The 138,238-nt window shown below is 49.9% G+C and overlaps 2 protein-coding genes across 6 annotated transcripts; both read left to right on the forward strand.

The window, feature by feature from the left end:
- Positions 1 to 5,349: 5,349 nt before the first annotated feature.
- SEZ6 (seizure related 6 homolog) lies at positions 5,350 to 60,632 on the forward strand (the record flags this gene model as incomplete). Its single annotated transcript, XM_083350240.1, has 16 exons — positions 5,350 to 5,481; positions 12,687 to 12,879; positions 18,818 to 19,003; positions 19,102 to 19,270; positions 20,868 to 21,034; positions 21,255 to 21,449; positions 22,499 to 22,637; positions 26,183 to 26,379; positions 28,811 to 29,005; positions 33,538 to 33,729; positions 34,310 to 34,507; positions 36,126 to 36,164; positions 36,771 to 36,891; positions 37,003 to 37,105; positions 59,473 to 59,876; positions 60,371 to 60,632. Exons 2-16 carry the CDS (start codon positions 12,780 to 12,782, stop codon positions 60,630 to 60,632), a joined length of 2,667 nt encoding a protein of 888 aa, XP_083206366.1. The 5' UTR covers positions 5,350 to 5,481; positions 12,687 to 12,779.
- Positions 59,935 to 116,484, forward strand: PHF12 (PHD finger protein 12). Of its 5 annotated transcripts, XM_083379673.1 has the most exons (16): positions 59,935 to 60,795; positions 60,896 to 61,290; positions 88,858 to 88,930; positions 90,495 to 90,888; positions 92,171 to 92,291; positions 95,798 to 95,930; positions 96,035 to 96,199; positions 99,338 to 99,502; positions 101,686 to 102,454; positions 105,707 to 105,826; positions 108,711 to 108,857; positions 110,195 to 110,329; positions 110,598 to 110,680; positions 110,796 to 110,934; positions 111,022 to 111,131; positions 115,138 to 115,567. In XM_083379673.1, the coding sequence occupies exons 1-16, from the start codon at positions 60,730 to 60,732 to the stop codon at positions 115,273 to 115,275; spliced, it is 3,153 nt and encodes a 1,050-aa protein (XP_083235799.1). In that variant the 5' UTR covers positions 59,935 to 60,729; the 3' UTR covers positions 115,276 to 115,567. The 5 variants fall into 5 exon arrangements, with proteins under 5 accessions (XP_083235799.1, XP_083235795.1, XP_083235796.1 ...); XM_083379669.1 differs by lacking the exon at positions 111,022 to 111,131 and having other exon boundaries at positions 59,945 to 60,795; positions 115,138 to 116,484; XM_083379670.1 differs by lacking the exon at positions 111,022 to 111,131 and having other exon boundaries at positions 59,946 to 60,795; positions 108,714 to 108,857; positions 115,138 to 116,484.
- Positions 116,485 to 138,238: the final 21,754 nt, after the last annotated feature.

Below are 138,238 nucleotides of genomic sequence, written 5' to 3' on the forward strand. Positions count from 1 at the left end.
CCTGCCTCTTTCCACACACACCCCAAAATGGGGCAATGGGGTACAGAAAAGCAATGCCAGCCCCCCCCCCTGTGCCCGCCTGCAGCACAGCTCTGCCAGTGAAGGAGGCCAACCCCCCAGGGAGGCATTTTGGATGGCTCATTACCGGCTAATGAAAGCAGTTTAGCATTTAGCTTAACGGCTCTAAATGGTGCACGACTTAGTTGCAGATAATGTGAGTTGGGGAAACCGAGGCCTGTTGTAAACCAGCTTGGCTGCAGCAGCACGTAGAACATGTTTTCCGCCTGGGCTGCCTCCTCTTCCTCTCTGGAACCACAGCGTCCACCTTAAGAGAGGGCTTTGGGGCATGTGCAGAGATCATTTCTGGGGTGGCTTTTTGGAAAGAAGAGATGCTATCTTGCAAACCTTAACGCCGGTTTTTCAATCCTGGCGATTTTAAGCACGGTGGACTTCCACTCCCAGAATCCACCAGCCAGCCCGCTTTAAGAGGGGTGGGCTTCCACTCCCAGAATCCCCCAGCCAGCCTACTATAAGCGGGGAGGACTTCCACTCCCAGAATCCACCAGCCAGCCCGCTTTAAGAGGGGTGGGCTTCCACTCCCAGAATCCCCCAGCCAGCCTACTATAAGCGGGGAGGACTTCCACTCCCAGAATCCCCCAGGCAGTTTGTTGAAGCCCACTTCTCTTAAAGCATCCTGGCTGGGGAATTCTGGGAAGCAGAACCACAAAAGGCCCTTTCCTTCTTTCATTTGCTTATTTTTTCAGTTCATTAATTCACTTTCTACGCTGCCCCTCTTCACAGTTTATTTTTTTTATTTTATTTTATTTTAATTCCATTTATATCCCGCCCTTCTCCGAAGACTCAGGGCGGCTTACAAGCTTAGCAATAGCCTTCATTCTATGTATATGCCTGCTTATTAGGGCTTTCACAACACACCCCAAGCGGCATTATTACAAAGTCAGCTTATTGCCCCCAACAATCTGGGTCCTCATTTTACCTACCTCGGAAGGATGGAAGGCTGAGTCAACCTTGAGCCTGGTGGGATGCGAACCTGCACTAATTGCAGGCAGCTGGGGTTACTTAAGGAGGCATCAGCCCACTACTCCACCGAGGCTCTTCCAGCGATCCTGTACCTCTAGGGCAGGGGGTCTTCCGACGGGGCCCTTTGATGACTTGCGGACTTCGACTCCCAGAATTCCTCAGCCAGCGTGCAACGCTGGCTGAGGAATTCTGGGAGTCGAAGTCCGCAAGTCATCAAAGGGCCCCGTCGGAAGACAACCCCCCCTGCTCTAGGGCGACGGAAGCCCGCTCGCGGCCCCGGGGGCTGGACTAGATAGCCTCTGGGAGACCCACCCTCGCCTTCTCCGCTCACCGTCCTCTCCGTCTCCTCTTCCCCTCCTCTGCAGGCTTCTCCCACCAGGATGCCCAGGCGGCCGGCAGCTCCGAGGCTGAACGGACGGCGCCCCCCACCCGCGACCTGCCGGCGCGCGAGGCTCCCTTCTCCACCACGGCGCCCACCCTGAAGCTGCTCAACCACCACCCGTTGCTGGAGGGATTCTTCCCGGAGGAGCCCCCGCCCGGGGACGGCTCCCCGCCGGCGCCCCTCCTCGCCTGGGCGCCCCCCCGCCGCCTCCCCGCCCCGGGGCCCGCCGCGACCCCCACTCCGCCGGCGGCGTCGGCGTCTCCAGCCTCGGAGCCCGCGGGCGCCCTTCAGCCTCTCCTGCCGCAGCCGGCGCACATCTCCCCCGTTTCCCCGGGGGTCTCCAGCCCCAGGGACCGCTCCCCGGGGGCCACGTCGAGCAGGGGGCCTGAGACCACCGCTGCACCTGTGGCAGGTAAGGGGGAGGAAAGGGGGCAAGGGGGGAGGGGCTGCTCCTGCCTGGCCCGAAGCATCCCAGAGATCCAGTCTGCCGGTGTCGAGATGCAGCAGCCACAACCCAGGTTGTGGTCTGTGTGTGTGTGTGTGTGTGCGCGTTCGCGGGCTGCAGGAGCCCCCAGCCCAGCAGGCGGCAAGGAATCTGGGTCTGCTCAGGTTTGTAAGCCGCCCTGAGTCTTTGGAGAAGGGCGGGATATAAATGGAATTAAAATTAAAAAAAATAAAAATAAAATAAGAAAGGGCTAAAAGAGGAGGGTCCAGGTGGGCAGAGTGGGGGAACCGGCAGGTCTGTAGACAAAGTTCCCCAATTCAGCTGGTGCAAAGGAGTCCCACACTGGGGAGGGGAGCTGCAGGATTGTGGAACAATATTCCTGTATTTGAGGGGCTGCCCCAAAGAAGAAGAGGGGGGGTTCCACCTCTTCTCCAAAGCCCCCCTGAAGGCCAGGACAAGAAGCAACGGATGGGAACTAATCCAGGAGAGAAGCAAGCTGGAATTAAGGAATTGGTGGAGCAGTGGGCTAATGCCTCCCTAAGTAACACCAGCTGCCTGCCATTAGTGCAGGTTCGAGTCCCACCAGGCTCAAGGTTGACTCAGCCTTCCTTCCTTCCGAGGTAGGTAAAATGAGGACCCAGATTGTTGGGGGCAATAAGCTGACTTTGTAATAATGCCACTTGGGGAGTGTGTGGAAGCCCTCATAAGCAGGCATATACATAGAATGAAGGCTACTGCTAAGCTTGTAAGCCGCCCTGAGTCTTCGGAGAAGGGCGGGATATAAATGGGATTAAAATAAAAAATAAAATAAAAACTTCCTAAGAGTGAGGACAATTAACCAGTGGAACAGCTGGCCAGCAGAAGCCGCGAATGCTCCAACACTGGAAGGTTTTAGGAAGAGACTGGACGGTCAGTGGTCTGAAATGGTCTAGGGCCGTGGTGGCGAATGTATGGCACGCGTGCCACGGGTGGCATGCAGAGCCCTTCCTGTGGGCCCGCGCGCCGTCGCCCCAGTCCTAGGCCTTCAGCTGGGTTTTATAAAACCTTTTCGCTTTAGGCCTCCGCCGCCGTGTGGGGGAAAAAAAAAAGGTTCAGTCAATTTCAACTTCTCCTAGGGCAGGGGTCGGCAACCTCGGCTCTTTTATGACTGGTGGACTTCAACTCCCAGAATTCCTGAGCCAGCACCAGTCATAAAAGAGCCGAGGTTGCCGACCCCTGTCCTAGGGGGGGAAAAAAAAAGATCTCGCAAAGTTGGAAATGATGGATTGAACATTTTAGTCCCACCCAGTCTGCCTTTACCACAGCCACGCCCACCCAGTGGGCCACGCCCACCCAGTGGGCCACGCCCACCCAGCACCCGATGATACATAAGTGGGTTTTGGGTTGCAGTTTGGGCACTCGGGTCTCTAAAATGTTCGCCATCACTGGTCTAGGGGTCTCCTGCTTGGGCAGGGGGTTGGACTAGATGACCTCCAAGGAGATCTTCTGATTGAAAACCTGTTTCTTATTCCTGAGCAGTGAAAGATCCGGAACAGGGGCGTGCTGGCTGGGGAATTCTGGGAGTTGAAGTCCACAGGTCTTAAAAGTTGCCAAGGTTGGATACCCCTGCAATTTTCCTTTCGGAGCAAATCCGAGATGCCCGGCTCCTTCTAGCAGAGAGCAGAGCCCCCCTCCCCGATTATTCCTTGAGGGTCTGCTGCTCTGAGCCCCCTCAAAAGGGGAGCCCTCCTCCCGCACCGGCCCTTGAGGGGGCTGTTCCGAGGGGAGGGGGTCAATATTCTTCATTTGAGGCAGTAAAGCTGCTCAGATGGAAAATCCAATTTTGGATCGTTGGCAACATCCCTGTGGCTCTAGGTTCCAGATGGAGACCCCGTCTATCGAAAAACAGTGTGTGGGGGGTGGGGAGAGGAAGAGGGGGGGGGACAAACCTGGGCCTCGGCTGCAGGGGGAAGGAAGGGAGGGGGGGGGCTATAGTCGATGGAATCGTTTGCTTCCAGGAGATGTGTGTGGTTGCTCCATGACTGGAGGGTTTCAAAAATAGACTGGACAGCCGTTTGACCTGGATAGCATACAGACTCCTTCCTTGAGCAGGGGGGGTGGAGTAGATGACCTCCGAGGTCCCTTCCCACCCTGTGATTCTATGATTTAGGAAGGGAGAGGAAGGAAGGAAGGAAGGAAGGAAGGAAGGAAGGAAGGAAGGAAGGAAGGAAGGAAGGAGGGAGGGAGGGAGGGGAGGAGGGAGGGAACAAGAGAAGAGGTGAAGGGAAGGATGGAGAGAGGGAGGAAGGAAGGAAAGAAGGGAGGGAGGGAACAAGAGAAGGTGAAAGGAAGGATGGAAAGAGGAAGGGAGGAACGAAGGAAGGAGGGAAAGAGGGAGGGGGGAAGGAAAGAAGAGGAAAGGAACAAGAGATGAAGGGGAAGGATGGAGAGAGGGAGGAAGGAAGGAAGAAAAGAAAGAAAAAGAAAGGGAGGGAGGGAGGGAGGAAATAAGGGAGTAACAGAGAGACAAGGAGACAGAGAGAAAGAGGGAGAGGAAAAGAGAAATGGAGGGAAGGAAGGAAAGGAGAGAAGGGAGACAGAAAGAAAGAAAAAGGAAGGAAGGAAAGAAGAAAAGAAAGAAAGAAAGAAAGAAAAAGAAAGAAAGAAAGAAAGAAGAGGGAGGGAAGGAGAAAAGAAAGGGAGGGAAGAAAGAAAGAAAGAAAAAGAGGGAGGGAGGAAAGAAAGAAAGAAAGAAAGAAAGAAAGAAAGAGGGAGGGAGGACAGGAAAGAAAGAAAGAAAGAAAAAGAAAGAAAGAAAGAAAGAAAGAGGGAGGGAAGAAAGAAAGAAAGAAAGAAAGAAAGAAAGAAAGAAAGAAAGAAAGAAAGAAGAAAAGAGGGAGGGAGGGAGGACAGGAAAGAAAGAAAGAAAGAGAAAGAAAGAAAAAGAAAGAGAAAGAAAGAAAGAAAGAAAGAAAGAAAGAAAGAAAGAAAAGAGGGAGGGAGGGAGGACAGGAAAGAAAGAAAGAAAGAAAGAAAAAGAAAGAAAGAAAGAAAAAGAAAGAAAGAAAGAGAAAGAAAGAAAGAAAGAAAGAAAGAAAGAAAGAAAGAAAGAAAGAAAGAAAGAAAGATGGGTAGAAGCTCCTCAGAGGGAAATCCAACATGGGATTAAGGAGGAATTTCCCGAGAGTGAGAACCACCAATGGAATAGTTTGCCTCCTGGAGTTGTGGATGCTGCCTGCCCTTGGGTCTTCCTTTGTCAGCGATGGTGTAAGGACTCTTGCGTTAGGCAGGGGGCTGGACTAGAAGACCTCCAAGGCCCCTTCCAGCTCTGTTCTGACTGAGTGATTGAAAAGCTTGGTTTCCCTCGGCAGCAAGGTCGATATTCTTGACCTCTACCTTACAAGACGCCTGAGGCCGCTCCCCACTCTCTTATTCTGTGCAGCTTCTAAGGGCCTCTTCCTCCCTCCCACCCTCTTGTGTCCCCCCACCACCACAAGGGCCCTGTAGCTGGAACCTGACCGGACCTCGGGGCGCCCTGGCGTCTCCGCTGCCCAGCAACACCCCCTACGAGAACGGCTGGCTGGAGTGCGCCTACACCATCTCGGTCTATCCCGGTTACGGCGTGGAGATCCGGGTGAGTCACCCCCAGCGGGAGGAAGGGCCGTGTGCCCAGCTGGCTTTGGGGGGGGCTGGAGCTGGCACCCCTTTGCTCGACCTTTGGAGGGGGCCTGGGGTCGGCGGGGGGCTCCCCAGCTTTGGAGGGCTCCAGGTGAGCGGGGAAAAAACCCCAGACTGGGCAAGAGCCAGTCAGAGAACACCGGGTGGGAGGGTGAGAGGGTCTCTATTAGTAAACCCCTCTGCAGGTAATCCTCGACTTCCAATCATTCATTTAGCAACTGTTCAAATTTAGAGGGAGTCCTTGGCTTATGAGCACCACCGAGAGGAGAATTTCTGTCGCTAAGCGAGGCGCCAGGTTAAATGTGCCCACTTTGACGGCCACTTTTGCTACAGTCGTTCAGCAAATCATCCCGACGTGAGCCTAGCCCCGTGTTTATCAAGCTGAGCCACTTTAAGAAAAGGTGGACTTCAACTCCCAGGATTCCCCAGGCGGCCGTGCTGGCTGAGGAATTCTGGGAGTTGCAGTCCACGAGTCTAAACGTATCCAAGGAGGAGAAAGACTGCTCTGACCATTAGCGCAGCCTCCCCTTCCAAGCCCTAGCAGTCACTACAGCCCCTTCCGGATATGTGGTTGCTGTGATTGGTGGCTGTGTGTGTAATGGGGGAGTTTCTCTTTTCCCCCGCCTTTTTCCTTCTGTGAGATCTCTATACTGTTAAGATTTACCTCACGATGTTTCTGTGTTCCTGACTATCTTGTCTGCCATGAATATAGATCTTAAATATATTTGTTTATATACAACTACAAGTTTGCGTCAGTGTCTCTGACTTCATTTGGACACCTGGCTGCCCCATTCCCTGATAAACTCCCAGAATTCCCAGCCAATCAGTATAGGCCAGGGGTCTTGAAATTCAGCCCTTTCAGGACTTGTGGACTTCAACTCCCAGAATTCCTCAGCCAGGATTCTGGGAGTTGAAGTCCACAAGTTATAAAAGGGCCAAGTTGGAAGACCCCTGTCTTAAAGCACCCTGGCTGAGGAATTCTGGGAGTTTAAGTCCATGAGTCATAAAAGGGCCAAGTTGGAAGACCCCTGTCTTAAAGCACCCTGGCTGAGGAATTCTGGGAGTTGCAGTCCACGGGTCTTAACGTATCCAAGGAGGAGAAAGACTGCTCTGACCATTAGCTCAGCCTCCCCTTCCTCACGTTCCAAGCCCCAGCAGTCACTACAGCCCCTTCCGGATAGTTGAGGCTTGCCAGCCCAGATGCCCACCACAAGGCCAGGCCCACTCGCACCCATCCGTGGGCACCGTGTTGGAGAAGGCCAGATGGACGAGCTCTCGTTCCTTCCAGGATGTTGCCATGTGCCTGGCATGCACAAACAAATTGTGGTTGGCTGATAACCACTGTTGTCTTTGTTCACCGCACGTGCCGGGAATGGCGGGTGGCAGCTCTGAAGCTCGAGGCTGTTTGCGTTCCTAATGACAAGCAATGATCTGTCATTATGCCAGCGTGCAAACACACACAGAGCGAAGGAGAGGCTGAGTTTATCTGCTCCGGAAGCTGTTGGGGAGGGCATCAGCGCCAGCAAAGCTGAAGGGCAGACAAGCTGAGATGGTGGCAATCAAGCCGGGCCTCCCCTCCGATACGGGCATTCCTGTGGTTACGGCTCCCGTTTGGCTTATTGGACGTTCCCCCTTGTAAAATATACCGTTTGTCTGCCCTTTTTTGGGGAGAAGCCCACCCTCTTGAGTGTTATGAGGGCCACTTTGATCCAGTGGTGAAAGCAGCAGGCCAGAAACCAGGAGACGGGGAGTTCCAGTCCCATCTTAAATATGAAAGCTAGCTGGTTGAGTCTGGACAAATCACCAGGAGACAGGGAATTCTAGTTCCGCCTTAGGAATCAAAGCCGGCTGGGTGACTTCGGCTAATCACCAGGAGATGGTGAGTTCTAGTCCTGCCTTAGGCATGAAAGCCAGCTGGGTGACTTTGGGCCAATCACCAGGAGGTGGTGAGTTCTAGTCCCGCCTTAGGCATGAAGGCCAGCTGGGTGACTTTGGGCCAATCACCAGGAGGTGGTGAGTTCTAGTCCTGCCTTAGGCATGAAGGCCAGCTGGGTGACTTTGGGCCAATCGCCAGGAGACGGTGAGTTCTAGTCCCGCCTTAGCCATGAAAGCTGGCTGGGTGACTTTGGGCCAATCACCAGGAGGTGGTGAGTTCTAGTCCCGCCTTAGGCATGAAGGCCAGCTGGGTGACTTTGGGCCAATCACCAGGAGGTGGTGAGTTCTAGTCCCGCCTTAGGCATGAAAGCCAGCTGGTGACTTTGGACCAATCACCAAGAGACGGTGAGTTCTAGTTCCACCTTAGGCATGAAAGCCAGCTGGTGACTTTTGGCCAATCACCAGGAGACGGTGAGTTCTAGTTCCGCCTTAGGAATCAAAGCCGGCTGGGTGACTTCGGCTAATCACCAGGAGGTGGTGAGTTCTAGTCCCGCCTTAGGCATGAAGTCCACCTTTGGGCCAGTTCCTTTCCTTCACTCCAAGCCACCTCATAGGGTCGTTGTTGTGGGGAAAATCGGCGGAGCAAGGAGGATGAACTATGTTGGTCTCCTTGAGTTATTCATAAAAATAATCAAGCCAGGAGGAAAATGAAATAAATAAGAAATAAGCACCCCAGAGTAAACGGGCTTCTGCCGCCGAGATGGTAAAGGGCAGAGGCCAGGAGGAAGATGCAAAGCCACGGGGAATGTCAGCCACGGAATACGAGCCACGGGAAGGGGGACCTGCCTTGCTGGTCTTACTCACCTTAGCAATTTTTAAGGGAGTTTCTTTCTTTTTTCTTCCCAGCAGAGCAAAATTCCATCGCTGGGCAGCTGAACCAGAGACCCTTTGCGGGCGGGGTGGGTGGGGAGGGAGGCAGTGAGAAACAACTGGGGTGCGTTTGTGTGTGTGTGACTGACGGGGATGCTGGGAACTCCCTTGCAAAGGGATGTCTTCCCAGCCTCTGAATGAGAAGCTACAAAGGCTTTGCAAGAAGCAGCCAGGCGTGCCAGCCGGGCAACGCAGCAGCGAAGCAAATGTCAAATCGTTTCGCGGTGGCATTTGGCCGACATTTCAACAATACCTGCTCCCCCTCCCAGTTGGGCTCCTGGGGCATCATTAGCTCGCCCGGAGCCGAGGAGCCCAGGGACGACCCCCCCCTTTCCAAAGCTGCACGCCTCGCCTCTGGCCAGGGCCGCCGTCAGTCACCGAGGACAAAGAGGCAGGGTGTAAAACACGAGGAGACGTCCCAGGAGGGGGTGGGCGGAAGGAGTGCCGGTGGGATTTCTCTGACTGGGTGTCCAGGTGTTGTCAGAGGCCGAAGCAGTTAGCGTCTCTGTGTGTGTGTGTGTGTGGCAAGGAAGGAAGGAGAAAAAGGGAGAAAGAGGAGAGGGAGGGAGAGAGGAAAGGAAGGAAGGAAGGAAGGAAGGAAGGAGAGAAAGGGACAAAGGAGAGGGAAGGAAGGAGGGGGAGAAGGACAAGGAGGAGAGGGAGGGAGGGAAGGAAGGAGAGAAAGGGGCAAAGAGGAGAAGGCAGGGAGGGAGGGAAGGGAGGAAGAGAAAGGGGCAAAGAGAAGAGGGAGGGAGGAAAGGAGGAAGGAAGAAAAGGAAGGAAGGAGAGAGGGACAGAGAGAGGAGGGAAGGAAGGAAGGAAGGAAGGAGAAAAGGGACAAGGGGAGGGAGGAAAGGAGGAAGGAAGAAAAGGAAGGAAGGAGAGAGGGACAGAGAGAGGAGGGAAGGAAGGAAGAGAAGGACGAGGAGAGGGAGGGAAGGAAGGAAGGAAGGAAAGAAGGAGAAAAAGGGACAAAGGAGAGGGAGGGAAGGAAGGAGAAAGGGACAAAGGGGGAGGGAGGAAAGGAGGAAAGAAGAAAAGGAAGGAAGGAGAGAGGGACAGAGAGAGGAGGGAAGGAAGGAAGAGAAGGACGAGGAGAGGGAGGGAAGGAAGGAAGGAAGGAAAGAAGGAGAAAAAGGGACAAAGGAGAGGGAGGGAAGGAAGGAGAAAGGGACAAAGGGGGAGGGAGAGAGGAAAGGAAAGGAAGGGAGGAAGGAGAGGGAAGGAAGAGAGGGATAATCGTAGCTGGAAGGAAGGAATTTCCTGACCCTTGACGTAACCGTGATTGTTCTCAATCGAGGGAAGAGCTTCCCTCCAGGGGTTTCGGGTGCTCCCATCGCTGGAGGCTTTCCAGAAGAGGCCGGACAGCCACTTGTCTGGAGGGGTGTAAAGTCTCCTGCTGGAACAGGGGGTTGGACTAGAAGACCTCCAAGGTCCCCTCCATCTCTGTTAATCTGTTATTCTCTCTCTTCACTCTTCCCTGCCACCCCTCTGCCGTTTTCTTTCCCCCCCCCCCCCCGCCGCCCCCAAGATCTCTGGCACCTTTGATGCGATTAGGGAAAGAGGTTGGCTCCTCTGCCCGTTTATCACCAAGCAGTGCCATTCAATTACCGTCATTAATATACACGCGCCCGGATTAATGAGAGACGGTGGCAGAGGCTCCTCGATCAAGATAAGCCCTGCGGAGGAAGAACGGCTGGGCTGGAGCGCAGGAAGCGGGTGGGCGAGGCGGTTCGGAGCTGCCTGGCAAGGGACCCTCCCTCGAAAAGCTGCGCCCTTTGCTCCCATCAAAGGCTTGTGTTGTGCTGCAAATCTCTGCTGGCACAGGGTGTGACATGCCAAGCCCCCCCCCCCCTCACTTCTAAGTCTCCTTTCATCTGGATTGTTCTAGGCTGATTACACTCCAGCTGATCAAATTCTGTTCTGTTCTATATTTCTCTTCTCTTCTATATTTATATTCTATTTTATTCCAATATTTATATTCTATTCTATACTGCTCTATATGTCTCTTGTCTTCTCTATTTCTCTCCTCTCCTCTCCTCTCCTCTCCTATTCTATATTCTGTTTAATTTCTATTCTATTCTGTTCTGTTCTATTCTATTCTATTCTATTCTATTCTATTCTATTCTATTCTATTCTATTCTATTCTATTATGTTCTGTTTAATTTCTATTCTATTCTATATTTTGCTTAATTCCTATTCTATTCTATTCTATTCTATTCTATTCTATTCTATTCTATTCTATTCTATTCTATTTTCTGTCTAATTCCTATTCTATTCTATATTCTGTTTAAATTCTATTCTATTCTATTCTATTCTATTCTATTCTATTCTATTCTATATTCTGTTTAATTTCTATTCTATTCTATATTTTGTTTAATTCCTATTCTATTCTATTCTATTCTATTCTATTCTATTCTATTCTATTCTATTCTATTCTATTATCATATATCATATCATATCATATCATATATCATAAAATATATGCTGGGAAGAAAATGGAAATGTTTGAAGCCTTCAGTACATCTTCTCCTCAAAGGCCCAGCTCATCTCGTTGGCCTCTGTTTCGGCACGTCCAGCGAGCGACTGAATATGTCTAGAATTGCCCATTGGCTATGGCAGAACTTCTGCCAGTTAGAAATTTTGGGAAAGGTGTGTGTGTGTGATTTAATATATCGGCTACCATTCCTGCTTCAGAAGCAAACTGCTTTTGTTGTTTGAGAAACGTCCAAAACTAGAATAAAATAACAAAGCTGGAAGGGACCTTGGAGGTCATCTAGTCCAACCCCCTGCTGAGGCAGGAAACCCTATACTATTTCAGACAAATGGCTGTCCAGTCTCTTCTTAAAAACCTCCAGTGTTGGAGCACCCACAACTTCTGGGGGCAGGTTGTTCCGCCGGTTAATTTTTCTCACTGTCAGGAAATTCCTTCTTAATTCCAGGTTGCTTCTCTCCTTGATGAGTTTCCATCCGTTGCTTCTTTCCCTGTCTTCAGGTTCTTTGGAGAATAGGTTGACCCCCTCTTCCTTAGGGCAGCCCCTCAAATACTGGAATACTGCTATCACGTTACCCCTAGTCCTTCTCTTCCTTAGACATTCCCAGTTGGAATATCTGGAAGGGAAGGGAAGGGGAAGGGGAAGGGAAGGGAAGGGAAGGGAAGAGAAGAGAAGAGAAGAGAAGAGAAGAGAAGAGAAGAGAAGAGAAGAGAAGAGAAGAGAAGAGAAGTTGGAATGGAATACAATATTAGAATAGAATAGAATGGAATAGAATAGAATAGAATAATAAAAGAACGGAATAGAATAGAATAGAATAGAATAGAATAGAATAGAATAGAATAGAATAGAATAGAATAGAATAGAATAGAATAGAATAGAATAGAATAGAATAATAAAAGAATGGAATGGAATGGAATGGAATGGAATGGAATGGAATGGAATGGATTGGATTAGAATAGAATAGAATAGAATAGAATAGAATAGAATAGAATAGAATAGAATAGAATAGAATAGAATAGAATAGAATAGAATAGAATAGAATAGAATAGAATAGAATAGTTTATTTGGCCAAGTGTGATTAGACACACAAGGAATTTGTCTTTGGTGCAAAAGCTCTCAGTGTACATGTAAAACAGCAAAGTAATAATTAGGATATTAAAAAATAATAATAAACCTTTATTGTCAAAGTACAACATGTGTACATTGAGATTAGCTGAGCCTCTCCCCGTGCTCTCTCCCCGCAACACACAGTGACAACAAACCCTCCATCCCACCACACCATGTGAACCACTACACCACACACCGGCCTCCCAAGTCAATTCTGCATAAGATTATGTCCCATTTAAAAGCCTAACAGCCCACGGATAAAAGCTACGTTTCAGCCTGTTGGTACGGCTGGCTATATTCCTATATCTCCTACCGGATGGTAGGAGAGTAAAGAGATACCGTCCAGGGTGTGAGTCATCCCTGAGAATCTTCCTCACTCTTCCAAGGCAACGAGCCCTGGCGAGGTCATCCAGCGGTGTCAGGGGACAGCCCACGATGTCTTGTGCTGTGCTCACTACCCTCTGTAATGCCTTCCTATCCGCGGCTGTCAGACCAGCATACCAAACCACAATACCATATTAGCAATACAACACTACTACAAGGCTGCATTACTCTTTTTACCTCTTTGTTGCTCTTCTCTACACTCTTTCTAGATCTGGATGGGTCTAACTGTACAGAGTTTTTTCAAGGACAGAAATCGGGAATGGGTGTTCATGACGGGACCGGGCCTGTCCCACTGCCTGCCCCCCTTGCCAGTCCCCAAGTGGGAGTGGGTGCCCCATGAGGCTTCTCTCTTCCCCCCCCACCCCTGCAGGTGCAGAACATCAGCCTTGCGGAAGGCGAGGCAATCACCGTGGAGACCCTCGGCGGCCTGGAGCCCCTTCCCCTGGCCAACGAGTCCTTCCTGATGCGTGGTCAGGTGGTCCGTGGCCCCACCAATCAGGTGCTGGTCCGGTTCCAGAGCCCCTCTCCCGCCAACCCGGGCACCTTCCACTTCCACTTTGAAGGTAAGTCTCCCACAGGGATGCCATTGAAGGACGCTGGGCAGGTGGAGGTCTTTGGGGCAGAAGTAAGGAGGGGACCTTGGAGGTCATCTGGTCTAGCCCTCTGCTCAAGCAGGAGACCTTAGACCACCCCAGACAAGTGACTGTCCAGCCTCTTCTTAAAAACTTCCAGTGTTGGAGTACCCACAACCTCTGGTGGCCAACTGTTCCGCTGGTTAATTGTCCTCACTCTTAGGAAGTTGCTCCTTAATTCCAGGTTGCTTCTCTCCTGGATTAATTTCTATCTGTTGCTTCTTGTCCTACCTTCAGGGGCTTTGGAGAATAGTTTGACACCCCCCCTCTTCTTTGGGGTAGCCCATCAAATCCTGGAATACTGCTGTCATGTCACCCCTGTTTGTTCTTTTCTTTAGACTGGCTGTACCCATTTCCTGCAACTGTTCTTCATAGGTTTTAGCCTCCAGTCCCCTAATCATCTTTGTTGCTCTTCTCTGTACCCTTTCTAGAGCTTCAACATCTTTCTTTACATTGTGGCGAGCAAAACTGGAGTCAGTATTCCAAGCGTGGGCTTACCAAGGCCTTGTAAACTGGTATTAACACGTCACGTGATTCTGATTCTGTGCAGTCCTAGGCGGCATTAACAGAGGGACAGAATCAAGATCACGGGAAGAGTTAATACCACTTTACAACGCTTTGGTAAGGCCACGCTTGGAATACTGAGTCCAGTTTTGCTCGCCACGATGTAAAAAAGATGTCGAGACTCTGGAAAGAGTGCAGAGAAGAGCAACAAAGAGGATCAGGGGACTGGCGGCTAAAACATACAAGGAACAGTTGCGGGAATTGGGGATGTCTAGTTTAACAAAGAGAAGGACGAGGGGGGACATGATGGCAGTCTTCCAGTATCTCAGGGGCTGCCCCAAAGAAGAGGGAGTCAAGCTATTCTCCAAAGCCCCTGAAAGCAGGACAAGAATCAACAGATGGAAAGTAATTAAGGAGAGAAGCAACCTGGAACTAAGAAATTTGCTGACAGTGAGAACAATTAACCAGTGGAACCACCTGCCTCCATAAGTGGTGAATGCTCCAACACTGGAAGTTTTCAAGAAGAGACTGGCCAGCCATTTGTCTGAAATGGGTTAGGGTTTCCTGCCTGAGCAGGGGGTTGGACTAGAAGACCTCCAAGGTCCCTTCCAAGTCTTGTTATTCTGTAATCCTGCCTCTGTTTATATAACCAAGGATTGCATTAGCTTGTTTAGCTGCTGCCGCACAGAGCTGGCTTGTGTCGAAGTGATCGTCCACTACTAGGACTCCAAGGTGCCTCTCAGAGTTACTGTTTTTGAGCCTGATTTAGGACCCAAAGTTCCTGTTGTGAGAAGGGCTGTGCAGCCACAAAAGAAGAGGATCTATTGGCCTTGTGAGGAGAACACCTAGGACAGGGGCAGGGAACCTCGGCTCTTTTATGACTCATGGACTTCAACTCCCAGAATTCCTGAGCCAGCTTTGCTGGGAGTTGAAGTCCATGAGTCATAAAAGAGCCGAGGTTGCCTACCCCTGACCTAGGAGAACAAGCCTTATCTTTACCGTGAGGTTACATTAAATGAATATTGCAGGAGCAAAAGTATTTTCACCCTTGCAATGGGAGCGTGTGAGAACGGCCTTGAGAGACAGAGCAAAGAGGGGCTGCCTTGGGGACAATCGGATAAGAAACGGCGTAGCCCTTAGCTGCATAACAGGCGGCGAAAGAAACTCAGTAAGGCTGTAAAAGGAGCAGGGGAAGAATTGTCCTTTCAAACCTGCGAGACTCTCTTAATGCAGCTATAGAGAACAGTCAGATAAAAGAGGGCATAGCCCAGAACTGTACAGTGGGGTGGAGAAAGAGACTCAACAGTTACCCTCCGTAGTCTCTCAGGCTGTAAAAAAGACAGGGGGAGGTTTGTCCTTTCAGAGCTGCGAGAGTCCGTTCGTGTAGCCTTACAATCAAGTAGAGTTAACCCATTGTGTTTCCTTTGGTCTACCCACCTACCTTTTATTCTCCGAGTAAGACGAGGGAGAGTCTCTCCTGAAATGTTTCCCACGCTCTCCCTCCTTCTGTGGGCTGAGATATTTCTTACATGCCAGTCTGTGGCTCTGCCTCCTTCTCTCCCTGGCAAGGCCATTCCCGCATGCCTGTACAGCATCAAAATGGGGACAAAAGCTGATTTAATGGACGTTAGTGGGTTAAGTAGCGTTCAGGGTTGTGGTTTCCTTAGGGGTAGACCCGCTGAGTGTGCCTCCTTCTGAATCACGATACAGGTGGTCCTTGACTTATAGAGAGCTTGTTGAGTGAACGTCCAAAGTTATGACGACACTGAAGAGAGTGATCTATGACCGTTTTTCACCGTTCCGTAAAATTGGGCAAGACTCACGTAACAAATATCTCGCTTACTAACAGTTTGGCTCAATCGTGGTTATAAGTTGAGGACTGCCTGTAGCGGCCACCAAAGCTCAGCGCCGACTGTGCAGAGCTCCCAGTTGCAAAGCCACACAATTCTGGCCTTGAGAAGGGGGCGAGAAAGGGTTGCACGACCCTGGGAAGGTCAAGGGTGGGTGAAAGATGCTGCGAGCATCCCTCCTCTTTGAGTTTGTGGTCCTTCGAAAGGGGGCAATAAAGCTTTAAAAGAGGTTTTTACAATTCAGTTATCTGATCCTTTTGCTGGCCAATTCCGTGAACTGGCCTACCTGAAAGGGCTGGCGTTTGCTCTCATCCACACAAAGGGGACCTTGACATCCCGTCGTTTTTGATGACATCCCCACCCCGGGTCCATGCAAAGCCTTCTTCACATGCCCCCCCTCCCCGCCCCTCAGTTCCCTGTTGAATACAGGGAGTCCTCAACATACAACTATTCATTTAGTAACCATTTGAAGTTACAACGGCACTGAAAAAGTGACTGACGACCAGGTTTCATCCTTGCCGCTGTCGCAGCATCCCCACGGTGACGCATTCAGAATTCAGAGGCATGGCAACTGGCTCGTACTTACGACGGTTGCAGTGTTCCAGGGTCAGGGGTTCCGCTTCTGGGACCTTCTGACAAGCAGTCAGTTTCACTTAACAACCGTGTTGCTGGCTTAAGAAGGGCAGTTAACAGCTGTGTGGCAAGGGAAGTCGTAAAACAGGGCAAAATTCACCTAACAAAAGTCTGGCTTAGCAACAGAAAATTTGGTCTCCATTGTGGACGTAACTCAAGGACTGCCTGTACGGTCAGAGGAGGGCAGCCAGACACATGCTTCAATGCACAGACAGGGCCCCAAATGCTCCGTTGCCATGTACACACACACACACACTCACCCTCCCCACAACAGCAGCCACTGGGGTGCCAGGATTTTCCCTTGCAGCTGTAGAGCAATTAGCTAATTGGAAGCTTGCTAATCGCTGCAGGAGCTATTCGCCGACACTGCCAGGTTAGAGCGGGCACCTCCGAAGAAGCAACGTCTAATGAGGAGGTAATTGGCCCCAACAATTAACACAATTCGCGCAGAGCGGGGGCGGGAAGTGGGGAGGACAGCTGTCACCGTACCTGCCTACAGATAGCGTTGCCGGAGCTTCCCTGCCATCCCATCATCCCAGGTACAGAGGCTTCCCGCTTCACCCCGCTTGCAAAGAGAGCGGTCGGGTTCACACAATCCTAAGGCGTGCGTTGGACAAGCGTGTTGGGCCAGGCTAAGGTTCCCATCCTGGTGTCTACCAGTTAGGATGCCCCATCCTCCCCAGCCAGCAGTGCAGGTCAGCGGTTGCCCACCTTTCCAGCTTGGCAGCCCGGTGAAGGGGGGGGGGGCGAGAGAGGAGGGTCCCATGCCAGTGGCAGGCACATGCGGACGCACAGCTCCAGTTGCACAAGAAGCAGGCGTGCATGCGCTGTTCACACAAACGGAACGGCACGCAGGTTTAGCTGCCCGCGCAGCGTGGTGCACTTGCAGGGCTTGGTTTTGCCCCGTTTGACAACCTTTCTTGCCACCGTTGTAAAGTGAATCGCTGCAGAGCTTAAGGTAGCGGGACGGTCATTAAGTGAATCTAGATTTCCCCCTCCCCCCCTTGACTTTGCTCGTCAGAAGGTCACAAAAGGGGATCACGTGACCCCGGGGTACCGCGACTGTCATAAATACGAGCCAGCTGCCAAGCCTCTGTACTGCGACCGTCATAAATACGAGCCAGCTGCCAAGTGCTTGCATTTTGATCATGTGACCGCGGTGATGCTTCAATGGTGGTCAGTGTGAAAAATGGTCACAAGTGCCATTTTTCACTGCTGTTGTAATGTCGAAGGTCACTGCAACTGACCCCACCAGCTTCTGGCCGGGGGGGGGGGCATTTTTGTCTGAAAAAGAGTCTCCCGCCATCACCGGCAAGCCGGGCCAATGGAGAGGCAGAATCCGAGGGCCTGCTGTGGTTGTTAAGGCAACGAGGCCCTGCCAATGGCACCAGGAGAATGGGCAAAAATGACGCTATCGGGGATTGCAGGTTCAAACGGGAAAATTGCAGGAAATCCGTGGCGGCAGGCAGCAGATAAATCTCTCGACAGGCAGCAACTGCACAGGGCTACCTGTGGAGTTACGGGTAGTCCTCGACTTAGTAACCGTTCAAAGTCACAGCGGCCCGGGAAAAAGTGACGTGGAGTCACTTGTCACATGATTGTTCCAGCCTCCCCGTGTCACCTGAACCAAATTTGGACGTTTGGGCGACTGGCTGGCATTTACGACGGTCGCGGTGTCCTGGGGTCACGTGATTCCCCCCCCTTTTGCGACCTTCTGACAGGCAACAGGGAAGCCAAATTCGCTTAACAGCAACCGGGTTGCCGACTTAACAACTGCCGTGATTCACTTAACGGCTGCGGTAAGAAAGGACGTAAAATGGGGCGAAACTCACCTTAACAGCTCTCTTGCTGAACAGCGGACTTGGTGGGCTCGATTCTGGTCCTAACTCAAGGACTATCTGTATCGGATTTGCAGGCAGGAGGCCCGGGGTTCAAGCCTTGGCCTCTGCAACTTGGGTTGGTCAGGCAGTCCTGGAATAGACGCCTGGTGTGGCAGAGAGCAAGGGATGGGGAAGAGCGCAATTGCCCAGGATGATGGGCCGGGGGGTTGCTTTAGCGCCTTTAGCGTTCAGGACTGAACGTAAGGGCTGTCCCTCCAGGCAAGCACAACTCAGGAAAGAGGCCCAGCTTCAAAGAGGATGTTTTACTGAGAGAAAGTGATGGCAGAACAAAAAGTCGGAATCTGAAGTTCCCGCGCAAAAGCGCGAAGCTAAAAGTCCCGTTCTTCAGCCCCACCCCCATAACCACCACCACCCCGGTCCATCAGGAGCCAATCCGCTGGCGTGAAGGTCTTACAAGCCGGAAAGGTGATAACCGGGGTGCGCCTGGGGCTCTCGTCAGCTGGCAGGAGTGGAAACAAAGCTCCCCCCCCCCGAAGGTATCCCCTCCTCCCAAATTCCCATGTACCGTATTTTCCGGCGTATAAGATGAATTTTTAACCCATGAAAATCACCTCAAAAGTTGGGGGGTCGTCTTATACGCCCAGTCGTCTTATACGCCGGAAAATATGGTAAATGGATGAAAGTGAAAGTAGAAACAAAGGCTAAGAGTACAGGAACATCCTCAATCCATGCCCCCAGTGTGCTCCCCCTCCCCTCTCCTATGGCAGCGTTCCAAAGGGAATTGACCCTAAAGGGAACTGACATTAACCCTGAGCCAGCGGCCCCCAACCTTTCGGGCACCAGGGACCAGTTCCGTGGAGAGAGGTTTTTCCACGGACCGGAGGGTGCGTGGTTTTGTGTGCTGCCTGCATCCCACGGATGGGGCTTCGCTTGTTTTGTGCGGCCCGGTTTCTGACATGCCGTGGACCGGTGCTGGTCCTCGACCTGGGGATCGGGGACCCCTGCAGCAAGCCACCGTCTGTATCTCTCCTCTGTGTCCAGCGTACTTGCTGAGCTGTGCCTTCCCGGCGCGGCCTGCGTACGGCGAGGTCTCCGTCAGCAGCACGCACCCAGGAGGCCAAGCGTGCTTCTCCTGCGTGGTCGGGTACCAGCTGGTGGGGAAGCCCTGCCTGGCATGCCTCAATGCCACCCATCCCTTCTGGAGCCGCCAGGAGCCCACCTGCATCGGTGAGTCAGCCAGGGGTGGGGCAGCAGAGCAGGGAAGGGGGCGCCACGCCAGGGGTGGACCCCCAACTCGCGTTGCCCGCTCTGTGCTCTTCTTGCAGCGGCGTGCGGAGGGGTGATGCAGAACGCCACCACGGGGCGCGTCGTGTCGCCAGGCTTCCCGGACAGCTACAGCAATAACCTCACCTGCCACTGGGTGTTGGAGGCGCCCCCTGGGCAGCGGTTGCACCTGCATTTCGAGAAGGTCTCCTTGGCAGAGGATGACGACAGGTGAGTCCTCAGCGGATGGGAGGGCAAGGGATGGGGGAGCGAGGTATTTTGTTGAGGCCAGTGAGGTTCCCCCCCCCAAAAAAAGAGAATGTTTTGCTAGTATCTTGGTTGCTTCCTCACCACAGCCCTTTGGGGTGAAAGAGAGTGCACCTTGCTAGCTGGGGGATTCTGGGAGTGGAAGCCCACCCCTCTTAAAGCAGGTGGCTGGGGAATTCTGGGAATGGAAGCCCACCCCTCTTAAAGCATGCTGGCTGGGGGATTCTGGGAGTGGAAGCCCACCCCTCTTAAAGGATGCTGGCTGGGGAATTCTGGGAGTGGAAGCCCACCCCTCTTAAAGCAGGTGGCTGGGGAATTGTGGGAATGGAAGCCCACCCCTCTTAAAGCAGGCTGGCTGGGGGATTCTGGGAGTGGGAGCCCACCCCTCTTAAAGCAGGCTGGCTGGGGGATTCTGGGAGTGGAAGCCCACCCCTCTTAAAGCATGCTGGCTGGGGAATTCTGGGAGTGGAAGCCCACCCCTCTTAAAGCATGCTGGCTGGGGGATTCTGGGAGTGGAAGCCCACCCCTCTTAAAGCATGGCTGGTTGGGGAATTCTGGGAGTGGAAGCCCACCCCTCTTAAAGCAGGCTGGCTGGGGGATTCTGGGAGTGGAAGCCCACCACTCTTAAAGCATGCTGGCTGGGGGATTCTGGGAGTGGAAGCCCACCCCTCTTAAAGCATGGCTGGTTGGGGAATTCTGGGAATGGAAGCCCACCCCTCTTAAAGCATGCTGGCTGGGGGATTCTGGGAGCTGAACTCCATCCTTCTGAAATCTGCCAAGGTCAAGAAACCTTGTTCTAGAGGAGTGGGATTGCCAGTCTACAACATGGGGGTTCCCTGGTCAAGACCCCCCCACACACAGGGCTCCTCTTTTTGCCCCCTGCTGTACCCACCCCCCAAGAAACAACTTTCATCCTACTCAGACTGATCCTCCCAGCACTTGATTGAGATGTCCAGAGAGGGTAAAATAACCCAGATTTTACCCACTGCCATATACAGATAGTCCTTGACTTACGTTGACTTAAGCTTGTGATCGTTGGAAGTTACAAAAGCACTAAAAATAATAATAATAACTTACCACCTTTTCACACACTTACGACCGTTGCAGCATCCCCGTGGTCACGTGATTAAAATTTGGATGCTTGGCAACTGGCGATGGTCTTGTGACGCTTGCAACATCCCGGGTTCAAGTGATCCCCCTTTGGTGAACTTCTGACACGCCAAGTCAATGGGGAATTCAGATTCACTTAAGAACCACGTGACAAACTTAACAACTGCAGCGATTCACTTAGTAACGGCGGCAAGAAAGATCGTAAAATTTGAGGCGGGGGGGAGTCGCATAAATGTCTGGCTTAGCAACAGAAACTGGGGGTTCAAATGCAGTCGTAAGTCGAGGTCTACCTTTAATCAAAGTCTGCCGTGTTTTTACTGCACTGCAAGACACGCTAAGCCAGGGGCAATCCCCCGAGTGGGTGGGTCCCCGTTTTGGACCCTCTCTGCTTCCCCCAAATCCCGGAGTCCTTGAGACCCTCAGAAATGAGATCTGCCCCTCTTTGTTGCAGGCTTATCATCCGCAACGGCAACAACATTGAGGCGCCTCCGGTGTACGACTCGTACGAAGTCGAGTATCTGCCCATCGAGGGGCTGGTCAGCACCAGCCGTGGTTTCTTCATCGAGTTTTCCACGGATAGCGGTGGCGTGGCCGCCGGCGTGGCCCTACGCTATGAGGGTGAGCGGCCAAGAAGAGCTGGGTTTCCCCCCCCGAGGCCTTGCCAACCTATTGCAGGGGGTTGGACTAGAAGTTGGTCCCTTCCAACTCCGTTAAAGCTGTTACCCTTCCCAGCTTCAACTCTGCGGGCTGAGGCTGATGGGAAGTGTAGTCCAGGGGCCAGTCCTGCTGAAGGAATCAGACCAAGGCCTTCTTCGCCCTACTCTGCCTTCCTTTGCAGCCTTCCGGCCCGGCCACTGCTACGAGCCCTTTGTCAAGTACGGGAACTTCACCTCTAGCAATGGCAGCTACAAAGTGGGCACCACGGTGGAGTTTGCCTGTGAGGCTGGCTACACCCTGGAGCAAGGCTCGGTCATCATTGAGTGCGTGGATCCCGCCAACCCCCAGTGGAACGAGACGGAGCCGGCCTGCCGAGGTGAGGGATGGGGAGGGGCACGGCTGGAGGAAGGTCGACCGTCCTGGCTTGCCAGGTGCCAAAGGCCAGCGGATCCATTGCTACTACTCATGCCTAGGCAGGGGAGACTTCCCAACTGGTGGTCAGCCCCTGCTTGGCGTTAGAGAGGTGTCAGTGGAATTCAAGGGTGGCTGGACTGACTTAGTTCACTTGTGGCTACGTAGGGATTCTAGGCTGATGCCTCTTTTGACTCCGCCCCCAGGTTCTGCCACTCCTTCTCCTCCTACAGGTCTTTCCTTCTCATCCTTTTCACTTTCACATTTTTCCTTCCTTCCTCCCTCCATCCCTCCCTCCCATTCCTGTCTTAACAAAGGGGAACGAAGGAAGGAAGGAGGGAGAGAGGGAGGGAGGGAGGAGGGTGGGAAGGAAGGAAGGTAGGTAGGAAAGAGGGAGGAAAGGAAGGAAGGAGAGAGGGAAGGAAGGAGGGAGGGATGGAGAGGGGAGGGAGGGAAGGAAGGAGGGAAGGAAGGAAGGAAAGGAAGAGGGAGGGAAGGAAGGAAAGAAGAAAGGAAGGAGGGAGGGAGGAGGGTAGGAACGAAGGAAGGTAGGAAAGACGGAGGGAAGGAGGGAGGGATGGAGGGAGGGAAGGAAGGAAGGAGGGAGGGAAGGCAGGAAGGAGGGACGGAGGAAAGAAGGAAGAAAGAAAAGAAGAAGAGAAGGAAAGAAGGAAGGAGGGAGGGAGGAGGGTAGGTAGGAAGGAAGGTAGGAAAGAGGGAGGGATGGAGGGGGGAGGGAGAGAAGGAGGGAAGGAAGGAGGGAGGGGGAGGGAGGGAAGGAAGGAAGGAGGGATGGAGGAAAGAAGGAAGAAAGAAAGAAAAGAGAAAAGAAGGGAAGATAGAAAGAAAGAAAGAGAAAGAAAGAAAGAAAGAGAAGGAAGGAAGGAAGGAAGGAAGGAAGGAAGGAAGGAAGGAAGGAAGGAAGGAAGGAAGGAAGGAAGCAAAAACCCAGCGCTGGCAATGCCGGTGACCCAGCCCACGTGTGTGACCTGTTTCTCATCTGTGTCCCAACAGCCGTGTGCAGTGGGGAGATCACGGATGCGTCCGGAGTGGTTTTATCCCCCAACTGGCCCGAGCCGTATGGAAAAGGGCAGGACTGCATCTGGGGGGTCCACGTGGAAGAGGACAAACGCATCTTGCTGGACATACGTGTGTGAGTGGACGGCTTCTCCCACCCCCTCTTTCGCACCCGGACCAGGCTCTCGTGAAGGCGGGCAGACCAAGAGCAGGGCAACCCAGGGCCCTCCTGCAAGTCAATCCTCGATTTACGATGACACTTGAATCCAGAATTCCTCTTGCTAAGCAAGGCCGCGCCTCACTTTACGACCTTTTTGGCCACGGTTGCTAAGGAAATCACGACCGTTGTTAAGTGAATCATGCAGTCATTGAGTGAATCTGGCCTCCACCACTGACTCCGCTTGTCGGAAGCCGACTGGGAAGGTTGTTAAAAACGGTGATCATGTGACCCAGGACGTAACTACAGGTAATCCTTGGCTTACAATTGTTCGTTTAATGACCGTTCAAAGTTACAATGCCATTGAAAAAAGCAACTTAGGAGCTATTTTCACAGTTACGACCTTTGCAGCGTTCCCACGATCATGTCATCAAACTTCGGACACTTGGCAACTGACTCATATTTATGACGGTCACGGCCTCCTGACACCCCCCCTTTCGTGACTTTCCCACCAGCGAAGTCAATGGGGGGAAATAGATTCACTTAACAACCGAGTTGCTAACTTCATAACTGCAGTGATTCACTTAACAACGGTGGCACACAAGGTCGTAAAACGGGGCAAAACTCACTGAACGACCGTCTTGCTTACCAACAGAAATTCTGGCCTCCGCTGTGATTTTCAGCCGAGGACTATTTATCTATATACCGGTTGCCCAATGCTGAAATTTTCATCCTGGGGATGCTGCCTTAAGTCCCTTTTTCCCAGCACTGTAAATGGTCAGTAAACGAACAACTTTAAGTCAAGTAAGTCCTTGGAGTTGCGCACAGAAGTAGCACAGGAGGTAGCATTTCTACGTACAGCTTTTCGAAAAAGTGCAGAGAAGAGTAACTAAGATGATCAAAGGCCGGGAGATCCAAACATACGAAGAACGGCTGCCGGACTTGGGTTTGGCTAGTCTAGAGAAAAGAAGGATTGTGGGAGGGGGGACAGGATAGAATTATTCCAGTATTTTGGGGCAGGGGCTGCGGCAGAGAAGAGGGGGGGTGTCAACCTGTTCCCCAAAGTGCCAGAAGCGGAGGACAAGAAGCAACGGATCGAAAGTAATCAAGGAGGGAAGCAACCTGCAACTAAGGAGGAATGTGTTAGCTGGAAAAGAGGCTTTCACAGTACTGATTTCTTTTCCCTGCCCACAACTCTGTGTGTGTGTGTGTGTGTGTGTGTGTGTGTGTGTGTGTGTGTGTGTGTGTGTCTTGGGTGCTTTCCGAGCTTGGTGGTTTTCGTGCAGACGTTTCATGACCTGACTAGGTAACATGATCAGTGTTAGAAGGAGTTTGCAGAGTGAAGGAGGAGGAGAAGGAGGTATGTCCAGTTTAATGAATAGAAGGACATGATGGCAGCGTTCCAGTATCTCAGGGGCTGCCCCAAAGAAGAGGGAGTCAAGCTCTTCTCCAAAGCGCCTGAAGGCCGGAGAAGAAGCAACGGATGGAGAAACTAATCCAGGAGAGAAGCAACCTGGAACTAAGGAGGAACTTCCTGACAGGGAGGACAGTTAACCAGTGGAACTCCTTGCCACCAGAAGTTGTGGGCGCTCCATCACAAACCTTAAGCCTAAGCCTAAGCCTAACCTACACTGGAGGTTTTTAAGAAGAGATTGGACAACCATTGGGTCTGGCATGGTATAGGGTCTCCTGCTTGAGCAGGGGGCTGGACTAGAAGACCTCTAAGGTCCCCTCCAACTATTCTGTTATTCTGTTAACTAAGATAATTAAAAGGCCTGGAGACTAAAGCTTATGAAGGATGGTTGCAGGATTTGGGAAGGGCCAGTCTGGAGAAAAGAAGGACTAGGGGGGACACGATAGGAGTATTCCACTATTTGAGGGGCTGCCCCAAAGAAGAGAGGGGGGGTGTCAACTTATTTTCCAAAGCACCAGAGGGAAGGACGAGGAACAACGGATGGAAACCGACCAAGGAGAGAAGCAACCTTGAATTAAAGAGAAACTTCCTGACAGTGAGGACAATTAACCAGTGGAACAGCTTGCCACCAGACATCGTGGGTGTTTCAACATTGGAGGTTTTATTAAGAGACAGGACAGCCATTTGTCTGAAATGGTGTAGGGTCTCCTACTTGAGCAGGGGGTTGGACTAGATGACCTCCAAGGTCCCTTCCAACTCTGTTATTCTCTTAAAAACCCTTGATTGATGGTCAGGCCATGCTTGCCAACTCTTCCAGCCAACCGGAAGCAGGAAAAAAACCTGAAAAGAAGGCCTGGCACTCCCCCCCCTCACAAACACACGTGTGGATTGGGGGGGAGGGGGCGGGCTGGCTCCTGGGATTTCAGAGAGGGAAGAAAGGGATTGAGTTGCATTTGAAGGGGCGTTTTATCTGCCTCTGCATCTGGAAATTTGTCATCCCTCCAGATTCCCCCGTTGTCATTTGCATGACAATAGAAGGCATCTTAAGAGTGAAGGTTGTTTACACAATGTGAGTGAGAAACCTGTGTGTGTGTGTGTGTGTGTGTGTGTGTGTGTGTGTGTTTGGCGCCTTGTGCAACCAAGGGGGGGAGGGGCACGTGGCAACGCCCAAGCAAGAGGACAAATTAAGAATTTGCTTTCTTGGGGACAAGGAGAAAATGAGAGAAAAGTAAACTTTTAAACAGGTTAGAATAGAATAGAATAGAATAGAATAGAATAGAATAGAATAGAATAGAATAGAATAGAATAGAATAGAATAGAATAGAATAGAATAGAATAGAATAGAATAGAATAGAATAGAATAGAATAGAATAAGGAAAATAGAATAGAATAGAATAGAAATAAGAATAGAATTGAGAATGGAATAGAATAGAATAGAATAGAATAGAATAGAATAGAATAGAATAGAATAGAATAGAAATAAGAATAGAAATAAGAATAGAATAGAATAGAATAGAATAGAATAGAATAGAATAGAATAGAATAGAATAGAATAGAATAGAATAGAATAGAATAGAATAGAATAGAAATAAGAATAGAAATAAGAATAGAATAGAATAGAATAGAATAGAATAGAATAGAATAGAATAGAATAGAATAGAATAGAATAGAATAGAATAGGGAAAATAGAATAGAATAGAATAGAGAAAAAAGAGAAGAGAAGAGAAGAGAAGAGAAGAGAAGAGAAGAGAAGAGAAGAGAAGAGAAGAGCTGGAAGGAACCTTGGAGGTCATCTAGTCCAACCCCCTGCTCAGACAGGAAACCCTATACCGCTTCAGACAAACGGTTGTCCAGCCTCTTCTTAAAAACTATTCCAGTGTTGGAGTCTTCACAACCTCTGGAGGCAAGGAGTTCCACTGGTTAATTGTTCTAACTGGAGGCCAGACTGGGAAAAACAGAGAATCAAACCCAATTTTCAACCAAATTATCAGCTTCCCTGTCCCCGTAGTTTGCTTCTGCACTGCTATGAATTTGGCAGAGGGCTCCTTTGTTGACGCAGCCCCCTTTCTTTCCCCCCCCTTGAACACCCCCCCCCCGCTTGTCCTTAAAGGTTGCGTCTGGGCAAAGGGGACACGCTGACGTTCTACGATGGGGATGACCTGACGGCCCGCATCCTGGGTCAGTATTCCGGCTCCCACCGGCATTTCCAGCTCTTCACCTCCATGGCCGATGTCACCATCCAGTTCCAGTCGGATCCGGGAAGCAGCTCCGTCGGTTACCGGCAGGGTTTCATCATCCATTTTGCCGGTAAGCGGAGCAGCTGCCTTCTCTTGAGACACATCCACCCCCCACCACCACCCCCGAAAGGCTTTCTCGGCTGAGCTTCCGACATTGGGGGGAGGAGGGCGGTGTTGCGATTACAAATGGAGCCCCAAAATTTCTGTCGCTAAGCGAGACAGTCGTAACGTGAGTTTCCCCCCCATTTTACGACTTCTCTTGCCTCCGTTGGTAAGAGAGCCCCCTGCAGTTGTGAAGTGAGTCGCACGGTCGCTAAGCGAAGCTGGCCTCTGCCCATTGACTTGGCTTGCCGGAAGGTCACGTGACACACACCCCCGGGACACTTCAGCCGTCATAAGTACAAGCCAGTTTCCAAGCGTCCGAATTCCGATCCTGTGACCCCGGGGAGGTTGCGACGGTGGCTAAGTGTGAAAAACAATCCTAAATCACTTTTTTAAGTGCTGCCGTAACTTCGGACGGTCACTAAACAAATGGTCATAATTTGAGGGTTACCTTTACTGCCCCTTTAGGACTGGTGGACGTCAGCTCCCAGAATTCCCCAGACAGCTGTGCTATTCTTTTTTCTGTTCTATTCTATTCTATTCTATTCTATTCTATTCTATTCTATTCTATTCTATTCCATTCCATTCCATTCCATTCCATTCCATTCTATTCTATTCTATTCTATTCTATTCTATTCTATTCTATTCTATTCTATTCTATTCTATTCTATTCTTCTACTTCATTCCATTATTCTATTCTATTCTATTCTATTCTATTCTATTCTATTCTATTCTATTCTATTCTATTCTTCTATTCTATTCTATTCTATTCTATTCTATTCTATTCTATTCTATTCTATTCTATTCTATTCTATTCTATTCTATTCTATTCTATTCTATTCTATTCTTCTACTTCATTCCATTATTCTATTCTATTCTATTCTATTCTATTCTATTCTATTCTATTCTATTCTTTTTTCTATTCTATTCTATTCTATTCTTTTTTCTGTTCTATTCTTAATTCTATTCTATTCTATTCTAATTTATTTCTATTCTATTCTATTCTATTCTTAATTCTATTCTATTCTATTCTATTCTATTCTATTCTATTCTTAATTCTATTCTATTCTATTCTTAATTCTATTCTATTCTATTCTAATTTATTTCTATTCTATTCTATTCTTAATTCTATTCTATTCTATTCTATTCTATTCTTAATTCTATTCTATTCTATTCTTAATTCTATTCTATTCTTTTTTCTATTCTATTCTATTCTATTCTATTCTATTCTATTCTATTCTTAATTCTATTCTATTCTATTCTATTCTATTCTTAATTCTATTCTATTCTATTCTATTCTTTTTTCTATTCTATTCTATTCTATTCTTTTTTCTGTTCTATTCTATTCTATTCTATTCTTTTTTCTATTCTATTCTATTCTATTCTTTTTTCTGTTCTATTCTTAATTCTATTCTATTCTATTCTAATTTATTTCTATTCTATTCTATTCTATTCTATTCTTAATTCTATTCTATTCTATTCTATTCTATTCTTAATTCTATTCTATTCTATTCTTTTTTCTATTCTATTCTATTCTATTCTTTTTTCTGTTCTATTCTTAATTCTATTCTATTCTAATTTATTTCTATTCTATTCTATTCTTAATTCTATTCTATTCTATTCTATTCTTAATTCTATTCTATTCTATTCTTAATTCTATTCTATTCTATTCTAATTTATTTCTATTCTATTCTATTCTATTCTATTCTTAATTCTATTCTATTCTATTCTATTCTTAATTCTATTCTATTCTATTCTTAATTCTATTCTATTCTATTCTTTTTTCTATTCTATTCTATTCTATTCTATTCTATTCTTAATTCTATTCTATTCTATTCTTTTTTCTATTCTATTCTATTCTATTCTATTCTATTCTATTCTATTCTATTCTATTCTATTCTTAATTCTATTCTATTCTATTCTTAATTCTATTAAATTCTAGTTCTGTTTTAATTCTATTCTATTCTATTTATTCCATATTCTATTCTATTCTATTCTATTCTATTCTATTCTATTCTATTCTATTCTATTCTATTCTATTCTATTCTATTCTATTCTCTATTCTATTCTATTCTATTCTATTCTATTCTATTCTATTCTATTCTATTCTATTCTATTCTATTCTATTCCATTCCATTCCATTCCATTCCATTCCATTCCATTCCATTCTATTCTATTCTATTCTTTTTTCTATTCTATTCTATTCTATTCTACTCTTTTTTATGTATCTGCGGAGATATGGTGGGTGCAACCAAGGGCGACTGACAGCCTCCCCCCACTTGCAGACTTCCCATTGGGCTGGGTGTGGGTTAAAAGAGCCTCTCCTCACCCCCTCGAATCAGCTTCCAAGGCATCCCTTGCCAGCCCCCCATGCATGTTTCTGTCTTCTTCCTTGGCAGAGGTTCCCCGCAACGACACGTGCCCGGAGCTGCCGGAAATTCCCAACGGCTGGAAGACCACCTCGCACCCTGAGCTGATCCACGGGGCCGTGGTGACCTACCACTGCTACCCTGGCTACGAGCTGGTGGGCACGGAGCTCCTGATGTGCCACTGGGACCTGGTGTGGAGCGGGGACCTGCCCTCCTGCCAGAGAGGTGAGGGGGGGGGAGGAGGAAGATCTGGGGCTGGGAGGAGGAGGAGGAGGAGGAAGATCCTGCATGCGTGTAACGTGTCATGAGTACCCCAGAAAAAGCTCCCACGTTTTAAAACATCTACTGCTAAGTTTGTAAGCCGCCCTGAGTCTTCGGAGAAGGGCGGGATATAAATGGAATTAAAATAAATAAATAAATAAATAAATAAATAAATAAATAAATAAATAAATAAATAAATAAATAAATAAGGGATGCTGAGTCCACCTTTAGATGTTGATTGACAGCTGCGTTCCAGGAACTGAGAGCAAGGCTGTCCAACCTTGGCTGCTTTAAGACTTGTGGACTTCAACTCCCAGAATTCCCCAGGAAGAGGGGGGACCCCCAATAGCAGAAGGTTTTGGGGAGGGGGTGGACCCCAATACTCAGTGCATCCAGCTGGGGGTCACATTTCCTAAAAGCTGCTCTGTTGTGGTGGTAAGAAGCACTTCGGACTTTATTCTGGGTGTGCCAAGAGCTCCCCCAGCTGGTCGACGAGAGGATCGCGGCCCCAAATATTACGAAACCCATTTTAATGACCGTCGGGAGTTACGTCCAGGATGGGCAGGCTCTGTTGCTGTTGTAACCTGAGGACTATCTGTACCCCTTCATTGTTTTTCCTGTCTCTCTCAGTGCAACGATTCATTTACTGACCGTTCAAAGGTATAACGGCACCGAAAAAAGTGACTTAGGACCTTTTTTCGGACTTCACGACCGTTGCAGTCATGCGACCGTGGTCCAGGATCAAAATTCAGAAACTTGGCCACTGACTCAGATTTATGACGGTTACAGTGTCCCGGGGTCAGGCCGTCCCCTTTTACAACCTCCTGACAAGCCAAGTCAGCGGGGGAAAGCCAGATTCATTTAATGACCATGTGACTAACTCAGCAATTCACTTAACCATGGTGTTAACAAAGGTCGTAAAATTTAATTTTAATTTAATTTAAATTATTAATATTTCTATACCGCCCTTCTCCCGGAGGACTCAGGGCGGTGTACAGGGCAAGAATAAAACACAGAAATTTACAAAAACTAAAAGATAATTAAATACATGCCCGATTAAAATACAATTGATACATAGTAAAAACCCCAATAAAAATGATAAAAACCCCACCAATCCCCCCTCAGGCCAGGCCGGCTTGATCGAACAAGTATGTTTTTAGCTCGCGGCGAAAGGAGCGCAGATCGGGCGCCGTCCGGAGCTCAACCGGTAGCTGGTTCCATAGCTCCGGGGCGCCCACAGAAAAGGATCTCCCCCTGGGGGCCACCAGTCGACATTCTCTGACCGGTGGCACCTTGAGGAGGCCCTCTCTGTGGGAACGCACAGGGCGCAGGGAGCTTGATGCCGGCAGCAGATGTTCCCTGAGGTACTCCGGCCCCATGCCATGGAGGGCTTTGAACGCCATTACTAGCACCTTGAATCTCACCCGGAAGACAACTGGCAACCAATGCAGCTCACGGAGCAGAGGTGTCACATGGGAGTATCGGGAGACTCCCAACACAACTCTCGCGGCTGCATTCTGTACCAGTTGGAGCCTCCGGGTGGTCCTCAAGGGAAGCCCCATGTAGAGAGCGTTGCAGTAGTCTAGACGAGAGGTCACGAGCGCGTGAGTGACCGTGCATAAATCATCCCGGCTTAGATAGGGCCGCAACTGGCGCACCAGGCGAACCTGGGCGAAAGCCCCCCTAGTCACAGCCACCATGTGATCTTCCAAGGTAAGCCGCGAATCTAGGAGGACTCCCAAGTTGCGAGCCCTATCTACGGGGGGTAATAATTCACCCCCCATAGAGAGAGATGGAATATCCGAATAGACCCGGGATGAAGGTATGCAAAGCCACTCGGTCTTGTCGGGGTTGAGTTGAAGTCTGTTCCTCCCCATCCAGACCCGAACCGCCTCCAGGCAGCGGGACATCACGGTGAGGGCATCACTGGGGTGGTTTGGGGTCGAAAGAAAAAGCTGGGTATCATCAGCGTACTGATGATACCCAACTCCAAAGCCACGAATGATCTCACCCAGCGGTTTCATATAGATGTTGAACAGGAGAGGCGAGAGGACCGACCCCTGAGGAACTCCACAAACGAGAGACCTCGCGGTCGACCTCTGCCCTCCTGTCAACACCGACTGCGAGCGTCCCTGGAGATAGGAGGAGAACCACTGTAAAACCGTGCCCCCCACTCCCAATCCCCTGAGACGCCGCAGCAGGATACCATGGTCGATGGTATCGAAAGCCGCTGAGAAGTCTAATAGGACTAGAACAGAGGAATGACCCCTGTCCCGAGCCCTCCAGAGATCATTCACCAGCGTGACCAATGCCGTCTCCGTGCTGTGCCCGGGCCTGAAACCCGATTGGTAAGGGTCCAGATAATCCGCTTCATCCAGGACCAAAGGGAGCTGATGCGCCACCACACTCTCAACAACCTTCGCAAGAAAGCGAAGGTTGGAGACAGGACGAAAGTTGTTCAATACAGCTGGGTCCAAGGCAGGCTTCTTGAGGAGAGGCCTCACCACCGCCTCTTTCAAGACGGCAGGGAAGCTACCCTCACTCAAAGAAGCTGATATAACTGCTTGGAACCAACTGCGTGTCCTCTCCCGGGCTGCATAAACCAGCCAGGAAGGGCACGGGTCCAATAAACATGTGGTGGTGCTCAGCCTCCCCATAATCCTGTCCACTTCTTCCGGAGTTACAGAATCAAACTCCTCCCAGGTGATATCGACAAGACCACCCGCGTCCTGATCGCCAGACTCTGCCCAGTCAGAGTCCAGACCGGTCCGAATCCGAGCGATTTTGTCCGACAGATAATTGTTAAACTCCTCGGCACGACCCTGCAAGGGATCCTCCCTCACCTCCTGATTAAGGACGGAGCAAGTCACCCTAAACAGGGCGGCCGGGCGATTATCTGTGGACGCAATAAGGGTGGCGAAGTGATTAGACCTCGCCACCCTTATCACAGCGAGATAAGACCTAATATGGGTTCTTAGTCGCAATCGGTCGGATTCGGATCGGCTGGACCTCCAACCGCTCTCTAGGCCCCGTCTCCGGCGCTTCATCTCCCGGAGCTTCGCGGAGAACCATGGAGCTCGACGGGATCTGCACCGGGTCAGGGGCCGCAAGGGTACAACTCGGTCAAGAGCCTCAGTGGCTGCCCTTTCCCAGGCTTCCACTAAGGCATCCGCCGAGCTGTGAGTGGGGGAGGCAGGTGGGGATCCCAGCGCTGCCTGGAACCTCGCGGAATCCATTAAGCGTCTGGGGCGGTACCATCTAACTGGTTCCACACACCCACGGCGGGGGGTGGCAAAATGGAAGACCAGCCGCAGGAGATGATGATCGGTCCATGACAGGGGCATAATAATTGGAGAGCCCCCACCAAGATCATCTAACCACCGACCAGATAAGAAAACTAGGTCAAGGGTGTGGCCTCCCTCATGAGTCGGTCCTGAAATTACTGGGGCAAAACTCACTTAACAACTGTCGCGCTTAGCAACAGAAATTGTGGGCTCCGTTGTAGTCGTAACTTGAGGACTACCTGAATTTATGACAGTTGCAGAGTCCCAAGGACAGGTACTACTACTACTACTACTACTACTACTACTACTACTACTAATAATAATAATAATAATAATAATAATAATGATGATGATGATGATGATGATGATGGTGATGTTGGAAGGGACCTTGGAGGTCATCTAGTCCAACCCCCTACTCAGGCTGGAAAGATCCGCTTAACAACCATGTTCCTCACTTAACAACTGCAGCGATTCACTTAACGGTGGTAAGAATGGTCGTAAAATGAGACAAAGCTCACTTAACGGCTGTCTCGCTTAGCACGGCTCAGTTGTGGTCGTAAGTCCTACCTGTGTGTGTGTGTGTGTGTGTCTCTCTCTCTCTCTGTGTGTATAATTCCACGTCCCGTTGATTATTGTCGTAAGTGGAGGACGACTTGTAAAAGATAGGGTGTGGGTGTGTTTGTGTAGCCCTTTCTGTGTCCTGCGCAAACAACTGCTGAGTGTAGACCGCCCCCTCCCCAAAATAGACACAGGCTGCCCACTTCGCCCGGGGTTCTTCCCCAGCTTTGCCTGTCGATTCCTCCTTTGTCACTTAACCACCGCGGCACGAAAGGTCATAAAATGGGGCAAGACTCACTCAACAACTGTCTCGCTTAGTGACGGAAATTTGGGGGCTCCTTTGTGTCGTAAGCGGAGGACGCCCTGCATTGTCTGAGCAACTGCAGGGACTCACCAACGGGGGCGAGGAAGGCCATAAAAGGGGGCATCATTCACTTTTACGACCTTCCTTGCCCCCGTCGGTAAGGGAGTCCCTGCAGTTGCTCACTTAGTGACAGGGTCGTTAAGTCAATCCGGCTTTCCCCAGTGACCGTGCTCGTCAGGAGGACGCCAAAGTGGATCCCCTGTCCCGGGGACATGGCGACCGTCATAACTAGGAGTTGGTTGCCAAGGGTCCGGAATTCTGAGCACCCTCATTGTCTTTGTCTCTCACAGTGACTGCCTGTCCGGACCCCGGAGATGTGGAGCACAGCCGGCGCGTGGTGTCCACCAGCAAGTTCCCGGTGGGCTCCACCATCCAGTTCCTCTGCGACGGGGGCTTCGTCCTGGCCGGCGCTGCGGAGATCACCTGCCACGACCGGCCGGCCGGGGGTCCGAAGTGGAGTGACCGCCTGCCCAAATGCATCCGTAAGGCTTCCATCTAGACGCAGGGGTAGGCAACCTTGGCTCTTTTATGACTCCTGGACTTCAACTCCCAGAATTCCTCAGCCAGACACGCTGGCTGAGGAATTCTGGGAGTTGAAGTCCACAAGTCATAAAAGGACCAGGTTTGAAGACTCCTGCTTCTGGACTTCAACTTCCAGAATTCTTCAGCCAGCGTGCCTGGCTGAGGAATTCTGGGAGTTGAAATCCACAAGTCATCAAAGGGCCAAGTTGGAAGACACCCCCCCTTGTGGACTTCAACTCCCAGAATTCCACAGCCAGCGTGCCTGGCTGAGGAATTCTGGGAGTTGAAGTCCACAAGTCATCTAAGGGCCAGGTTTGAAGACCCCTGACTTACCTTAACGACTTTAAGATCTGTGAACCAACTCCCAGCATTCCTCAGCCAGCACAGGAATTCTGGGAGTTGAAGTCCACCCATCTCCGAGTTGCAAGGAGGAGAAACGCTGTTTTAAATGCCCAGGGGCAGACTAGAAATGTAAAAACCAACGGGTAGAATCGGACGGGCAAGGAAAGGAGTTCGAATCCTGTCCTTCTCTTCTTCCAGCCGAGGTCTACGAACCCTGCCGCAACCCGGGTGGACCCGAACACAGCGCTCAGCACCCGGAAAAACGGCTCTACCAATCTGGGAGCACCCTTCGCTTCACCTGTGCCGCCGGCTACCTGCTGCTGGGCAACGCTGTCGTCCGATGCCTGCCTGGGCACCCCTCACACTGGAGCGGCCCTCCTCCGCTTTGCAAAACTGGTCAGTCTCCGGGGTGGCGTGGTGGGTCAAGGATGGGGGTCAGCTGTCCGTGTGAAGAGGAGACAGGCCGCCAGCTGCGGCGTACTTTGCACAGAGTAGGCAGATCCCACTTACTAGAGGTAGTCCCCAACTTATGGCAGCTCGTTTAGTGACCGTTCAGAGTTACAGCGGCACTGGAAAAAAAAGGGACTTATGACCGTTTTTCGCATTTAACGACCGTTGCGGCATCTCCATGATCACGGGGTCAAAATTCAGATACTTAGCAACCGACTTGTATTTATGATGGTCGCAGCATCCTGGGGGGTGGGGTGGGGGGGTTGGGGTGGTCATGTGATCCTGCTTTTGCGACCTTCGGACAAGCAAAGTCAACGGGGAAGCCGGATTCACTTAACAGCCGTGAGACTCACTTAACGACTGCTGTGATTCGCTTACCAGAAAAATGGTCAAACCGAGCAAATTCTCACTTAACGAATGCTTCACTTAGCGACATCAATACCGGGCTCAGTTGCGGTGGTAACTATCTGTGTTTGTTTTTTAATTGATTTAATTTAATTTAATTTGTTTAATTTTATTTATTTAGTTGGTAGATTTAGAGTTAGATTTTAGATTTTATTAGATTTATATACCGCCCTTTTCCCGTAGGACTCAGGGCGGTTTACAAGGTGTTTAAAACATCAGTACAAAAATTAAAAAAACAATTAAAAATGATTAAATTCAGTCCCTGAAGTAGAAATATAAAAACCCCAATTAAAACTCTCAGCCTGGGCCGGAAAGCTCAAAGAGCCAGGTCTTCAGGTCCCGCCGAAATGAACGAAGGTCGGGCGCGGTCCTAAGCTCCACGGGCAGCTGGTTCCAGAGGGCAGGCGCACCCACAGAGAAGGCCCTACCCCTGGGTGTTATCCGCCGGCAATCTTTTACCGGCGGGACCCTGAGAAGACCCTCCCTGTGGGAGCGCACAGGACGAAGGGAACTTGATGCCGGCAGCAGGTGTTCCCTCAGATAACCCGGACCCAAGCCATTTAGGGCTTTATAGGTCATCACCAGCACCTTGAATCTCATCCGGAGGGCAACCGGAAGCCAATGCAGCTCGCGGAGTAGAGGCGTTACGTGGGAGTATCGGGAAGCCCCCATCACAACTCGCGTGGCCGCATTCTGCACCAGCTGAAGCCTCTGAGTGGTCCTCAAGGGCAGCCCCATGTAGAGAGCGTTGCAGTAGTCTAAACGGGAGGTCACGAGCGCATGAGTGACTGTGCGTAGGGCATCTCGGTACAAGTAGGGTAGAGATAGATAGATAGATAGATAGATAGATAGATAGATAGATAGATAGATAGACAGACAGACAGACAGACAGACAGACAGACAGACAGACAGGTAGATATTGATGGATAGATGGATGGATGGATGGATGGATGATAGATAGATAGATAGATAGATAGATAGATAGATAGATAGATAGATAGATAGATATACTGACAAAGCTGGCTGGGGAATTGTGGGATTTGAAGTCCGCCCATCTTAAAGGGGCCAAGATTGACAGATTTCTGGGCTGCGAGAATCTCTTTGGGAATTGCCAGCTTGCTGTGCCCCTCCGTAATGCCGCCCTCTGCTTCCCTTCCAGCCTCCAGCGATGAGTTTTATGCCAACCCGAAACTGGACGGTAAGACTGGCAGGGGGGTCCTAAGGACGGCCTTTGCCTGCCCTGCTGCCTCCTTCTGCTCAGGGCGGACGGGCAGGACGGCCAGGTGCAATCAGACTCTGCCAGGGTTTGTTGACATCCAGCTGGCTGCCGCTCGCTGCCTTGCTTTTCCTGACACACCCCAGAAGTCAACCCCTTTAGGGCTGAGGTTTCGGGGTCTAGAGGGACGCGGTAGCTCAGTGGGTTAGGACGCTGAGCTTGTCGATCAGAAGGTCGGCAGTGCCGCGCAGCAGAGTGAGCGCCTGTTACTCGTCCCAGCTTCTGCCAACCTAGCAGTTCGAAAGCGCGTAAAAATGCAAGTAGAAAAATAGGGACCACTCCGGTGGGAAGGGAACAGCGTTCCGTGCGCCTTTGGCGTCTAGTCATGCCGGCCACATGACCACGGAGACGTCCTCGGACAAGCGCTGGCTCTTCGGCTTTGAAACGGAGATGAGCACCGGCCCCTAGAGTGGGAAACGACTAGCACACATGTGCAGGGGAACCTTTACCTTTACCTTCGGGGTCTAGCTCTCCCACCCCTCTCTGCTGCCTCGCCCCTGAAACTCGCCCTCCCGTTTCTTCCTGCAGCTGTGGCCAAGGTGTTGCCCGCCAGGGACCCCTTGCAAGGGTCCAGCGTGGCTTTTGCGGTCTTCCTACCCATGGCTGTTGTGGGGCTTCTTCTGGGCACCGTCTACCTCTACGTTTCCAGGTGAGCCACGGGGGCTGGGTGGGAGAGCTGACCGGAGGGGGGGGGCGTTACACAGCTCCCCCCCTCACGTGTCTTGACCCCAGTCTCCTTCCCTCCTCGCTGGCTGCCCAGGCATCAGGGGAAGTCATCGCTGGCGGCACCTCTGTCAACGTCACAATCCTACGACCACATTGGAGGCGATTCGGCCTTCGACAACCCCACGTATGAGACTCGAGTAAGTGGGTCCCCCTCCCTTCCCCAACTGTGCCAGATAGGGAGACAGGAGGGCCAATGGAGAGGGGCATAGGGTCCTATAGGTATATATGGTATGAGATTGGACAGCCATTTGTCTGAAATGGTGTAGGGTCTCCTGCCTGAGCAGGGGGTTGGACTAGAAGACCTCCAAGGTCCCTTCCAGCTCTGTTATTCTATTCTATTCTATTCTATTCTATTCTATTCTATTCTATTCTATTCTATTCTATTCTATTCTATTCTATTCTATTCTATTCTATTCTGCTCTAATTCTCTTCTCTTTTCTTATCTTCTCTTCTCTTCTATCCTATCCTATTCTATTCTTCAATTAACCTATTTATTCTATTCTACTCTTCAATCAATTTATTCTATCCTATCCTATCCTATCCTATCCTATCCTATCCTATCCTATCCTATCCTATCCTATCCTATCCTATCCTATCCTATTCTATTTTATTCTATTCCATAATTCTATTCTCTTCTCTTCTCTTCTCTTCTCTTCTCTTCTCTTCTCTTTTCTTTTCTTCTCTTCTCTTCTCTTCTCTTCTCTTCTCTTCTCTTCTCTTCTCTTCTCTTCTATTCTATTCTATTCCCAAGCTCTTTATAGCAGCCACAGAGATTTCCTGCCTCTTCTTGGGTGGGGGAGATTTAGTTTCCCCTCTAGGGCAGGAAACCCTAAAAGAGATCATCTATTTTTTAGGGGGAACAGAAACCCCCAGAAAGAGCCTTGGATCAAGGATCAAAGGACAGGGACTGAAGAGCAAGGCAAGAAGCTGCCAGTTGGGCACAAAATCTTTAGAATGGAATAGAATAGAATTGAAATATAGTAGAATGGAATGGAACAGAACAGAACAGAACAGAACAGAACAGAATAGAATAGAATAGAATAGAATAGAATCATATTAGAATAGAAATATAGTAGAATAGAATAGAATAGAACAGAACAGAACAGAACAGAACAGAACAGAATAGAATAGGAGTAGAGCAGGAAGGGACCTTGGAGGTCTTCTAGTCCAGCCCCCTGCTTAAGCAGGAGACCCTATTCCATCTCAGACAGGTGACTGTCCAGCCTCTTCTTAAAAGCCTCCAGTGATGGGGCACCCAGGATTTCTAGTGGCCAGCTGTTCCACTGGTTCATTGTCCTCCCTGTCAGGAAGTGGATCCTTGCATCTGTGGATGAATTGAGTCAGGTCGTGAGCCCATCGGGTGGGATCCTCTGCTAGGCTGGGTGGGGGATTCTGGGAGTCGGAGCCCACCCCTCTTTTCATGAGGGTCAGATTGAGAAACCTGCTCTCAGGTTAAGGGGTCTGGTGCCCAGGAACGTGGAGGCGCATTTGCTCCTAAAAGTTCCTACTGCAAACTGAAAAGGGGGGAGGAGGGGGGCTCCAGTCTCCTGCCCCCTTGAGAGACTGCGGGGAGTTGCTGAAGGCCACTCCAAGCTGGGAGACCCCTACTGTGCTTTTGGGGAAGGGGCTGCCTTGCTTCCTTAGTTCCTTGGAGGGAGGGGGGGCTGAAAGGCCGACGCCAAGGGCCCAACTCTTGGCAGACTTTTCTCTCTGCAGGAGATGCCGGCGGCAGCGTATGAGGTCTCCATCTAGGGCAGAGGCCGCCCTCAAGGGGGGAGCCGGAGGGGCAGGCCTGACACCCACCCACCCCCGGATCACAGAGGCTCCCCCACTGCTCCCTGCGCTGAGATAGGACCTGTAAATACCTCCCAGCCAGACTTTCCCAGGAGAAACACCAGGTGGGGGTGGGGGGGAGGGGAGCTGCTGATGGACGCCGCCTCCCCTTCCAGGACCCCCCCTGACCCTCAGGACCCCACGGCCACTGCAACATCAGCCCCCCCCCCACGGCACAGAATTTGCCTTCGTTCGGGAGAACTGCAGAAATATTTCGCTTTTTTTTTCAAAACAAAGGCCGATGATCCTTTCTCGGGCTTCGGAGTCAACCTTGCACTGTTTCTCCAGGCAGAGACGCAAGCTGCGATTGTGGCAAGCACTGAGGACGTTCCCTAGTTGGGCCACGAAAGGTCTGCAAGAAAACAACGCAGCTCAGAGGGCATCAAGGACCCCACAGTCCTTCCTCCTCCTCCTCCTCCTCCTCCTCTCCACAAGACCCCCTCTCTTCTAGCACTGAGGACGTTCCCTAGTTGGGTCATGAAACGTCTGCAAGAAAAGCACCAAGCTCTGAGAGCACCAAGGACCCCACAGTTGTCTTTCTCCTCCTCCTCCTCCTCCTCCTCCTCCTCCTCCTCTCCACAAGACCCCCTCCCTTCTAGCACTGAGGATGTTCCCTAGTTGGGTCATGAAACGTCTGCAAGAAAACCCCGCAGCTCAGAGAGCACCAAGGACCCCACAGTCCTTCCTTCCTTCCTTCCTTCCTTCCTTCCTTCCTTCCTTCCTTCCTTCCTTCCTTCCTTCCTTCCTTCCTTCCTGCACTGATGATGTTCCCTAGTTGGGTCATGAAACGTCTGCAGGAAAACCGCCCAGCTCAGAGAGCACCAAGGACCCCACAACCCTCCTCCTCCTCCTCCTCCTCCTCCTCCTCCTCCTCCTGCATAAACCCTCCTCTCCTAGCATTGATGATGTTCCCCAGTTGGGTCCTGAAATGTCTCCAACGAAACCGCCCAGCTCAGAGAGCGCCAAGGACCCCTCAGTTCAACCCTGAGCTACAAAGATTCTCCTTTATCGGTTCTGATCCAAGCAATTAAACAGGCCCGGACCTGTTTCAGGCATGGAAAAGCGACCATGGGGAAATCCCCCGACTTGGACTGGGTTAATAAATGGATAGGAAAACTTCCCAGGAAATCCCCGCCTGGGGGCTGCACCGAAGAATTCAGGAAAATTCCCCAGGGACGACAGAGGCATGGCCTGGAAGTCACCAAGAATCCAGCGTCCTCATTGCGGTAGCCCCATCCCTCTGTGGGGCGACACCCAAAAAGGGAGACATTTCTTAACATCCACGCCCAGGATGGTCAAAGGACTCCTGCCTTGGGCAGGGGGTTGGACTAGATGACCTCTTGAGGGCCCTTCTACGAAGCTGAGGACCTTTTCAGTTTGGGCAAGCCGGGGGGAAACCTGATGGGAGAGGAAGAAAAGGGAGGGGGCTGTCTCTCACTCGCACGGGGGTGGGTGGGTGGGCTTCCTGCCTCTTTGAAATTCTGAATTTCGGCGGCTTTCTGCTTAGTGGCTGTTGCCGTTTGGGTTTGAAACTGCCTTTGATCTGTTTTGGAGATTTTTGTACGCAACGGGAGGGGCTTCGTTTCAAGGAGGGGGAAACTGCTGCTGATTTTGGGGTACTGGGATCGGAAAGGGGGGAGAATTCCCCAGGAGCCACAACCAAGGGTCTGGATAGCCCCACATACCTTAGGGGGCTCAGTCTTAGGAGGCAAAGACCCACTAGGACAGGGGTAGGCAACCTTGGCTCTTTTAGGACTCGTGGACTTCAACTCCCAGAATTCCTGTGCCAGCATGGGGGAACAATGGCTTCCTTCATGACTTGTGGACTTCAACTCCCAGAATTCCTGAGCCAGCATGGGGGAACTGTGGCCCCTTCATGACTTGTGGACTTCAACTCCCAGAATTCCTGTGCCAGCATGGGGGAACTATGGCCCCCTTCGTGACTGGTGGACTTCAACTCCCAGAATTCCTCAGCCAGCATGGGGGAACTATGGCCCCCTTCATGACTTGTGGACTTCAACTCCCAGAATTCCTGTGCCAGCATGGGGGAACTATGGCCCCCTTCATGACTCGTAGACTTCAACTCCCAGAATTCCTGAGCTAGCATGAGGGGACTATGGCCCCCTTGATGACCTGCGGACTTCAACTCCCAGAATTCCTGTGCCAGCATGGGGGAACTATGGTTCCCTTCATGACTGGTGGACTTCAACTCCCAGAATTCCTGAGCCAGCATGGGGGAACTATGGCCCCCTTCATGACTCATGGACTTCAACTCCCAGAATTCCTGAGCCAGCATGGGGACTCTGGCCATCTTATGACTTGTAGACTTCAACTCCCAGAATTCCTGTGCCAGCATGGGGCAACTATGGCCCCCTTCATGACTGGTGGACTTCAACTCCCAGAATTCCTGAGCCAGCATGGGGGAACTGTGGCCCCCTTGATGACTTGTGGACTTCAACTCCCAGAATCCCTGAGCTAGCATGGGGACTATGGCCATCTTATGACTCGTAGACTTCAACTCCCAGAATTCCTGTGCCAGCATGAGGGGACTATGGCCCTTCATAGCTTGTGGACTTCAACTCCCAGAATTCCTGTGCCAGCATGAGGGGACTATGGCCCCCTTGATGACTTGTGGACTTCAACTCCCAGAATTCCTGTGCCAGCATGAGGGGACTATGGCCCCCTTGATGACTTGTGGACTTCAACTCCCAGAATTCCTGAGCTAGCATGGGGACTATGGCCATCTTATGACTCGTAGACTTCAACTCCCAGAATTCCTGTGCCAGCATGAGGGGACTATGGCCCCTTCATAGCTTGTGGACTTCAACTCCCAGAATTCCTGTGCCAGCATGAGGGGACTATGGCCCCCTTGATGACTTGTGGACTTCAACTCCCAGAATTCCTGAGCCAGCATGGGGGAACTGTGGCCCCCTTGATGACTTGTGGACTTCAACTCCCAGAATTCTGGGAGTTGAAGTCCACGAGTCATGAAAGAGCCAAGGTTGCCTACCCCTGCACTAGGAAATCTGTATGTAGGACAGCAGGAAGCAGAGTGGTCCTTGGGGGTCCTGAGCCACTGGATCCTTGGGAAACCGAAGCCACCATTTGAAGAAGGCAGGGGTCCCGCTTGGAAAAGGGGAGCCGGGTGCAGCTGGCTTCCATCGAAGCATGAAAGAGGAAAGTTTAGCTCTCTCTTGTAACTCAACCTCAACTCTTCTTAAGGCCTCGAGCAAAGGGTGGGGTGGGGGTGGGCCTCAGAAGTGAGAATCGGCGCTGGCGTTATGCCAGCCGAGCCTGGGGACAGACGCAACCGGTTGTGGAAAAGAGCATCTCCGTTCCCGGGGGCCATTCAGTCCCGGGGATAGCAGGAGCGCTGAGACTTATATACCGCTTCACAGGGCTTGACAGCCCCCCTCTAAGCTGCTTACAGCGTCAGCCTCTTTGCCCCCCCCCCCACCATCTGGGTCCTCGTTTTACCCACCTCGGAAGGGACGGAAGGCCGAGTCAACCTTGAGCCGGTCAGGATCGAACTTCCCGGCTGTGGGCAGAGTCAGCCTGCAACGCTGCATTCGAACCACTGCACCATCACGGTTAGAAAGAAAGAAAGAAAGAGGGGAGGGAGGGAGGGAGGAAAGAAATAAAGGAAGAAAGAAAAAGGAAGGAGAAAAGGGAGGGAGGGGAAAAGGGAGGGAGGAAGGGAGGGAAGGAAAAAAAGGGGAAAGGGAGGGAGAGAAAAAAGGAAGGCGGGAAGAATAGCAGGAGCGCTGAGACTTATATATCGCTTCACAGGGCTTTACGGCCCTCTCTCAGTGGTTTACAGCATCTTGGCCCCTCCCCCAACAATCTGGGTCCTCCTTTTGCTGACCTCAGAAAGCCACGTCAACCTAGAGCTGATCACGGGATCAAACTGCTGGTAGCGGGCAGAGTTTGCCTGCAATACCGCATTCTGACCACTATGCACCACTGCAGGAAAGAAGAAAGAGAGAGAGAAAGGGAAGGAAAAAAGAAAGGAAGGAAGGAAGGGAAAGAAAAAGAAAGAAAGAAGGGGGGAGGAGGAGGAGGAGAAGAAGAAAAGAAGGGGGGGAAAGGGTGGAAGGAAAGAAGGAGAAAAGGGAGGGAGAGGAGGAAGTGAAGGGAAGAATAGCAATAGCACTTAGACTTATATACCGCTTCACAGGGCTTGACAGCCCCCTCTGAGCGATTTACAGAGTCGGCCTATTTGGTCCCCCAACCATCGGGGTCCTCGTTTTACCGACCTCGGAAGGGACGGAAAGCTGAGTTAACCTTGAGCCGGTCAGGATCGAACTTCCCGGCTGTGGGCAGAGTCAGCCTGCAGTGCTGCCTTCGAACCACCAAGACAGCCCTTGGCGGTTTTCTAACCCAGCCGAAGGGTCTGTGGAGACCCCCTAACCCCACCCCGTCTTCGCCAGACGTCTCCTTTCATCTGGGGGGGGTGTAAGCAGGACTCTGCTCAACGCACATTTGAAGTTCACTTTTTCATATCGAGAGGCAGACGGCCTTCAGCTTAACGGCCGCAACGGAGCCCAAAATTTCTGTCACTCGGCGAGATGTCGGCTGGGCAAATTTTTTGCCCCATTTTCCGTCTTTTTCCCGCCACGGTTAAGCGAAAGGGCAGTGGCTACTTTAGGAATGTGGTCGTTAAGGGAATCTGGTTTCCTTTGCCCATCAGAAAGGCGCAAAAGCGGATCACGTGACCCCGGGACACCGCGGATGTCATAAACGCGACTCGGTGGCCCAGTGTCCGAATTTTGATCATGTGTCCGCGGGGATGCTGCAACGGCTGTTAAGCGTGAAAAATGGTCGTAAGTCTCTGTTTTCAGCACCATTGTAAGTTCAACAGTCACTAGACGCACGGTTATAAGTCAAGGACTAGTCGTAGGTATCTATACACGGGGGGGGGAAACACTTGAGAGCGGTCAGCATAATACCGTATAAGTCAGGGGTCTTCAAACTTGGCCCTTTTATGGCTTGTGGACTTCAACTCCCAGAATTCCTCAGGCAGCATGTCTGGCTGAGGAATTCTGGGAGTTGAAGTCCACAAGCCATAAAAGGGCCAAGTTTGAAGACCCCTGGTATAAGTAATCCTCCCAGGTTTAACTTAAAGGCAGCTTTCTCACCGTTAGCATCTGGGCAGTTTGCTAAAGGTCTTGAGGAAGGCGGAGGGGGTTCAGGGCTCCCCACAAATTTGGAGGAAAGCTTTTTCTCTCCGAATCCTGTGGGGTGGAAGCTTCAGCATGCGGGGGCAGCCAGAAAAATGCACTGGAAGAGGAAGAGGAGTAGAATAGAATAGAATAGAATTATGAGATGGAATAGAATAGAATAGAAAAAATGGAATAGAATAAAATAGAGTAGAGTAGAGTAGAGTAGAGTAGAAAATATGGAATGGAATGGAGTAGAGCTGGAAGGGACCTTGGAGGTCTTCTAGTCCAGCCCCCCACTTAAGCAGAAGAACCTATACCATTTCAGACCAAGGGCTGTCCGGTCTCTTCTTAAAAACCTCCACAGATGGAGCACCCACGATTTCTGGTGGCAAGCAGTTCCACCGGTTAATTGTCTTCGCTGTCAGGAAGTTTCTCAATTCCAGGTTGCTTCTCTCCTTGATCAGCTTCCAATCGTCGTTTCTCATCCTTCCCTCTGGTGCTTTGGAGAATAGCTTGACACACCCCCTCTTCCTTGCGGCACCCTCTCAAATACTGGAGCACTGCTAGACGTTGAGGAGGTTGAAGGTGATAAACAGCATTTTGGCGGGATCCGTGTTGCGTTCAGAGGCAGCCCTAGCTTGAGCGCACTGCACATGGGGATGAGAGCCTGGATCACTGCCAACAGGGCCTCCAGGGGAGGTAGGTCCACCCTTGGTGGCATCGGATAAAGCCAGCCTCCGCTGCCAGCCAGCCAAACCTCAAGATGTTCTCCAGGAGAAATGTGACACAGGCAGGCCTTTACTTACGACCAACGTTTGTGTTGATAAGCGAGACAGTTATTAGGTAAAGGTAAAGGTTCCCCCGCACATGCGTGCTAGTCGTTTCCGACTCTAGGGGCCGATGCTCATCTCCGTTTCAAAGCCGAAGAGCCAGCGCTTCTCCGAGGACGTCTCCGTGGTCATGTGGCCGGCATGACTAGACGCCAAAGGCGCACGGAACGCTGTTCCCTTCCCACCGGAGTGGTCCCTATTTTTCTACTTGCATTTTTATGTGCTTTTGAACTGCTAGGTTGGCAGAAGCTGGGACGAGTAACAGGCGCTCACTCTGCTAGGGGCACTCGGGATTCGACCCGCCAAACTGGCGACCTTCCGATCGACAAGTTCAGCGTCCTAACCCACTGAGCCACCGCGTCCCTTTCGAGACAGTTATTACTGTCTCCCTTTTGCCCCATTTTGCGACCTTGCTTGCCACGATGGTTATGTGAATCCAGCTTCCCCACGTCGACTTTGCTCGTCGGACAACAAAAGGGGGATCACGTGACAATCTCCCCCCCCCCCCCACCGGGACACCGCAACCGTCGTAAATACGAGTCTGACGTCTGAATTTTGTTGCTCGCTGCAATGGTCGTCAGCGTGAAGAACAAGAATCATAAGTCATTTTTCCCCAGTTCTTTTGTAACTAATGTAGTCGCTGCTCGTGCCATCCTGAGACAATACTTTAGTAAGGATCAAGCCAGATGTTGGAGGGATTGAATATAAACTAGCTTCGATCCAGCTAAGGTCTTGGCCAGGATGGCCATGACAGACACCCATAATCTGATCCTGGGCTAGTGATGTGCAACAGGTGGTATCCCAAAAACGCCTTTTTTTTCAGGAGGCAACTGGGCTTTTTTGTTTTCCTTCGAAGACCTTTTGCTTCTCCTCCCAGAAGCTTCTTTGGCTCTGACTGGATGGTGGGAGAATGGAAGGATTTATACTCCTTGCAGAGAGCCGGTCGTTTGCCTTTTGTTGAGGCCACTTGGAGGTTTGTCTGTGTCCTCAGGGTCATCGGAATGGTGCAAATGGGCGGGGAGACTTTTTTGGAAATGTTGAAAGGAGTTCCACGCCCATTTGCACCGCTCAGGTGACCCTGAGGTCACAGGCCAACCTCCAAGTGGCCTCAATGACTCTCTAAAAGAAGGCGAATGACCAGCTGTTTGCAAGGAGGGACACAGGGCAGAAAACGTCCTGCAGCCAAGAAGGCTCCACACCCATTTGCACCACTCTGGTGGCCCTGAGGACACAGGGAAACCTCCAGGTGGCCTCAACGGCTCTCTAAAAGGAGGCAAATGACCAGCTGTCTGCAAGGAGTATAAATCCTCCCATTCCCCACCATCCAGTCAGAGCTGAAGAAGCTTCTGGGATGAGAAGAGAAACGTCTTCAAAGGAAAAACAAGAAACTCCAGTTGCCTCCTGAAAAAAAAAGCACCTTTGGGACAACCATGGCCTGGATGACGGAGAACCTCCATAGACAGGTCTTATCAGCATTCTGATGGTAGCCCATGGTAAAACAGGGATGACCTTCTCCTAGGGCATCCTGCCGATGCTGGAGACCCATGGTTCCCCACACGGAGTGACCCACATCTCAAATCATTCCTCCTCCACACGCACTGACTGGGACCGGTCACTTAGGAAGGGGCAGGAAAAGACATGGCTTCCTATTCCCAATCTTAGGAGGGATCCAGAAGGATCCCTTGGCCGCCAAGAGGAACGATCCCATCCTCCAGTTCTCAACAAGGGTCTCCAGAAAGGATTGGCCACCCTAGGAAGGGGCTGAAACCACAACAAGATGTGGCCTCCAACTTTAGGAGGGATCTAGAAGGATCCCTTGGCCGCCAAGAGGAACGATCCCATCCTCCAGTTCTCAACAAGGGTCTCCAGAAAGGATTGGCCACCCTAGGAAGGGGCTGAAACCACAACAAGACGTGGCCTCCAACTTTAGGAGGGATCCAGAAAGATCCCTTGGCCGCTAAGAGGAACGATCCCATCCTCCAGGTCTGAAGAAGGATCTCCCGGAAGAATTGGCCCCTTAGGAACAGGCAGATCCTCTCCAAGACATGGTCTCCAATCTTAGGTGGGATCCCTTAAGAAGGATCTCTGGGTCGCCAAGAGGAATGGTCTCTCCCTCCAAGGCACGGACTGGGCGTCCACGCCATTTCAGACCCACATCTGGAGAAGGTCCAGGAAAACCATAGCATTTGAGACCCCTCTGGCTTGAAGCCCACCCATCTTAGATCTTCCCTCCAAAGGAAGAGACACCACCCTTACATCCCGGGGTGGGGGGTGGGGTGGGGGGGTTGATTCTTTCCTGCCCCTATTCTCGTTTCTCGCCGACTTTCCCCCTCCCTCTGAGGTTGCAGAGGACGGATTAGCAGAAGTGTCTCTTCCGGGTCCTGCCCCCCCCTCACTTCCTCCAACATCTGCCCCCCCCCTTCTCTATGAGAAGGATGGACCCTTTCAGGAAGACCAGGAGGGTCTTGGCGGGGGGGGGGGAGCTTGGTGCCCCCCCCACCCGGGTCTGGAGGGAAGGGAAGTGTTTTAGCATTCGGTGTCAAACTACAGAGATCGTCTCCCCACCCCCTTTGCAAGTGGGGGTGGGGGTAACTTGGGGGGGAGGGGAAAGGAGGGCCAACTTTTTGGACTGTTTCATGAATAAAACCAGTGTTTTAGAAAAAGGCAGGTTTGGCTTTGTGGCTTTGTTTTTCCGGAAAGCATCCAAGATCTGTATAGGAAGCGGAGGCCGTAAAAACCAAGGTGCCCTGGGGGATTCTGGGAGCTGTGTTCGGCCCAGAGGGCGCCCTGTTGGGGAACCCGAGGTGGCCCCCACCATTTGGATTTTCCATAGAGAAAGTCCTCAGCTTCCAGCTGCAACCGAGTCCCAATTGCTAAGCAAGAGACTTTCGCCCCGTTTTATGACCTTTCTTGCCCCTGTTGTTAAGTGAATCACTGCCATTGTTAAGTTAGTCATGCAGTTGTTAAGTGAATCTGGCTTTTCCCCCCCCCTGCATTGATTTGGCTTCTCAGAAGGTCACAAAAGGGGAACCCATCACCCCCCGGGAACACTGCGACCGTCATAAATACAAGTCAGTGGCCCAACATCTGAATTTTGATCATGTGACCAGGAGGATGCTACAGTGGTTGTTAAAGTGTGGGAAAAGATCATAATTTATTTTTCTCAGCGCTATTGTAGCTATGAACGGTCAGTAAATGAAGTGCTGTGAATTGAGGACTATCTGTATTCCAGGAGACCAGAGCGTTTCTCAACAAAAAAAATGAAAACGTGGTCCTTTTTGAGGGTCCCTGATGTGGCCAGGAATATAGTTGCACAGCTAGGACAATGAGCCGTGGACCACACACACACACACACTTTCACAGTCCTGCATCAGCTGGACCTCTGCAAGGCCCCCAAAAGCAGGCAAAGATATCTGGATCCTCTCCTGCCTTGGTCCACCTGAGAAGGCCCGGGCGGGAAGGGGGAAGCCCGGTTCCCCAGAGGGGGAGGTCCCTGCCCCGTGGAGCCTACAAGTGGAACAGTGTGGGACCACTCGGGGGTATTCTCTCTGCAAAATTCAGCCCCATGGCCTGGATGGGAAAAACGTGGAGGGGGGAAGAGTGACTGGGGGAGGGGGGAGCTGCCCCCACCCAGGTGCCAACAGGAGAAAGTGGATGAGGATCAAGCGGTTCCTAGGGTGCCAGGTGAGCAGAGAAGAGGCGCCGATGATGTTTCCTGCAGGAAAAGGCTTCATTTTTATTTTATTTTTTATTTATTTATTTTAATTCCATTTATATCCCGCCCTTCTCCGAAGACTCAGGGCGGCTTACAAGCTTAGCAATAATCATAATCATAATCATTGCCCTCCTCCTCCTCCTCCTCCTCCTCCTCCTCCTCCCCGCAAACCCTGCTCCCTTCTAGCACTGATGATGTTACCTAGTTGGGTCATAAAGCTTCTGAAAGGAAACAACTCAGCTCAGAGAGCACCAAGGACCCCGCAGTCCTCTCCTCTCCCCTTCCTTCCTTCCCTCCCTCCTTTCCACTATTCCTCCTTCTCTTCCTCCTCCTTCCCCCCTCCTCTTCCCTTCTTCTTCTCTTCACAAACACCCCCTCCCTTCTAGCACTGACGATGTTCCCCAGTTGGGTCATGAAACGTCTGAAAGGAAACCACCCAGCTCAGAGAGCACCAAGGACCCCACAGTCTTCTTCCTCCTCCTCCTCCTCCCCCTCCCCCTCCTCCTCCTCCTCCCTTCTAGCACTGACGATGTTACATGTTTTGTGCCAGCCATGGCAGTTCCCCAAATAGGTCATCAGATGGAGCAAAGAGGCTTCTTTGCTCCCCTGCAGCAGCCCCATTGGCGAGAGAGTTTTATGGCTAGGGAGGGGCCGAGACCCCCCATAAATACCTCTGCCCAGGGGCTGCTTCTTTGTTCTAGCTCTGCTTCTCTTTCTATCTATCTTCTATCTTACAAGCATGGATGCTTCCATGCCATATAGCTCTTTTTATATAACCTGTCGATGAATAAAGCTTCATAATGACTGCATCTATGCATTCTGCCTATTTCACTTTGGAAGCACCTTAACGTTCCATCGATCTCTTGTGAAAGCTGCTTCACAAGTTGGTAGCAGAGAGGATGGTTGAAGGGAACGCTTCCAAAGCCTGCAGCTAATGCCTAGATTTGAAACTGAAATGGATGGCCGGAAATCGCAGATTGTGACCAGGAGTCTTCAATCAAGATTAACAGCTCTAGCCCCTGAAGCAAGCCCCGCTCCAGGTGAGAGCACAGATGGCCTCCTTCTGCACGCCACAGAGGGAAGCTTGGAAGTTTTACAGTCCGCCCAAGACTGTCAAGATGCAGCAGAAGCGCTCCGGGCCCAACGCAAGCAACGCGTGGATCAAATGTCTACACCAGAATGCAAGGAACTGCTTCTAAAACTCCTTGAAGTACAGGAGACCCCACAAGCCTCTCCACGGAGGACATCAGTGCAGAAGGACTGTGGATGCCGGGTAAGCCCCCCCTCAGCCACCACGAGGCCCCTCAATATGGCGCCTGCCACCCTGAGTAACCCCGGGACCCCAGGGCTTTCGGTGCGAAATCCCCTGCCTAACCGCGACCTCCAGCTTCCTGGGGCAACAGGAAACAAGATGGCTGCGCCCAGGGAGACCGCATGGCCCGGCACCGGAAGCAAGATGGCAGCCCCCTGTGCGCCCACATTTTCTAACAGAGAAAGGCCTCAACTTAGTCTGGAGGCCCAGCAACCCCTCGCATACGGCCGAAGCAACATGCAAACTCCTGGGCTCTCTCCAGCAGAAACCCTCGTGACCTATGATGGCAATAAGACTGCTCATTATTCCCCAAGGCCCCCGACCCTCTCTCCGGGGGCCCCAGCCTTCCCTTCGCCCCCACCCAGGCGCTCTCCTTACTTGGCCTTCGGGGGGGGGTTGGCCCCCTCCTCCAGCATCGGCTTTAGCCATCCCCAAGGTTTTCAGGAACAACGATGGGCTTCTCAAGGCAATGCAGGGCCGGGGAGGCTCCAGGAAGGATTTCCAGAGCATTTTAAAAACCAAGTGCCGGCCGGCAATCTTGGGCTCCGCCCACCCCCTGATCACATGTTTTCCGGACATGCCCAGTACGGGCTTTTTAACCCAGAAGGGGGGCCATCTGAAAATCAGAGAAATATACCACCAACGCCCACTAGAGGGGTACCTTTACCATTTTTTTCAATGCCAACCTCCCAAATGCTCCAAGAATGGGATAATACGTTTCTAATTGCGTCCCCGTTGCCTCCAAACTTTGAAAAATTGAAAATTGGGGGTGAGAACTATCACAGTTGGAATAGAAATTTGCAGGTATGTCTATTGAAGGATGGGATTCTTGAAATGGCCCTGAACCCACCACCTTTCCCGTGGAGCTCACGAGAAGAGTGGCTTCATAGACAGACTTTTTCCATTCTGATGGAGTCCATCGATGATAATATGTTCCCTAGCATTCCAGATGGACTCACAGCTTGCGCAGCCTTGCGCTTATTATACAATTTATTCAACAGCAAGAGCATGGGTTCTCTCACCAGACTCACAACTGAGTTTTACAACACAAGACTCAGGTTTGGGGCCAACATGGCAGAACATCTTGGAAAATTAAAATCCCTCAGGGCGCAACTAATGTCCAAAAATTACCGAATACCTGAAGAGAACTTGGTCGCAGTTATTGTGGCTTCCCTGGACAAAAGTTGGAACAATTTTATTATTTCCCTGGAAGGGGGCAGGGATGGACCCATGCCTCTGTCCTACCTCGAGGGCAGACTCATTGACGAAGATAGCAGACGTAGACATACAGGAGAATACAACAGAGTCACCAGCCAGCCAGCCAACACACGACACCGCAACTCAGAGCGGGTTAATGCTCTACTCAAGTGTTTCACCTGTGGCTCTGAGGGGCACCTCAAGAAGGACTGCCCCCATTTTCAACAAGGCCCCAAGCGTGGTCCCAATCAAGGTAGGGGCAAGGGACAAGGAAGGGGCCGTGGCGGGGCCAAAAGTACTAACAATCTTGTGTCTACCTGTGCCCCCACCACAAGAGCTGATAGCTCCACTGACTTATGGTTGCTGGACTCTGGAGCTTCATCTCACATTACTAATGTGAGTCAAGGTTTTAAAAGAGTAAAGAAAATGAAATCATCTGTCAAGGTGGCCAATGGTGATAAAGCTTTGGTTATTGGGGAGGGCACGGTTTCTCTACCCGGGCTTGGAAAAGTTGAAGGTGTCTTACACGCGCCCTCTATTGCCAACAACCTGTTGAGCATTATCAAGTTATGTGGCGATGACGGGGTGGAAGTTTTATTTCGCAAAGGGGGAGGTCATGTCACCCGGGACCAGAGGGTCATTGGAAATATAGCCATCATAGATGATTTGCCATATTTCTCCCCCTTAGAAGGGGCCTCACAGACAACCCCAAGACTGCTTAACGACCGCAAGGGTGAAGCGGTTGCATCCAAGCCCCCACAGCAAGGCAGTGTGGATAAGAAATCCCAACCTCAGCTGTCACCTGAAGCACCGCTCAAGGCTACCAAAGCCAAGAGGGTGTCAGTCGGGAAGCCACTCCACGATAAGTGTGCCCATATTTTGCACCGAAGATTAGGTCATGCAAGCTTCCCTGTAGTTAAAAAGATGGGAGAGTTTGCTGAGGGAGTCCAGCTCAAAGATTGTGAGGTATTCCTGGACTGTGCAATCTGTAAGAAGTCAAAGAGGAAAGCTGCGCCTATCCCAAAAACATCACTGCGTAAGACCCAATTCCCATATCAACTAGTTCATGTTGATTTGGTCGGGCCTTTCACACCATCTCTAGGGAAAAGTCAGTATTTTCTCACTGCAGTTGATGATTTTTCACGGTACGGCCATGTGTATATCCTCACAGAAAAATCTGGAGCCTTTGACGCCATAAAATCACTCTACAACCTTGTAGAGACCCAGTATAAAACCAAGATTGCACAACTGCAGAGCGACCGCGGGGCTGAGTTCATGTCCCGAAAATTCCAGGACTGGGTAAAGCGTAAGGGCATCCGCCATTTTCTTACCGCGCCTTTCACCCCCGCTCAGAATGGTGTGGCAGAGAAAAGAAATGGAGTCCTACAAACTATGATGCGTAGTCTGATTGCAGACGCAGGGGTCGCAGAATCATACTGGGCAGAAGCGGTAAAATACGCCAATTATACCTTAAACCGCACTTGGAGCAGTGTTGTGAACCAGACCCCATATTTCCTAGTTCATGGTAGGAAACCAAATCTGGGACATTTACGTGTTTTTGGGTCCTATGCATGGGTTCACATCCCCAAGCAGCTGCGGAAGAAGGGGAGATCTGTCTCCCAGAGACTGAGGTTCTTGGGCTACGCTCCTGGCTCCAAGGCCTACCGTTTCCTGGGAGAAGGGGGCAGGATTGTGACTTCCCAATCTGCCTCCTTCGAAGAGGACTCCAATTGGGCCCAGATACACTCCAATGATCTGAGCCCATATATCAACCGTCCCAGCAAGGGCACACCGACTACAACATCACCTGAGACGTCCACATACCCTGCCACCGACGAAAGTGTGGAACAAGACGAAGATGTCATCCCACCTGGTTCAGATGGGGAGGATGAGCCGTCCAGTCCCCCAGCAACGCCTCAGAAACCCGCGGAAGAAAAAGGCGGTGAGTGGCAGAAGGTAAGGAGGTCAAAGCGGTCCAACAAAGGCATCCCGCCAAAGAGAATTGACATTGGGCACATCGCATCTGTTAACAGCGTTGTGGTCACCCCAAAATCCTTCTCTGACATCCAGGAGCTGCCCATCGAAGAACAGGAGAAATGGCAGCTCGCGATGGAGAAGGAAATGCAGAGCTTAAAACAACTCAAGGTCTTCACCCCCCAGCAACCTCCAAAGGAAAGGAAAGTCATTGGCACAAGGTGGGTTTACAAGGCAAAACCACTTGCCAATGGCCTCTACCTGTATAAGGCCCGTTTGGTAGCTCAGGGATTCGCCCAACGCTATATGGAAGACTATGGCGAGACATACTCTCCAACTGTCCGGGCAGAGAGCGTCAAGACCGCCCTCGTGACTGCAGCTGCTCTGGGGAAGGAAGTCTTCCAATTCGACATCCAGACGGCTTACCTCCACGCCAAATTGGACCGGCAGATCTACGTGAAGGCCCCTCCTGGCTACCAGCAAGAAGGGGAAAATACATGGTTACTTCACAAAGGGTTATATGGTCTCAAACAGTCAGGGAAACTATGGTATGACTGCCTTAGAAAAAGTTTAGAACGAGTTGGTTTCACTGCATCCCGTGCAGATAAATGTGTTTTCACACGCAACTCAAAGGGTACCACAGAAAGGGTGTTAGTTTATGTGGATGACCTACTATATGTAGGACCTGACAAGGAAGGGTGTGATGAATTTGCCAAGGCCCTGGAAGAAAAGTTCACTTTGAAATCTTTGGGGCGGGTTGATAAGTACTTGGGTGTGCATATTTTGGCCACTAAGGGGGGGTTCGCTCTATCTCAAAAAGAAAAGATAGAGGAGTTATTGGCCAAATGCAAAATGGCAGAATCTAATCCTACGCACAGCCCAATGCAAAGCGACTTTTACAACCATACTCACAAGGACGGTCCTGAGTTCACAGATAACACGCTTTACAGATCTGTGATTGGCTCCTTGCTATATATCAGCAATTGGAGCAGGCCTGACATAGCTTTAGCTGTAAATCTATTGTCCAGGCATGTGGAACACCCAAAGGAATTCCACTGGACTGCTGTTAAGAGGGTACTTAGGTACCTCAGGGGCACGACCGATGCCCTCCTTGTGCTGGAACCAGAGAAGGGGGAGACGGCCCAGCTCTCTGCTTACTCAGACGCAGACTGGGCTGGCGACACCAAAAGTAGGCGGAGCACTTCTGGTATTCTCATATTGCTAAATGGCTGCCCAATACATTGGCATGTTAGGCAGCAAAAATTTGTTTCTTGCTCCACGGCCGAGGCTGAATATGCCAGCCTGTCAGACACGGCCAATGATTTGACTTGGTTCAATGAGCTGATAACGAGCATCTGGGCAGCTCCTCCTCTGCCCATCCAAATTCTAGAGGACAACACAGCCGCCATTGCAATCTCGGAGGCTTATGCAGTAGGCTCTAGATCTCGCCACATAGACATACGCTATAAAAATGTCAGACAGCTTGTCAAAGAGGGTTTTATACGTGTAGAGCACTGTAATACAGCTGACCAGATAGCTGATCTGTTCACCAAACCTCTTCCCATTGACCGGCACAACCTTCTGTGTAAGCGTTTGTGTTTGGCCTTCTGAATGTTTTTATACATGTCTATGACACCTGCTTGCCCCTCACACACATTCACTGGTCCCTGTCATTGGCTGGCAAGAAGGGGAATTGTTACATGTTTTGTGCCAGCCATGGCAGTTCCCCAAATAGGTCATCAGATGGAGCAAAGAGGCTTCTTTGCTCCCCTGCAGCAGCCCCATTGGCGAGAGAGTTTTATGGCTAGGGAGGGGCCGAGACCCCCCATAAATACCTCTGCCCAGGGGCTGCTTCTTTGTTCTAGCTCTGCTTCTCTTTCTATCTATCTTCTATCTTACAAGCATGGATGCTTCCATGCCATATAGCTCTTTTTATATAACCTGTCGATGAATAAAGCTTCATAATGACTGCATCTATGCATTCTGCCTATTTCACTTTGGAAGCACCTTAACGTTCCATCGATCTCTTGTGAAAGCTGCTTCACAGACGATGTTCCCCAGTTGGGTCATGAAACGTCTGAAAGGAAACCACCCAGCTCAGAGAGCATCAAGGACCCCACAGTCCTCCTCCTCCTCCTCCTCTCCCCTTTCTCCGCTTCCACTCCACTAATCTCCCTCTCCTTCCTTCCTTTCCTCCCTCTCCTCTTTCTCCCCTCCCTCCCTTCCTTCCTCCCTCTCCTTCCCTTCCTCTCTCTCTTCTCTCCTTCCTTCCTCCCTCCCTCTCTCCTCCCTCCTTCCCTTCCTCCCTCTCCTTCCTTCCTTTCCTCCCTCTCTCCCTTCCCTCTCCTTCCTTCTTCCCTCTCTCCTTCCTCCTTCCCTTCCTCCCTCTCCCTTTCCTCTCTCCTTCCTTCCTTCCCTCCCTTCCTCCCCCTTCCCTTCCTCTCCTTCCTTCCTCCTTCCCTTCCTCCCTCTCTCCCTTCCCTCTCCTTCCTTCCTCTCCTCCTTCTTCCCTTCCTCTCCTCTCTCCTTCCTCCCTCTCCTTCCTTCCTTCCTCCTTCCCTTCCTCCCTCTCTCCCTTCCCTCTCCTTCCTTCCTCTCCTCCTTCTTCCCTTCCTCTCCTCTCTCCTTCCTCCCTCCTTCCCTTCCTCCCTCTCTCCTTCCTTCCACAATCATAGAATCATTGTAGGGCTGGAAAGGCGCTTTGAGGTCTTCTAGTCCACCCCCCTGCTCATCCTGGACAAACGGCTCTCCAATCTCTTCTTGAAAACCTCCGGCGATGGGACACCCACAAGTTCTGGAGGCTGGCATCCTATTGACACAGATGGGCCACACTGCTGTAAACCAGAGTTTGCAAGACCCAACAGCCGCATTCAACCCAACATCTGGGAGTGCGGCTCACTGCACCACAGGAACGAGCCTTGTGGGTGATGGAGGCTTGATCCCAAACCTGGCACTGTTCCTGGCCGCGGGCAGATGGGCGATCCTTCCCCTGGCATCGTCAGCCAACTTGAGATCACCCTAGATTTTAATTCTTGTAATCACCAGCCGGCTAAAAAGCTCCTGCTGGGGAAGGCAACATTGATTCAATCCCGGAGGATCTACCAGGATTCTTCTTCTTTGCATATCACCCCAAATTTCTGCACCAGGGATCCAGTTCTCTCCTCGACCTGCCACACGGATTGCAAACGTGAGTGCCATGTGCCCACGTTTGGTTACAGGCTTTGGGGATTTATCGACACAACATGCTGTGCCTGGTGCTTGGCTTATTTCAGTCGTGTGAACCCAGTTCCTTTGCTTGCTTGCTTCAGTCTCCCAAGCTTGCAGGTTTAAAATGGGTGGACTTCAATTCCCAGAATCCCCCAGCCAGCATTGCTGGCTGGGGGATTCTGGGAGTTGAAGTCCACCCATTTTAAACCTGCTGATATCGTGAGCTACTATCCTGGTTTGTTGTGCCACAGGGTCGTTGTAAAGATCGCTCGGAGGTGGGAGATACATCCCATGCAATCTGTTCTACACAATCCCCTGCGTGGAGTGTCCCTGTGACAATGGAGGAAAGACAGGGAGTAAGCCAACCACCAGATTGCACAAGCGAGAACAGTCAGGCGAGGAGACTCAAACTCATTGGTAGCCTCACACTGCAGTGAACAAGGCCATACATTCAATTCCCCAGCTACTAAGATTGTTGGACGAGCAGGCACAAAAACAGCCAGGGAAGTGATGGAAACCTGGGAAACGGGCCCCTGATCAGTCAAAAGGAGGGCTGATTTGCCACCAGATTATCAAGTGGGCACTCCGGCTTTATGGAACCAGCTGCCGGTCGAGCTCCGGATGGCACCGGACCTTCGCTCCTTCCGACGCGGTCTGAAGACCCATTTATTTGAACAAGCTGGCCTGGCCTGATGGGGGATGTTAGGGTTTTAATGGGGTTTTTTATATTGTTATTGTTTTTAACTGGGCTATTATTTAATTCTTTTTAATTTTTGTATTCTCTATTTATATGTGCCCTGTTCACTGCCCTGAGTCCTTCGGGAGAAGGGTGGTATACAAATATAATAAATGTTAAATGTTAAGTACTTAAAAGGTGAGGGCTGGGCAGCACAAGCAAAGGAAAGCCAAATAAAATAGAGTATTACAGAACAGGATAGGATAAGATAGGATGGGATATAGAATATGAATAGAATAGAATAATGGAAAGAATAGAATAGAATAGAATAGAATTACAGAATAGAATAGAATGGAACAGAATAGAATAACTTTATTGTCACTTTAAAATGTACACTAACCAGCATACATTAAAAAGAAATTTCATTGCCTTCAGCTCTCAAAGGGTAACCACCTCCAATATGCACTACATAAACATGGCAACAGATTACGCATATATCCACACCCACACATGTATATGACACAGAGAAACAACACAGTCTAGTTTGGATGTATACATAATTCATGGCTCCTCACGAGTCTGAAAGCTCGGAAGACAAAATCTCTCATCCTGGAGATCGACCCAGATTGGATCCTGGCCTGCCTCCAGATTGCTTGGTGCGACTAGCCCACACGGGCTGCAGTTGTGTGGCTTTTCACACATCCTTGATTTTACAGCCTGCAGAGAGCTACCGTTAAAGACCATCCGGATGCCCCAACACATGCAGTGGTGCAAACAGTCTTCCATGTAACAAACAGCTCTGCTATCCAAGCTGGATTGGATGCCAGTCTGCTTCTGGGTCCAACTGCAGGTGTTTGCCACTTTTGAAGCCCTTCATGGCATGGGATATAGAGTACCTGAGAGGCGTCTTGTCCAAGTTACCTGTCTCACCCAATCAGAGGGAGGAAATGCTGCGAATCCCATCGATTGACGGGCGTAGGGCAGGGGTCTTCCAACCGGGCTCTTTGGTGACTTGTGGACTTCTACTCCCAGAATTCCTCAGCCAGCGTGGACGCTGGCTGAGGAATTCTGGGAGTGGAAGTCCACAAGTCATCAATGGGCCAAGTTTGGGTATCTCTGCCTTTAGAACATCTGAACCCCAGAGGCGAGCCAGGCTTCTGGAAAAGGGTTCTGCCACCTTTTAGGCCTTGGCCATTTTTTAACCTTGATTTTTTTTTTAACTTTTAACGCAGAAATTTTAACCTTGCTTTTAACTGTGCTTTTAGTCGTGGTTTTATCTTGCGTTTAAACAGCCCACGCTAAGGGGAAATGGGCTGCCTAGACATTCGATAGATGATGGATCTAGATAGAGATATAAATATAGATGGATGGGTGGATAGATGGATGAATGGACAGACATTGATAATAGGTAATAAAAGATATAGATGATATAAATCATAGAGGATTGGTAGGTAGGTAGGTAGATAGATGATAGATGAGATAAATAGATGATAGACTGATGATAGATATAGATAATAGATAAACCGATTCATAGACAATATAGATCAGGGGTGTCAAACTGCTGGCCCATAGGCCGGATGTGTCATGGGGAAACCGCGCCCACCCATTGCTGGCAATGGAAAAAAGTTGCGCTACGTCACAACACGTCACGCGACATTGCGAGTTTGACACCCCTGATATAAATGATAGACAGATGATAGATGATATAGATCAAGGGTCTTCAAACTTGGCCCTTTTATGACTTGTGGACTTCAACTCCCAGAATTCCTCAGCCAGGCATGCTGGCTGAGGAATTCTGGGAGTTGAAGTCCACAAGTCATAAAAGGGCCAAGTTTGAAGACCCTTGATATAGATATAGAGATGATATAGAAGATGATAAGACGATATATAATTAGATGATAGAGATGATACAGATAGATAGATGTAGATAGATGATACAGCTATAGATTGATAGATAGATTAGATAATATAGAGATAGATAGATAGATGAGATAGATGATAGATAGATAGATAGCCAGCCCGCCAGCCCCAAGTAAGTGCTCGCCCATCCGGACTAGGAGCCAGGAGGGAGCCGAGGGATCGCGCAGGCTTCTCCGCCGCCGAAGGGAAAGCGCGAAGGCGAGCAGGGGTCGCTGGGCAAAGCTGTGCGGGCCGTCTGGAAGACCCCCGTCTAGCGCTTTTCCCGGGGTCTGAGCTTGGGGTCGCTGCACCCGGGACTCAGACCACCGGATGGACACCTCGGCGGGAAGCAGCGGAAAAAGCCCTGGGGTTCCCCCGCCCAAGGTCATAAGCGAGGACCCCTCCCCAATTCCAACCGGCGACCCCAGAGAACTAGGCTGCCCTACAGGACGGGCATTATCGTGTCCCCCAGAGACCGTCTTCTCCGTGTTCACACGAACAAATCTACCCGTGTAGAACAGGGGTCTTCAAACTTGGCCCTTTTATGACTTGTGGACTTCAATTCCCAGAATTCCTCAGCCAGACACACTGGCTGAGGAATTCTGGGAGTTGAAGTCCATAAGTCATAAAAGGGCCAAGTTTGAAGATCCCTGGTGTAGAAGGCCCACCCCAGCGGGAGCGTCTGTCTCCCCCCCCCAGCCTCGCCCCTCTCCACGGCGATCTGCAAGCCCCCTCCTCGTAAGGCTCCTGCGCGCCCCGCCCTCTTCATTGCGGCCAAAGATAAGCTCTCAGTCCGCCCTTCTCGGGCTATATAATGGGAGAAGCCTTGGACGACACTGCGAGGTTGTCGTAGCACCGCTCCGCTGCTGCAAAGGAGAGCCCTTTGCAGAGCCTCGAAAAGAGCCGGCGTATTCGGCGTGCGAACAAAAGAACTGCTCCCCTTGGCGCTTGGCGCTCCTGCTCGCCGGTAGTGCGCAGACTCGCATGCCGGGCCTTTCTGCGCATGTGCGCGAAGCCTGCCTCCGGTTACTCCGAGCCTGCCTGGAACGCAGGTCCTGCGCATGCGCCGCAAAGCACCTGCCGCCAGGAAAACTGGGGGACAAGTAAAATCAGACCGCACCGTTTATTAAAACGTCACTTTAAGTCATGACTATATACGGGGGGGGGTTTGAACATTTTGAAATTAAACGTGTTTTTTTTTCTGCAATAAAAGGTCAGTCCGCGCCGGCGCAGACCGAGACCTTAGATAGAAAGAGAACGGCGCTTGCGCAAAACAAGGGGAAAGAACCGGGAGGGCAAAAAAAAAAAAAAAAAAAGATCCGCACTTGCGCAGAAAGAGCCTGGGAAACCATACCCCAAAAACAACAAAAAAAATAGCCACGCGTGCGCAGAAAAGGCCTCTGGCAGCCGAGCGGCGCCTGCGTGTAAAAGCGCAGGAGCCGAACGGGAGGGCGACGAGAGGAGGGCTTGGCGCAGGCGCAGAGCGGAGGACCTCGAGCGCTGCCTTCCTTCTCCCCCCGGAGCGAACCCGAAGCGTCGTGGTTTCTTTTCTTTTCTTTTCTTTTTTTTTTCCGGCCGCCCCGCGCCTGCGCGGCAGAGGGCCGCCGCCGCGCGCATGCTCCCGGGGCGGCGGGGAGGTGGCGGTGCGCCTGCGCGACGAGCGCTGTGGCAGCGGCGGCGGCGGGGCCCTGCGTGTGAGGCGGCGGCGGCGGCGGCGCGCGACCTTCCCCTCAGCGGCGGCGGCGAGGCAGGCAGCGCGGGCCCCGCCCCCTGTCATGGCAGCCGTCCCCTCAGCCCAGCCGCGGCCTGTCCGGGCGGCGGCGGCGGCGGCGGGGGGCTCCCCCAGGCCCGTCGGGTAGGCCGAGCCGGAGGCGGCGAGTCCCCCGCGGCCCCGCGACGCGCCTCCCCCGCCGGGCCGGCCTGAGCGGCGCGCTGCGGCCCTGCCCGCGCCCTTGGATGTGGGAGAGGATGGAGGCCAAGACGGTGGTCTACGACCTGGACACCACGGGCGGGCTCATGGAGGTGAGGGGGCGTCCCGGGGGGGCGGGGGAGGAGGAGGAGGAGGGGGGGGTCCCGTCCGGCGCCCGCCTGACCGATGCTTCCCTCCCTCCCTCCCCCGCAGCAAATCCAGGCGCTGCTGGCCCCTCCGCGGAGCGACGGCGGCGGCGGCGGGAGCGAGAAGCGGAGCCGGCGGCCCGAGCGAGGCGGCGGCGGCGACGGGCACCCCGCGCACCACTTCCAGCAGCAGCAGCACCACCCGGCGCCGCCGCCCCAGCCCGGCGGGCTCCCGCACGGCGCCCCCCCGGCGCCGCCCCCCCCGGCGGGAGGCCCCCCCGGCGCGCCCCACCAGCACCAGCACCACCCCCCGCACCACCACCCGGCCTCGGCCGCCGCCGCCGCCTCCGCCCAGCGACGCAGCGGCCGCGCCACCAACCACGACAGCTGCGACAGCTGCAAGGAGGGCGGCGACCTGCTCTGCTGCGACCACTGCCCGGCCGCCTTCCACCTCCAGTGCTGGTGAGTGAGAGGGCCCCGGCCGGCCTCCCTCCCTTCCCTTCCCAGTTTCCTTCCTTCCTTCCTTTCTCCCTCCCTCCCTCCCTTCCTTCCTTCCCACTTTCCTTCCTTCCTTCCTTTCTCTCTCCCTCCCTCCCTTCCCACTTTCCTTCCTTCCTTCCTCTCTCCCTCTCTCCCTTCCCTCCCTCCCCACTTTCCTTCCTTCCTTCCCTTCTCTCTCCCTCCCTCCCCACTTTCTTTTCTTCCCTTCCTTCCTTCCTTCCTTTCTCCCGTCCTCCCTCCCTCCCTCCCTCCCTTCCTTCCTTCCTTCCTTCCCTCCCTCCCCACTTCCCTTCCTTCCTTCCTTTCTCTTTCCCTCCCTCCCTTCCCTTCCTCCCCACTTCCCTTCCTTCCTTCCTTTCTCTCTCCCTCCCTCCCTTCCCTTCCTCCCCACTTTCCTTCCTTCCTTCCTTTCTCTCTCCCTCTCTCCCTTCCCTCCCTCCCCACTTTCCTTCCTTTCTCTCTCCCTCCCTCCCTTCCCTTCCTCCCCACTTTCCTTCCTTCCTTCCTTTCTCCCTCTCTCCCTTCCCTCCCTCCCCACTTTCCTTCCTTCCTTCCCTTCTCTCTCCCTCCCTCCCCACTTTCTTTTCTTCCCTTCCTTCCTTCCCTCCTTTTTCCCTTCCTCTGTCTTTCTCTTCCAACTTTCCCCCTCTTTCCATCTTCTCTCCCTCCTTCTCCATTCCACCACCTTCCTTCCGCCTTCCCTCCTTTTCCTTCTCTCCTCCCATCCGTCTTTCCCTCTTTCCTTGCTTTTTCCTTCCTGCCCTCTCTCACTTCTATTCACCTTCCTTCCTTCCTTCCTCCCACCCTCCATTCCTGCCTGCCCGCCTGTTATCCCAGCCGCTTCCCGTCCCCGCCGGGCAGGGCGCCGACAACATGGCAACCCGCCTAGGATTGCTGCCTTTTCCTCCAGCGCCATTTTGCCCATCGGGCCCCTCCTGGTGTGTTCCCCCCACCCACCCGCCCCAGCCAGGCAACAGGGCTGAGCCCCCTTCCCCCATCAGCCTCCGAGGCCTAGCCAAGCACTCATCCGCCGCTCATCTGGGCAGGGAGGGTAGGAGACTGGGCTGGGGCTCTCCTGGCCTGGAGGAGGAGGAGGATGAGAAAGAGGAGGAGGGCGCTGGCTACTCTCGAGTAGACCCAGGCAGGCTGGGGCTGCTTCCTCCCTCACCCGCTCTTTTGTTTATAGCCCAGCCCAGAGGTGTTTCGGCTCCTCCTCCTCCTCTTTCAGCCGCGAAATGGGCTGCAGGTTTCCCAGTCCATTGTTTGCGCTCGGCACCCCCCATGCTGTGCCGAGTGGGGATCGGGGAGCCTGGTTGGAAAGAAGGCCCCTTTGCCCACTGGGCAGGCAGGCAGGCAGGCTGGGTGGGTGGTGTAGGCCTCTGGAGCTGGCCTCAGCGCAGGGGAGAGGCGGCGGTGGTGGCGGCGGGCGGCAGCAGCCATAAAAGGAAGGCCAAAAAAAAAAAAAAAAGGGAAGGCGGTAGGACGGGCCGAGGTGTCGCCTCCGGATCTCGGGAGGGTCAGCGGGGAAGGCAGCCTGCGGTGTCTTTTCTGGACTCCTGTTCCACCTGCCTGGGAATGCGGGCCGCACTCTGCACCAGCTTGGCAGTCGGGACGTGGCCGAAAGTTTTTGAGCTGGTCAGCAGGAAAGAGGCGGTGACACCCCCCCCCCGTTCCCCAGCAATGTGTCTGGTGTGATGCGAGGCTTTGGAAGGACACAACCCCGCCCTGGTAGGGAAGGAGGCTGGAGTAAGCAGAGGAGGAGGAGGAGGAGGAAAACAGTAGCCTGAATTCGGTGGCCTTAGGACAGTTAACACTGAAGGCCCCTGACCTCTGCTGGACGCCGGCCCTGCCACCTCCCAGCCATTGTCTGGGTTGAGAGTTACGCCCCAGTGCATCTACCAGTCCTCGCCCCCCCCTCGCAGGCTCTGGGCCTCGGGGGTGGGCTGGGGGGCTCCTGGCAGCTCCTGGAGGAATGCCTAAGATCCTCCGTGGCAAACCGGAGGAGGCGGCGGCCGTTCTCATTGGCAGAACCCAGACTTGCCTCCCCTTGGCTTCTGCAGGGCCCGCTGCCGCTGCTGCTTGCGTCTCAGCCAACCATTTTGCCTCCCGGCGGCGGGTGAGGAGCTTGGAGGCGGGGGGGGGGGAAAGGGAAGGGTTCCTGCCTCCATCTCTGTTTTCTAACATGGTCACTCCTCCGTGCCTCTTTTTAAGATGGCCCTGAGCTGTGTTCGGCGGAAGGCAAAGGGGCTGCTTAATTGAAGGTGGCATTACATTTCTCTTTCCAGGCATTTGTTTTCGTTTAAATTATATAAACCGGCAGCGCAGAGCGAGGCTTGCTTGCTTGCTTTCTGCATTTTGTTTAACTTGGGCCCGGCTTTCAGCGTTGCTGGGTTGGCTGTATTGTTTACACAGTTGCGAATAAAATATTGCTTTGCATTTCTGACTTGGACTTCAAACGGCGGCCAGGCTGCTCCTTCTCACACCCGCGGTTGCTGTGGGCGGTTGGGAGCTGAGGGGTAAGCTGGACGTTAAAAGAGTCTAGCTTATATTGGGGAAGGGGAGGCAGTCTGGGAAAAGAAAATGGCAGAAAGTAGCCATTGTGAGGGGCTCACACGATGCTGCCTTGTTTCTCTGTTTGGGGAGCGCTTGGATTTTAAAGGTCGGGCTGTTCTGCCTCCCAGCTCTTAAAAATTAAGCTTTATTACTCGGGAGAAAAGAGGGAAGCTGTTCAGTGTGAGAAAGCTGGAAAATGGGGAGGGGGCAGAACTTTGGGGAAACTGTCCTGAAAAATAAGGCCATTTTTCATCGTAGAAGCCGTCTTTCCTCTCTCTCTGATAGGCCGTGTCATTGCTGAACTGTACCTACTCAAAACTTGCCTGTCAAACAAAGAAAGGCCTGTCTCTCTTAGACGTGTCCTCGCTGGCGCTGACCTGGCCGCTTCCCTTGTGATTTCATGCAACTGGGATGCAGCCTGTGGATAGTCTGCGGAGGATTAATTTGTATTAAAAGGATTACACTTAGGCGCAAGGCCCATTTAGAGCCCTGCCTTTTGCTCAGAGGAGAATCCTGCGTGTACAGGACATCTGTAGCTTCCTTCTAAAGATATCAGAAGATAGCGATCGAGGGTTGCCGTAACATTGTTTAGAAAATGCATAGGAAGCTCTTAAAAAAAGAGTTTGCAAAATCTCGGTCGACAGCCTGGTCAAATAGATTAGTTCAATGGAGTATCCCGTTTGCTTTTGTGTTTCTTGAGAATTTGCCCACGCTTATGTGTCCGGTGTCTGTCTTTCCTCTGGGGATATGGTGTATTTAATGGAGATTAGTGAGAAAGTTTTTTGTGTGTTTTAAAAACTTCTGTGCAGTGCAGGCTCGTTCTTTCGGCTGTAGCCGACATGCTGACATTAGCACAATTGATTCTTTGAACAGCTTTTGTGAATAAAAAAATAAAAATAGCTAGGAGATCCTTGACTGTTTTATTCTCTTTCACCGGTCCCCCAATCCTGGTCCCTTCGTATATGCTACGCTTACCAGAATGCCCAGCCTTCACAAGCACTGGCCACATTGGCTGGGAATTTGGGAAGTGGCCCTCTTTAAAGCATTTGAAAACATCAGATGGTGGGGGGGAACTTAACAATACTGCATGCACCTATGATCTCCATTCCTTCCCCTTTTTAATATGCATATAAATATACCTTAAGTCTGGCTGGCTGTTCCCAAAGTAAATTTATCACGTTATGGGTGAGCTTGGCTTTACAAATGACAGATACTTTTCCAAGCTGTTAGATTTAGAAGTTGCCAACTCCAGGACGACTCTGGGCGAGCTTAGATGGAAAATAGATAAACAATTAAAGAAAGAAATGAATCTAAACACCCCATCAGATTACATCCCAGGGCTGCACAAACACCCTAACCCCAAGGCCTGGGAGAGCAGCCAGGTTTATAAAGACTTCCGGAACATCATCAGGATGGTTGCTAAAGGGATCTCTGTGATTAAAGGAATTCCACCAAGGGAAAAAGGGGAGCTTTGTTTTGGCAGGTAACTAGGAAATAAGCGGATAGTGGCAGAGAGAGTTGAACGGAATTTGTTTCCCTGTTGTTAAAAGAATTCTCCAAAATTAGTGAACCGTCTTGTCCATCTGGGTTAACTCCCACTGATAACCCCTCAAGTCCCCAAATCTTTGAAATCAGCACGACATTTCTCTGGAAAATACAAGATCCCCCTCTCTAAGGAACCTGTTGGTTTAATGCAGGGGCCTTCCAACTTGGCCCTTTTATGACTTGTGGACTTGAACTCCCAGAATTCCTCAGCCAGGCGCGCCGGCTGAGGAATTCTGGGAGTTGAAGTCCACAAGTCATAAAAGCGCCAGCAAGTTGGAAGACCCCTGGTGGAGATTCTCAGTCATCCAGATCATGCTTTTTTTTTTTCCCCAAAAGGCAATTGGACTTTTGTTTTTGTTTTTTTCCCTTGAAAACGTTTTGCTTCTCGTCCAAGAAGCTTCTTCGGTTCTGAAGAACCGAAGAAGCTTCTTGGAGGAGAAGTGAAAACGTCTTCAAGGAAAAAACGAAACAAAAAGTCCATTTGCCTTTTGGGGGGGAAAAAAAGCACCTTTGGGACTGGAATGTTGATTTCTTAAGGCCCTTTAAAAGTGCTTTCTTGCTACTTCCTCACTTCATATTATTTTTGTGAATTTTCTTCCTGGAGGCCACTTCCTAGCTGCTCACTCTGTACCTTTAAGGAACTGACTTTGTTTCCTGTATGGTTTTTTTTTTTTTTGGCCGGGCTGCTCTCAATATAGGTCAGCCACTTTGGAGGAGACCTGCTGTGAGAGGGCTTGAAAGGAAATTCTAGAGACGGGCCTGCCTTGCTTGGGAATCCCAGTTTTTTTTTTTTTCCTGTTCCCCCTTACAGACCCGGGTGTTTGCTATTTGTCTCCTGAGCGGGTACAGATAACTCTTCCATCCGGATGCATTTGTTAGTCTTGACTCCCATTGACTGCAGTCTCCCAAGTCCTGATATTTATCCCGCACGGTCTTAAAAAGATTCCCGTAAAGAAGAATATTTGTAGGCCAAGGTTGAACTGCCCGCTCCTTTTGGTGCCTTCTGAGATTGACGGCTTTATTGCAGACGGCTCATTACCCAACTAGTTAACAACATCAGTGCTAAAAGGGGGGGGGGTTTGCAGAAAAGAGGATAATGGGAAGGATGACGAGGAGGAGGAGGAGGACGCTAGGAGGGTTTGCAGAGTGGAGGATAATGGGGAGGGGGAAGAGGAGGAGAACTGTGGGGTCCCTGCTGCTCTCTGAGCTTGGCGCTTTAGGGTATGTCCTCGGTAATGCTGTAACAGTACAGTAATCAGTAACACTGCTAGCACTGACGGTGTTCCCTAGTTGGGTAATGGAACGTCCGCAAGAAAACAGCCAAGCTCAGAGAACAAGAAGGACTGGTTAGTCCTCCCCTCTAATTCCACAACCCCCCCCCCTCCCAGCACTGACCGTGCTACCTAGTTTGGTAACGAAACGCCCGCAAGGAAGCCACCAAGCTCAAAGAAGCAGCAAGGATCCAGCCATCACCGCGTAAAAAGTTTCCACAGAAGCCGGGTGTTTTGTAAAGGTTTACAATTTGGCTCTCTGTTAAGACACGTCGACCAAAGGACGAACATCCATTTGGTCAGCCTGGTCCCTTCCGTCTCCTAAACGGGGGTCCTTTCCAGCGTTAGCCGGAGGTGCTACCGAGCGCTGACCTTGCCATTTGCCACCTGCCAGGTAGTCTCCCCCCCCCCGCCACTGTTTATGGAGGCCTTACCTCCTTTTACGATCGATCCTTCAGATAAGGTTACTGCGGCACAAAGGTGAATTAAGTTGATAGCACATTGGTTTGACTCATTCTCTCTGATGGCATCAGAGCGTCCTTCCAGAGCACGTGTGAAGAATGAATATTTTAAATGTGCAATCATAAGTCAGTCCCACCAGGTATGTATGTGCTGTGGAAAGTAGATTAAATCTGGGGGACGTCTGTGCCCCTCTTTGATTTAGCTGCCCCTGAGTGGTTGGCTGCACGCGTGTGAAGAGAGGATTTCTAGAATGGAGATGAGCTTAAGGACAGCTCCTAAAACTTCCAGTTCTTAAGATCCTTGCTCTAGATCAGGGGTCTTCAAACTTGGCCCTTTTATGACTTGTGGACTTCAACTCCCAGAATTCCTCAGCCAGCTTTGCTAGCTGAGGAATTCTGGGAGTTGAAGTCCACAAGTCATAAAAGGGCCAAGTTTGAAGACCCCTGCTTTAGATGGACGTACAAGGATTTCCAAGTGCCGAGACCATCCAGAGTAGGAGCTGGGTAATTACCGGAGTACAAGTCGACTTACGGCCACAGTCGAGCCCCAGAATTCCGTCGCTAAGCAAGACAGTTGTTAAGTGAGTCTTTCCCCATTTGACGGCCTTTCTGGCCGCAGCTGTTAAAAGGATCACTGCAGCCGTTAAGTTAGGAACACGGTTGTTCAGTGAATCTGAGTTCCCCATTTACTTTGCATGTCGGAGGGTCGGGAAAGGTGATCACATGAACCCCGGGACGCTGCGACCGTCATAAATACGAGTCAGTCGCCAAGCGGCTGAAATTTTGATGCTGCAGCGGTTGGTCGTAAGGGCAAAAACCGCTCATGCATCACTTTTCCCAATGCCGCTGTAAGTTCGAATGTCACTAAACAAGCACTGTGTTCTTACAAGAAGTTGCTCTCATGGAGCTAAGTCTGAAACTCTAGATCAGAGTCAGAATAGAGCTGGAAGGGACCTTGGAGGTCTTCTAGTCCAGCCCCCCACTCAAGCAGGAGAACCTATACCATCTCAGACAGGTGACTGTCTAGCCCAGGGGTGTCAAACTCAATTTCATTGAGGGCCGCATCAGCCTTGCGGTTGCCCTCAGGGGGCCGGGTGGGTGTGGCCTACTGGGTGGGTGTGGCCTACTGGGTGGGTGTGGCTAGAGTGCGTGTGGCCTACTGGGTGGGCGTGGCCAGCTCGTTGGCATCAAGGGTGCCTATGGGGGCCTGGGCAGGAGTGGGACAGATCTGAGGGCCTCTGGCAGGAGGAGGGTCTCTGGGCCAGGGCCAAGGCAGCAGGGGCTGTTCCCTCACTGTTTCCAGGATGGCTTCGCGGGCCACATGAAACCACTTCACGGGCCGGATCCGGCCCCCGGGCCTTGTGTTTGACATGTCTGGTCTAGCCTCTTCTTAAAAATCTCCAGGGATGGAGCACCCATGATTTCTGGTGGCAAGCTGTTCCGCTGGTTAATTGTCCTCACTGTTGGGAAGTTTCTCCTTAATTCCAGGTTGCTTCTCTCCTTGATGAGTTCCCATCCGTTGCCCATCCATCCATCCATCCATCCATCCATGGAATAATAGAATAACAGAGCTGGAAGGGACCTGGGAGGTCTTCTAGTCCAGCCCCCAGCTCAAGCAGGAGAACCTATGCCATCTCAGACAAGTGAATGTCCAGCCTCTTCTTAAAAACCTCCAGGGATGGAGCTCCCATGATTTCTGGAGGCAGGCTGTTCCACTGGTTAATTCTCAACTGGACAGTAGGGTAGGGAGGAGGAGGAGGAGGAGGAGGAGGAGGACAGAAACAGAATCCAAAGCTGGAAGGGACCTTGGAGGTCCAGAAATATTGAGGAGCCCCCCTCCTCAATATTTCTGGAGAAGAATTTAGGACGCTGATCTCAACTGGAAATCAAAAGTTCTGTCAGTTCAGCTCACATGGTCCAGGAAAGGAACCGGAAAGCCAGCGGATTACGTTTCTACGCTTCCTTCCACAAGGGCCCAATTGGGGCATTAAAATCATGGCAGGGGACTGAAAACTCATCCACAGGCAGTCCTCGGCTTACGACCACAAGGGAGCCTACATTTACGATCGCAAGTCGTGCCGGTTGTCGAGCAGGCCCACGCGTGACCGCATCTGAATTTATTTTTCCCCGTGCACAGGCGATGGTTATGCAAGCCACGTGTCTGCTTTGAGACCTTTTTCTTTTTTTTTTTGCCAGAAACCAGAAGTAAACACCAGAACAGCAAGAACATCACAAAACTGTGGTCATGCGACCGCAGGATGCTGTAAATCTTGGCCAGTTGCCAAGCGCCAGAAGACGTGGGTCCCGCAACCACAGGGGTGGGGGAGGCCCAGCAATCAGAACTTAGAATCTGGGGTCCTAAGTGGTCTGTCGCAACTTGAGAGAGTTGCTAAGCAACTGGTCATAAGTCGAGGACAGACCGCAGTCAGTGGTGGGATTCAAATGTGTGGCCAACCGGTTCACTGTGTGGAGCTTCTTCAGTAATTATTACCAAAATGATCCTGACGTTCTACTGGGTGTTTCTCTCCTTCCCCCCCCCCCCCCCCCATTTGAGAATTATTTTTAAAATTTTAATTTTACCTGTATCCTCTTTTCTGGGAAGACAGAAAACAGAGTTGACTTTGCATCTTCAGGTTGACCCATTATTTCAGCAAGGGAAATTGGCTGGGGGGGAAGAGGCAGAAGATGGCTTCCTTGCAGCCACAAATCACGGCCCTGCAATGAACTCCCATTTAACCCCCTCCCCATTTTTTCCTTCATAATTCGTTCCCGGGGGCAGCACAATGCAATGATAAATGTTTTCAGAGGTATTCCACCATATACCTTTGGCCGAGCACGCCATGGGTACATGTAACTGAACGCGTTGGGTGAGCCCTTCCTTGATTGAAAAAAAAGAAAAAAAAGCTTCTGGGACAGGAAATGAGAAATATTTTTGGGCGCAGCAGAGAAATACGTTTGCTAATTTTGTTTGAAGTTGTGAGTCAGGTACATGTGAAAGCTGCCCTTAACGAGATTCTGTAATCTTTTCTCAAAATTCCCCAAAGCAACTCTGGTTTTGCAACTATTGGGAGTTAACTGAAGCTTTGGCTTTCAATATAGTCCTCGACTTCACAACCGCAGCTGGGACCAAAATTTCTGTTGCTAAGAGAGGCAGATGATAAGTGAGATTTGCCCCATTCTACGACCTTTCCTGCCGCCGTTGTTAAGCGAAGCACTGCAGTTGTTAAGTCAGTAACACGGTTGTTAAGTGAATCTGGCTTCCCCATTAAATTGGCTTGTCAGAAGGTGGCGAAAGGGGATCCCATGAATGTGAGTCAGTTGCTAAGTGTCTGACATTTTGATCAGGTGACCCTGGGGATGCTGCAACGGTGGTGTGAAAATTGGTCATAAGTCACTTTTTTCAGTGCCATTGTTAACTTTGAACGGTCTAAATGAAAATGTTGTGAGTTGAGGTCTCCCTGTAGTGCAATATCTGTAACATACCAAGATTCTGTAGTTTCAAATAGTCCAGAAATGGAATAGAGAAGAGAATAAGAATAAGAATAGAATGCAGAATAGAATAGAATAGAATAAAAACAATAGAATAGAATAGGATTAAAACAATAGAAGTAGGATAGGATAGAATAGAATAGGATTAAAACAGAATAGAAGAATAGAATAGGATTAAAACACAATTAATAGAAATAGGATAGAACAGAATAGAAAAGAATAGGATTAAAACACAATAGAATAGAAGAATAGAATAGGATTAAAACACAATAGAAATAGGATAGGATGGAATGGAATGGAATAGAATAGAATAGAATAGAATAGAATAGAATAGAATAGAATAGAATAGAATAGAATAGAATAGAATAGAGCTGGAAGGGACCTTGGAGGTCTTCTAGTCCAGCCCCCTGCTCAAGCAGGAGAACCTCTACCATCTCAGTCTAGTCTCTTCTTAAAAACCTCCACTGATGAAGCACCCACGATTTCTGGTGGCAAGCTGTTCCGCTGGTTAATTGTCCTCACTGTTAGGAACTTTCTCCTTAATTCCGGGTTGCTTCTCTCTCTGATCAGTTTCCAGCTGACCAAGAGTTAAGAGGAGGGGTTCCCCCCCACCCTTCATTTTTGCCTTTGATGGAAAGAAAGCCAAACAAGGGCGACTTAACACCATTCAGATGCAGCTAAGAGGGAGGCTTGTAACTTCAGAACCCCTTTGCGGGGTTCTGTCCAAGCGGTAGTTTTCACAAAAGCGTCCGTCCCTGCTGTGCCCGGGTTGTCCTGGCGGCCACCAACGTGCGCTTTGGGACAGTGGAGAACGAGTGGTTGCAATTAAGAATCCAGTTGCTGTAACGTGAACCCGGCTTACTCTGCACCCGTTTCCCTTTCCGTAATGGGGGCCCTGATTCTCCTATGGCTGCTCCGGGTAGCTCTGGATTGTTTTACAGGATTCTGTGGCAGATTTAGGGACGCGGTGGCTCAGTGGGTTAGGACGCTGAGCTTGTCGATCAGAAGGTCGGCAGTTTGGCGGGTCGAATCCCGAGTGCCACGTAACAAGAGTGAGCGCCTGTTACTCGTCCCAGCTTCTGCCAACCTAGCAGTTCGAAAGCACGTAAAAATGCGAGTAGGAAAATAGGGACCACTCCGGTGGGAAGGGAACAGCATGACCACGGAGACGTCCTCGGACAAGCGCTGGCTCTTCGGCTTTGAAACGGAGATGAGCACCGGCCCCCAGAGTCGGAAACGACTAGCACCCGTGTGCGGGGGAACCTTTACCTTTACGTGGCAGATTTGGGGAAGCTCCTCTCTTTGAAAAGTTCTCCCGAAATGAGATTAAGGCGAAGGAAGGCAGTGCCTTAACAAGGACTTGGTAGCGGCTAAGATCCTACCTAAAAAGTGTGCGGAAAAGAGCAGTCTGGAGGCTAAATTATATGACGGATGGTTAAGGGAGCTAGCTAGATCCAGTCCGTCGGAGAGAGCAACAGATTGGGAATGGACCTTGAAGGTCTGCTAGACCAGTGATGGCGAACCTTTTAGAGATCGAGTGCCCAAATGACAACCCAAAACCCACTTATGTATAGTTGGGTGCCGGGTGGGCGTGGCCCATTGGGTGGGCATGGCTGCAGTGGTAACAGACTGGGTGGGACTAAAAAGTTCAATCCATCAATTCCAACTTTGTGAGATCTTTTTTTTTTCCTGCGAGAAGTTGAAATTGATTGATTGAACCTTTTTTTTTTGCATACGGCGGCGGAGGCCCAAAGCGAAAAGGTTTTATAAAACCCAGCTGAAGGCCTAGGACTGCGGCGACGGTGCAAGTGCCCACAGAAAGGGCTCTGCATGCCACAGGTTCGCCACCACGGTTCTAGACCTTTTCACCAGCAGGACACACTAGACCTTTCCAGACAAATGGCTGTCCAGTCTCTTCTTAAAAGTCTCTAACGTTGGAGCACCCACAACGTCTGGAGGCCAGCTGTTCCACTGGTTAATTGTTCTCACTGTCAGGAAATTCCTCCTTTGTTCCAACTTGGATCTCCCTCTGACTTCAGTCCCTAGAATTCCCCAGCCCGAAGGTTTTAAGGTGGGTGGGCTTAGAATCCTAAGGTTGGAAGGGACCTGGGAGATTTTCTAATCCAAGCTCCTGTTCAAGGCCAGAGACCCTACATTAGGGGCCCCCAACCCCTGGTCTGTGGACCGGTACTGGGCCACAGCATGCCAGCAACCGGGCCGCACAAACGAGCAAAGCCCCCTCCGCGGGATGCAGGCATCGCACAAAACCACGCGCTCTCCGGTCCGTGGAAAAACCTCTCACCATGTAACCGGTCCCTGGTGCCCGAAAGGTTGGGGGCCTCTGCCCTCCATCATTCCAGACAAACAGCTGTCCAGTCTCTTCTTGAAAACTGCCAGTGGTGGAGCGCCCACAGCATCTGGGGGGGAAGCCTTTCCACGGATTCATCTCTCTCTCCCGTCAGGAAGTTTCTGCTGAATGCCAGCTCGGTTCTCTCCTTGATTCGTTCCCATCCGTTGCTTCCCATCCTGCCCTCAGAAGCTTTAGAGAAGAGGTGGACCCTGTCTTCTTCGAGAAGGATTGCGGGAGACGTGACGAGACATTTTCCAATACTTGGGGGCGCTGCCTCAGGGAGACCGGCTTAATCTCCAAAGCACCTAAGGGCAGGGTGAGAAGCAACGCGTGGAACCAGCCTAGAAGTAAAGGGAAACGGCCTGACCGTGAGAACAATTAAATCAGTGGAACAGCTTCCTTCCTGGAGTTGTGGGTGCTCCATCACTGGAGGTTGTCCAAAATAGTCTGGGCAACTGTTGGGACCAGGCTAGCATGGCCTTGAGCAGGGGCTGGGACTAGAACAGCGGCCCCAAACCTTTGGGGCATCAGGGACCGGTTCCGCGGAGAAAAGTTTATCCTTGGACCGGAGGGGGCATGCTTTTGCCTTACTGCCTGCATCCCGCAGATGGATTTCCACTTAATAACAGTAATCCTAAAGTCGGAGGGGGCCTTGGAGGTCATCTAGCCCAACCCCCTGCCTCAGGCAGGAAACCACATACCCTATACTTGATTGCACGGACCGGTTGCTGGCAGCCCTATGATTCTGTGTTCTGCTCTTTCAAAAACTCCTGTGCTTCGTCCTGGCACCTGGGAGCAAAAAGCCTGCGGCAGAAAAGTTGAGATAGACAACCCCAGAGTGAAATCAGGAGCGTGCAACTTCTGCCCTTCTAGATCCTGGAGAATCCTGGCCTGTTGGAAGCCACGTTGCCTACAACTGCTCTTAGAAGAAGGATGCAGAGCCCATGGAGAAGCCAGAGGTCTACATTACATACATACATACATACACACACACACACACACACACACACACACACACACACACACACACGCATGCACGGACTTTGTCACCTATAGAGGTGCTCCACTTGATGGGGAAGAGAAGGAAGGCTATGATTGTTTTATGTTTTTTTTTTTGCTTACATCTTTCCCAATTTATTTTAAACCTGGGGAGTCCGAGGTCTTGAGGATAACCACCAGAAAGAGAGCGAGGGTGCGCGTATGTTTAAATACAATAATAATCACATAGCTAATTACAGATCATGTTAATAGATAATAAAATATGTAAGGTTTAATTAATGTCATTTCAATCACCCGCCCAGTTGATTTTTTTTTATTGAAAAGTTTTACAATACATTTTTTTAACAAAACAAAACCCCTCCCTTCCCCCTCCCCCCTCCCCGACTTCCCAGAGCTAAATACAAGGTATAAAAATACAAACAATCATAATCTACCTTATGCAAACAACAATAAGCTATTAAATCTATCGCACTTTAACTCTTATAAAATAACTACAAGCAATGTAAATATCTCATCCATACTTATTCAAATGCTAGATGAAACTTTTTAGTCTCATATTTATTCTGAATATAATCAATCCATTTTTTTCCACTCCACAATATATCTCTGTTGATATTTTTATATGGGCCGTTCTCCCCCCCCCCCTTTTTCAGTTCAGGTTGCGGCATTTCTAATTTTTTAAAGTCTGCCCCCCCCCCCCCTGCTCGGTCCAACTTTTCATACAGCCCCTGGGAGAGCAGAGATTTGCCAGTGTTGGGTTAAATAGATGACTGCCCTTGAATTATTGCTCTTTTTTAAAAAAAAATAGGGCTGGATTTTTACATAGAATAGCAGCGGTTGGGAATGGTTCAAATCTACAAATTCTGTACAGGTGACTCCTCGACTTAACAGCCATTTCTTCACTGACCGTTTGAAGTTACAACGGCTCTGGGGACAGCGGACACTTTTCACGACCGTCCCAGCATCCCCGTCTTGACGCGACTGAAATTCAGACGCTGGGCAGCTGACTCGTGCTTATGGCGGTCAGGGCATGCCAGGGGTTTCACGTCATCCCCTTTTGCGACCTTCTGACCAGCAAAGCCCATGGGGTAAGCCGGACCTCTTGTCTCGCCTAGCAACCAAAATTTTGGGGTCAGTTGTGGTTGAGATTTGAGGAGTGGCTGTAGCTGGGTATTTTCTGGATTTGAAGCCAACGGATATAAGTAAGAAGGTGGATCGAGTTCAGCCAGACTTTTGATTGTGTATTTTCTGGATTTGAAGCCAACGGATATAAGTAAGAAGGTGGATCGAGTTCAGCCAGACCTTTGATTGTGTGACACAAGAAGAACGGTTGCAGTGTTCCAGTATTTGGGGGGCTGTCACAAGAGAAGAGGGGGTGTGGTCAACTTGTTCTCCAAGGCACCTGAAGGCAGGACAAGGACCGATGGATGGAAGCTGACCAAGGAGAGAAACAACCTGGAATTAAGGAGAAACTTCCTAACAGTGAGGACAATTAAGCAGTGGAACAGCTTTCCTCCAGAAGTTCTGGGTGCTTCATCAGTGGAAGTTTTTAAAAAGAGACTGGACAGCCACTTGTCTGAGATGGTGTAGACTCGAGTCTTCTGCTTGAGCAGGGGGTTGGACTAGCTGACCTCCAAGGTCACCTTCCAGCTCTATTCTGAGAATAGAATAGAAAATAGAATGGAATGGAATTAGAATAGAAATAGAAATTAGAATAGAATAGAATAGAATAGAATAGAATAGAATAGAATAGAATAGAATAGAATAGAATAGAATAGAATAGAATAGAAAATGGAATGGAATTAGAATAGAAATAGAAATAGAAATTAGAATAGAATAGAAAATGGAATGGAATGGAATGGAATAGAAAATAGAATAGAATAGAATAGAAAATGGAATGGAATGGAATGGAATGGAATTAGAGTAGAAATGGAAATAGAAATTAGAATAGAATAGAAAATGGAATGGAATGGAATGGAATAGAAAATAGAATAGAATAGAATAGAATAGAATAGAATAGAATAGAATAGGACCTTGGAGGTCTTCTAGTCCAGCTCCCCAGTCAAGCAGAAGAACCTATGCCATCTGTCTGGTCACTGATTGACTCTTCCTTGCTATACCTAGTAGGGGCAGCTACATCTGAGTGTTTATACATTTCCCCTCTGATAAAAGCTTTTGGTAGACACAACCTCCCTTGTGATAGGCTAATGTTGTTCTCTACAACAGAGACAGCATAGCAACCAATCAGGTTGAGACCCTGACTTTCTAGAAATGTATGTCAGATCTGATTTTGGCACTAAAAATACCTCTCGTGCCGCGAGGTGCCAGAGGTGGAATACAACCATATTGGCTCTCTTTCCTCCCATCAATCATGGCACCCTTATGTGTCACAGAGCGTGCACAGTCCTTTTGCGTGAGATAACCCAGGAGTAAACACAATAAATGGTGGTCCACAGTGGTCTTGCGCTGTCTACAATATCATACACCAGGAACAATATACATACATGTGCTAATACAGCAGGATCCAACAAACCACAGTTACAGCAGGAAACGGGAGAGAGAGGACCCATCAGCAGAGCCTTCCCTTTATACAAAGGCTCTTAAACAGACACAGACCCTGCTGGCTCTTAAAGAGGCAGAGAACCTGCTTGCTCTTGAAGGGACACAGACCCTGCTGAGTCATTCCCATCATTACATCTTACATTCCATATGCTGGTTAGCTGTTAAATCAATATCTTGACATTATGAAAATTGGGTCTTCAGTTGGGAGTGGACAGATCTCAGTGGTTGCACTCAACTCTGGGCAGCCATTTCTAAATCGGATGCTAATAGATTTCTGGTTGATTCCATGTGGGGTCCCGTGGGTTCTTTGACGTGTGTGAGGCAGCTTGATGTAGTGGTTAAGCTTCAGGCTGGAAACCTGGAAACTGAAGTCTCAGCCCACCTTAGAGACGAAGCAGGCAGTGATAAACCTTGCCAAGAAACCTGCAGGATCTAGTCCAGTCCGTGACCTGGGGTCAACACCAATAAATTAAACAAAACAAGCCCACCTCTACAGGTAGTCCTTGACTTAAACCTTGACCGCAATTGAGCTCAAAATTGATGTTGCTAAGTGGGAAATTTTATCCCATTTCCTTATCCCATTAAGTGAATCGCCGCAGTCATTAAATCGGCAACACCTTCGTTAAGCAATTCCAGCATCCCCCACGGACTTCGCTTGTCAGAAGGTCGCGGAAGGGGATCACGTGACCCTCTCGGGGACACTACGACCGTCATAAATACGAGTCAGATGCCGTGCGTCTGAATTTTGATCACGTGACCCATGGGGATGCTGCAACGGTCGTAAGGCTGAAAAACGGTCATAAGTCACTTTTTTCCCACTGCCATTGTGACTTCAGACGGTCACTAAACGAGCTGTTGTAAGCCAGGGACTGCCTATACCTCAAAACTGCTCAGGAAGCTAATTCAGAGATTTATAGTATTTGGTGCAGGTGGTATACAGGCAGTCCTCAACTTATAACCTCAGTTGAGCCCATACTTTCTGTTGCTAATCCAGACAGTTGCGAATTAAATGAGTTGTGCCCCCATTTTACAACCTTTTTTCCCCCGCAGTTGCTAAGGGAATTGTGTGGCTGTTAAGCAAATGCAGCTCTCCTTCTCCCCCCCCCCCCCCCCCCCGGTTTGCCTGGCTTGTCGGAAGGCGGCGGGGTAGGTCGCAAATGGCGATCACATGAGCCCAGGATGTAGAACTGGAGGCTTGCAAGGAAGAGGACAGGATGGCCACCTGTCAGAAATGTTGTAGGGTCTCCTGCTTGGGTAGGGGTCTGGACTAGAAGACCACCAAGTTACCTTCCAACTCTGTTTATTCTATTCTATTCTATTCTATTCTATTCTATTCTATTCTATTCTATTCTATTCTATTCTATTCATTTCTAATTCTATTCTATTCTATTCTATTTTATTCTATTCATTTCTAATTCTATTCTATCCTATTCTGTTATTCTATTCTATTCTATTCTGTTCTGTTCTATTCTATTCTATTCTATTCTATTCTATTCTATTCTATTCTATTCTATTCTATTCTATTCTATTCATTTCTAATTCTATTCTATTCTATTCTATTCTATTCTATTCTATTCATTTCTAATTCTATTCTATCCTATTCTGTTATTCTATTCTATTCTATTCTATTCTATTCTATTCTATTCTATTCTATTCTATTCTATTCTATTCTATTCTATTCTATTCTATTCTATTCTATTCTATTCCACTATTCTATTCTATTCTATTTTCTATTCTATTCTATTTTCTACTCTATTCTATTTTCTATTCTATTCTATTCTATTCTATTCATTTCTATTCATTTCTATTCATTTCTAATTCTATTCTATCCTATTCTGTAATTCTATTCTATTCTATTCTATTCTATTCTATTCTATTCTATTCTATTCTATTCTATTCTATTCTATTCTATTCATTTCTAATTCTATTCTATCCTATTCTGTAATTCTATTCTATTCTATTCTATTCTATTCTATTCTATTCTATTCTATTCTATTCTATTCTATTCTATATATTCCTGTTCTTCTCTCCTCTCCTCTCCTCTCCTCTCCTCTCCTCTCCTCTCCTCTCCTCTCCTCTCTTCTATTCCTTATTCTGATTCTGTTCTGTTCTGTTCTATGTTCTGTTCTATATTCTTTCTATTTATAATTTTATATTCTATTCCTATTCTTTCTATTTATAACTCTATTGTATATTCTATTTGTATTCCATATTTATTCTGAATATAATCAATCCATCTCTTCCACTCCACAGTGTATCTCTGTTGCGATTGATCTTTCAAATACGCTGAAATCTTTGCCATCTTCGCCAAGTTGCTTCTCTCCTGGATGAGTTTCCATCCGTTGCTTCTTGTCCTGCCTTCAGGCGCTTTGGAGAACAGCTTGACTCCCTCTTCTTTGGGGCAGCCCCTGAGATACTGGAACACTGCTATCATGTCTCCCCCTCGTCCTTCTCTTCATTAAACTGGACATTCCCAATTCCAGCAACCGTTCCTTGTATGTTTGAGCCTCCAGTCCCCTGATCCTCTTTGTTGCTCTTCTCTGTACTCTAGAAAGAGTCTCGACGTCTTTTTTTACAACATGCTGACCAAAACTGGACACCGTATTCCAAGTGTGGCTGTACCAAGGCCTTGTAAAGCGGTACTAACACTTTGCGTGATCTTGATTCTCTCCCTCTCGTTAATGCAGCCTGGCACTGTGTTGGCTTTTTTTTGGCAGCCGCAGCTGCCTGTGTCATTTCCTGACATTGGAACAATTAACCAGTGGAAGGGCTTCCCTCCAGAAGTTGTGGGTGCTCCATCCCTGGAGGTTTTTTTTAAAAAGAGTCTCATTTCTCTGAAATGATATAGGGTAGGGGGTCTTCAAACCTGCCCCTTTGATGACTTGTGGGCTTGAACTCCCACAGAATTCTGAGGAACTCTGGGAGTTGAAGCCCACAAGTCATCAAAGGGCCAAGTTTGAAGACCCCCGATGTAGGGTCTCCCGCTTGAGCAGGGGGTTGGACTAGATGACCTCCAAGGTCCCTTCCAACTCTTGTCGTTAATTGCCGGGTCCAGAGTCAACGCTTCTCCGAGCCCGGATGCCTTGCCACGTTGAGCTTTTGGCTCCGCCGTGCGCCTCTTTCTGCTCTGGAATCTCGGCTCCTCTTGACTTGGCACGCTCCCCGGGCGCGACGTGTGTGTGTGTGTGTGTGTGTGTGTGTGATTTCCTCTTTGCATCCTCATGTGGCAAATCCACCCGTCACATGTGGGGAGGCAGAAGGAAGTGTCCTGGAGCCAATTAGGAATAGCAGCAGGCGGGGTGTGGGGGGGGCTGTAAAGACATTTTTTTTCCACCGCTAGGCAAAGAGATCTGTCCGTCAAACAATGTAAGTGTGTGTGTGTGTGTGTGTGTTGTTAGTTGCGAAGTCGTGTCCGACCCATCGCGACCCCATGGACAACGTTCCTCCAGGCCTTCCTGTCCTCTGCCATCTTCTGGAGTCCCTTTAAGCTCATGCCTCCTGCTTCAGGGACTCCATCCAGCTACCTCCTTCTCTGTCGTCCCCTTCTTCTCTTGCCCTCAACCTTTCCCAGCATGAGGCTCTTCTCCAGTGAGTCCTTCCTTCTCATTAGGTGGCCAAAGGATTTGAGTTTCAGCTTCAGGATCTGGCCTTCTAAAGAGCAGTCAGGGTGGATCTCCTCTAGGACTGACCGGTTGGATCGCCTTGCAGTCCAAGGGACTCGCAGGAGTCTTCTCCAGCACCAGAGTTCAAAGGCCTCCATTCTTTGGCGCTCAGCCTTTCTTATGGTCCAACTTTCACTGCCATACATTGCAACTGGGAAGACCATAGCCTTGTGTGTGTAGGGGGAAGGAAATGAAGATTAGGGGAAAAAAGTTGGGACCTCTTGGGAAGCCATCAGAATCCCTAGCCATAAACCTTCCTTCAAGTGCATTATCGGCAGCAGACTGAGAGGAAGTCAAACATCCTAAGCCTTTTGCACACTTGGGAATGAGCTAATATGAGTTGGAGGTAATGTGGGACAGATGTCGGGTTTAGCCGAGGCTTAAGGGCGCAACCAACCGCACAGCTCCTTCCCATTCTCTTCTGATTGCAGAATACGCACAGGGCCCGGTTTGGCTCATCTGTTTGATGCAATCTCTATGACCATCACACACACACACACGCACACACACACGCACCCTTGTTACACCGGCTCTGAGACTGACTACAGATAATCCTCAATTTACAACAGTTCGTTTAGGGACCATTCAAAGTTACAAGAGCGCTGAAAAAAGGGGCTTTTTTTTTTTTTTACTTACCACCCGACGCAGCATTTCACATGCTCAAAATTCAGACATCTGGCAATTGGCTCATAATTGTGATGGTCGCAGTGTCCCAGGGTCCTTCGATATAACAACAACAACAATAACAACAACAAAGTTGGAAGGGATCTTGGATCATCTAGTCCAACCCCCTGCTCAGGCAGGAAACCCTGCACCATTTCAGACAAATGGCTGTCCAGTCTCTTCTTAAGAACTTCCAGTGTAGAATAGAATAGAATGGAGCTGGAAGGGACCATGGAGGTCTTCTAGTCCAGCCCCCTGCTCCCTAATACTAATAGTGTTGGAGCCTTCACAGCTTCTGGAGGCAAGGAGTTCCACTGGTTAATCGTTCTAACAGTCTCTAAATTTCTCTTTTGGCGACCTTCTGACGAGCAAAGTCAATGGGGAAGCCGGCTTCACTTCACTTAACCCGTGGGACACCGTGATTCCCTTAACGACCGCAGCAAGAAAGGTCGTCAAAGGAGGCAAAACTCATTTAACAACTGTCTTGCATAGCAACAGAAATTTTGGGCTCAATTGTGGTAAGTTGAGGGCTTACTTGTACGGTGTTGCAAGCGCAGTAGATCCCACGGGAATTATTTTTTTGTGTGGCTAAAAGGAAGAAGTTGTGTTTCCTGGGAGGTACCCCAACCCCCCCCCCCCCAACAATAATAATTCCAAGAGATAATTAAGCACCAGCTAACTGATCTGAGTCACCATCCGGCACTTTTGTTTGAAGGGACGGGAGGCGAAAGCCTGGGCCTGTGTTTGCCGAAGGCCTCAGCCCTTCCTGCTCGCCTTTCTGGGATTGCTCTGGACAAGATGAATCAAATAGAATAGAGCTGGAAGGGATCTTGGAGGTCCTCTAGTCCAGCCCCCTGCTCAAGCAGGAGAACCTATACCATCTCAGACTGGTGACTGTCCAGCCTCTTCTTAAAAGTCTCCAGCGATGGAGCGCCCACAACCTCTGGTGGCAAGCTGTTCCACTGGTGAATTGTCCTCACTGTCAGGAAGTTTCTCCTTAATTCCAGGTTGCTTCTCTCCTTGATCAGCTTCCATCCGTTGGCCCTTCCTTCCTTCCTTCCTTCCTTCCTTCCTTCCTTCCTTCCTTCCTTCCTTCCTTCCTCCCTCCCTCCCTCCCTCCCTCCCTCCCTCCTTCCTTTCTTTCTTCCCTCCCTCCCTCCCTCCCTCCCTCCCTGAATTATAGAATCCTAGGGCTGGATGGGACCTTGGAGGTCTTCTAGTCCAGCCCCCTGCGCAAGCAGGAGAACCTATACCATCTCAGACAAGTGACTGTCCAGCCTCTTCTTAAAAGTCTCCAGCGATGGAGCGCTCACGATTTCTGGAGTCAGGTTGTTTCACTGGTTAATTATCCTCACTGTTAGGAACTTTCTCCTTTAAGTTTCTCCTTAATTCCAGGTTGCTTCTCTCTCTGATCAGTTTCCAACCATTGTTTCTCGTCCTTCCCTCTGGTGCTCTGGTGAACAACCTGGCCCCCTCCTCTTTGTGGCAGCACCCCCCCCCCCCAAATACTGGAATGCTGCTATCATGTCTCCCCTATTTCTTCTTTTCTTTAAACTAGCCAAACCCAAGTCCCTCAGCCATTCTTCGTGTGTTGTAGTCTCCAGGCCCTTGGATCATCTTAGTTGCTCTTCTCTGCACTTTTTCCAAACTCTCTACATCTTTTTTTTTGTGTGACCAAAATAGGCTGCAGTATTCCAGGTGTGGCCTTGTAAAGCAGTGCTAATTCTTCACGTGATCTTGATTCTACGCCTCTTCTTTGTGCAAGCCAGGATTGTGTTGGCTTTTTTGGCGGCTGCTGCACACGGCTGGCTCACGGTCAAGCGATCGTCCACCGGGACTCCGAGGTCTCTCTCACAGCGGCTGTTTTGGAGCCAGGCCTCGCCCAGTCTGTACTTGCGCCTTCGGTTTTTCCTGCCTAAAGGTAAAACCCAGACAGTTGTGAGGACATCGGGGTTCACATCTTTCCTGCTACCTCTTTGCCGGGTTTGCCGGAGTTTCGCAGGACAGGGAAGGTGCCTCATGAAACGGGCTTTGTGGCTCTGAGCCTGCTTTTCTGCCACTCAACTGGGCATCCTATTTCATTCGGGTATCGCTTTTCATCCTGAAAGGTTGTGGACTGGTTTGCAGCCTATTTATAGAACCTTATCGGCAAGGTGAAATGCATTTTCCTCTTCCTCCAGGGAACGCCTCGACCAGTTAGACCAGAGGCCCCCAACCTTTCGGGCACGACCAGGGACCGCCGGTTCCGTGGAGAGAGGTTTTTTCCGCGGACCGGAGGGCGCGTGGTTTTGCGTGCTGCCTGGATCCCGTGGATGGGGCTTTGGTTGTTTGTGTGGACCAGTTGCTGGCATGCCGCGGACCGGTGCCGGACCACGGATCGAGGGTTGGGGACCTCTGAGTTAAACCGCAGCAGTGGTGCTGGTGACCGAAACGGGACGGACACACACACACACACACACACACACACACAGACAGACATACACACCCCGAGGCAAGGTTGCTGTGCTGATCCTCCAGGACAGAAGAGAGATTGAGATTGAGATTTGTTAAATTTATATGCCGCCCTTCTCCCTAAGGACTCAGGGCGGCTCACAACAATAAAAATTAAGAGACATAAAATACAAAAATTAAAAAAGGAATTAAACAATGAATATAAGAAATACGGGACAATTTACACAATAAAAACCAAATTAAAAACCGTGGTCAGTCCAGGCCCTCTTGTTGGAACAACCAGGTCTTCAGGTCACGGTGGAAGGACCGAAGGTCGGGGGCCGTCCGCAGCTCCGGGGGCAACTCATTCCAGAGGATCGGCGCTCTTCCCCTGGGGGTCGCCAGCCGGCATTGCCTGGCCGAGGGAACCCTGAGGAGGCCGACTCTGTGGGAGCAAAGCGGGTGAAGGGAGGTTGACAATGGCAGCAGGTGGTCTCGCAAGTACCCCGGGCCTAAGCCATGTAGAAGCGTCCCTTAGCCAGAATTGAGTCCCACCTTGTGTCTTCGCATTGGCCTTCTTTTCTGAGAAAGAGACTTTTTGACCAAGAGCTGGCTTTTGTGGCTTGTCTTAAAGGGGGAGGTGGGGTTTTAGGGATTGTGGGGGTGCCGGGGGGCCGAAGCCCTTTGATTGCTCTTTCTCCTTTGGGGTCTTTGGAGCTCTCTGGGTTGGGAGGTTTCCTTGCAGACGTCTCGTACACTAGGTAAGTGCTGCATCGCACAAACGTCTGCGAGGAATCCACTCAGCTCAACACCAAGGTACCTCACAGTTCAAAGCTGAGCTACAAACACAGATAGCCCAATAATAATAATAATAATAATAATAATAATAATAATAATAATAATAATAATAATAATAATAAGAAGAAGAAGAAGAAGAAGAAGAAGAAGAAGAAGAAGAGGAGGAGGAGGAGGAGGAGGAGGAGGAGGAGGAGGAGGAGGTGGAGGAGGAGGAAGGGACCTAGGAGGAGGAGGAAGAAGGGACCTTGGAGGTCATCTAGTCCAACCCCCTGCTCAGGCAGGAAACCCTATACCATTTCAGACAGATGGCTGGCCAGTCTCTTCTTAAAAACTTCCAACAAAATAATAATAATAATAATAATAATAATAATAATAATAATAATAATAATAATAATAATAATAGTTGTTTATTGTGTAAAAATACGACTTGCCTGTGTCATGGGAACATAGGGCGGAAAAAGTTGTCGAGAATGAGAGGGTGAAGATCTTGTGGGACTTCCGAATACAGACAGATCGCCATTTGGAACACAACACGCCAGATATCGCAGTCGTAGAGAACTGAAATGTACAGTTGATTGATATCGCTGTACCAGGAGATGCCAGAGTTGAAGAAAAAGAACTGGAAAAAATTCCGAAATACCGTGACCTGGCCATCGAAACTGCGCGATTATGGATGAAATGTGTAACAGTGATACCCGTTGTCATCGGGGCAGTGGGAACTAGGTCTAAAAACTGCAAAACACATCAAGAAGCTGCAGCTTCCTGCAATAACTCCAGCAAAGCTACAAAAAAACTGCGCTCCTCGGAACATCTTACATTTTAAGGAGATACCTGGTTGAGACCTAGGATGCTGGCAGCAACCCGTGCCAACCATTAGTGCCAGTCACTATGAGTGTTCAGTTGACTGAGTTTCATGTTTTATGAATAAAAGTTTTATATAATAATAATAAAGCTGGAAGGGACCTTGGAGGTCATCTAGTCCAACCCCCTGCTCAGGCAGGAAACCCTATACCTTACGACCACAGTTCAGCCCTAAACTTCCCTTGCCAAGCAAGACAGTGGCTAAGTGAATTTTGCCCTGTTTTACGACCTTCCTTGTCTCGGTTGTTAAGCGAATCGCTGCAGTTGTTTTAAGTTAGTAACATGGTTGTTAAGCGAATCGGGCTTTTCCCTCTTGACTTTGCTCGTCAGAAGGTCGCATAAGGGACCCTGGGAACGGTCATATATACGAGTCAATTTATCTATCTATAATCTATTTATATCTATCTATGGCTCAGTGGGTTAAGGACGCTGAGCTTGTCGATCAGAAGGTCGGCAGTTTGGCGGGTTGAATCCCGAGTGCCGCGTAGCAGAGGGAGCGCCTGTCACTCGTCCCAGCTCCTGCCAACCTAGCAGTTCGAAAGCACGTAAAAAATGCAAGTAGAAAAATAGGGACCGCTCCGGTGGGAAGGGAACAGCGCTCCGTCTTTCTCTAGATCCACCCAAAAGCCGGAGAAAAATGCTTGCTTGGGGGCAGCCCTTGCACCCTGCCCCCCCCCCCAGCGTTGGGCTTCTGCCCAGTGGCAGTGGAGTCTGGCTGGACAGCTAGCCAAAGGTGTTTTCACCCCAGAAGAATTTGGGCAGAGGGTCCAGGGTGCGAGTCAGGGGACCCAGTCAGGTTTTACAGGGGTGGGACGTGGGAGGAATGAGTTTGGGGGTGTTGAGTTGCTTATGTGTCTTCCCCCCCCCCCCCCGCCAGGAAAACAGCAAGTGGGTCTGGTTTTTTTTTGCAGGAAAACCCTGCGTAGTTCTGAGCTACCCTGTAAATTATTGTATAAGCCTGTAAGCCCGGGGCATCCAACCTTAGGAACTTTAAAGTCTTAAAGTACCTGTTTAAGCTTTAAGACAGGGGTCTTCAAACTTGGCCCTTTTATGACTTGTGGACTACAACTCCCAGAATTCCTCAGCCAGTGTGCCTGGCAGAGGAATTCTGGGAGTTGAAGTCCAGAAGTCATAAAAGGGCCAAGTTTGAAGACCCCTGCTTTAAGATGTCAACTCCCAGAATTATTTCCTCGGAAATAGGTGATTAATCCATCGTAGCTATTTTACACAATTAATGCAGCAAACCCTTTTGCGGTATCCCTCTCTTGCACTTTAGTATTTAGTATGACTAAGGGGCCCTGACAGGTAAGGGTGGAGATTATCTCATAGTTAGGCTGTGCCAGGGGTCTTCCAACGTGGCCCTTTTTAAGACTTGTGGACTTCAACTCCCAGAATTCCTGAGGAATTCTGGGAGTTGAAGTCCACAAGTCTTAAAAAGGGCCACGTTGGAAGACCCCTGGGCTACGCTGTGGTTTGACAGTGTGCAACGGACAGATCGGATGCCAGATTGTGTGGTTTGAAGATAGATTTTTCTCTGTTATTTATTATTTTATTCTAGAATTTTTAACTGGATATTCCTGGAGGGTTTTTAACCTGCTCTGGGCCTTTGACCGTAATAAACATCGGCTTGACTTGTATGTAGCTCAGGGAAGCTGTGCCCTTCAATAAAACTCATCATTTCCCTGCTGGCTGAGGAATTCTGGGAGTTGAAGTCCACAGGCTTTAAAGTTTCCAAGGTGTGGACAGACAGACACACACACACAAACACACACACACACACACCCGGTGCTGTAAGTGATTCATAATCAGGCCGATTTAGGAAATCCTCTCCTTTTTGGTGTGTGTGTGTGTGTGTGTGTGTGTGTGTGTGTGTCTGTGTGACAAATTTGCAGAATGCATCACACGTCCCGTAAGAACATGGCGTAACTGGCAGACGTCACTTCCTGCCCTCGGGGGCCTTAAATCTTAACAAGCTACGTTCGTAGTAGTAGTAGTAGCAGCAGCGTACTCTTCCTGGAAGGAAACAACAATCTCGCGTAACAATCTTGGGAAGCTCTTTGTGCCTTTTTTCAGGACCTTGGATGTTGCCTCCTGTTAAAATTCTTTTCAACTGGACACCTGAAAAATGTTAACTTTGGGCCACGGAGCTGGGCTCTTGCCAAAAAACATGCGTAAAAGCAGCTCAGCTTCGGAGACCAGTGAATAAAGTCTTAGTAGCGCTCTGTGTACGCCCTGCTTCTTTTTTTTTTTTTTCCTGGATGTCTTCCAGCTGATCGATGAAGTAGTGTGGCTAGCAATATCCCACTTCAGGTTTTACTTCCTGAAAGCTCTTCTAATTAGAAGGCAGGTGTTAATTGGGATTGTTTTAACTGCATGTGGAAAAACCACCCCCCTCTTTTTTTTTCCTTTTTAAAAAAAAGTCAGCTAACCCTTCTCTCTGCCGTGTTCTGGATTTGGGGCGAGCTGTTTTAATTGCCCCTGAAACTTGACACCGGGGGTCGGGGGGGGGAATCAGGAAGCTAAGCGAATGTACCTCTTATTTTTTCCCCCCCAGCTTTCCCCAGCTGTGCCTTCTTCACTGCGGTCGGTCGCTGTGTGGGTTTTTCACAATGCTCTTGAGGCTGTTGGTCCTGTTCGCTTCCCTGATTCCTGAGCTGTGCTCTCAAAATGGCTGCTGGCTTTTCTGCCTCCTGATTTTAAACAGAAGGAGCAGCAAGCTTTGGGGTCTGGCAGACAAGGGGGGTGTGGGTCTGGGTGTCGCTTCCAGACCATTTCCAGAAATAGTTCTAATTCTAGTCCTGCCTTAATGCACAAAAGCCAGCTGGGTGAATTTGGGCCAATCACCAGGAGAGGGTGAGTTCTAGTCCCGCCTTATGCACAAAAGCCAGCTGGGTGAATTTGGGCCAATCACCAGGAGAGGGTGAGTTCTAGTCCCGCCTTATGCACAAAAGCCTGCTGGGTGACTTTGGGCCAATCACCAGGAGAGGGTGAGTTCTAGTCCCGCCATAGGCACAAATGCCAGCTGGGTGAATTTGGGCCAATCACCAGGAGAGGGTGAGTTCTAGTCCCGCCTTATGCACAAAAGCCAGCTGGGTGACTTTGGGCCAATCATCAGGAGACTGTGAGTTCTAGTACCGCCTTAGGCAGAAAAGCCGGCTGGGTGACTCTTGGCCAGTCACCAAGAGACGTTGAGTTTTAGTCCCACCTTAGGCATGAAAGCCAGCTGGGTGACTTTGGGCCAATCACCAGGAGACGGTGAGTTCTAGTACCGCCTTATGCACAAAAGCCTGCTGGGTGACTTTGGGCCAATCACCAGGAGAGGGTGAGTTCTAGTCCTGCCTTATGCACAAAAGCCTGCTGGGTGACTTTGGGCCAATCACCAGGAGAGGGTGAGTTCTAGTACCCGCCTTAGGCACAAATGCCAGCTGGGTGACTTTGGGCCAATCACCAGGAGAGAGTGAGTTCTAGTCCCGCCTTAGGCACAAAAGCCAGCTGGGTGACTTTGGGCCAATCCCTCTCTCTCTCTCTCTCAGCCCAGCCCACCTCACCGGGTTGTTGTTCTGGGGAAAATAGGAGGAGGAGAGGTATGTTGGCTATGTCTGCAGTCTTCCGTTACTTGTAAACAAAAAACAAACGGAACAAGGCTGGATACCAATAAATAAATAAAGTTTTTTTTTAAAAAAAATAGATGGAGAGCCTTCCTCTCTCCCGGGCAAAGAAGGGCTATAACCGAAGTTTGACGCTGAAAGCAGGACGCAGAAGCAGTCAGGCGCCCTCCAGTTCCGCACGGGCCCTTGTCGCCTGGGACGTGTCGCATCGCAGCGCCGGTTGTGAGGGTGGCAGAATGCGCGCAACTCATTTGTGCTTCTTGTCTCCTCCCACAGCAACCCTCCGTTGAGCGAGGAGATGCTGCCTCCCGGGGAATGGATGTGCCATCGCTGCACCGTGCGCCGGAAGGTAAAAGAGATTTTGGGGACACACACACATACACACACCCCCCCTTTCTTCCTCTCTGGAAGCCGAACAATGGATCCCAACAGCTGTAGGAAATAAGCCTAGCAAAGGCACAGCTGGCGCTGTTGCAGCAGACAAAAAAGCCTCTTTGAACACCCTTTTTTTTCCTTTTTTTTTGGCCCCTCACTCTTAAGGGGGAAAGTGCATTATAAATCTGAGAAAATCACTCAGACTTATATACCGCTTTCGCCAGTGCTTTACAGCCCGCTCTAAGCCGTTTACAGAGCCAACATTTGGCCCGCAACAGTCTGGATCAGGGGTGTCAGACTCAATTTCATTGAGGGCCGCATCAGCATGGCGGTTGCCCTCAGGGGGCCGGGTGGGTGTGGCCTGGGTGGGTGTGGCCTGCTGGGTGGGCGTGGCTAGAGTGCGTATGGCCTACTGGGTGGGCGTGGCCAGCTCTGCATCCTTCGCATCAAGGGTGCCTATGGGGGCCTGGGCAGGAGTGGGGCAGATCTGAGGGTCTCTGGCAGGAGGAGGGTCTCTGGGCTGGGGCCAAGGCAGTGGGGGCCGTTCCCTCACTGTTTCCAGGACGGCTTCGGGGGCCGCATGAAACCACTTCGCGGGCCGGATCTGGCCTCCAGGCCTTGTGTTTGACATGTCTGGTCTGGATCCTCGTTTTATGGACTTCGGAAGGCTGAGTCAACCTAGGTCAACCTTGGAGATAAACGACTCCCCCACCCCTAAGGAGTAACTTACTGGCCTGAAGTGCAGCATGGGAACCAGCGCTTCCCCGCTCTCAGGCAGCTGTGGGTGTCCACCTCCTTGGGCCACTTGCGGCCCCGGACGGGGCAGGCCGACCCCGCTCCTCCCAGGCTGGCACCGGCCTCTTCCCCTCTCCACCGGACGGACGCTTCCCTTGCCAAGCCCCCCACTTCCTTCCAGCAAGTTGGAAAACAACGGGGGGGGGGCTCCCGCTGTCTCTAGGTGACAGCGGCAGGGAGAGAACGAGGGCTGCCCCCTTGGCTGCTCCTCCTTGGGGGGAACGGCGGAGGAGGGGAAGCGCCTGGGCTGGGCTGCAGCTGGTCAGCGGAGAGGCAGGCGGAAGGTGCAGCAGCTGCAGGGCCAGTCCGGAGAGCAAGTGGAGATAAGCAGAGATATTCTCCCAGCCCTGGGAACCCCCCAACCCCACCCCACCCCGGCATCTGGGGCACAGAGTTTCCAGCTGCTGCTGCTGCTGCTGCATGTATAAAGGAGTATCTTTCGCCTGCCTGCCATCCATCCATCCATCCATCCATCCATCCATCCATCCATCCATCTATCCATCTATCTATCTATCTATCTATCTATCTATCTATCTATCTATCTATCTATCTATCTATCTATCTATCTATCTATCTATCTTCACCTGGTTCCTCTTTCTTTCTTTCTTTCTTTCTTTCTTTCTTTCTTTCTTTCTTTCTCTCTCTCTCTCTCTCTCTCTCTCTCTCTCTCTCTCTCTCTCTCTCTCTCTCTCTCTCTCTCTCTCTCTCTCTCGGAAGACTGACGGCTGGTTTGTGTCTTGCAGAAGAGAGAGCAGAAAAAGGAACTCGGTCACATGAACGGCTTGGTTGACAAGTCCGTCAAGAGGACCTCGTCTCCCACCAGCGATGCTGACTACTTGGACCGGGCGGGTGGTGGGAGCCTCCGGACCCTTCCCCACGCCCGGCTCTTGGAGCGCAGAGCCAGCCGGCCCGGCACCCCGACCTCCAACACCAGCAGTGACACCCCCAACTCGGAGCAGAACGACGTGGACGAGGACATAATTGACGTGGACGACGACTCTGCCCCCGGGGGGGAAGCCGAGGGGGGGCAGCCTCACCTGAAGCGGCCCTTCGAACTGCTCATCGCGGCCGCCATGGAGAGGAACCCCACCCAGTTCCAGCTGCCCAACGAGCTCACCTGCACCACGGCCCTGCCAGGTGAGTCGGCGGCGGCAGCGGCGCTTGGTGTGGGAGCCCCTTGCAAGGGCGGGGATGGCCAAGGCCCAAAGGGGCATCCTTGGGGGGGGGGGGTTCCGCTTGGCTTCCGGCATCGCCTGGACCAGGAAGCATAGTGGGTGGTTGAGCCAAGCCAGGGGGTCTTTTGCTTGAGCAGTGGGGGGGGAGGCAGCGGTGGCACCCAGCATTCTGGAAGTTGAAGACCCCCGGGCGTAAAGGTCATAAAGGGGCTGCCAGAGTTGCCCAGCCCTGCAGTTGAGGGTGAGCCCGGGCAGATTCCCCCCTTCAGATCCCCAATACCTACCTAGCCCTGTCTGTCTGTCATCGGTGTGTGTTTGTGTGTATCAAATTTAGAGGTCTGTATATAATATCAGTCTACCTACCTACCTACCTACCTTATTGTCTGTCTGTCTGTCTGTCTGTCTGTCTGTCTGTCTCTCTCTCTCTCTCTCTCTCTCTCTCTCTCTCTCTCTATCTCTATCTTATCTCTGGGTCTGCATCCTGTGTGTATCAAATTTAGAGATCTAATCATCGGTCATGTATTCTTCCCCCCACCCCCGTGTGTATATGTATGTTTATATATCTCAGATTTAGGGATCTATCACCTGTCATCTATCCACTAGGGTGGGGGTGTCTGTGTGCATTATTTAGGGATCTATATCTCCCTGTGTGTATCAAATTTAAAGAGCTATATCTATATCATCAATCTACCTACCTATCATTTATTTATTTTAAGAAGAGACTGGACAGCCACTTGTCTGAAATGCTATAGGTTGAAATGTGTTTGAGTGGCATAGGTTCTCCTGCTTGAGCGGGGGGCTGGACTAGAAGACCTCCAAGGTCCCTTCCAGATACTGTTCTGTTCTGTTCTATTCATTTTCCATTCCATTCCATTCTATTTTCTTCCATTCCATTCCATTCCATTCCATTCCATTCCATTCCATTCCATTCCATTCCATTCCATTCCATTCCATTCTATTCTATTCTATTCTATTCTATTCTATTCTATTCTATTCTATTCTATTCTATTCTATTCTATTCTATTCTATTCTAATGTGTCTGTATGCTTGTGTGCATCAAATTTAGAGATCTATCACTCGTCATCTATCCTGTCTGCCTCCCTTTCTCTCTTTCCCTCTCTCTCCCTGTATATGTGTGTGTGTGTGTGTGTGTGTTTGTAGTATATCACATTTAGAGACCACCCATCTCACTCCCGGAGCAGCTCTCTTCCTGTTCTGCTTGACTTCCTGTTCTGCCCTGCCAGGTACTAGTAAGCGGAGAAGGAAGGAAGAGAGCTCCGGGAAGAACGTCAAGAAAGCACAGCACGAGCTGGACCACAACGGCCTGGTTCCCTTGCCGGTGAAAGTCTGCTTCACGTGCAGCAGGTATCAGCTTGGCTCGGGCGGGGGGGGTCCCGTACCTGTGGGGACATACCTGGGGTTTGGGCTGGGGGTCTTATACCTGTGCACGGGAAGGGGAGATGTTCCCCATTTCAGAAGCTCAGCAGCACCCCCGCATGCGCGCGCGCGCACACACACACACACACACAGACACGCATGCACGCACGCACCTCAGCTTAAAGTTGCCTCTGTGCTGGCCTGGCCTTGTCAGGTCCTCCAGGAAATTAAATTTAATTTTAATTTAATTGGATTTATATACCGCCCTTTCCCGAAGGACTCAGGGCGGTTTACAGGGTAATTTAAAACAAGAAATACAAAAGTTAAAAACAATTAAAAATAATTACAACAGTCCCTGAAAAAAGTAAAAAAAAAACCAATTAAAATTAAAATTAAAATTAAAATTCTCAGCCTGGGCCAGAGAGCTCAAAGAGCCAGGTCTTCAGGTCCCGGCGGAATGAACGGAGGTCGGGGGCAGTCCTAAGCTCCACTGGCAGCTGGTTCCAGAGGGCAGGCGCCCCCACAGAGAAGGCCCTTCCCCTGGGTGTTATCTGCCGGCAATCTTTTACCGGCGGCACCCTGAGAAGACCCTCCCTGTGGGAGTGCACAGGACGAAGGGAGCTTGATGTTGTGTTCCCTCAGATAATCCGGACCCAAGCCATTTAGGGCTTTATAGGTCATCACCAGCACCTTGAATCTCACCCAGAGGGCAACCGGAAGCCAATGCAGCTCGCGGAGTAGAGGTGTTACGTGGGAGTATCGGGAAACCCCCATCACAACTCACGCGGCCGCATTCTGCACCAGCTGAAGCCTCCGAGTGGTCCTCAAGGGCAGCCCCATGTAGAGAGCATTGCAGTAGTCTAACCGGGAGGTCACGAGCGCATGAGTGGCTGTGCGTAGGGCATCTCGGTCCAGATAGGGCCGCAACTGGTGCACCAGGCGAACCTGGGCAAAAGCCCCCCTAGTCAGGGCTCCTATCTGGTCTTCAAAATTGAGCCGGGAGTCCAGGAGGACGCCCAAGTTGCGGGCCCTATCGACGGGAAAGAAGCAGTCTGGAACTCAGGAGGAATTTCCTGACAGTGAGAACAATGGATCAGTGGAAAGGGTAGTGGGTCCTTGGTGCTCTCTGAACAGGCTTGTTTTCTTGCAGATGTTGCGTTACCTAAACTAGGTAACATGGTCAGCAGTAGCACTGTTGGTGTTCCCTAGCTGGGTCATGAAACGTCTGCAAGAAAATAACCAACCTCGGAGAGCGGCAGGGACCTCATTCTCCTCCTCCTCCTCCTCTTCCAGCCCCCTCTCCACAAAGCCCCCTCCCTTCTAGCACTGATGATGTTCCCTACTTGGGTCATGAAACGTCTGCAAGAAACCCACCCAGCCCAGAGAGCACCCAGGACCCCACACTTCTCCTTTTTGTAAACCCCACTCCCTTCTAGCATTGATGATGTTGCCTAGTTTGATAATGAAATGTCTGCAGGGAAACCACCCAGCTCAGAGGGCACCCAGGACCCCACAGTCCTCCTCCTCCTCCTCCTTTCTAGCACTGATGATGTTCCCTACTTGGGTCATGAAACGTCTGCAAGAAACCCACCCACCCCAGAGAGCACCAAGGACCCCTCATTTCAAGCTTGAGCTGCAAATATTCTCCTTTATTGGGAAAGGGTGGGTGCTCCATCACGAGGTTTTTAAGAAGAGACCGGAGACCGGACAGCCACTTGGGTCTGACATGGTCTACGGTCTCCTGCTTGAGCGGTGTGTGTGTGTCTGTGTGTGTTAGTGTTAGACTAGAAGACCTGCAAGGTCCCTTTCAACTCTTGTCATTCTGAATTTCCCGATGGAATTCCTCTTTTTCTGCTTCCCCACAGTTGTGCTGGCAGGTCACAAGTGAAGGGCTTTCTCACGTTACAAGGGTTAGGGTTAACCCTAACCCTGACCCCTGGCAGGAGGTGACAGGGTGGGATGACCAGAGGAAAGGAGAAGGAGAAGGAGTATCTAATATTGCGTGTATTGACAGCAGCGAGAATAGCATTTGCCCAGTACTGGGAAAATGGAAACCTACCAGCTGAGGAGTCTTAATCAAGAAAATATTAAGAGTGTGCAGAAATGGACAGATTAAACTTGGAGATTAAAGAGAAAGAGGATTCAATTCATTGGGATAAATTTTTACCAACCGTTAGGCAAACGAACTAGCCAGAAATGAATGTCGTATGTTATTTTGAATGTATATTGGTGAGAAGAATGATACGTATTGACCGACTGATACCGCTTGTGATGACCGTTTGGACTGAGATGCTCTACGTACAGTCACTCATGCGCTCGTGACCTCCCGGTTAGACTACTGCAATGCCCTCTACATGGGGCTGCCCTTGAGGACCACCCGAAGGCTTCAACTGGTGCAGAATTCAGCCGCGCGAGTTTTGATGGGAGCTTCCCGATACTCCCACGTAACACCTCTTCTCCGCGAGCTGCATTGGCTTCCGGTTGCCCTCCGGGTGAGATTCAAGGTGCTAACAATGACATACAAAGCCCTAAATGGCTTGGGTCCGGACTATCTAAGGGAACACCTGCTGCCGGCATCATCTTCCCATCGTCCTGTGCGCCCCCACAGGGAGGGCCTTCTCAGGGTACCGTCGGTTAATGAATGCCGGCGGGTTATTCCCAGGGGGAGGGCGTTCTCTGTGGGTGCACCTGCCCTTTGGAACCAGCTTCCCACAGAGCTTAGGACTGCCCCCGACCTTCACTCATTTCGCCGGGACATGAAAACGTGGCTCTTTGAGCTGTTTAGTCCAGACTGTGGTGTTGTTAATTTAACTGGGTTTTAGATTTACTTTTGGGGCTTGAATTTAATTTAATTGTTTTATTTGTTTTTAATTTTTTGTATGCATGGTTTTAACTGCCCTGTAAACCGCCCTGAGTCCTACGGGAATAAGGCGGTATACAAATCCAATAAAATAAATAAATATACATTACAGCTATTTGCTGTTACGTTAATTAGCGTTAATTGGACATTTGTACCCGGACGATAGTCTGTTTGCTAAAGCTTGGAAATGTTATTGGGGGGGGGCAGCCCCAATGTTGTTTCCAAGCCCGTTCCCATCCTAACTTGGCTCTTCGAGCTGTCTGGCCCAGACTGAGGGGTTTTCATTTTTAATTGGGTTTTAGTTTTAAATTTCGGGGACTTGAATTAATTAATTGTTTTAAGTGATTTTAATTTTTGTATGTTGCGCTTTTTAATTTTCCCTGTAAACCACCCTGAGTCCTACGGGAATAGGGCGGTATATAAATTTAATAAAATAAAATAAAATAAATAACCCCCATCCCAAACTCTGATTATATCCTCTCCCCTAACCTTATAAAATTCAGTAAAAAAAACTTTTTATTTTTATTTTTTTTTAAAAAAGGGAGAGGGGAAAAGTCCAAGAGGACATCCACCCCCACCCACCCTCCACTTCGGTCTTCTCCACGGAGTAAGGGGTTGCGGTCTTCTTTTCCAGGAGTTGCCGGGTGGCCCCCCTCATCCAGTGCGACTATTGCCCTCTCCTCTTCCACATGGACTGCCTGGAGCCCCCCCTCACGGCCATGCCGCTGGGCCGCTGGATGTGCCCCAATCACATTGAGCACGTGGTGGTAAGCCGGGGCCTCCCCTTGGAGTCGGGGTGGTGGTGGGGGGGCTGGGGGGGGGTGTGAGAGCAAATGGCTGTTTTTCCTTAGTTCCGCTCCGTCTCTTTCAGCTGAACCAGAAGAACATGACGCTCAGCAACCGCTGCCAGGTCTTCGACCGCTTCCAGGACACCATCTCTCAGCACGCGGTGAAGGTGGACTTCTTGAACCGGATCCACAAGAAGCACCCGCCCAACCGCCGGGTGGTCCAGTCGGGGAAGAGGAAGGGGCTCAAGGTAGGAGACCCCGGGTCACACAGGCAGCGGCATCCGCCGCAGCCCGGCTCCCCCCCCCCCAAAAAAAGAAGCCAACACAATCCTGGCTGGGCTGCATAAACAGAGGCCTAGAATCAAGATCACGCGAAGGTATTAGTGCCGCTTTATCAAGCCCTAGTAAGGCCACGCCTGGAATACTGCAGCCAGTTTTGGTCACCGTCTCACCAAAAAGATGTTGGAGAGTTTGGAAAAAGTGCAAAGAGCAGCAACAGAGGATCCAAGGCCTGGAGACCAAAACATAAGAAGAACGGCTGCGGGACTTGTGTTTGGCTGGTCTAAAGAAAAGAAGAAATAGGGAGGACATGATAGCAGCGTTCCAGTACTTGAGGGGCTGCCACAAAGAGGAGGGGGGTCACATTATTCTCCAAAGCACCAGAGGGCAGTACGGGAAACAACGGTTGGAAGCTGATCAAGGAGAGAAGCAACCTGGAATTAAAGAGAAGGTTCCTGAGAGTGAGGAGAATTAGCCAGTGGAACAGCTGGCCTCCAGAAATCGTGGGCGCTCCATCACTGGAGGTTTTTAAGAAGAGATAGAGAGTCACCTGTCTGAGATAGTGTAGGTTCTCCTGCCTGAGCAGGGGGCTGGACTAGAAGACCTCCAAGGTCCTATATTCTATTCTATTCTATTCTATTCTATTCTATTCTATTCTATTCTATTCTATTCTATTCTATTCTATTCTATTCTATTCTATTCTATTCTATTCTTTCCATATTCTTTCCATATTCTATTCTACTCTACTCTACTCTACTCTACTCTACTCTACTCTACTCTACTCTACTCTACTCTACTCTACTCTACTCTACATTCTCTATTCTATTTCTACCCCAAACTGGGCATTTAGGAAAGAAAGACCCATGACTCCATTTGCAGCAAAAGGTATACTTTTAGTAAAGCCAAGTGGTTACAGCGTAGGAAAGCCGGATCTGAAGATTACAGCATTAGCCAGGTTAAGAAGAGTTTGGATAGCCATTCATTATTTACTTACTTACTTACTTAAATTTATATGCCGCCCTTCTCCCTAAGGACTCAGGGTGCCTCACAACAATAAAAATTAAAAAAGAACAAACATAGAATGAAAATTTAAAAAGAATTAAACTAGTAAATACAACGATTACATGACAATTTAAAACCCAGTAAAAGCCTAATTAAAATACGTAGTCAGTCCAGGCCCGCTTGTTGGAACAACCAGGTCTTCAGGTCACGGCAGAAGGACCGAAGGTCAGGGGCCATCCGCAGCTCCGGGGGCAACTCATTCCAGAGGGTCGGTGCGGCCACAGAGAAGGCTCTCCCCCCGGGAGTCGCCAGCCGGCAATGCCTGGCCGAGGGAACCCTGAGGAGGCCGACTCTGTGGGAGCGGACCGGGCGAAGGGAGGTTGACAATGGCAGCAGGTGGTCTCGCAAGTACCCCGGGCCTGAGCCATTTGTCTGAAATGGTATAGGCCTGTGCAGGGGATTGGACTAGAGGACCTCCAAGGTCCCTTCCAGCTTTGTCATTCCGTTTACTTCCTCCCTGGTCATCTTTCCAGGGTCCCATAAAGTTGAAATTAGTTGTTTTTGGTAACAATAAAGGAGGATATTTGTAGCTGAGGGTTGACGTGAGGGGCCCTGGGTGCTCCCTGAGCTGGGTGGTTTCCTTACCCAAACTAGGTCAACTCAGGGCTAGAACCGGATTGGAACAACAGCCCAACCAAGAAACTGCCCGAGAGCCAACAGCCAAAGCATCTCTTAAGACCGTCGACACTGACAGGGCAACCAGCAGAATATAAAACTGAGAGCAAACTGCATTCTTTACTAGCCCTGATGATGTTCCCTAGCTGGGCCATGAAACGTCCGCAAGAAAATAGTCAAGCTCAGAGAGCACCAAGGACCTACAGTCCTCCCCCTCCCCATCTCCTCCCCCTCCTCCTCCTCCTCCACCACCTCTACACAAATCTAGCACTGATGATGTTTGTTTGTTTGTTTGTTTATTTATTTAATTTGTATACCGCCCTTCTCCCGAAGGACTCAGGGCGGTGAACAGGGCAATACATAATAAAAACAAGGTACAAAAATTAAAAAGTAATTAAACAGCAATGCCCGTAATAAATTAATACAGATTAAAAGGTTAAGATCAATTTATAAAACCCGACCCCATCCCATCAGGCCAGGCCAGCTTGTTCAAAGAGGTAGGTTTTAAGATCGCGCCGGAAGGAGACGAGATTGGGCGCCATCCGGAGCTCGACCGGAAGATGGTTCCATAAATCCGGCACGCCCACAGAGAACGCCCTCCCCCTGGGGGCCACCAGTCGGCATTCTTTGACCGGTGGCACCCTGAGGAGGCCCTGTTCTCTATTTGGGTGATGAGATGTCTGCAAGGAAACCACCAAACTCAGCACCAAGGACCCCACAGTCTTCCTCTTCTTCCTCCTCCTCCTCCTCCTCCTCCACCACCACCACCACCATCTCTACACAAAACTAGCACTGATGATGTTCTCTGGGTCATGAAATGTCTGCAAGGAAACCACCAAACTCAGCACCAAGGACCCACAGCTGTGGTCATCGTTGTTCTCCTCCTCCTCCTCCCTTCTAGCACTGATGAAGTTACTAGTTGGGTCATGAAACGTCTGCAAGAAAATCACCCAGCTCAGAGGGCACCAGGGACCCCACAGTTGTCCTCCTCCTCCTCCTCCTCCTCCTCCTCCTCCTCCTCCTCCTCCTCCTCCTCCTCCTCCTCCCCCCCCCCACAAACCACCCCTCCCCTTCTAGCCCTGATGTTCCCTAGTTGGGTCATGAAACGTCTGCAAGGAAACCACCCAGCTCAGAGGGCACCAGGGACCCCTCATGTTTTGGTAACACTTCTGATGTTTGGCACCTCTTTGATGGGCCCAACCGGTGTCCCTGGAGGGCTCTTGGTTCCGCTTCTGTTTCCCATCATTTCACCACGCTCCGCTCCCCCCGTGTTTTACGCCAGGCTGCCACCAGGGGAAGCCCGGCTGAAGCGACGGCAGATCCGACAGCCCTCCCGGGCGTCCCCAGCCATCCTCGTGGCCTCCCTTGCAGTGCCAGGGGATGCCAGCCTCCGATGGCCGTAACGACCTTCTCTTCTCCGCTGCCCGCAGGTCCCGGAGGCCATCAAGTCCCAGTATCGGATCCCACCAGCATTAATGGCGCCGGCGGCCATCCGGAACGGGGAGCTGATTTGCAACGGGTTTTCCGAGGAGTCTTTACCGAAGCCCCCCGGCAGCGCTTCCCAGCACTTAGCCGCCCAGGCTGAACAGCAAGAGGTAACGGCTGACACGCCTCGTATTTTTGTTGTGTGGGGGGGCAGTCGGGGGGAGGGTGGGCAGGGTCAGGGGGTTGCCCTCCTGGCAGGCTGCAGCCAACGCCCCCCTCTCTGGGTCTTAGAATTGGGACAGGGCCATCCGGCAGAGGAAATTAATCTAGGAGAGAAGCAACCTGGAACTAAGGAGAAACTTCCTGACAGTGAGAACAATTGACCAGTGGAACTCCTTGCCTCCAGAAGCTGCGAATGCTCCAAAAACTGGAAGTTTTTAAGAAGAGACTGGACAGCCATTGGTCTGGAATAGTATAGGGTTTCCTGCCCGAGCAGGGGGTCGGACTAGATGACCTCCAAGGTCCCTTCCAACTTTGTCATTCTGTTATTCTGTAAAAGTTCAGGAGAGAAGGGTGAGGGGGAGACATGATAGCAGCCTTCTAGTATCTCAGGGGCTGCCCCAAAGAAGAGGGAGTCAAGCTGTTCTCCAAAGCGCCTGAAGGCAGGACGAGAAGCAACGGATGGAAACCGATTGAAGAGAGAAGCAACCTGGAACTAATGAGAAATTTCCTAACAGTTAAATCAGTGGAACCACCTGCCTCCAGAAGCTGTGAATGCTCCAACACTGGAAGTTTTTAAAAAGAGATTGGATAGCCATTTGTCTGAAATGGTATAGGGTTTCCTGCCTGAGCAGGGGGTTGGACTAGATGACCTCTAAGGTCCCTTCCAACATCATCATCATCATTATAAAGCTTTTATTCATAAAACATGAAACTCAGTCAACTGAACACTCAGATTGACTGGCACTAATGGTTGACACGGGTTGCTGCCAGCCTCCTAGGTATCAACCAGGTATCACCGCCCTGAGTCCTTCGGGAAAAGGGCGGTATAGAAATATTAATAAATTAAATTAAATTAAATTAAAACGTAAGATGTTCCGAGTAGCGCAATTTTTTTGCAGCTTTGCTGGAGTTATTGCAGGAAGCTGCAGTTTCTTGATGTGTTTTGTAAAGTTTTTGGACCTCGTTCCCAGTGCCCCGATGACAATGGGTATCCCTGTTACACGTTTCATCCATCATATTATTATTGTTATTATTATTATTATTATTCCCTCCCACCCAAGCCGAGCTCCCCCAGCCCCCACAGAAACCCAGTGAGGCCAATTAGCCCGGCTCCTTCCCTTAGTTGGGGGGTCGGTTTGGCTCGCCTCGTACCAAGGAGGGCCCTCCCCTCTGCCCCACGGAGCCCCTTTCCTCGGCTTGGGGCGGGGGCTGCTGCTAGAAGAGCCCAAGGGAAGCAGGCCACAGATTTGGAACAGAGGTAGTCCCTGACTTACGACCGCGACGGACGTTTCCCGCGGGCGAGCAAGGCGTTTATCGAGCCAGCTTTGCCCTGTTTTACGACCTTCCTTGCCACGGCTCTTAAGCGAACCCCTTGCAGTCGCCCCGTCAGCAATGCGATGCAGTCGCCCCCAGCATGAGGCTCTTCTCCAGCGAGTCCTTCCTCCTCATCAGGTGGCCAAAGGATCTGAGTTTCCGCTTCAGGATCTGGCCTTCTAAAGAGCAGTCAGGGTGGATCTCCTCTAGGACCGACCGGTTCGATCGCCTTGCAATCCAAGGGACTCGCAGGAGTCTTCTCCAGCACCAGAGTTCAAAGGCCTCCATTCTTTGGCGCTCGGCCTTTCTTACGGTCCAGCTTTCACTGCCATACATTGCAACTGGGAAGACCACAGCCTTGATTATACGCACTTTTGTTGGCAGGGTGATGTCTCTGCTTTTTAGGGTGCTGTCTAGATTTGCCATGGCTTTCCTCCCCAGGAGCAAGCGTCTTTTAATTTCTTGGCTACAGTCCCCATCTGCGGTGATCTTGGAGCCCAGGAAAATAAAATCTGTCACTACCTCCATTTCTTCCCCATCTGTTTGCCAGGAATTGAGAGGGCCGGATGCCATGAGAGGTCATAAAATGGGGCAAAATGTCACTTAGCCGCCTCGCTGAGTGACGGAAAGGTTGGGCTCCATTTGTCGTCAGTCGAGGACTGCCTGCATACTTCCCCCTAGCGCTTACAGCTTGCTCTCCGGGCAGTTCGCTACCTCGGACCAGCCCTGCCAGGGCTACCTGCGGCTGGACTGAGAGCAGGGGGGGCAAAGCTGACCGTTTATCCTCCCTGACCTCTGACCTCCCTTTCTCTTTCAGTGGCTGTGCAGCATCGTGGCCCTGCAGTGCAGCATCCTCAAACACTTATCAGCCAAGCAGGCCCCTTTTTCCTGGGACTCGGAGCAGCTGGAGAAAGGGGATGTCAAGCCGGTGCTGGCGGCCGACGGCTCCCTGGCCAGTCCGTACCGGGCCGCGGACAAGCCCACCACCCCTTCCAACTGTCCGGCCTCTTGCCCCGTGGGGCTCACCCCCCAGAACTCCTTGCAGGACGAGACCCCCTACCCCTCCTCCGCGGACAGGCCCAAGAAGGCTCCCCCCTGCGGGACCTCCAACGGCCTCGGCGGGGCCGCCGAGGTGAAAATCAACGGCCCCAGCTTCTACGGCGAGGCCTCGGTGCCCGCCTCGTCCAGGCTGAGCGGGCAGGGCGGCTCCGTGTCTCACCGGCAGCAGCCCTGGCCGAGGCCCACCACTCCCCCGGCGGCTTACGGGCTCCTCAACCACGTGGCTGGCGCGGTGGTGAAGACGGAGAACGCCGCGGGACCTGTCTCGTGCCCGCACAAGGTCGCCGTGCCGGTCACCACCCTGCTGGCCTCCATCCCCAGCTCCTGCTTCAGCCTGGAAGCTGCCACGGCGTGGCCGCAGAAGAACACTCAGGCGCCGATCGGGCCTCTGCTGGCCACGGACCTGGGCGCAGCGGACTCTCCCGTCTCCGCCACGTGGGCACTCACTCCCCACCAGGCGGCTGTAGGGGAGGGAGGCTCCGCCGTGGCCCCTGCCCACGGCTTTTGCTCGTCAGCCCCACCTCCAGGTGAGCACAGAGGATGACTGGGGGGGGCTTCTGCTCCAGCCCCCACTTGCCAGAAATCCTGAATAAAGGCCTTTTTGTTTCCAAAGGCAAGATTGTTTTTTTAAAGCCTCTTTTAAGAAGGGCAGTCTGGAATCTTGTAGGGCACCTTGGAGGTCATGTAGTCCAACCCCCTGCTGAAGCAGGCGACCGTATCTCAGGGCTGTCCAACCTTGGAGCTTTTAAGACTTGTGGGTTAGACTAGAAGACCTCCAAGGTCCCTTCCCACTCTGTTATTCTGCTATGTCTTTCCAGTACAACTGCTGGGGTCAGGTTTGCCGTGGATGCCTGCGTGACGCCAAGGAAACAGGTCCGGGCTGCACTTGGCGATTGTGGCCGTGCCTGGCGTGGCACAAAGTGGACACAGGCTGCAGAAGTCCAGGGCTCTGCTCTCTGTGCCGTGGCCTAAGGCTGCTCTGCTGTCTTGCAGCCCTGGGCCTCGTGCCTGAGGGAAGGCGTCCCAAAGCAGGGTGGCGCAGTGGTTAGAGTGCAGTACTGGAGGCTACTTCTGCTGACTGCTGGCTGCCAGCAGTCCTTCCTTCTCCCTCCCTTTTCTCCCTTCCTTCCTTCCTTCCTTCCTTCCTCCCATTTTCTTCCTTCCCTCCTTCCTTCCTCCCTCCCTCCCATTTTCTTCCTTCCTTCCTCCCTTCCCTCCCTCCCTCCTTTCACCCCTTCCTTCCTTCCTTCTCCCTCCATTTTCTCCCTTCCTTCCTTCTCCCTCCCTCCTTTCACCCCTTCCTTCCTTCCTTCCTTCCTTCCTTCCTTCCTTCCTTCCTTCCTTCCTTCCTTCCTTCTCCCTCCATTTTCTCCCTTCCTTTCTTCCTTTCTCCATTCTTTCTCCCTCCCGTTTTCTTCCTCTCTTCCCTCCTTCTTTCTCCCTCCATCTCCTTCCTTCCTTCCCTCCTTCTTTCTCCCTCCATCTCCTTCCTTCCTTCCTTCCTTCCTTCCTTCCTTCCTTCCTTCCTTCCTTCCTTCCTTCCTTCCTTCCTTCCTTCCTTCCTTCCTCTCTTTCCTGTCCTGGTGCCGCAGTGGTTAGAACGCAGCATTGCAGGCTAATTCTGTCCACTGCCAGGAAGTTCGATCCTGACCGGCTCCAGGTTGACTCAGCCTTCCGTCCTTCTGAGGATGGAAAATGACTCTGTAAAATGACCCAGATTGTGTTTTTTTTGGGGGGAGGGGGGGTAAATAGGCTGACTCTGCAAAGCTTCTTAGAGAGGGCTGTAAAAGTACTATGAAGTGGCATATAAGACTAAGTGCTATTGCTGTTGCTACCTAAGGTCCCCTCTATGGTCTGTCTTCACGGGAGGTTTATTGTTTATTAGCGTATTTATTCCAGTCGTATCTCGAGGCTTGACTGTTTCAAAATGCGTCGAATTCGTAATTGGACGCCCTTTGAAGCAGAATCCTCCTCTTTCTCCCGCTAGTCGACATGCAAGGAAGGACTTGCCGGCTTCGGCTGCCTCGTGACTCGCTATTTCTTCCGGCTGAAATAGCGGGTCCCGTGGTAAGTCCCGTGGTTTTCTCAGGACTTGTCGGTTTTGGATTTCGTCGCATCATCTAGAACAGGGGTCCCCAACCTCCGGTCCGTGAACCAGCACCGGGCCGCGGCACGCCAGCAACCGGGCTGCAGAAACCAGCAAAGCCCCATCCGTGAGATGCGGGCAGCACACAAAACCACGCGCCCTCCGGTGCGTGGAAAAGCCTCCCTCCACGGAACCGGTTCCTGGAACGAGTAACCGACAAGTACTGAGGCGCTGCTCTATTATTTGTATCCGGAGGGACCGAAGGGAGATTGCCATAATTTGACAATGCAAATATCGAACAAAGAGCTTTTTAGCGGCACAAAGAACTTGTTCAGAGTGTGCAGGTTATCCCAGAAGCTAAATTTGGACTGAAAGGTAGAAGAAGGAGGTTTTTCTCTCAACCAGAAAAAATTTTCCTCTGTTTTTTTTTTTTGCCTTTTCCCAGTCGTAATTCCTTCTGTGTCTAGCCCCACTCACAAATAGATTTTGTTTCTTTTGCCACTGCACGCCAACAGGACAGTTGTCATAAAGGATACAGGTAGTCCTCGACTTAAGTGACCGTTCGAACTTAAGACGGCGCTGCAAATAACTTTTGACCGTTTTTCACACTTAACAACCTTTGCAGCGTCCCCATGGTCAGGTGATCAGAATTCAAAGGCTTGGCAACCGGCTCACATTTGTGACGGTCGCACTGTCCCCTGGGTTCACGGTGATCCCCTTTTGCGACCTTCTTACGTGCAGAGTCGGGGGGGAAAGCCAGATTCACAATGACCGGGTTATTGATTTAATAACTGCCGTGATTTTACTTAACTTTGGCTAAAAGAGCCGTCTTAAAATGCGGCAGAACCCACAACAAATGTCTCGCTTAGCAACAGAAATTTTGGGCTCCGCTGTGGTCGTAGGTCGAGGACTACTGTAATCACAGCCGTTTCCGAGCGTTTGTTAGTTTTCATTGCACTGGCTTGGTTATAAACCAGGGGCCTTCCAACTTGGCCCTTTGATGACTTGTGGACTTCAACTCCCAGAATTCCTCAGCCAGGCACGCTGGCTGTGGAATTCTGGGAGTTGAAGTCCACAAGCAGGGGTCTTCCAATTTGGCCCTTTGATGACTTGTGGACTTCCAGAATTCCTCAGCCAGGCATGCTGGCTGAGGAATTGTGGGAGTTGAAGTCCACCAGTAAGGGTCTTCCAACTTGGCCCTTTGATAACTTGTGGACTTCAACTCCCAGAATTCCTCAGCCAGGCATGCTGGCTGTGGAATTCTGGGAGTTGAAGTCCACAAGCAAGGGTCTTCCAATTTGGCCCTTTGATGACTTGTGGACTTCCAGAATTCCTCAGCCAGGCATGCTGGCTGAGGAATTGTGGGAGTTGAAGTCCACCAGTAAGGGTCTTCCAACTTGGCCCTTTGATGACTTGTGGACTTCAACTCCCAGAATTCCTCAGCCAGGCATGCTGGCTGAGGAATTCTGGGAGTTGAAGTCCACAAGCAGGGGTCTTCAAAGCTGGCCCTTTTATGACTTGCGGACTTCCCAGAATTCCTCAGGCAGGCACGCTGACTAAGGAATTCTGGGACTTGAAGTCCACAAGTCATCAAAGGGAAGACCCCTGTTATAAAGGGATTTAGCAGTCTGTCCAGAACTGGGAGATGTAACCCTAACCTGACCTGACCTCTTTGCTTTTCTCTCGTCTCCAGATGGAAAGGTCAGCCCGGGTCCCCTTCCTGGTTTAGCTACCCCTTCCTCGCTCCCTTCCAATTCTTCGGCCGCAGTGGACGTTGCAGGTCCCGTGAAGGCATTAATCGACGGCAGCGGAGGTGAGGGTCTTTCGTGAAGGTCTCGTTTCCCCAGGAGGGCAAATGCTTCTCCGATGGGATTCTTGCCATGGGCAGAACGTCTGTGGAGATTCTCCCTCACCCAGGTCAGGATCGTCCCAAAGGCGCCTTTTTTTTTCAGGAGGCCACTGGACTTTCTTGTTTTCCTTTGAAGACCTTTCGCTTCTCATCCCAGAAACTTCTTCAGTTCTGACTGAATGGTGGAGCATGGAGGGATTGACATTCCTTGCAGTCATCTGGTCACTCGCCCTCTTTCTGGGAGTGCCGGAGGCCACTTGGAGGTTTATCTGTATCTTCACCTGGGTCACCTGAGTGTAAAACAGGTGTGGAACCTTTTTGGAACGGCTGAAAGGCCTGTGTTGTAAACAGGAGATGGGTGGTGTTGTATTTCTCCCCCCCCCCCCCTCTGTTGAGGGAAGGCTGTTCAGTTTTGATCCAGATGGCCTCTTGGACCCCCTTTCAAACCGGCGGTCCTGTCTGTCCAAAATGTGGACTTTGCTGCCTTCGAAAGAGGGGCCTTGGTCTTTCAAATGCGGAGGGGCTGCTGACGGCGACTCTTAAGGCCACTCTGGAAGACAGCAAAGTCCACATTTTGGACCGACGGGACCGCTGGCTCGAACAGTTCTCTGGGCCTTGTCGAACAAAATGAAATTCAGGGTAGAGAAATGTCAAGTCCTACACTTAGGCAAGAGAAGCCCAAAAGGACACACATGGATTGGGCAGAACCAGGCACAATAGCAGCAACGGATGGAAACTAGTCAAGGAGAGAAGCAACCTGGAACTAAGGAGAAACTTCCTGACAGGTTTCCTGCCTGAGCAGGGGGTTGGACTAGATGACCTCCAAGGTCCCTTCCAGCTCTATTCCTATTCCATTCCATTCTATTCTATTCTCCAAAGCACCTGAAGGCAGGACAAGAAGCAACGGATGGAAACTAACCAAGGAGAGAAGCAACCTGGAACTAAGGAGAAACTTCCTGGCAGTGAGAACAATTAACCAGTGGAACAACCTGCCTCCAGAAGCTGTGAATGCTCCAACACTGGAAGTTTTTAAGAAGAGACTGGGCAGCCACTTGTCTGGAATGGTAGAGGGTTTCCTGCCTTAGCAGGGGGTTGGACTAGATGACCTCCAAGGTCCCTTCCACGTCTGTTATTCTGTTAATCAGTGGAACTCCTTGTCTCCAGAATTTGTGAATGCTCCAGCACTGGAAGTTTTTAAGAAGAGACTGGACAGCCATTTGTCTGAAATGGTATAGGGTTTCCTGCGTGAGCGGGGGGGTTGAACTAGATGACCTCCAAGGACCCTTCCAACTTTACTATTGTGATCAATCAAGGAGAGAAGCAACCTGGAACTAAGGAGAAACTTCCTAACAATGAGAACAATTAACCAGTGGAACGACCTGCCTCCAGAACCGGTGAATTCTCCAACACTGGAAGTTTTTAAGAAGAGACTGGACAGCCATTTGTCCGAAATGGTATAGGGTTTCCTGCCTGAGCAAGGGGTTGGGCTAGATGACCTCCAAGGTCCCTTCCAACTTATTATTATTATTATTATATAAAACTTTTATTCATAAAACATGAAACTCAGTCAACTGAACACTCAAATTGACTGGCACCAATGATTGACACAGGTTATCATCATCATCATTATTATTATTAACAACTCTGAGAGGGATCTTGGCGTCTTAGTGGACAGTCCATTAAACATGAGCCAGCCGTGTGCAGTGGCAGCCAGAAAAGCCAACGCAATCCTAAGATGCATTAACAGAGGGAGTCAGTCAAGACCGCGTGAGGCACTAATACCACTCTACAAAGCCTTAGTAAGACCCCAGCTAGAATACTGGAAGCAATTTTGGTCAGCCACACTACAAAAAAAGTGTTGGGACTCTAGAAAGAGTGCAGAGAAGAGCAACAAAGAGGATCAGGGGACTGGAGGCGAAAACATATAAGGAATGGCTGCTGGAAATGGGAATGTCTAGTTTAATGAAGAGAAGGGCGAGGGGGGACAGGATAGCAGCCTTCCAGTATTTGAGGAGTGGTCACAGAGAGGAAGGGGGTCCACCTTTTTTCCAAAGCACCCGAAGGCCAGACGGGGAATAACGGACGGAAAAAGATCAAGAAGAGATTCAACCTGGAAATAAGGAGAAATTTCCTGACAGTGAGAACAAGAAATCAGTAGAAGAGTTTGTCTACAGATGTTGTGGGAGTTTCATGAACTGGAGGCTTTCAAGAAGAGACTGGACTGCTGTCTTGTCAGAAATGGTGTAGTGTCTCCTACTTGGGCAGGGGGTTGGACTAGATGACCAAAAGATCCTTCCCAACTGTTTGTTACTCTGGTTCCGGCCTACCCCACGGTCCTTTCAGCAGTTCCTAGAAGGCTCCACACCCATTTGCACCCCTCTGATGACCCTGAGGACACAGGTGTAAACCTCCAAGAGGCCTCAAGGACTCTCCAAAAGGAAGCCAGAAGGACCGGCTGTCTGCAAGGAGTATAAATCCTCCCGTTCTCCAGCCAGAGCTGAAGAAGCTTCTGGGAGGAGAAGGGAAACGTCTTCAGAGAAAAGCAAAAGTCCAGTTATGTCCTGGAAAAGCACCTTTAGGGCTTGCGGTGGGCACTGCACGGAGACACGAACGCGTCGATGGCTGGCCGAGGGAACGGTCCCATTCTCAAGCTTTGTCATGTGCTCCAAACAGCCAGCCGGCCCACCTCTTGGTTTCTTCCTGTAACCCGTCGGGGGGTTGGGGGGTGGGGGGGACGTGCAGTCCTTTGGGGCTTTCTTCGGAGGCTGCTTGCGGCTCCTCGGGGTTGGCTGGCTCCTTGGCCCGGCCCAGGCTCTCCGCTTGATCCACCCCCTTGCCTTTTTGTTAGCAGAGATTGAGATCGGGATGCTGGATGAGAAACTGATCAAGTTCCTGGCCTTGCAGAGAATACACCAGCTCTTCGCCTCCAAAGCTCAGCCCGCAGCCGACCGCGTGGGAAGCCCCCCGCCCACTTCTGCCAGCAGCCCTGCCGAAGGTAGTCTGGGCCGCCATAATCCCGGCCTTCCAACTGGGGGGGGGGGCTGGGTTTAAAAGAGAATTGGGGGCTTGGCGTCCTCTTGCATGTGCCCCGTTTCTTCTCTCTGTCTCTCTCTTTCTCCTTCTCTCTCTCCTCGTGTTTTCCTCCCTCTCTTTCTCCTTCTCTCTCTCTCTCTTTCTCTGTGTCTCTCTCTCCTTCTGTCTTGTGTTTTTCTCCCTCTTTCTCTCTCCCTCTCCCTCTGTGTGTGTCTTTCTCTCCCTTTCTCTCTCTCTCTCCCTCTCGTTTTTTTCTCCCTTTCTCTTTCTCCCTCTCTCCCTCTCTCTCTCTCGTTCTCTTTCTCTCTTGTGTTTTTCTCCTCCTCTCTCCCTCTCTCTGTCTGTCTTTCCCTCTCCCTCTGTGTGTCCGTCTCTCTCTCTCTCTCCCCCTCGTGTTTTTCTCCCTCTTTCTCCCTCTCTTTGTTTCTCTCTCTCTTTCCCCCTCTCTTTCTCTCTCTTTTCTCTCTCATTCCCCCTCTCTTTCTCTCTCCCTCTCCCCCCCTCTCTCTTTCTTTCTTCCTCTTTCTCTTTCTCCCTCTGTGTCTTTCTCTCTCCTTCTCTCTTTTTCTGTCTCTCCCTCTCTCTCCCCTGCCCCCCACTCAACCCTTTGGTCTCCAAGTGTTGCCCTCTCCAAGGGCCAAATCCCGAGAGCCTGCTAGGTGCCCACCCCTGCTTAGAGTAGATACAGCGCTACCTTGATCCTCATCGTTAATCCGTGATCGGTTGCAGGAGGCACAACGAGCACCAAAAACGATGAGCACGAAACAAATTTTTCCCCATAAGGAGGGAGGTAGCGAGTCAGCAGGCAGCTGACACCGACACGTTCTAGCTGGTGCGTTGAGTATCAAACAAACAACGAGCGGCGGGACAAAAACGTCCTCGTCCAAATGCGTCGAGTACCAAATTCGATACGTTTCGAAGCGGCTGAGTACCGCTGTACTGCCGTAATCTGAATTAAAGCATCAGCGACAGGTGCCGGACTGTCTGTGCAGTGAAGGGGACACCCCAGCCCCAGCCTGGGCCCGGCTGCTCTTCCCTTGGACACCCCCTTCTTTCTGACCGTTCTACCATCGCCCTGGCACCCTTGCCCTGAGCAGTCTAGCTGGGCAAAGCCCGCTCTTTCCAGCAGGGAAGCTCGGCCGAGCTTTTCCCTGGAGTTGGGAGGGTTAAAAAAGGGGGGGCCTCCTTTTTTCCTGGGGAGGGATCTTGTGGGAAAGTGGAGCCCGCCGCAGTTCTTCTTAGCGGCGTTCAGAGAGAGAGGCGTATGGCAACTGAGCGATCCCGTCTCTGGCACGCCAGGCGCTTGGCACCCAGGGCATCTTTCTGCCTTTCCAGGACGGAGGAAGGAGGTGCAGGCCCGGGCGGTCTTCTACCCACTGCTGGGCTCGGGCAACGCGGTGAACATGTGCTACCGGACCCTCTACATCGGGACAGGCAAGGAAGGGCTGGTCCTCTGCGTGGCTGGGAGGTGTGGGTGGTCGGCGGCGGTGGGGAAGGAGCGCCTCCGCTCTTTCGCTGCCCCTCGGGGTGCGTTCCTGGGGCTCCCTCTGGCCCCCTCGCTGGGAAAGCCGCCCTCCAGGCGGCGGCTGATACATGATTTACGAACAAGAAATGCGGAGGTGAGCAACCCAAGGCCTGACCGGTAGTGGGGACCCCCGGATTGCGGTTCTGAGATCCCCCCCTTTCCTCCTCCGTTCGACAGGAGCAGACATGGACGTGTGCCTTACAAACTACGGTCACTGCAACTACGTCTCGGGCAAACACGCCTGCATCTTCTACGATGAGGTGAGAGCCGGAAGGCGGGCACCCAGGGCTTTCCGCTGCTCTGGCTGTTTCCCTCCCTCCCCCTCTCCCCCCCGGCAACCTGGGCCGTTTGGTGGCAACGGTGTTTCTTCCCCAGAACACCAAACATTACGAACTGCTGAACTACAGCGAGCATGGCACCACGGTGGACAACGTCTTGTACTCCTGCGACTTCTCCGAGAAGGCAGCGTTCATCCCGCCCAGCAGCATGGTCGCCAAAGTGCAGAGCGTGATCAGTAAGTTCTCCTGGGCTGCCACACACACACACACACACACACACACACTTGCCCAAAGGGTTATCCTGGAATCCTTTTACTTCTTAGGATCTGATGCTGGCTTGCTCGGAGTGGTGGGCGGCCCGCAAAACAGAAACACTTTTCAACGTGGCCCCTGCATCGGTGGCCGCGTGGCTCATTGGGAACGACACCGACGTGTGAGCTTGACCCCCACTTTTAAGTGTCAGTGTACGTCGTCCTCTACTTACCACCACGGTTGAGGAGGGGGAGGATTAGGGATGTTTGCTGCCTTGGGTTACAGGGAGTCCTTGACTTACAACCATGGTTGAGGAGAGGGACGGAGGATTAGGGATGTTTGCTGCCTTGAGTTACAGGGAGTCCTCGACTTAACGACCACGGTTCACAGGGAAAGAGGATTAGGAATGTTTGCTCAGTTACAGAGAGTCCTTGACTTATGACCCCAGTTGAGCCCAACATGTCTGTGGCTTAAGCAAGCCAGTTGTTAAGTGAGTTTCCTCCATTTTATGACCTTTCTCGCCGCAACTGTTTAGTGAATCCCTGCAGCGGTTAAGTTAGTCACACGGTTGTTAAGTGAATCCGACTTCCCCATTGGCTTTGCTTGTTGGACGGTCACAAAAGGGGATCACGTGACCCCAGGGACTTTGCGATCGTCATAAATGTGAGTCAGTCGCCATGCACCTGAATTTGGATCGCGTGACCACGGGGATGCTGCGACGGTCGTAAGTGTGAAAAACGGTCCTACGCCACTTTTATTCAGTGCCGTTGTAACTTCAAACGGTCGCTAAACAAATGGTTGTAAGTCGAGGACTCCCTCTGCCCGACACCTTGCTACTCCTCTTTGTGGGATGGCAGCCGTAGTTACCCAAGAACAAGTGTGGGCAGGAGGCCTTATTTGTTGGTTAATAAAATTGGCAGTCTGCACGAAGGACGCTGGGCTCCTCCTGTTTTTGTTGTTGTTGTTGCCAAAGTGATTGATCAATCGATTGATCAAATTTGTGCAGCACCCATCTCACTGTTGGCCTTCTCAGCACCCCGAATGCTTTTCTTTTTAACCTGCAAAAAGGGCTGCCTGGTCCCCAGCCTTTCTCTGTTGCCGCACCGGAGGAAAAGGGAAGGGGAAGCATTTAATGCGCACAGGCATGCAAACGGGGTCACGAGCAGACGCACAACGCAGATGGGGTGGCGCTAGTGCCCACGTGACGCTCGCTAGCCCTGCCCTGTTTTCGCCGCACACAGCCCCGTTTAGGCCGTGCGGCGCCCCGCTTAGGCCGTGCGGTGCCCCCTTTAGGTTGTGTGGCACCCTGTTTAGGTCATGCAGAATCCCATTTAGGTTGTGTGGTGCCCCGTTTAGGTTGTGTGCTGCCCCCTTTAGGCTGTGTGGTGCCCCGTTTAGGTTGTGCGGTGCCCCCTTTAGGTTGTGTGCTGCCCCCTGTAGGCCGTGTGGTGCCTCATTTAGGTTGTGTGATGCCCTGTTAGGTTGTGTGGCGCCCCCTATAGGTCGTGTGGTGCCCCCTATAGGTTGTGCGGCGCCCTGTGCCCCCTTTAGGCTGTGTGGCGCCCCGTTTAGGCCGTGTGGCACCCCATTTAGGTTGTGCCGCACCCCTTTTAGGCAGTGCGGTGCCCCCTTTAGGTTGTGCGGTGCCCCACTTAGGCCGTGCAGCCGTGGCGCTGTCACAAGTGGGATTGAGTGCGTGCACCCACTTGCACACACTGGCCAACCTGTCCTGCGGCCCGGTGGCTGGTAGGCCACAGTCCGTAGTGGTCCTCGACCCACAGGTTGGAGACCCCTGATCTGCCCCCAAATTTCCTTGGAATTGTAATGATGCAGACTGTCCGGTTTTTGGAGATTTATGACTAGAGGTCCCCCGTACCCCCCAATTAGCCCATACCCAGAGAAGTTGGTGTCCTTAAGCCCTTCCCCCCCCCCCCTCCGCAGCCCTGGGGAAAAATCCATCCCATAGTCTTGGTCCTGACCCTCCCCTGTCACCCTCTCTACGAGGTTAGTCTTTTATGGGCATCTCTGGAGATACCTCTTTATGGGCATTTTTCAAACCGTCCCTGAATTTCACTTCTGCTTCCTCCTCGTTCTTTCTGACACACAAATCTTCCCTTGTGAGGCTCGGAACATTTGTGTGTGTGACTGTGCGTAATGTGTAGGCGAGGCATCGTTGTCAAGCCAGGAATGCAAATTTCACCAACTTTATTGAATGTATTGATTTAGGAATTGCACAGAATTGCAATTGCACAGAAGGGAAAGGCTGGGTCCTCTCTTAAACCACAGAAAAGGGGTGCGGTGTGTGTGTGTGTCTTTAAATCCATTTCTCCATTGTCGGAGGATTCCCCAAAGATTATTAAAAAAAATACAGATAGTCCTCAACTTACGGCCACAATTGAGCCCCAGATTTCTGTTGCTAAGATGACATATTTGCCAAGTGAATTTTGCGCCCTTTCTAGCCACCGTCGTTAAATGAATCGCTGCAGTTGCTCAGTTAGTCACAGGGTCGTTACGTGAATCTGACTTTGATTGTCAGGAGGTCGCCAAAGGGGAATCGCGTGGCTTCAGGACACAGCCACCGTCATAAATATGAGTCCGTTGCCAAGCGTCCAGATTTTGACCCCGTCGTGTGAAAAACAGCCGCAAGTGGCTTTTTGCAGTGCCGTTGTGGTTTCGAACGGTCACTAAATGAGCAGTTGTAAGGCGAGGACTGGCTGTAGTGCAAGATTGCAGCTAATTTTGAAAGAAGATTGAGTTTGCACACAGGCAGCCCTCGGCTTACATCCGTTCATTAAGTGGAGGGGTCCCCAAACTTGCCCACTTTAAGGCTGGTGGACTTCAACTCCCAGAATTCCTCAGCCAGCTGGCTGAGGAATTCTGGGAGTTGAAGTCCACCAGCCTTAAAGTGGGCAAGTTTGGGGACCCCTGATTTAGTGACTGTTCAAAGTTACACAACATTGAAAAAAGCGACTCATGTCTTATTTTTCATGCTTATGAAAAGTGTCCCCGTGTTCATGTGATCAAAATTAGGACGCTCTGCAACTGACTCGTACTTACGACGGTTGCGGCATCCTGGGGTTCTGTGGCCACCCTTTGTGGCTTTTCCCGCCAACTTCCAACAAGCAAAGATGATGGAAAGCCAGATTCCGATAACGAGTATCCCTTTAATGACAGACTCACTTAGTGACTAGCAACTGCCGTGATTCACTTAACAAGTGTGGCAAAAGCGTCGTAAAATGGGGTCATGGTTCTCTCAACAGCCGCCTTGCTTAGCAGAGGCAGTATTTGTTTTTTATTGTTTGGTGTTATTGTAATTTTACTTTTTAAATTTAATTCTGTTTATTTTTCTGTTTTTTATTTTATTATATAATTTTTTATCTTACATCACTTTATTTTTTATTTATTTCATTTCATTTCATTATTTTATTATATTTCATTTCACTTTACCATTTTATTATTTATTTTATTATTTTATTTCGTTTCACTTCATTTTCACTTTACTATTTTATTTCATTTCATTTCACTTTACTATTTTATTCTTTATTTTTGTTTTATTATTTTATTTTATTTCATTTCCTTTCGCTCTACTATTTTATTATTTATTTATTTTATTTTATTATTTTATTTTATTTCGTTTCATTTCCTTTCACTTTACTATTTTGTTATTCTTTATTCTTTATTATTATATGTTTGCCCTGTTCACCGCCCTGAGTCCTTCGGGAGAAGGGCGGTATACAAATAAAATAATTATTATTATTATTATTATTATTATTATTATTATTATTATTATTATTATTATTATTATTATTATTATTATTATTATTATTTCATTTTATTTTTAATATTTATGTTTTTAATACAAATTTTTAATTTGTATTTTTATTTTTTGTATTCTTTTTTTATTGTGTATTGCCCTGTTCACCGCCCTGAGTCCTCCGGGAGAAGGGCGGTATACAAATTAAATTATTAAATTAAATTAAATTAAATTTTATTATTTTATTTGTCAAATGTATTGGCCACCCATCTCAGCGTGCGCATGAGCAATCCTGGGCTGCACTGTGGCCGTAAGACGAGGACTGCCCGCACTTAAAGGGGGTGCAAACCGGGTGTGTGTGTGTGTGTGTGTGTGCTTCTGGGGCGCCAGCCTCTCCCCCTTGGCCTCCATCCTCTGCCTCTTCTCCCTCCAGAGCGCCACAAGAGCCGGAAGCCGCCGGAGGAAGAGCTGCCCGCCCAACCGCCCGTCGGAGAGCCCGTCGCCATGCGCGCCCAGGCCCAGGGCCAGCCCCATCCGCCCTGCGGCTGCCGGGCCAGCAGCTCCAGCCTGATCGGGGGCAGCGGGGCGGGCTGGGAGGGCACGGCCCTCCTGCACCACGGCAGCTACATCAAGCTGGGCTGCCTGCAGTTCGTCTTCAGCATCACGGAGTTTGCGACCAAACCGCCCAAGGGGGACACCTCGGCCTTAGCCCAGGAGACGGACCTGGAGGAGAAGCTGAGCCCCAAAGGCCACCAAGCTGCGGTGCTCCGGTCCAACTCAGTGCCATAGGAGCTTTGGGGGCAGCCCATCGGGGAGGGGGTGTCAGGGGGGGAGAAGCCCCTCCCCTCTTCTCCCCTGTACCAGAGACGCCCATTTGACACACACAACCCCCCCCCCGACCCCGTCTGTCCGCATTTTTTTTTTGTTTTGTTTTTTTCCCTACCTGGGGCGGGGCGCAGACTTTGGACGCCCTTTGCATGAAATGAAGAACTTTAAAAAAATTTTTATGGTTTGCTCAAGTTTTAGGGGCATTTGCACATATATTTGTACTATACATTTCATTTAAAAGACAAAAAGACAAAAAAGAGAGAGAGAGAGAGAGGGGAGAAGGGGAAAAAACACAAAGCAGAGGATACTGCCACCTGCGGAGGCTGTGCTGGGCGGAGGGGGGGGCGGCCGGCGGGGTCGTGGCCCACGGCAAGCGCTCCCTCGCCGTTGTAAAATAATCAAAAACTTCTTCTATTTTGTGCCAGTGACAATAGCTTTTATATTGAAAAAAAAAAGAGAGAAATACAGTTTTCATACAGCAAAATCTATACAACTATCATTGTTTTATTTAATGTAAAGACACAACTCTTCCCACCCACCCACCCCCATGCCGGTGTTTTTTTGTCCCCCCCCTCCCCCGTGCCCACATCCTGTGCCCCTCCCCCCCAACCCACCCCCCACCCCCGTTTTCCGATGAGAAGTATTTTGGGCGCTGTGTAAATACATCAACTGACGGCATTTTTCAATGTTTTTTAAAGCTGTGTACAGTGGTACATGTGGTATGACGTTGCCTCCGGTTGTCTTAATTGTAGCAAAGCGTTTTTTTGTCGTGATCCTGTTTTTTCCTCCCTTTTGTTCCCAACGCTTTCCCCGTCCACCCTACCCCCTACCCCACCCCATCCATCCTGTTCTCTCAGCAGCTAAGTTCTAATGTACAGAAGTAATTGCAATGTTTTAGCTTTTACGGAAACTTTTTTCCTGTATTCTGTATATAAAACTAGAAAATACGGCACTCGCTGGCGTCCGCCTGTCTGTCGAGACCCCCCCACCCCACCCGACAAGGGGCCACACATCACTGCCCCTCACTCCTGCAGCCCGCCAGATTGCACCCCTCGTGATGACCCTTGCCCTGCTCGGCCCCAGCTCTTGTCACGAAACCCACCCACCCACCCACCCGGCATGACTTAGCGCCCAGGTGGCAGCTGCAAGCATCGCCACTACGTCTGCCCAGCAAGAGGGCCAGTAGGGCCCCCCCCATCCGAGGCTTTCTCGGGGCCCCTGTTTGCACCCCGAGGTGCTACCTTAACTCCCACCGTCCCCACACCTGTGTGTATTGTCTGGACGGTGCAGCACGATGGGCAGAGCAGTCGGAGAAGAACGGCCAAGTGGTTCCCCTTCGATCTTGGAAACGTTTCCTCCGCCATCCAGGGGGCACGAAGTCTGCATTAGGGCCAGGGGGTCCCCGACTTACAACTGCTGAGGGACGGTTCAAAGTTACAAGAGCACTGGGGGAAAAAAAAAGTCAAGTTTCCGCACACGGGATTGTGGCAGCATCGCGTGACTCAAAATTCGGACGCTCGGGGACTGTCTTGCATTTGCGACGGGCGCTGTGTCCCAGTGTCATGTGACACACACCCCCTTTTGCAACCTTCTGGCCAGCAAACTCAATGGGGGGGGAGCCTTATTCGCTTAGCAAACCTGTTGCTAACCGAACAAGTTAGTATTATGTCGTTCACTGGACAAGTGTGGCCACAAAGGCCGCTTAACAAACGTCCCACCAGCGACAAATGTTGAGGTCCATTGTGGGTCATAAGAGTTAGGACCACCTGTATTCTTTTAAGACTGCCAGTGCAGGATGGGACCCCGGGTAATCTTGCTGCTCTTGCAGCAACCGCTTGCAGCTTTCTACATGTCCACAGCATAGACTTTGTCCTTGCTCAGATCTGAATCCCCTGGTGCACGTTGTGGGAGTGATAAGACCGAAACAATAGTTCAGGGTAGCTAAGCAGCTTGCTTGTTTGCCTGGGCCAGGGGTAGGCAACCTCGGCTCTTTTATGACTCGTGGACTTCAACTCCCAGAATTCCTGAGTCAGCTGTGGGAAAAGACAGAGAGGAAGAGGAGGAGGATTGGTGCAGACTTGCAGACTTTTCATGACCCGCCTCGTGCGTGTACTGATGATGTTACCTACTTGGGTCCTGAAACATCTTTTTAATTCAGAGTTTTTCCTGGGGGGAGACTCTGCATTTCAATCCCGGTGGTTTTCCAACCTCAGCAACCTCCAATATATGGGTTCCAATTCCCAGAGGGTGAAGGGCATCATCAATGCATGGACAGGGAGCTGAAGCAAATCATCATCATCAATAGTTGGAAGGGACCTTGAGGGTCATCTAGTCCAACCCACTGCTCAGGCAGAAAACCCTATCCAGGAGTAGGCAACCTTGGCTCTTTTCTGACGTGAACTTCAACTCCCAGAATTCCTGAGCCAGCTGCTCAGGAATTCTGGGAGTTGAAGTCCACGAGTCATAAAAGAGCCAAGATTGCCTACCCCTGCCCTATACCCTTTCAGACAAATGGCTGTTCGGTCTCTTCTTAAAGACTTCTAGTGTTGGAGCATTCACAGCTTCTGGAAGCAAGGAGTTCCACTGGTTAATTGTCCTCACTGCCAGGAAATTCCTCCTTAGTTCTAGGTTGCTCCTCTCCTTGATCAGTTTCCATCCGTTGCTTCTTATCCTGCCTTCGGGCACTTTGGAGAATAGCTTGACTGCCTCTTCTTTGGGGCAGCCCGTGAGATACTGGAAGGCTGCCATCCTGTCCCGCCTCGTCCTTCTCTTCATTAAACTAGACATTCCCAATTCCAGCAACTGTTCCTTGTATGTTTGAGCCTCCAGTCCCCTGATCATCTTTGTTGCTCTTCTCTGCACTGTTTCCAGAATCTCATCATCTTTTTGACATCGTGGCGACCAAAACTGGATGCCGTATTCCAAGTGTGGCCTTACCAAGGCCTTGTAAAATGGTATTAACCCTTCACACAATCTTGATTCTATCCCTCTGTTAATGCAGCCTAGCACTGTGTTGGCTTTTTTTGGCAGCTGCCGCACACGGCTGGGTGCTTCCCCTGTGGCCTTTATTGACCACAGAAGATGGGACACCATAATGGCGGCTCCCTCAAGGACATGTGCATGTTCCTTTTTTGGGACCGGGAACTCAAAAGTCTCTCCCTCCTCTCCGGCAAGCTGAGAGTAAGCCTGTTCCTGACAAATCTGGCCAGGAGATCTTGGTTGCAAAGATGCAACTCCAGTAGGACCCTCGTCTCTTTCTCCAGAACTAGAATCCCTCAGCCTCGTGGCAGAAATTCTGCTCCATCAACCAAGTCAAAGTCCAGCACTGCTGCAGACTGGTGCTTTGGTGGGGTTAGATATAACAATGTTTTTCTGGGAAATTAACGCTGGCTGGTGAGCAAATGAATCTCTTGCCTTCACTGATGGATGTTCCCTAGTTGGGTCATGAAACGTCTGCAAGAAAACCACCCAGCTCAGAGAGCACCAAGGACCCCACAGTTGTCCTCCTCCTCCTCCTCCTCCTCCTCCTCCTCCCTTCTAGCATTGATGATGTTCTCTAGTTGGGTCATGAAACGTATGCAAGAAAACCACCCAGCTCAATGAGCACCAAGGATCTCCCAATTTGAATTAGTAGGATATTTGTAGTTTAGTTTTAGCCTGTGAGATCCTTGGTGGGTCTCTGACCTAGGTCTTCTTGCAGGCATTTCATTATCAAACTAGGGAACATCATCAATGCTAGAAGGGAGTGGGGTTTACAAAAAGGAGAAGTGTGGGGTCCTTGGTGCCCTCTGAGCTGGGTGGTTTTCTTGCAGACGTTTCATGATCCAACTAGGGAACATCTTCAGTGCTAGAAGGGAGGAGGAGGACTGTGGGGTCCCGGGTGCTCTCCGAGCTTGGTGGGTTTCCTTATAGATGTTTCATGACCCAACTAGGGAACATCATCAGTGCTAGAAGGGAGGAGGAGAAGGAGGAGTGTGGGGCCTTGGTGCCCTCTGAGCTGGGTGGTTTCCTTGCAGACGTTTCATTATCAAACTAGGCAACATCATCAATGCTAGAAGGGGGTTTGTGGAAAAGAGGAGGAAGATTGTGGGGTCCTTGGAGCTCTCTGAGTTTAGTTGTTTTTACAGAGCTTTCATGTCCCAACTCTTGCATATTGATAATGTTACCTAGCTGGGTCGTGAAACATCTTTAATTCAGAGTTTTTCCCGGAGGGAGACAGTATTTCTACCCTAGTGGTTTTCAACCTGGAACTAAGGAGAAACTTCCTAACAGTGAGTACAATTAACCAGTGGGACAGCTTGCGGATAGAATAGAAATAGAAATAGAAATAAATAGAAATAGATATGGAAGGGACCTTGGAGGTCTTCTAGTCCAACCCCTTACTCAAGCAGGAGACCTTATACCATTTCAGACAAATGGTTGTTCACACACTCTTCTTAAAAACCTTCACAATCTCTGAAATGGTATAGTTTCTCCTGCTTGAACAAGGGGCTGGACTAAAAGACCTCCATGGTGCCTTCCAGCTCTATTCAATTCCATCCTATTGTGAAGGCAAGCTGATCCACTGGGTAATTTCCTCATTCTTAGGAAGTTTCTCCTTAGTTCCAGGTTGCTTTCTTCCTTGTTTACTTTCCATCCATTGTTTCTTCTCCTGCCTTCTGGTGCTTCGGAAAATAAATTGACCCCCTCTTCTTTGGGGCAGCCCCTCAAATGCTGGAAACCTGCTATCATGTACGCCCTCTAGACTGGCCAAACCCAAGTCTCGCAGCCGTTCTTCGTATGTTTTAGTCTCCAGGCCCTTGGATCATCTTAGTTGCTCTTCTCTGAACTTTTTCCAAACTCTCAACATCTTTTTTGTGATACGGTGACCAAAATTGGCTGCAGGATTCCAGGTGTGCTTTTACTAAGGCTTTATAAAGCAATACTAATTACTTCGCGTGACCTTGATTCTGTGCCTCTGTTTATACAAGCCAGGATTGTGTTAGTTTTTTGGCTGCTGCCGCACACAGCTGGCTCACGGTCAAGGGATCGTCCACTCGGACCCCAAGGTCCCTCTCTCTGTTACTGTGAGGTGGTATCTCTCCTTGGTGCAGAATAACAGCTGAATACAGCTAATCTTCAACATAGATGTGCAGTAATGCAGCCGGTCCATTCTGTTTAGGACTACCTGTAAATTAACCAAGTGTTTTTCGATTGTCACAACTAAGGGCCGTAAATGGAGCTTGCTTGCCCGTTACGTTCATCATTTGTAACATTGGTAAAACTGCTGGCTGCACGTCTGACCTGATTTTATGGTCGTTTTTACAGCAAAGATCCACCTCTGTTAAGCGAACCCTGCATCTCATCGTTTGCCACGGTGTGATTTTGCCAAAACAGAGTAATGCGGATAATTTGGCAAAACCACAATCGCAGGACACTGCAAACAGCTGTCAACTTACGACCACAGCTGAAGCCCAAAATTTCCACTGCTAAGTGGGACAATTGCTTTGCCCCACTCGGAAAACTTTCCTGCCGCCGTTCTTAAGCCAACCACTGGGGTTGTTAAGTTAGCCACAGGGTTGTTAAGTGAATATGGCTTCCCCATTGTCAGAAGGTCGCAACGGGGTCACGTGACCCTTGCAACCGTCATAAATACGTGCCAGTTGCCAAGTGACTGAATTTTGATCATGTGACCGGGGGGGAAATGCTGCAACGGTCGTTAAGTATGAAAAACGGTCACAAGTCGCTGTTTTCAACACTGTTATAATGTCAAACAGTCACTAGACAAATGTTTGTGAGTCGAGAATTATCTGCAGTCCAAAGGGAGCTTTGAGGAAACTGCACAGCCGCTAAGTGACCGGTCATAACACAAGGGCTACTGGTAAGTGTAAAAGCCTTGTAAGGCTGGGGTCCCCAACATTTTTGCTCCTGCAGATCAGTGATGGTGACGGCTTTGGCGTTTCGGCAGCGGGGATGGGGGAATGGTTTTGTGCATGTGAGCGAAATCCCGCCAATGTGCAAATGAAGCTTTGTGTGCTTGCCTGATGCTTTGCTAGCCCGGTTCCCAATGGAAGGAAAGCACTGGAGGTTTTTTAAACACTGAACATTTGCTCCAATGAGGAGAAATACAGTTGCAAGAAAAAGTATGTGAACCCTTTGGGATTACGTGGAGTTTTGCATGAATTGGCCATAAAATGCGCTCTAAACGTCATGTAAGTCACAACAATAGAAAAACACAGTCTGCTTAAAATAATACTACACAAACATTAGCTGTTGTCATGTTTTAATTGAACCTAAGATGGAAACATTCACAGCGCAGGGTGGAAAAAGTATGTGAACCTTTGGACTTAATAACTGGTTGACCCTCCTTTGGCAGCAATAACCTCAACCAAACGTTTCCTGTAGTTGCAGATCAGACCTGCACAACGATCTGGAGTAATTTTGGACCGCTCCTCTTCACAAAACTGTTTTAGTGTAGCAATATTCTTGGGATGTCTGGTGTGAATCGCTCTCTTAAGGTCATGCCGCAGCATTTCAATCGGGTTGAGGTCAGAACTCTGACTGGGCCACTCCAGAAGGCGTATTCTGTTCTGTTGAAGCCATTGTTTTGTTGAATTACTTGTATGCTTTGGGTCATTGTCCTGTTGCATCACCCATCCTCTGCGGAGCTTCAGTTGGCGGACAGATGGTCGTACGTTTTCCTGCAAAATGTCCTGATAAACTCTGGAATTCATTTTCCCATCAATGACAACAATCCGTCCAGGCCCTGAGGCAGCAAAGCAGCCCCAAACCGCGATGCTCCCTCCGCCGTGTTTTACAGTGGGGATGAGTTTTTGATGTTGGTGTGCTGTGCCTTTTTTTTCTCCACACATAGTGTTGTGTGTTTTTCCCAAACAGCTCCATTTTGGTTTCATCTGTCCACGGTATATTTTGCCAGTAGTGCTGTGGAACATCCAGGTGCTCTTTTGCAAACTTCAAACGTGCTGCAGTATTTTTTTTTTGGACAGCAATGGCTTCCTCCGTGGTGTCCTCCCATGTACTCCATTCTTGTTTCATGTTTTCCTTATTGTAGATGTGTCAACAAAAATGTTAGCATGTGCCAGAGATTTCTGTAGGTCTTTAGCTGACACTCTAGGATTCTTCTTTACCTCATTAAGCATTATGCGCTGTGCTCTTGCAGTCATTTTTACAGGACAACCATGCCTAGGGAGAGTAGCAACAGTGCTAAACTTTCTCCATTTGTAGACAGTCTGTCTTACCATGGACACATGAACCTCAAGGCTTTTGGAGATACTTTTGTAACCCTTTCCAGCTTCATGCAAGTCAACAATTCTTGATCGTAGGTCTTCTGAGAGCTCTTTTCTGCGAGGCATGGTTCACATCAGACAGTGCTTCTTGAGACCAGTAAACCCCAAACAGGTGTGTGTTTTTCAAGGGCAGGACGGCTGTCAGCAACACATCCAATATGATCACACTGATTGGAGTCAAGGTTGGCTCACTCCTGGCTCCAATTAGCTCTTGGAGAAGTCATTAGGCTAGGGGGTCCCAAGAAGGGAAGGCAAAAGGGTGATGCAAATGGAGATAGCCCTGTCTGCTTGTGTGTGTGTTAATTGTGAATTCCCATCTTCAAAAAAAGGGGGGGGGAATGGATCCAGGAAACCTCAGACCTATCAGCCTGACTTCAATACCTGGGAAGATTCTGGAAAAGATAATCAAACAATGAATCAGCGAACACCTTGATGCAAACAAAGTCATCACTAAAAGCCAACATGGGTTTGTCCAAAACAGATTATGCCAGACAAACCTTATTGCATTCTTTGACCAAGTGACAAAATTAGTGGACCAGAGGAATGCTGTAGATATAATTTACTTGGACTTCAGTAAGGCATTTGATGAAGTAGATCACAACCTACTACTTGATAAGATAGAAAAATGTGGGTTAGATAGCACCACCACCAGATGGATTCGTAGCTGGCTGACAGGCCGTACTCAGCGTGTGGTCCTCAATGGAACCGCATCTACATGGAAGGAAGTGTGTAGTGGGGTGCCCCAGGGCTCTGTTCTGGGCCCAGTGCTCTTCAACATCTTCATCAATGATTTGGCTGAAGGGATAGTTGGAGAGCTCATCAAAGCTGGCAGGAATAGCCAATACTCCAGAAGACAGGCTTAAGATACAGGAGGATCTGGACAGACTTGAACACTGGGCGCTAACTAACAAAATGAAATTCAATGGTGAAAAAAGTAAGGTTCTACATTTAGGCAGGAAAAATCAAATGCACAGGTATAGTACTATAGGTGGTGCCTTGCTCAATAGTAGTAACTGTGAGAGGGATCTCAGAGTCCTAGTGGACAATCAATTAAATATGAGCCAGCAGTGTGCTGCAGCTGCCAAAAAAGCCAACACAGTGCTAGGCTGCATTAACAGAGGGAGAGAATCACGTGAAGTACTAATACCACTTTATAATGCCTTGGTAAGGCCACACCTGGAATACTGCATCCAGTTTTGGTCACCACGATATAAAAATGATGTTGAGACTCTGGAAAGAGTGCAGAGAAGAGCAACAAAGATGATCAGGGGACTGGAGGCTCAAACATATGAAGAATGGTTGCACTTTGCAGGAATTGGGAATGTGTAGTAGTTTAATGAAGATGGTGTGATTCAGGGTCAGCCTGTGGGTTCGTCAGTTGGGTCGGACGATTCAGAGGAGGAGGAGGGGGGTGTTGGAGAGGTTGCTGTTGGAGAGGTTGCTGAGGGTGTTGGAGAGCTTGCTGATGAGAGCCCTCAGGCAGGCCCCTCCCACCTGGTTACGACGCAGACCCAGCTGTGTGAGCCTGACAGCGTGGATGAAGATGACCCACAGCTGGCCCTGTTCAAGGACGCCCGTCACAGGAGGCAGTCAATCAGGAGTAAACAGAGGAAGGCAATGGGGCACCTCGGAAGGAGGCAGAGAGAAGCCACGCCCTGAACTGTTTAAAAGGGGAATGCGTGGGAGGGCTGGTTTGCTGAAGGCAACCGTTTGAATAGCTCCTGTTTCATGGTTCGTGTCTTGTTTTGCTCTGTTTGGTTTTGTGTCCATAAATTTGGCAGGCTTAGTTCCAGCCTCTTGCCTTCTTGTAAAGGGTTGTCCCTGCCTTATCTGCAGAGCCGGTAGTAGGCTGGTACAGAACAGAAGAGAAGGATGAGGGCTGACAGGATAACAGTGTTCCAATATCACAGTATGTGCACGCTGCTCTTGCAAACGGAGCTGCATGCATGCTGGCTCGCTGGCCGCTTGCATGGAACAATTCCCCCTCCTCCCCCCCATTGGAAACATTGGAGAACTCTGATCTAGACATACATTAGTAATAGATTTTATATTTTGTATTTTTCTCTCTTGGCTGATAAAGGAAGAGGCACGATTTTCCTGAACGCAGACAACTTCAATGCTACAAGTAGATTTAAGAAAAAGGGCATCATAGACTGTCTGGAACTATTTTTTTGTTGTTAGTTGCGAAGTCGTGTCCGACCCATCGCGACCCCACGAACAACGTTCCTCCAGGCCTTCCTGTCCTCTATCATCTTCTGGAGTCCCTTTAAACTCACACCTCCTGCTTCAGGGACTCCATCCAGCCACCTCCTTCTCTGTCGTCCCCTTCTTCTCTTGCCCTCAATCTTTCCCAGCATGAGGCTCTTCTCCAGTGAGTCCTTCCTTCTCATTAGGTGGCCAAAGGATTTGAGTTTCAGCTTCAGGATCTGGCCTGCTAAAGAGCAGTCAGGGTGGATCTCCTCTAGGACTGACCGGTTGGATCGCCTTGCAGTCCAAGGGACTCGCAGGAGTCTTCTCCAGCACCAGAGTTCAAAGGCTTCCATTCTTTGGCGCTCAGCCTTTCTTATGGTCCAACTTTCACTGCCATACATTGCAACTGGGAAGACCGTAGCCTTGACTATACGCACTTTTGTTGACAGGGTGACGTCTCTGCTTTTTAGTGTGCTGTCTAGATTTGCCATGGCTTTCCTCCCCAGGAGCAAGCGTCTTTTAATTTCTTGGCTACAGTCCCCATCTGTGGTGATCTTGGAGCCCAGGAAAATAAAATCTGTCACTACCTCCATTTCTTCCCCATCTATTTGCCAGGAATTGAGAGGGCCAGATGCCATGATCTTGGTTTTCTTAATGTTAAGTTTCAACCCAACTTTTGCACTCTCCTTCTTCACCCGCAACAAGAGGCTCTTTAGTTCTTCTTCACTTTCTGTCTGTCTGCAACTATTACTGGAGAACAATCCCATTGGCAAGCCACAGCACAGGTAGTCCTTGATTTACCACCACAATTAAGCTCAAAATTTCTGCTGCTAGGCAAGGCAGTTGTTACGTGAATTTTGCCCCATTTTGAAACCTTTCTCCCCAACAACTGTGAAGTGAAGCCCTGCTGTTCTTAAGTTAGGAACGGGCTTGTTAAGTCAGTCTGGCTTGCCCGTTGACTTTGCTTCTCTGATGGTGGCAAAAGCTGACCACGTTACCCTGGGGTGCTGTGCAGGTTCTGAGGTTTTGCTTGATTAAAAAAATACCGGAAGCCAGACGTTGCCTTCAAGCTTTATGTTTTTATTCAGCTGAACAAAGACGGGCTTCTCTTAAAAAAAAGAGAACAAGTCCCAAATATCAGAAAAGCCTGATTTTTATACCTTCTTTGATTACATAAGCAATTTACCCAGCAAAGCTGACACACATAAGATAAAGACTTCGCCCCTTTAAGACTGGCACGCTGTAGATCAGAAAGCAGAAGTAGCTAGAAATGTTCCCTTTGGGGTGTTTCCCCAAGACACCTTATGCTCCTGGGTGGGTTGGGATAGTGGCTGTTTCCTTCGTTGTCCTTTTACGACCTTGCATTCCCGGTTCTGCAAGTGGCCAGAGATAGCAGGGCCATCTGCACTATTCACAATCAATATTATCCCTCTAAGTCAACGGGGGCACTGCGACCGTCATAAATACGAGCCAGTTGGGACAATTTGGCTTTCCTGGATTGCGCGGTACACATTAAGGAACACAGAAGCCTCAGCATCAAAAAATAAAATAAAATAAAATAAAATAAAATAAAATAAAATAAAATAAAATAAAATAAAATAAAATAAAATAAAATAAAATAAAATAAAATAAAATAAAATAAAATAAAATAAAATAAAATAAAATAAAATAAAATAATAAAATAAAATAAAATAAAATAAAATAAAATAATATAATATAATAAAATATAATAAAATAAAATAAAATAATAAAATAAAATAAAATAAAGTAAAATAAAATAATAAAATAAAATAAAATAAAATAAAATAAAATAAAATAATAAAATAAAATAAAATAATAAAATAAAATAAAATAAAATAAAATAAAATAAAAATAAAATAAAAATAAAATAAAATAATAAAATAAAATAAAATTAAAATAAAATGAAATAAAATAAAATAATAAAATAAAATAAAATTAAATAAATAAAATAAAATAATAAAATAAAATAAAATAAAATAAAATAATAAATAAAATAAAATAAAATAAAATAATAAAATAAAATAAAACCAGACACAGAGAGATCAGTTTTCACATTTTGATTCTCACCGCCCACTGGAGCACTTAACGACCGCATTGATTCGCTGCCAAAAGAAAGGTCATCAAATGGGGCAAAACCCGTTTAGCAACTGTCTTGCTTAGCGATGGAAATTTTGGGATTAATTGTGGCTGCAAGTCAAGGGCTACCTGTACAGAGCAGGGCACGGGGATGTATCAGGAAATGTCAGCATTTGAGAACAAAGAATGACACACACACACACACCAAGGAGATTTCTGGATTGTTCAGTACCTGGATATGGACTCTTGCCAGAATAAAGCAGATTACCATCTACAGCACGGGTGTCAAACTGCTGACCCATGGACCGGAGGCATCACGAGGAAACCGCGCCCACCCCATTGCTGGCAATGGGGAAAAAGCTCCGATATGTCGCACGACGACATGTGACGTCGTGAGTTTGACATGTATACAATTATTAGGATACAATTATTAGCAAATTATAAGGGAGCAGCTGTCTTCACCTCCTTTCCCCACATATATTATCTATACTAAGTTGCAGTGGAACACTGGATGACACATCTAAGATAATTTTTGATAATTTTTGATAATTCAAGGGTGCTTTTTGATCCGGGTGTGCGGCTCGGCACTCAGCAGCTAGTGGAATGTCAGCGTGGGCTCTGCTCATGGGCCGGTGGCTTTGAGGTTTGTATCTTTTCCCAGAGGGATCTCCAGCACCCAGGCCTGGGCTGGCTCCATGAACGGGCCAGGTCAATTTTTACTTCTTCAGCTAGGACAGGGGTAGGCAACCTTGGCTCTTTTATGACTGATGGACTTCAACTCCCAGAATTCCTGAGCCAGCATGGGGAAACTATGGTCCCTTTATGACTCGTGGACTTCAATTCCCAGAATTCCTGAGCCAGCATGGGGGAACTATGGCCCCTTCATAACTGGTGGACTTCAACTCCCAGAATTCCTGAGCCAGCATGGGGGAACTATGGCCCCTTCATGACTAGTGGACTTCAATTCCCAGAATTCCTGAGCCAGCATAGGGGAACTATGGCCCCCTTTATGACTTGTGGACTTCAACTCCCAGAATTCCTGAGCCAGCATGGAGGAACTATGACCCCTTCATAACTAGTGGACTTCAATTCCCATGCTGGCTCAGGAATTCTGGGAGTTGAAGTCCACGAGTCATAAAAGAGCCAAGGTTGCCTACCCCTGTGCTAGGACATACCAGCCATGGAGAGTTGGGGGAACACCCCTAGAAATGCAAGTGTTGTAGACAATGTTGTTCAGCCCATCCTGGAAACAGTCAATCAGCATGTCTTGTGGTCAGTCGGTCAGTTGGCAACTTGTGGAACTCTTGGATATACACGGCCACTAGTCAACATCTGACTTAGGGTCTTGATCCTGGTCATGGCTTTGCAATCAGCCGGGGGACCTTCAAATTACTTTCGGAGCGCACCCATGAAATGGTCAAAGTTACACAGCTACAGGGCATCATTGCCGCGGAGGGTGACCATCCACTCTGCTGCAGTCCCCTCTGGTGCCATGGTCACACACCACACCTTTGCACCTTCAGTTTCATGTCCAACCCATTCTCCTGCAGGTAGGTCCAGACCTGAGCCAGGAAGAACATCGGTTGCTTAGGGTCTGTCCCATACCCCATCCCAAGGACTGGTGGTCTGCAACCTCTCCAGCCCAGGCTGGTAGTGCTGGCTGGGCTATCGTGGTGGTGGTGGTGGTGGCTGGTGCGGAGCAGGAACCGGTGCCTGAGCCACTGGGGCAGGTGTTGCCACAGGTGTGGCAGCGGGCATGACTGTGCAATCGCCAGGTGGGGCTTGTGCTGGTTGAGCTGTGGGCTGAGTCATCCGCGCCACAGCTTCGCATGCTTTGAGGTTTCCGAAGGCCCCCCCGCACGTACTTGATTGCGCGCTCTAGTAATCTTCCCAGTCTTCTTTCGTTCTGATCCCCCAGAGACCGTCGGTGTCTCCACTGGTCCCCATAGGCTTCCAGCTCGACCAGCTTTCAAGGAATAGAATAGAATAGAATAGAATAGAATAGAATAGAATAGAATAGAATAGAATAGAATAGAATAGAATAGAATAGAATAGAATAGAATAGAATAGAATAGAATAGAATTACAGAATAGGATAGAATTAGAAATGAATAGAATAGAATAGAATAGAATAGAATAGAATAGAATAGAATAGAATAGAATAGAATAGAATAGAATAGAATAGAATAGAATAGAATAGAATAGAATAGAATAGAAATTAGAATAGAATAGAATAGAATAGAATAGAATAGAATAGAATAGAATAGAATAGAATAGAATAGAATAGAATAGAATAGAATTACAGAATAGGATAGAATAGAATTAGAAAAGAATAGAATAGAATAGAATAGAATAGAATAGAATAGAATAGAATAGAATAGAATAGAATAGAATAGAATAGAATAGAATAGAATAGAATAGAATAGAATAGAATTACAGAATAGGTTAGAATAGAATTAGAAATGAATAGAATAGAATAGAATAGAATAGAATAGAATAGAATAGAATAGAATAGAATAGAATAGAATAGAATAGAATAGGAATAGGAATAGGAATAGAATACAAAGGGACCTTGGAGGTCTTCTAGTCCAGCCCCTGCTCAAGCAGGAGAACCTACACCAACTCAGACAGGTGACTGTCCAGTCTCTTCTTAAAAATCTCCAGTATGGAGCACCCACAATTTCTGGTGGCAAGCTGTTCCACTGGTTGATTGTCCTCACTGTCAGGAAGTTTCTCCTTAATTCCAGGTTGCTTCTCTCTTTGGTCAGTTTCCAACCATTGTTTCTTGTCTTGCCATCATCTGGTGCTTTTGGAAACCAGTTGACCCCCCTCTTCTTTGTGGCAGCCCCTCAAATACCAGAAGACTGCTATCATGTCACTCTTTTGGCACAGGAAATTTTTAGTCCTAGCACCTGATTCTTCTTTTAGTAAAAGGACCTTTCAGTTCAACCAAATGGGAGTCCTAAGGGATTGGACCGGCGCAGGTCTGACCCTTATTTTCAAGAAGAAAAACAAAATCCCCAGGAAATAAACCACAGCAGCAATTCCACTGAATGCCAGCAATGTATTATTATTACCCTGCTGAGTTACGGAGACATTCATGTGGTTTAGAGAACAGCTTGACTCCCTCTTCTTTGGGGCAGCCCCTCAAATACTGGAATACTGCTATCATGTCTCCCCTATTTCTTCTTTTCTTTAGACTTCCCATAGCCAAATCCCGCAGCTGTTCCTCATATGTTTTAGTCTCCAGGCCTTGGATCATCTTAGTTGCTCTTCTCTGATTTTTTCCCCCCCTAAACTCTCAACATCTTTTTGGTGATACGGTGACCAACACTGGCTGCAGTATTCCAGGTGTGGCCTTGCTAGGGTTTTATAAAGCGGTACTAATACTTCATGTGATCATGATTCTACGCCTCTGTTTATACAACCCAGGATTGCGTTAGCTTTTTTGGCGGCTGCTGCACACGGCTGGCTCACGGTCAAGGGATCGTCCCCTGGGACTCCGAGGTCCCTCCACAGCAGCTGTTTTGGAGCCAGATCTCGCCCAATCTGTACTTGTGCCTTTGTTTTTTTTCTGCCTAAATGTAAAACTTTGCTTATCTCCACATTGAAGCTCATTTTGTTAGATGGGGCCCATGGTTCACGCTGGCCAAGATCTTTTTGGATCCTGAGCTTGTCTTCTGGGGTGTTGGCTACTCCTGCCAGTTTGGTGTCATCTGCAAATTTGATGAGTTCCCCTTCAATTCCCTCATCTCAGTCATTGATGGAGATGTTGAAGACTCCTGCGCCTAAGTCGGAACCTTCTGGTACCCCACTGCTTACTTCTCTCCGTGTGGATGTAGTGCCATTGAGGACTACTCGTTGAGTAGTTTGCCAGCCAGCTACAGATCCATCTGGTGGTGATGTTGTCTATTCCACCTTTTCCTAGTTTACCAAGGAGTAGGTTGTGGTCTACCTTTTCAAATGCCTTACTGAAATGTAAGTATACAATGTCCACTGCATTTCGCTGGCCTACTAGTTTAGTCACTTTATCAAAGAATGAGATAAGATTGGTTTGGCATGATATGTTTTTAACAAACCCGTGCTGGATACTGGTTATGACTTTGTTTGCTTCTACTTGTTCACAGATCTGTTTTTTGATTATCTTTTCTAGGAGCTTCCCAGGTATTGATGTTAAACTCATTGGTCTGTAGTTTCCTGGGTCCGTTTTTTCCCCATTTTTGAAGATGGGAACCACATCAGCCCTTTTCCAATCCTCATGTACTTCCTCAGAGCTCCAGGATTTTTGAAAGATGTGGTGCAACAGTTCTGAGATAACATCTGCCAGCTCTTTCAGAATTCTAGGGTGTAGCCTGTTGTGTCCCGGTGATTTATATTCGTCAAGGTTGGATAGGTGATCCTTTACCATTTTCTTGCTTATTTAAATTTTTGTTTCTAGTATGTCTTTTGCATACAGCGTTCCGTTTGCCTTTGGCGTCTAGTCATGCCGGCCACATGACCACAGAGACGTCCTCGGACAAGCGCTGGCTCTTCGGCTTTGAAACGGAGATGAGCACCGGCCCCTAGCACGCATGTGCGGGGGAACCTTTACCTTTACCTTAAAATAAGCCCTACCCCCAAAATAAACCCCAGTTAAGATCGTCATCAGCCCTGGGGGTGGTGGGCATGGCCAGCACAGGAAGTGGTGAGCATGCAGCTCGTGAACCACAGGTGAGTCCTAGTGCTGGATCACCGGGCCGGCCCTCCAAGCAGAGGCACAGGGGGGAAGCAGGCGATCCCGACGCGCGGGGGCACCAGCAGCAGGCGAAGGCAGAGGCATGGGGGGAGGCAGGCGATCCTGATGTGCCGCACACCTGCCTCCCCTGTCACCGCTGCGGGCAAGCTGAGAGACATTGGGACAGAGTGGGCAGCCGGCTGCAGGAGGCAACTCAGTAGATGACCAGAAAACCCCAGCTCTGAGTGGTCATGTCCGGCAGTGCCTTTCCTCCTTGCTTGTCTGCAGCTGTGACAGGATAGGTGGCCGCGCATCCCGTAGGGATTGCCTGCCTCCCCCTCCCACCGCACCTCTGCCTCCACCTGCTGCTTGGACAGGTAATCAACTCACCTGTGCTGAGGGGCTGGCATGCTGCGCCTACTGCCAGACACCGTTGGCTCCCACACACTCATCAACGTTTGGTCTTCTGAAAAATATTCTGTGTTGCTTAAATGACCCATGATTCCTAAGGGGAAACAGGTGCTGTGTGAAGGGTTCATTCGGGATCTCCCTTCCCCCCCACCCCCATGGGGAATCTTCGATCCACGGCCTGTTCTCTCTGCCTTTGATTTCAGGAGTTGTTAAAACCGAAATTGCTCGCTCCTATCCCCATTGGCTCTCTCGGTTGGTTTGGACCCTCAAGCTGTTTCTCCGAGACAGCGACGCTGGCGCCCAGGCCACCCTCTACTGCGCCACCGAGGAGGGCATTGAGAGGCTGAGCGGGCGCTATTTTGTGGACTGTCAGCCGAAGGTGCCCTGGCCACAGGCCCGCAATGACCAGCTGGCCAAGAAGCTCTGGGAATTCAGTGAGATGCTGCTGGGACTGACCACTCCAGATGGGAAGAGACGGAATTTCGGGAAATGAAAGCAGCCTTCCAATTGCACATAGTCCTCTACTTACAACCATCCATTTAGTGACCATTCAAAGTTACAACGCCCCTGAAAAAAATCAACTTATCACCGGTTTTTTCACTTACGACCGTTGCGGCATCTCCACATTTGCAGAATCAAAATTCGGGCAATTGGCAACTGGCATGCATTTATGATGGCTGCAGCATCCTGGGGTCATGTGATCATTGCCTTCCCAGCAGAGTTCCTACAAGCAGAGTCAATGGGGGGAGCCAGATGCGCTTAACGACTGCATGATTCGCTTAGTAACCATGGCAAAAGGTTGTAAAATTGAGCGCAACTCGCTTAACAGCCATCTTGCGTAGCAACAGATATTCTGGTCCCAGTTGTGATTGTAAGTCAGGGACTTCCTGTAAACTGGGAGACCAAACTGCAGGGAATCCTAACACACACACACACACACACACACACACACACACACACACACACACACTAAGATGTTGTGGCATAGTTCAGGCAAGCTTTTAATTCCCGACAAGATTAAAAACTGGAAATCATTGTGCAATTCATTGTGGCGAGCTGCCCAGCATTGTGTTTTAAGATTGGCAGCCATACAAATGGTTTAATTTATTGGTCTCTCTTTTCTTCCCCCTGGTCTTTCTTTCTGGTCTTGAAAAGGGCTGTGAGGGGGATAAGGGAGAAAAGGAGGTTGCTGGTATTCCAACCTCCCTGGTGTGTAGTCCCCTCCCTGCCTGAGCTGCTGAAGTTGGAGTTCCCCAGACTTAACGGTTCTGCAGGACTTCAACTTAATAATAATAATAATAATAATTTTATTTGTATACCGCCCTTCTCCCGAAGGACTCAGGGCAGTGAACAGGGCAAACATATAAAAATGCAAAAATACAAAAGTTAAGAAAGAATTAAACGAAATGCCCAAGTTATAACAATAGGTTAAAATACATTTAAAACAACAATAAAATCCAAACCCATCCCCCATCAGGCCAGGCCAGCTTGTTCGAACAAATAAGTCTTCAGATCGTGTCGGAAGGAGCGAAGGTCGGGCGCCATCCGGAGCTCAACCGGCAAACGATTCCATAAATCCGGGGCGCCGACAGAGAAGGACCTCCCCCTGGGGGCCACCAGACGACATTCTCTGATCGGAGGCACCCTGAGGAGGCCCTCTCTGTGGGAACGCACAGGGCGGAGGGAAGTTGACGCCGGCAGCAGGTGTTCCCTAAGGTACTCCGGACCCCTGCCATGTAGGGCCTTGAAAACCATTACCAAAACCTTGAATCTCACCCGGAAGACAACTGGGAGCCAATGCAGCTCACAGAGCAGAGGTGTAACATGGGAGTATCGGGAGACTCCCAACACAACTCTCGCGGCTGCATTCTGTACCAGTTGGAGCCTCCGAGTGGTCCTCAAGGGCAGCCCCATGTAGAGAGCATTGCAGTAGTCTAAACGAGAGGTCACAAGCGCATGAGTGACCGTACGCAGGGCATCCCAGTCGGGAAATGAAAGCTTGCCATCAATGGGTGCAGCCTTGGAAGAGGACCAGGATTTCATGGCCTCCATGACAGCTGTGAGCCTTTCTCAGACCACCTCGGGCCCAACTCAGGACAGTGGTCACACACCAGATATGATTTTGTTGTCGGAGCAATGGCAACCTGATCTGGTGGGCAAATTTAACATTATCTCCCTTGTCATGATCAGACCATGTCTGGTTCCCCTGAGTTTCTCTTGTGTCGCCTCTGTCTACGGGGAGGCTGGGCTCCTAGGAGATGGAATGGGACAATTCACCGCAGCCAACTCACTGTGGGACAATCCACGTTGGATAAATTCAGCACCGTAATTGTTATCTACCACTGTTTCTTCGACATTATTTCTACTTTTGTCAATGGAAGTAATGCCAAAGAAACAATGGTGGGTAACATTTATCATGTTGAATTATCATTTATTATGTGGAATTGTTGGCTGTGGTGGGATGTGGCAAGATGGCCGCAGTGGGTTGGCCTCAACAAGTTGTCCTAGACCCCCTTGGAGGGGTTCACCTCCAGTGTTTGATGGACTCAAGTGGGTTCTAGAGGGAAGTGGGGGGTATCCCAGCGGCTTTGCTGCATGGCCTTGTCGAAGTTCATGCTTTGTAATTGTGAGTGATTTTATCTGCTGTGTGCCATGGCTGTTGATTTTAATGTCGTTTCTTCTTTAATGTTTTGTGCTGTAAGCCAACGAGAGTCATTGGGTACGAGATGGGGGAAAAATAAATGGTAAATTGTAAATAATAAAATTGTAAATAAATAAATGAATAAATAAATTCCAAAAATAGCATTTTTTTTACTGGCATAGAAGATGGTTATATCTCAGAGAAATTTGGAGCACTTGTACAAGTATTTGAATGTTTGCAAGGTCATTGATGCTCCATGAGCCTGGTGATTTTCCTGCAGATGTTTCACGACTCAACTAGGGAACATCATCAGTGCTAGAAGGAAAGGGAGTCTGGGAGGGGGAGGAGAATAAGGAGATCTGTGGTGTCCTTGGCGCTCTCTGAGCTTGGTGGTTTTCTTGCAGATGTTTCATGATCCAACTAAGAAACATCATCAGCACCAGGAAAGGGGGGGTGTTGCAGAAAAGAGGAGGAGGAGGAGGAGGTGGTGGTGGTGGAGAAGGAGGAGGAGGACTGTGGGATCCTTGATGCTCTTTGAGCTTGTTGGTTTTCTTGCAGACATTTTATTACACAACTAGGTAATATCATCAGTACTAGAAGGGAGGGAAGTTTGCAGAATGGAGGAGAAGGAGGAGCAGGACTGTAGGGTCCTTGGTGCTCTCTGAGCATGGCTGGCTGGAGAATTCTGGGAGTTGAAGTCCATATCTTAAGGTTGCCAAGGTTGGGCACCCCTGAACTGGCAGATTTCAGAGCAGACCAAAATAGTTTATGTAAGAAGGCAGGAGCCGACTGGATTAATCTATAGTGATGCTGGCGAAGGTACCAGATACGGATTTTCCTTTAAGTCCTCTTTGTTGACTTCCTTTTGCTCCTCAGTAGAAAACAAGCAACAGTCAAGGTGAACCCTTTTCACCCTTGTTAAGATATTTAAAATTTAATAGCCAGAACAGTAAAAGGTTGGCAATGAGTAAGAACACACAGTTACAGCTAATTGGTGAAAGAGAGCTGGCCGCTGCATGAGGGAACCTGAACTGTGATTGGTTGTTTTCAGTGAAAAGGGTGAGTTCCCTTGTTTCCCGCCTCCCCCCCCCCAGTGATGTGTCCTTTCTGTGTTCTCTGTGATTCACCTCATGATGTTCCTGCTGATTTTCCTTGTCTAGGCTCCTGTTTGTCTATATCCTATTTACTGTAATTATATATGTAAAACTGGTTAGTGTCAGTATTTCTGACTCCATTTGGACACCATCTGTGCAATTCCCTGACAGGTTATAGGCCCAGAAATACTCTACAGAATCAGTAGCATTTTTCTGAGGTAAAAGTTTCTTCGTGAACCTGAGGGCGATTGAGGACAATCAGCCTGTAAAGACAGGAAGATGCAATCTGTTACTGGAATAGGAGGAGGATTTCCCGTGGATCATCTTAATGAGATGAATTATCTCTCATGGAGCCTAAAGAATTATTATTATCAAGTACACTCTGTCAACAAAGTGATAGGAAATCTGAAATAATTTTTCAGTTACTTCATGCTGATTTAATTGGTCCTCTATCCCATCAATGGGAGGGGCCCAATTTGCTTTGCTAACTGTTGATGGTAACGCTAGATATGGGTTTGGTTATTTACTAAAAAGCAAAACTGAAGTGTTTTAACAGTTTAAACATTGGGTAATTTTTGTAGAGGAGATATAATCAAAGGGTATGTCAGCTACAGACAGACAGAGGAACGGAGTTCATGTCTAACATGTTCCAGCAGTGGCCGAGAAAGAAAGGCAAAACACAGAGGAAGACGAACACCTACATTCCGGCAGAGAATGGACTTGCTGAATGCAGACATGGTGTGTTACAGACTATGAAAGACGCAATGCTAGAAAAATGCAGGAATGAATAAACTATATTGGGGTGGGGCAATTTTAACTGCCAATTATTTGGTCAATAGACTATGGAGTTCAGCAATTAATCAAGCTCCATGTTATATGGAAGACAACGATCTTTGACACATGTAAGAATCCTTGGCAGCAGTGCACGGGTGCACATTCCCAAAACATTTAGAAAGAAAACATAGCCAAAGGAGAAGAAATTAGAATTTATCGGGGTATCAATTGGGATCAAAGGCATACAGGCTTACAGATGGACACAAAAATGTAATCATTCATGTTCTGCAATTTTTTCCAGACATTGAGAATTGGGAAAAGGTACTGAAGTTTTAATGCCTGTTAATCAGAGGTTTCCAGTGGATGAGCATGCTCATGAATGAATGAAACAACTTGGTTTAAATGCTGTCCAGCTATAAATTGTGCGGGTGTTATTTAAAATTTAATAGCTGTAGCAGTGAAGGGTTGGACAATGAGTAAAAACACACAGTTATAGCTAATTAGTTAAAGGGAGCAAAATATTAAAATGTTCCATTCTGTCAAAGCTTTATGTCATATTTATTTATTTATTTTTATTAATGGGACTTATATCCCGCCCTATCTCCCGAAGGACTCAGGGCGGCTAACAACAATATAATAAGTACAGAAATTAAGATAAAATTAAAATTAAAGTATAAAATATAAAATATAGGTGCTTTGTTAAAATGAAAGGCAGAACATATGCACAAAATATGAAAATAGAAGTATCTGCTCCCCATCTGAAGTAGAAAAGAGAGTTTGACTCTCTCAGATGATTTTTTCTACAGTAACTTTCCTGTCCATGTGGAAACATGTATTCCTTTCTAAAATATTGGTTCAAAACTTAAGAGCAACAGTTAAGTTATTTGAATTGGCTAAGAACTTAATACAGTGGTTTTCTTGGAAAGAAAAACTCAACTGATTTTCAAAATTCTGAGATAAATTTACCTCAGAGCCAGTTATCCCCAAAATGTGAACTGTCTGGCAAAAACTGTATGAGGGAATCCGAGCTGTGATTGGTTGCTGTGAGAGAAAAGGGGGAGTTTCCTTGTTTTCTGCCTTTTTTTTTTCTTCTGTGCTGTATGTGCTTTCTGTGATTTACCTCATGATGTTCCTGCTGAGTGGATTTTCCTGGCCATGCTCCTGTTTGCCTATTTCATTTACTGTGAATCCATTTATTTATATAAAATTGATTTGCGTCAGCGCTTCTGACTCCATTTGGACACCGGCTGTGCAATTCCCCAAAAACCCTGCATTATTAGAATCCGTGAAAGGACGAAGAAAGGATTCGTTCAGAAAGGCTGAGCTAAATCTCTCTCCATCTGGCGCCTTCCAGCCCATCACAGGCACGAAGGATCCTGGCAGCCGGAACACCAGTTATTATCGTGGCCTAAAACAGGGGCAGATTTGTTCCTGTGCCATGTGAGGCTCTGAAATTGCTCTGTGTGTGTGTGTGTGTGTGTGCGCGCGCACACGTGCGCA

Source organism: Vipera ursinii, assembly GCF_947247035.1.
Source record: "Vipera ursinii genome assembly, chromosome: 1".
NCBI lineage: Eukaryota > Metazoa > Chordata > Lepidosauria > Squamata > Viperidae > Vipera > Vipera ursinii.

Excerpts from the sequence above, each read along its gene's own strand:
- PHF12 (XM_083379669.1), top strand. The coding sequence starts at position 60,730 with ATGTGGGAGAGGATGGAGGCCAAGACGGTGGTCTACGACCTGGACACC. Across the intron at positions 96,200-99,337 it reads GGAAGAGGAAGGGGCTCAAG|GTCCCGGAGGCCATCAAGTC; the intron begins GTAGGAGACCCC and ends CGCTGCCCGCAG. Across the intron at positions 110,330-110,597 it reads GACCCTCTACATCGGGACAG|GAGCAGACATGGACGTGTGC; the intron begins GCAAGGAAGGGC and ends TCCGTTCGACAG.